This window comes from Diadema setosum, chromosome 4 (assembly GCF_964275005.1).
Source record: "Diadema setosum chromosome 4, eeDiaSeto1, whole genome shotgun sequence".
Classification (NCBI taxonomy): Eukaryota; Metazoa; Echinodermata; class Echinoidea; order Diadematoida; family Diadematidae; genus Diadema; species Diadema setosum.
In genome coordinates, this window is record NC_092688.1 from 19,654,300 (window position 1) to 19,798,478 (window position 144,179).

The 144,179-nt window shown below is 37.7% G+C and overlaps 9 protein-coding genes, 3 non-coding genes and 1 pseudogene across 12 annotated transcripts in view; 5 read left to right on the forward strand and 8 right to left on the reverse strand.

Annotated features, from left to right (window-relative positions):
* The first annotated feature begins 505 nt into the window (after positions 1-505).
* LOC140227676 (SMC5-SMC6 complex localization factor protein 1-like) lies at positions 506-23,660 on the forward strand. Its single transcript, XM_072308092.1, has 20 exons — positions 506-656; positions 1,479-1,557; positions 1,725-1,965; positions 2,509-2,692; positions 3,350-3,461; positions 4,454-4,647; positions 5,989-6,057; positions 6,356-6,538; positions 7,497-7,675; positions 8,116-8,262; positions 10,165-10,339; positions 12,039-12,192; positions 13,691-13,857; positions 14,374-14,468; positions 14,608-14,678; positions 15,154-15,348; positions 17,415-17,531; positions 19,115-19,240; positions 22,408-22,676; positions 22,979-23,660. The coding sequence occupies exons 1-20, from the start codon at positions 525-527 to the stop codon at positions 23,276-23,278; spliced, it is 3,189 nt and encodes a 1,062-aa protein (XP_072164193.1). The 5' UTR covers positions 506-524; the 3' UTR covers positions 23,279-23,660.
* A 5,929-nt stretch (positions 23,661-29,589) lies between these two features.
* Positions 29,590-33,939, reverse strand: LOC140226978 (sperm axonemal maintenance protein CFAP97D1-like). The gene is made up of 5 exons (XM_072307413.1): positions 33,667-33,939; positions 32,767-32,956; positions 32,113-32,236; positions 31,281-31,426; positions 29,590-30,102 (listed from the first exon to the last, which is right to left on the reverse strand). Exons 1-5 carry the CDS (start codon positions 33,767-33,769, stop codon positions 29,946-29,948), a joined length of 720 nt encoding a protein of 239 aa, XP_072163514.1. The 5' UTR covers positions 33,770-33,939; the 3' UTR covers positions 29,590-29,945.
* Positions 33,940-37,653: 3,714 nt separating this feature from the next.
* On the forward strand, positions 37,654-53,810 carry LOC140227590 (cation channel sperm-associated protein 4-like). Its single transcript, XM_072308009.1, has 15 exons — positions 37,654-37,687; positions 40,831-40,941; positions 41,414-41,518; positions 42,211-42,373; positions 43,026-43,098; positions 43,666-43,724; positions 44,179-44,289; positions 44,792-44,856; positions 45,728-45,832; positions 46,266-46,353; positions 46,853-46,938; positions 47,818-47,925; positions 49,332-49,445; positions 50,134-50,490; positions 52,329-53,810. Exons 3-15 carry the CDS (start codon positions 41,429-41,431, stop codon positions 52,467-52,469), a joined length of 1,560 nt encoding a protein of 519 aa, XP_072164110.1. The 5' UTR covers positions 37,654-37,687; positions 40,831-40,941; positions 41,414-41,428; the 3' UTR covers positions 52,470-53,810.
* On the forward strand, positions 38,562-38,635 carry Trnan-guu (transfer RNA asparagine (anticodon GUU)). Its single transcript has one exon. It is a non-coding gene; the product is annotated as a tRNA-Asn (tRNA).
* Trnan-guu (transfer RNA asparagine (anticodon GUU)) lies at positions 39,282-39,355 on the forward strand. Its single transcript has one exon. It is a non-coding gene; the product is annotated as a tRNA-Asn (tRNA).
* Trnan-guu (transfer RNA asparagine (anticodon GUU)) lies at positions 40,032-40,105 on the forward strand. The gene has a single exon. It is a non-coding gene; the product is annotated as a tRNA-Asn (tRNA).
* A 3,838-nt stretch (positions 53,811-57,648) lies between the features above and the next one.
* LOC140226979 (cell cycle control protein 50A-like) lies at positions 57,649-87,867 on the reverse strand. Its single transcript, XM_072307414.1, has 8 exons — positions 87,724-87,867; positions 83,717-83,850; positions 82,462-82,614; positions 80,785-81,010; positions 79,934-80,065; positions 78,730-78,936; positions 77,840-78,005; positions 57,649-59,347 (listed from the first exon to the last, which is right to left on the reverse strand). Exons 1-8 carry the CDS (start codon positions 87,863-87,865, stop codon positions 59,311-59,313), a joined length of 1,197 nt encoding a protein of 398 aa, XP_072163515.1. The 5' UTR covers positions 87,866-87,867; the 3' UTR covers positions 57,649-59,310.
* Positions 87,868-91,382: 3,515 nt separating this feature from the next.
* On the reverse strand, positions 91,383-96,472 carry LOC140227677 (protein unc-93 homolog A-like). The gene is made up of 3 exons (XM_072308093.1): positions 95,546-96,472; positions 93,693-93,960; positions 91,383-91,622 (listed from the first exon to the last, which is right to left on the reverse strand). The coding sequence occupies exons 1-3, from the start codon at positions 96,470-96,472 to the stop codon at positions 91,387-91,389; spliced, it is 1,431 nt and encodes a 476-aa protein (XP_072164194.1). The 3' UTR covers positions 91,383-91,386.
* Positions 96,473-106,678: 10,206 nt separating this feature from the next.
* On the reverse strand, positions 106,679-109,127 carry LOC140227678 (protein unc-93 homolog A-like). The gene is made up of 3 exons (XM_072308094.1): positions 108,087-109,127; positions 107,459-107,726; positions 106,679-106,893 (listed from the first exon to the last, which is right to left on the reverse strand). The coding sequence occupies exons 1-3, from the start codon at positions 109,125-109,127 to the stop codon at positions 106,679-106,681; spliced, it is 1,524 nt and encodes a 507-aa protein (XP_072164195.1).
* Positions 109,128-111,784: 2,657 nt separating this feature from the next.
* On the reverse strand, positions 111,785-118,185 carry LOC140227679 (protein unc-93 homolog A-like). Its single transcript, XM_072308095.1, has 3 exons — positions 117,139-118,185; positions 112,580-112,847; positions 111,785-111,999 (listed from the first exon to the last, which is right to left on the reverse strand). The coding sequence occupies exons 1-3, from the start codon at positions 118,183-118,185 to the stop codon at positions 111,785-111,787; spliced, it is 1,530 nt and encodes a 509-aa protein (XP_072164196.1).
* A 5,856-nt stretch (positions 118,186-124,041) lies between these two features.
* On the reverse strand, positions 124,042-126,901 carry LOC140227680 (protein unc-93 homolog A-like; annotated as a pseudogene).
* Positions 126,902-129,296: 2,395 nt separating this feature from the next.
* On the reverse strand, positions 129,297-135,579 carry LOC140227682 (protein unc-93 homolog A-like). The gene is made up of 3 exons (XM_072308096.1): positions 134,539-135,579; positions 130,080-130,347; positions 129,297-129,511 (listed from the first exon to the last, which is right to left on the reverse strand). Exons 1-3 carry the CDS (start codon positions 135,577-135,579, stop codon positions 129,297-129,299), a joined length of 1,524 nt encoding a protein of 507 aa, XP_072164197.1.
* Positions 135,580-142,412: 6,833 nt separating this feature from the next.
* LOC140226980 (protein unc-93 homolog A-like) overlaps positions 142,413-144,179 on the reverse strand; it is a 5,128-nt gene continuing 3,361 nt past the window's right edge. The window contains exons 2-3 of the mRNA XM_072307415.1: positions 143,522-143,789; positions 142,413-142,854 (exon numbers count right to left, since the gene is read on the reverse strand). Coding sequence (XP_072163516.1) covers positions 142,631-142,854; positions 143,522-143,789 — 492 coding nt within the window. The 3' untranslated portion in view covers positions 142,413-142,630. The remainder of the gene's footprint in view (positions 142,855-143,521; positions 143,790-144,179) is intronic.

The following is a 144,179-nucleotide window of genomic DNA, read 5'->3' on the forward strand; positions in this document are numbered from 1 at the left end:
GGTTAGGGTCCCGTGAATGAGATGACTGGGGTCAGCGAATGCAGAAATCTACTGTGCTGAGCTTTGAATCTTGATCGCTATGTAGGCCTACAAGTTCATACGGGTTTTATAGCAAAACAAGCATAAACTGAATCACATAAAAGTTGAATAATACTGGATATTATATAGAGGTCTTCGCGTTTTTCCAACAGAAAGAAAATGTATGGTGATAGAATAGACTCTTAACTTTTTATCAAACCCAATTTTCTTGGCATTATAAAACATAGAAACATGGATTTAGGCCACAAAAGTGGGCATTCTTGTCTTCATCTTGGGAACCTGGTATACCAGGTTCCCGTATATCAGTTGCTCCCACGGGAACCTGGTATACCAGGTTCCCGTAAGGAACGGGTTAAACTGCTACTAACTGCTAATACTACTAGTAGGTCCTAGTAGTACATTGTACAGTGTTTTCCTAACAACTTTATCAATGTTCTCTTTCAGAAATGTTCTGTAGCTGAGGTGTGACAGGTGTTGCTGACACAATGAGTCAGACCTCGAGGAGGGCAGGCAGTAGACGCCGGCGTGAGTTCCTTCTCACTGGGTTTACAGAGGAACAGAGACGGGATTGCTGTGCCAAGGTTGTGGCGCTTGGAGGCTATTACCATGAAGGAACGGTTAGTCCGGATTCAGCAGAACTTTTACAATTTACCTTGGAAAAGAGGAAAGAAAACTGAATTTCACTAGAGGTTACAGTGCCAGAATGGGCCAGGGGGAACAGTACATCGACTTAGTGATATGATGCCCATGATAGGTTCATTTATGCGGTGATTATTTATATATGGATCATTAACTTGAATACAGTCCAACATTACATGCTAATTCTGAATGTGCATAGAACACATCCAGTGTATGATTATTCCCCTGGATATTTAGTGGTGCCACTGTGTTTGATTTCTGTCAGATGGATGTTTCAGCTATCCTCCATCAAGCAAAGAAAGAAAGAAAAAAAACCCCAAAGAAACAGGAAAGAAAATCTACATGTTGTCTCTTGCCTTCAAAAAAAATTGTGATTTGAAACTACCTGATGATCCTTGAATATTTGCCTTGCTGTGCATATGATGATAAGTACTAGTATTAAGATACATTTTGACTTACATGTACAATGATACAGTCAGACCTGTCTTCAACTGCTCAAAGGAAGCACAAAAGGTGGTCATAGTAAACAGTTTGACATTGTAGACAGCTTTGATGTGGCAGCCATTTTGACTGATATTTTAGTGTCCCATATAATGTTCACCACAATACTACATGTTGCATTGCATCTAACAAAGTCATCCGTAGAATATAGAAGTTAATCACCATGCCCCTGTTAATCATCACCTGATGGATTTACACATGTACATTGTAACAGCTATCATAATTCTGTCCCGATTCAGAATTTTGCTCTATCAGGCCATCAGATAGATACATTTCAGTTCTGTGTGATTTTTTTACAGGCCTATGTGAAAAGTTGCACCCACATCATTTGTGACAAGCCAATGAGGAGTGAAAAATTCCTCAGTGGATGTGCCTCAGGTAAGAAAATATATGATTTATTGAGTTGTCAAATGCCAGAATATGTATGATGAATACCTTGACAGCTGTTATCCAGTCCCACAAGCCAGCAACAAAAATTAATTTCTAGAAAAACATTGCCAATTTGCAGAAAATGTTAGAACTGCAGCCTGTTTATTTTTCTTCAGGAAAATGGATTTTAAAACCATCATACATCAGGAGCAGTGCAGATCAAGGTTACTGGGAGGATGAACTCGACCATGAATGGTGTGCGGAGGACCGTGCACATACCGATGTTTCAGCGGATATCCTGGCAGCACCGCGGCGATGGAGAAAAGCGTTATCCTCCTCTGGGGGTGGCGCTTTCCATGGATGGAAGGTGCTCCTTCACTTTGGAACCAGTAGAAGGAAATCAGATGTCTACAAGCGGTAAGTGATCCATATGTAATGTATCGGTAAGATGGTAGCGTATGAAATAGATACATTAATTCACTTTGTGTAAGATGCTGTCCCACAAACCCACAAACATACTGTATAAGCCAAATATTTTGTGAGGTTTTTATTTTTCGCAAATTTCGCGAGTCGGATGTTTTTTGCAAAATTAAAAACACACGAAAATATTGACTTTGATCCCGTTCAGTACAGGATTCCACGATCGCAAATTTAACCACTCACATAATCGTCGGGAATTCCTGATTCGTGAAAATTTAGACTCGCGAAATATAAACAGTATATACAGTACAGTAACCATAACATTAATCTTCACATCGAACTAAACCTAAAACCCTATCACAACCCTAACCTTAACCCTAAGTCCTTGGAGAAAATAAGGCCAGAGCAATTGTCGCAGGAGCAAATGTCATGTCACACAGTCTAATACCATATCTATGTCCCACAAAGCTCTGAATCTAACAGTGGTGATCTTGTAAAATGAAGACATTATTCAATCTTGCCTCATTTTACTCTTCCCAGAATTCTCCTGGCTGGTGGGGCACAGAGTGTTATGCCAAGGCTCCCAACTACCCGTGTCGCCAGTCTGGCCTCTCGGCTGACTCATGTTTTCGCTGACCGTAGTCTGAAGGGCGATGTCAAAGTTTTGAAGGAGGAGGGGGTTCCCTGTCTAGCACCAGAGTTTATCGGGGAACACCTCTTTCAGGTGAGGTGCAAATTAGATTCGTCAAAACACAGGCAGAATTTGATTTCAAACATGCATTCCTGTTATAGCAAACACAGTTATATAACGAAATTCCTCTTGCAGTGAAGTAAATATTTAGATGTAAAAATTATTATTAATATATCATTTTAAAAATAAATCCTTTATTTGTTTGGATATTACAAAATTATAATGAAATGGGTCCCACCTTTTATTAGGACCACTTTGATATTCTTTTTTATATCTCAGCTATTTTGAAAACCGATTTTCATGAGATAAACTTGATTTCCTCAGAATTGTATGCTGTATTATATTTTGTATTTCAGTAATTTCTACTTGTCCCATAAAAAGTCAAGAGCTGAACCCTCATCTCAAGCATAACTATACCATCCCCTGAAGATATGTAGGTGTATGTGTACAGATATTTTTCAAATTTCTGGGGCCACTTCCCATGTACTTAGTAATGTGAAATGAAAGAGTGAATGATAATTCACTAACACTATGGTAAGTACTGATAGATGGAAATGAATTGATACAAAGAAAGGAGTGTCATTGTGACAGGAGGAAGGAGTGGCACACAGATTTCCTCTTCGTCAGGTGATGTATGATGAGCAAGCAATGCGGGATACTGATACTGATACTTTCTTCCCCTGCCCCTAGGTGGAGCCATGCATGGCAAAGTTTGGACTCTGGGAGGCAGCAGAGACGCCCTCACAGATTGGTAGCTGCCAGGACATCCTCCTGTCCAGCGTGCGGAAGCAGACATCTGCAGGTGAGCAGACATCAAACAGTCCGTATGCCTCTGTCCGAACCCTCAGTTAATATTTGCCTGTCCATACACTGGAATCAATATACACGTATCAGAACTATTGGGCAACTTGTCCAACTGCTCGGTCAATATACATTTTGGCTTCTTTTCTTTTGCCAAATATTTCAAGCTATTCTCTGAATGAAAATTGCCCAACAAATTATTAGAACATATGGCTGATTTCTAACTGCAGTGCATAACTCCGAGAGAAATGTCCAAGCATTCATATGATTCACTAATTTTCCCTTTAGGTATGAGATGGAAATAAAGCCAAGAATATTAACCACAGCCATAGCAATGTAAGTTAATCTTGTTTCTTGTAAAGCAGGATGGAAGGGAAAAGATTTGTGTTCCCATGTATTGGTCAAAGCACTGTACATAAGGATACCATTTACCCTGATTTTGTGATATCGTTGCATATTTTGTGAGCCCTTACTACCAGCATGTATGATTTTGACAAAAATAAAGAAACCACACGCACACACAAACACTAGACCTACATAGTCTGCACAGTAAGACATAATTGTGGTCAATGCAGTGCACAAACTACAAGATCACTTGACGAGTAGGAAAGTATGTGCACATGCAAATAAGGATTTGTATCAGTTTAAATTTCTGCTATAAGATGCATTTCTGATTTTTTTTTTCAACAAACATGTTTTAACTAACACAGAGTTTTCATGATAAATATAGCAGTGAGTTTGTTATAAATTCTACTACTTCTAAAACATAAGAATGAGTTTTTACCAGTATGAATCATTTGTAAACAAGATGAGAATATCTTGCAAAATCTTGTGATCAAGCCACAAACATTAGTTTATGGCTTGAGACACAATTGCCATGGTCACTCGAGTTGCGAGCTACAGTTTGTGTTGACTGTATCCCCATGATTGATTCATACAATCCACACCTTGGAATATGATTGAATCACAATCACTCACCTCCCTGAATCACAGACACCCCTTCAACAGGGCCAGTACCGTCAGGAAGTGTTCCAGATAGTGTTGGGCCAGAGGATGTCACTCCAGGATTGACACCTGGTCCAGGGAATGGGATGACCGGCAATGACCCAGGAAGAGGGGTCAAGAGGAAGCTGCACTTTGACCCCTGCCAGCTGAAAGAGGCTCTACAGATCCTGAAGAAAAGAAAGGTTCTGACATCTACTTCCTGTTTCACACTTGGCACGTCTGAACATCACATGTGCCATTTGGGGATATCCTACCAATGATGACCTTGTAATGTTGTGACCTAAAAGTGCACATTTATCTTTGATGAGATATTTAGATGTGTAATATGTACATGTAGATTGACCAAAAATATTGTTTAGCCTATGACATGAGATTTTTTTTCCAGCAATGCAACTTTTAACCCTAAAAAGACTGGGCTATTCTGGTAGCTCGAAAGACTGGGTGGGGGCCTAAAGGGCCCCCCCTTAAGATCTCCGCCGTGGATCGCGCGATCGCCGTGGAAATTTGCACAATGGTAGTGTACGATGTAATCTACAAGATCTTATATTTAAATTTTCCAAAATAGCCTTCTTTTATTTTATTTTGATTAATTATGCTAATTTATGCGAGAAATCAGACTCTTTGATCTAAATCAGTAAATAAAGCTCCAAAAGTGCTCATTTTTGGTCTAATCATTCTTTGTGGCATTCTTAGCAAATGTACTTGAAAAAAAATTCAGTATCAAAATTAATTTCTTATTTATTTTATTGTTTTATGAATTTCTTATTTTCTTTGTTTTTTTGACCTTTTGTTTTTGTTGTTTTTTTTTTTTAAATTTGTGGCAGACACTTTTTGAAGCATAATACTCCTAAAACAAATTAATTTTAGCCATTGAGAGTAAAAATAAGCATATTTATATGAACCATGTGAAAAAACTCAATTTGTATTGACTTTGTACACAAAATCACATTTTTGAGCCATTTTCGGCCTCACGCGCATGTACCAAAAGTTATGTAACTTCAGAACCGTACCCCCGGGCGTCACAAATTTGGTGTCAAAATGTGCAGGAAACTCGAAAGAAAAAAGTCATAGAGCATTGCGGCGAGAGCATTGCGTGTTGCAGAGTAATCGCGCGAAATGTCGAGGGGGGGGCCTTTTAGCCCCCCCAGTCTTTTTAGGGTTAAGATGTTTTGCATTTTGACATCAGTAGAGTACCATTTAGTACTTGCCTAGAGGTTTGTGCGGGTCTTGATTCTTTTGTAACTGCTATAAAAGCAGAAATTTGGGGGCAAGTTGAAGTTGTTTTTTGCTCTTGGCCAGGTAAAATGAAAATTTCTCGAACAGTCACCATTTAGCGTTACAGTAAATTCTCTCTAGCTGCAGAACTAGTGGATGTAAAGAAAGCTACAATTGACACAGCAGTGATACCCCAGTAGAATCTCATTAACTTCAGTGGTGTGTACACTGTATTTTAAGCCAGTATTCTGAGACAACAAGATTACAAAAGCACTTTCAGCGTTCATTTATTACTTTTTATCTCACAGGAATCATCACAGCATTTTCCCCTGGTGCCATATACAATGATGATTCCGAGATCAAAGAAAACTTTTCAGGTGAGGTTTTAAATTTTTTTACCAACTTAATGACATTTCTTGTCTTCTAAATGAATCATGAATTTTCTTGGTGATGCATTCTTCAAGTGTGTCTTAAAGAAAGGGAATATTTTATCATTTGGCTGTTTGTTGTATTTTGCACATTAGATGTCAATATCTCTGAATGTAAAACACATGATTATGTCACAATGATTTCAAGAATGCTTTGAAAGAGAGGCATTACTTCTTTGGACAAATTTCACAGATTTACAAAGTGAGAAAACTCATTCATGTCTTTTTAATTCGTGACGATGAACAGTGTGCTACAACCGACCCACGAGACTTCCCAAGGCCGTACCACTCCAGCCTTCATAACTTTGTGGAGGGGGTATTGGAGGACAGTCAGTGGCAAGATTCCCTGTCCTGCATTGCCTCCACCATCTCCACGGAGTTTTACCCTCCTCCAGAGATTCTCCACCACATCATGATGAAGGTTCTCCAGGTAAGTCTGTTGCTATCTTTTCTCTTTCAATGACATGGCACACTCTTAATAAGTGAGGGGCTCCAGTAGATTTGCCCTCATGGTAGTATCTGTGTTATCTGTCTCATTAAAGGGATGATATAGTTTTGGTGGAGATGGAACTTCAGGTATCCCACTGTTTTTGAGAGATGATAAGAAACCTCATAGAATATGAAAGAGCATACCACTTAGAGAAATTTAAAGTTTATTTGATGAAAATTGGTTTTGAAATGGCTGAGATGTCCAAAACAATGCCCGTGATAAAAGGTTGGGCCCACCTTTTATTAGAATTGTTTTGTTTTACTTTGTTTTTGGATGTCATGTCATTTCAGAATTGACCTTCGTGAGATAAACTTTAAATCCCTTTGAATTGTATGCTCTTTTAATATTTTGTAGGGTTTATAGTTATCTCACAAAAAGTTAAAAGCTGAGTCTCCATCTCAACCAAAACTAAACCATCCCTTTAAGTATGAATGTGATCCAGAGCAGTTGGACACAAAATTTATCAAAAGAACTACCAGTCACTCCACTTTATGGTCAGGTTTGTTTGGTCTCTTCTTCATCGTCTTTCTCCTGTACTTGGGTTGCAATCGTTGGCCTATCGTATCTTCAGATTTTGGAATGTTATTGCATGAAATATTTCTGTTTTACGCAGAATACAGTGAAAGGCAAAATAGTTTCCTATTTTGAAAGATATCAACAAATAGATGAACGGAAAAAAAATACCCTGCAAATAGGGGATTTTGGAATTATGGTAAGGTTTCAACTGATGAGAGTTGCATTCAAGCTTAAAAGTATACGAGTGGTGTAACTGATGTCTTCATGTAAGGCCCGCTGATGAGCCAAATCCAATGTAGTGTATGCCATCTATTGGCCAAGAACTGAGAATGTGTAGACATGCAGCCATGTAACCCACATGCTTCTTCCTCCTTACCTCCAGAGTAATGACATGGCCTTCTGTGGGACCGCTGTACACACATTGAAGCAGGTTCTGTGCCTTCACAGCCCCGCCAGCCACCCCTCTCTCCGAAGTCTGTACCTCGATGCCATGGCGCCTTCTAGTGGCAACAGGCCTATAGGCCACAAACATCCCTGGGAGTTTCTGAAGTGTGTTATCAGGTGAGAAAGACGGGACAGATAATTCTAAGGCATGCATAACATACTGCTCTTCATTTTAAGTGGATTCAAAGTTCATTTCAGAGCTGCCAAATCTCCCTCATTCTGCAGGAGGCTTCCTAAGTGATGGAAAATACTGTTTATTCCAAATTTCACTACCTACCACCTGTTTCTTCTGCAGGAAAGGTAAAAATACTGTTTTTCCACCAACAATACATTTTTTTCAGCCATCAGAATACTGCAATGGTTTTTACAAGGTTTTCATCCCTGTTTTTGATGTCGACTTGTATCTCATTAAGAGAAAATGCATCAATCCGTACCATGTTTCTTTACAGCAGAACATTGCCCAAGTGCAGTAACAAACAAACAAACAACAACAACAAAACAACACCACCTCCAAGAAAGTCTTGCCCATTTAAAGCCTCTCCTTACCATTTCAACAGGAGAGCACTGGATGGTAGGCAGGTCACGGAGGATGCCCCAGACCATGAGAACGAGCAGTCTGTCAAGGTTGCCATGGATACTGCTGAGCAGCTCCTCCACTTTCTTGTCACTGTGATGGAGGAAGATTTCATGGCAGCTGTCAAGAGGTACACTAGAAGACTTTCTGAAATTATTTTGTAACTGATGATCCATCTAGAGCATTACTTTTATGTTAGCTTTTTGGTGAAAATTACACCTTAGGCGTAGGTGACAATTGTGAGACATTGTGTTTCGTTTGGGTCATTCTCACATCATCAGATTTCCTAAAATCATTTTTAACTGATCATCAATGTAAAGCATCACTTTTATTTTAGCTTTTTGGTGAAAATTACACCTTGGATATAAATAACAGTTGTGAGACATTGTGCGGGTTCCGTTTGAGTCATTCTCACTTAGAAATCCTGTTTATGAAGTAGGCTGCTATACTAACGTTAGTTCAGGGAGGTGCCAGAGAAGGAGGGACAACTACTGCTCTCCTTTGAAGTCATGCGTGGCACCGCCGACAAGTTATGCATTCAATTACAGGTGTTACCCATGTGCTTTGACAAAAGAGAGCATCAATAGTCGGGACTAGCGCTCTCACATCTAAAAATACTTGCCCCTACTGCAATTTGCTCTCTCAATATGATGGCAAAAATGAATTTGTGTACCTTGAATTGGAGCAGCGAATCAAAATGCAGTGTAAAACTGACAATTTTAACAACAAATAGTTTAAAGGACAAGTTCACCTTCATTAACATAAGGATTGAGAGAATGTAGCAATATTAGTAGAACACATCATTGAAAGTTTGAGGAAAATCGGACAATCCGTGCAAAAGTTATGAATTTTTGAAGTTTTTGTGCAGTCACCGCTGGATGAGAAGACTACTGCAGTGTGTGATGTCACATACGTACAACAATATAAGGAAAATATAAAGAGAATTTCACAAAATTTCATCTTTTGAAAAAAGTACACATTCCCTTGACTCATTACTGACATATGTTATGGGTAATATTATTCCCATTGCCTTTAGAAAGAGGCAAGTCAAGTGCTCTTTTATTATGCGAAAAAAGTGAAAATATGTTGAATTTTCTTTACATTTTCTTTATACTGTTGTACTCATATGACATCACAAGCCTTAGTAGTCTCCTCATCCAGCGGTTCCAACACAAAAGTTTTAAAAATTCATAACTTTTGCATCGATTGTCCAATTTTACTCAAACTTTCACTGATGTGTTCTACTAATATTGCTTCATTCTCTCAATCCTTATGTTAATGAAGGTGAACTTGTCCTTTAAAAGCACGCTGGAACACGCTTTAGCGGAGTACTTTATTTGAAAGATCAGAATATACCAGATTAAAAGATAGAAACATGCGGAAATGTGCGCATTATAGAAAAATAGTAGGTTTTAAGAGGGCCTAATTTTCATTTCATTTTGATTTGCGCATTACGAAGAAACTAGAAATTCATGTTTATGATATTGAATTCTTTCCTAAACCATTCTAAATCAATTCGAGTATTTCATTAAAAATTTTACGGTGAAAAAAAAGCTTGTAATTCAACGAAAGGTGAAATGCGCTCTTCGTCTCCGAACTTCGTCTTGCGACTAGAGTGGTGCCGAGCATGACTTAAAAGCGTAGTGGAATTGTAGACATCCCATTGTAACGCCTTGAACCCAAACATGTGTTTGCATGAATTACAAAGAGTTGCCACTCCATCTCTGTAACACCTCCCTGGTTAGTTTGTGTTTTCTTAAGTCACTCATGAATCTTATCTAGATGATCCTTCAATAAGATATATAAACATATATAGTGTACAACAATTCTGTCTCTCTCCCCCTTCAATGAATGAGGACGGGTGAGAAGTGGCGAATTACACCTGCTGTTGAGCATATGAGGGTAATCTACAACGTAACAGTGTAACTTACAGTAAGTAGAAGGGTTGGAAAATTGTCAGAGTGCTGGAAGCTTTGATGACAGATGTACATTGTCTTTCTAATCTCTGTGATTATTGTGATGTCCATGCCAGGGTAAATGATGGGTCGGAGTGTTTGGCGTCCAGTGGTCCAGCCTGGTGCATCCTCGCCCACATCCTGTGGTCGTCTCAGCTAGAGAGGGCGTCCTCCAGGTCATCCACCAACCTGACACAGCTTCTGGGCCTCTTTGTGGATGCAGTCAGGATGGCCACAGTGTGTCAAGACTGGGTTAGTGTTAGAAGTGTGTTACAGTGTTACAGTGTTACAGTGGACTCCCGTTATAACGAAGTCCTCGGGACTGGCAGTTTTCTTTCGTCATATCGTAATTTCGTTACAACTGAACAAGTAAACAAAGAGAGGATGATGTTGAGGCCTAAATTTTTAATTTCATTGTAACAGGAATTTTGTTATAACCGTGTGCGTTATAACGGGAGTGCACTGTATTTAGAATAATTTACTCATACAACGGATGTGAACTTTTCTGTGGGTAGTATTGCCTTTGTTTCCAGTTCTTTACCAAGCAGATAATTTTAGAACATATTTTTTTCTTACGCTGTTGTAATAACATTGATGTAATTGCCATGATATGATCAACATATTACCGAAGAATGAAGGTACATTTGATTTGTTTAGCAGTGAGAAATACATTTTTAGGCCTTGGTGAATTAAGCACAATCAAGGACTTCATATATTTCCAACAAATTATGATATAAAGACAAAAGAAATTGAGAACTTTCTCCCTGAATCCATGCATATCTTTAGATTTAAAATTGTGTTGCAAATTACATAAAACACTAGATTTTGGACCATGTCTCTTTTTACTGATAAACATAATATGCTTTACGTGAGTGTGTTGTGAGGAGCAGTTGAGCCATAGTGGTAGGTACACAGTCCCACGTAGGCTCACAGTCCATTTGCTGCACCAAAAATGAAGGCAAGGCCTGAGTCTATAATGCACTAAAATGTGTGTGGCTTGGTTCCTAAATGATTTTCACCAAAGGGACCTGGGCACCGTTTCATGAAAGTTGTCAGCCCTGACAAGTTGTCAGTTTCTGACAATAACCATATTAACAGTCAGTGGCCAGAGCATCTCAGCCAATCAAAACCAAGGATTTTACTGAAATTGTCAGAGACTGACAACCTATCGATGCTGACAACTTTCGTGAAATGGTGCCCTGATACCCTTGACCAGATTGACCTCCCAAGTTGACATCCCTATGACAGGATTCACCTGGTGCCCACTGTTCTCTTGATATCCATGACAGTGTCTGTCATACCAGCATTCTCTCCTGCTGGTACTCAAACATTTTCTTCTAGTGACCATTGCCCACCAATTCTCCCTACCGTATGAAACTATGAAAACTCAAACAGTGACGGGACAATATCCGTAGCAATGTGTTGACAATGCTGTGCCAGTGCAGTTGTTGCATGTTGGGAAAAGAAATATGAAGTCATAAGCTCTAAGGATGTGCATTTCTCTTGTGAAGTGGCAATGCTTTAGTCATAAAAAGGGGAAAAATGGATGTGATTACTGCATATATGCTCAGCTTGTATGCCTGCTACACAGTAACTGTGCATTACCAGAAGTGCACAAGTTGACACCAGAAAGTCATGTTTAACCCCCGGATGTTTTGTGTTGGTGCGTGAAATAACCTCATTCACTTGCACGATGCATACATACAGCCACTGTACGGACCCGACTGCTAACGACGAAATTTTTACATTTATATGCGATGGGGAGAATTTTCATGCTGATAATAATAATAATAATTCACAACATTCATATAGCGCGTTATTACATAAAATGTCTCTAAGCGCTATGGGAAAAAAACTGATTTGCTCATTTCTTTGTTGTTGTTTTTTATGGCTGGCTTTTTCCTGTACTCAAATCATTTTGTGAATTGTTTCTGGGTCTGTCCTCCGCTAGATGTCCGTTGCTGGTTTGGTGGCAACGCTGGTCCAGATAGCCGCAGAGGTCTCCTCCAGGCTCGGAGAGCTGAGGTCCCCCAACAATCCAAGCAAGGGGAGGGACGAAAACCAGGAGAAGTTCATTGAAAGACTGGCATCACTGGCCAAACAGAGTAAGTTGCTGACTTTGCAGACTCTCACCAGGGATTGCTTAGCCAGAATTTTTTAGATGGAAATAGTTGTCATGTATTTTTGTGAGTGGTGTATATTTTTCTTCTACCACACTTCCTTCACTGGCAATACAGTGTACTCCTGTCAAAACGAATTCCTTGGGACTGGCAGTTTTTTGTCATTATATCAAAATTTTGTTATAACCCAACAAATAAACAATAAAAACAAATAAATTTTTTATGTTGTTGTAACCAGAATTTTGTTATTACTGTGTTTGTTACAATGGTAGTGAACTGTACCCTTTAACTCTTTATGTGCCATGGTGGAAACCCCCTGTGTGCCACGTTATTCTGAGACACGAAGGTAGTCATGCTTTGAGAAAGAATTCTGTTTTTCCAATTAGTATAACTTCTACAAATTTCTGTTAAGATGGGCATATTAGGCAAAGTTAAAGAGGAATGCCAAGCTTTGTTTCGATATGAATTGTATGACGACTCTATTTTCAATTTTTCTTTTAATGACCAGTTGCTACATTACTATAAGGGCATGACTTTTGCACATTAAACCGTGACAGAAACTTAGAATGTACGAGCAAATCTAGTTGGGAACATCGCTTGATAGTCGATCGCCACATAGAATGCAAGCCGTATATGAGAGGAACAAAAGCACGAGAAACGCTTTCATTGTGCTGCGGGATTAGCAGTAATTAGCGGTTTATCGATCGGTCTTGGCGGCTTTGTTTGTTGAGCAGAATATGCGAAGTTGGCACGCCGTCGACTGAGTTGGAGGTGCGAACGTGGCACATAAAGAGTTAAGGACAAGTTGTGTAATGACCACACATGACCCCATCATCTGTATTTGGTGCAATTTTAGTCACACTTATAGCATCAGTCTTGAGAAAAAATGTGTATATATGGGTGCGTTCGAGCGCTCTCCTAAAGCGAACTGTACCGTACCGTACCCGCGCCAGAGGAGCGTTCGAACGCTCCTAAAGTGTACCGTACCGTACTGTACCGAGCCAAAAGTGGACCACTTCCCGATGTGCTCCAAAAGCATACCAAAGCGTACCAAAAGTTCGTTGTAAAGCATGCGCGTATCATGCGCATACGTCACAATGCAAAAACATCATTCTCTTTGTTCTGGACAGCTGTAAGTAGTTCAAGCGCCAGGGGTGAATGACATTCTTGCTACAAACAAGCGTGACCTTTCTAAAAATAACTCGTGAGTATGCTTTCTCCACAGAGCGCTCGAACGCTCCAAAATTGGCATGGTACGGTACGGTACGCTTTAGTTCAGTTCGCTTTGGTTCGCTTTAGAGCGCTCGAACGCAGCCATTGTCTTCACCTCCATCCTATCCCTCTCCCTCTATTTGCTATTCACCTTGTTTTGACATTTAAAAAGGTATGATTTTCTTCATTACTAGTCTTTGCCAAGTCCTTGTGGTGATGATACAAAGATGTCTCTCTGTCAATCATATAATTGTGATCTTCTATGTTTCAGATGATATTCCTAAGAGCAAGGCATGCCTGGAGACATTCCTGTCCCTGCTGAAGCCCAGCTGGGTGTGTCAAGGTGTGGCTGAAAGTTTCCTCCAGACCTACAGTGACCAGCTGGTGGCAGAGTCGAGTGCCTTCTGGGCTGACCAGCCCCTCACCTTGAAGAAGATTGTGAGTGACTCAAATTATATTTTGGCTGTAATGAATTGTCTTGGTTGTGAGATATTAACAGGGATGTGAGAGTTTTGAGCTTAATCTGGTTTCAGAGTTTTTATGCTGCCCAAAACCCACTTTTCAGACTGATTTTGTTCTGTTCAAATGCATTGAACTGTTTGCAGTTAAATTGACTTTTTATCCCAAGTTTCAGAATTTTAAATTAAGGGATTTTGTGACTTTTCCAATTCTGTAAGCCATGTTTTCAAATAGAAAGAAACAAAGAGTCAAAATAGATCTACCTACACAGCATATTCATGTTGCTTTTAAGAACTAGTGTTACAATTGTCAGCTTGCCTATTGAACTGGACTAATTGTTAGGTGCACAGGATTTCATTTGTCACATTTTGTATTCTTTCAGAGATGGATAAGTCAATATGAATCTTCATCAGTCTGTCAAACTATTTGTGGAATGGCCATTTAAAGTGATTCAGAAATCTATTTTACTTTATTTTTTCTTCTTTACTTCCCCAGGTGTACTACTACTTCTACCATGCACCACACCCAGCTAGGACCCACAGGGAGGATAAAACAAATGATGCTGCTTCAGCTCCCCTCAAGACAATAAGGTAAGTTTTCATTATCATAGCAACCTGCCATATAGATACTAGTAACTTCATGAGCTTTTTAATGTCCTTTATACAATAGATCATACTGATGAATTTGTTTTGTTTTTGTTTTTGTCTTTGTTTTTATGCCTTTCCTCAGCAACCAGCAACCAACGAGTTCGAAGACAGCTCCAAGGAAAAACATCAATGTCAATCGCAAGAATTGCAGAGGTGAGAAGAAAAGTCTGCCAGTTTAGATTGTTAAGCCAGGCTTCCTTTCATTCATCCCTGAATCGGAAATTCTTTTCACATTTGTAGATTCTGCTCTTGGAACCTCCGTGATGATGGTATGGAAATTTTGGCAGCCATGTGACCTGGGATAACAGTGGAAACATTTCATTTTCTTGTCGAGAGACTCAGACACTGTGCAACATGAATTACATTAAAGGGAGAATGCTTAACTTCCAAATGTACCAGTATGTGATATGAATATTAAAAGAATACATGATAATTATGTGCTTGTGTTGGGTCATGCTTGTGATGAAATGTGAATAATTTGCAATGCTTGCCATGGCATTGTGATAAGTTAAACAACTGATTTATCACTACTGTTCAGAGGATCTATGGGCCTCAGTTTGAATTTCCATGGCTCTGACACTAAAATCTGGTCTCCCTTGACGACCCGACCCACCTTCTCTTCCACCAGGTGAGACCCCGCTCCATCAAGCCTGTATCAAGGGTGACGTGGAGAGAGTTCGTGAGCTCCTCGCATCTCCCTTCATCGACGTCAACGCCCAGGACAATGCGGGATGGACCCCTCTTCACGAGGCATGTAACCATGGCAACGTAAACTGTGTACAGGAGCTGCTCAACTTCCATCCAGATCGAATGCTGCCAACAGGTGAGAGGTCCATAGAGAAGGAAACATTATCACTGATCAACATATCGTCCCTGGGGATGAAAAGCTTCATATCTCAAATTCATGAATTTCAATGAGAGCAATAAAAAAGTAACTTTTGCATCATATTCACGAAATGGTAAAAAAAAAAATATTGATGTCAAATGATATAGATGATATAGAAACATTGTTTGGGATTACATGAATGATTATTCTTCAAAACTTAAATCAGTATTGTTCATTTTCAAAGTGAGTTAGAATGTTTTTCTTTTTATATGTATGCTGATCAAGATATAAGGTCACTTCACCCAATTAAGGGTCAGTTTTAGTCTTCTGTAGTTCTGTTATTGTAAAGTGTACTTTTTGTGAAAGAAACTGCATTAAGAACATTTGAATAATTTAACATTTGCCACATTAAATGTCAGAGAGGAACTCTCTAATCTGTAGGAGAAAACAAAACAAAAGATGGATTAACTTTTAAGGAAAAGTTACAAGAACTGACCATGCTTTCAATCTTAAGTCAGTTGTTGATTTCTGTAATGACCTCCAAAGTGCTGTTAAGACTTGCAGACAAATGACTGTGATGACATTGTAAAAAGGGGAATGAATTGTTCTCTAAATACTCTTGACTGCAAGTTCATCCAAAATTGAAGTGGGAGGAAGTGTGTGAGGTGCAGACAAGCTTTGTTTGCTGAGAAGTACCAACACAAATGTAAATACAAGGAACACACATTTTTCTGTCATAGGCAAATGTCTATTGTCCATTGTCCTCATTTTGGTTTCAAAACAGGTGCTTATCAGAAGAAATCCTCACACACATGTACCTTTTTTTTTTTTTTATGCCTCCGCCAACGAAGTGGCCGGAGGCATTATGTTTTCGGGTCGTCCGTCCGTCCGTACGTCCGTACGTCCATACGTCTGTACGTCCGTCCGTCCCGTTTTGTTTTTGTCGATATCTCAAGAACCGTGTGGTGGTTTTGCATCAAACTTGGTATGAGGGTATATCCTTGGGGGATGATACTTTGTGTGGATTTTAGGGTCACAGGGTCAAAGGTCAAAGGTCACAGGTTATTTTGTGAAAAAAAAAATTGAAATTTCATGTTTTTCTCCATATCTTGCAAATGGTTCAAGGTATCTTCATGGAACTTAGTATATATGTTTGTACCGATGGGCAGTGATTATCTAGGGAAGTTTGGGGTCATGGGTCAAAGGTCAGGGGTCAGAGGTCAAGGTCAACTCCTCAAAATATAACTACTTTCCTTATATTTATGCAATGCCTGAAGGATTTTTTTAAAACTTGATGTATGCATGTATAACCCAATATATATTCTGTGGGAAGTTTCTTGCGAAAAGGTCAAAGGTCAAAAGGTCAAAGGTCAAGTGAAAGTGCTAAATTGCTCTTTTTCCTCCATATCTCAAAAATAACTCAAGGTCTTGTCATGAAACTTACATATTTATGCATGTTCTACCTAACAGTGATTCTCTTTGGAACTGTGGGGTCAAAGGTCAAAGGCCAGGTTTCGATAATACTATTTTACCATTTCATACTGAAATTATACTTTTTCTCAATACCTTGAAAATTACTCAATGCATAAACTTGTAAAAGGGTCAAAAGTCAAGTGAAAATCATCAGTTCCCCCAAATACCTGCACTCTGACGTTTTAATCATTCATCCAATTGAACCTAGTTCTAGGAAAGTGAACATTCAGCACATTTGTGGCAAACCTGTCATTTTGATATTTTGCCAATTGTGTGAAACTGTCATCACACATTGTCAAGACATTGTACTATAGACCTATTAGGAGAACCATGTATTATGGCGGAGGCATGCACCAGTCGCCGTAGCGACATTTCTAGTTTAATCATGTAATTATCCCTAATCCCTCCCCCCCCCCCAAAAAAAAAAACAACACACACAAAAAAAAAAACACAATAAAAAAGGCTAGTTTTGCATGTAATTTCACAAACATTTTGCTCTTTCTTCATCCTTTTGCATCTGTTATGCTTTTAACTTGGTAATTTTAGAATGTATGATAATGGTCATCTCTGATTTGTTTCTTTTCCATCAGGAAATAGCCGCCTGAAGTTGAATTTGGAGATTGCTCCGTCGTGCGGCACCACAGCACTCCATGATGCTGTTTGTAATGGCCATGTTGAGGTTGCTAAGCTACTTGTCGCAGTTGCAGGTGGGTGCACAGGGTGGTCGAGGAGGGGTTGTAGCATGTGGCAGCCACATGCTACAAGTTTCATGTAACGTTCTGAAAGATGCGTTACATTCAAGGTTCCGTACTGATACTGTACACGCCAAATATTTCGTGAGGTTTTTATTTTCGCGAATTTCGCGAGTCAGATGCTATTCGCGAAATTAAAGACAGGCGAAAATATTGACTCTGATCCCGATGTGAATGTGATGTACGCGTGTACACTTCTCCGTTCAGTACAGGACTCCACGATTGCGAATTTAAACACTGGCAAAATTGTTGGGAATTCCCGATTCGCGAAAATTTAGACTCGCGAAATATACGGTGTATACAGTAAATGACAACATGCAGAAAACAAATTTTCATATGAATCAAATGCAACCTCAGATCTTCTGGAAGTTGGCAAGAAAAGTTATATCTGCAGACTTCAGCTCACCAACAGTGATCAAATGTTCAAGTGTAGGGCTAAGATACACGTTGTAGCACCAGAGGGCATCTACATTGTGGAACCCTAGAGCTTACATGGCCTGGATCCTGTGTCAGAGGCACAAGATGATCCCCTCACATTAATTTCCCCCACATAGTGTGCCAAAATTTCAAGTTATGGACCACCTTGGGGTAGGATGGACATATACGTGTAGTTGTTGTGTTTAAAGGGGAAGGCTAGTAAGTGATCAGTGGGAATCAGTGGACATGCTGGGAGATGATTGTTCCAATCCTTATGGGATTCATTCAAGAGTTCATTGTATATCTATTGTTGTGTGAAAATGATTTGCTTCAAAATGGTCTCATATTCAAGTAATGTGCAGTTTAATGCTTCCAGGTTAGCGTCCCTGGTCAGTGACGGAGCATTAATCTGCACATTACTTGAATATGAGGCCTTTCTGAAGCAAATTATTTTCACACAACAATAGATATACAATGAACTCTTGAATGAATCCCATAAGGATTGGAACAATCATCTCCCAGCATGTCCACTGATTCCCACTGATCACTTACTAGCCTTCCCCTTTAAGAGCTGCATCATCGCATTTGGGATAGTCTTTTTTCCCAGGCTGCTCTGGCATGTTAAGATAGCTACAAATCTTCACACAAAGGTATTCATTTCGGCAAAGCAATCTACAGGAAAGTTCATAGGCCCTGTATGAAGAGTTTTATAACAAAACAAGCTAACTCCATGCTTGTTAAGTTGAGGTATTTGTGATTAAAGCTGCTAAAAAAACAAAGAAAATAAGAAAATGCAGGATATATTTCATCATAACTTCTAGAATATTCCTTGTTATGTCACAAGTGAGGTATTACTGGAAAGGTTTGATTTTGCTCTATCTTATGATGGACTTTGAAATGTTTAAGAATGGCACTTAGCTCATTTTGCAATAAAACTCATCATGTGTTTGAAATGTCATGGTAGTTCACATACTGAATTTTAGTCTTTTTCATCTGTCTGTTTGTTTGTTTGTTATTTTGATCAGGAGTTCCAGTGACACAATGTGTACACTATTGTTCTTTCCATGTTTGTGCTGATGAAGGTGTTTAAAAATGCACTCCTATTACTCATCATACCACAGGAAGGAGGATATCCGCCATCAAGGACAAAGAAGGCAAAACCTCCATGGACTATGCCATCACAGATACAATGAAGAATGCGTTAAAAGGCACTGGACCAACCCCAAGTGAAAAAGAGAACGAAACAAGTGAGAAATTTCAAGTATATATCTTCTTTGTTAAAATTCTATCCTCGTACTACCCATTGTATATAAATTAGATATCGGCTACAGATAAAAGCAAGCAGGAACCTATACCGTGTTTGAAAATGAATGTTGCTGGCTTTGAATTTTAGAGGCAGTTAACTTCATGGGAAGTATCTGAAGGAAGTAAGAATGCCTCCCCGATTCACAGCTGAGCAATATTACGATGGATGTAATTTCAGTTGAACAAAGTGAACAGATATAAGTGCTGTGCAGTTGATGTGTATGGCCGGGAGTTTTGCTTTTCATGCTTTAGTGAATGTCCTTCAGATAGGACATGGAATGGAAATCATGTGTGTGAGAGAGTCACAACCCAGGCAAGTATGTGAAAGATCCTGCCTTTTTCATTTGTCACAAAGAGCAGGGTGCAGAACCCGATGAAGTGGTCCACCCCAAATACTCACGACTGGGCCCCATGGAAGACCAGCTAGTGCAGCTGAATATGGACTATCCTTCCAGCCAGCTTGTCAGATGAAGAAATGAAAGCAATTAGATTGTGTTCATTGATTAATGTCCGTATTGCAGATATGACATGATCCTTTCCAGAAGTGTATTTCATGGAGCAAGACTTAAAAATCTTCCACTCTTGTGTTTGTCTTCTTCCTACAAAGAATAGAATTGACACTGCAGTAGTCTTATCCTTTTCCACCAAAACTTTAAAAAATTCATAACTTTTGAACGTATTGTCTGATTTTCACTGATGTTTTCTACTAATCTTGCTGCATTCACTGCATGCACCATGTTTATTTGGGTTTCATTCCCCTTCAATGATAGGACGTGTGCAGTTTAATATCTGGGAAGAGTAGAGAGAGAGAGAGAGACATTCTCTGTTGCTGTGTAAGACACTGGGAGTGGTTTCACTGTCATTTTTCCCATTTGTGCTGGATTCAAGATCTCCCTTTGTGGTTCTATTTGATTTGAAGAGAAGTGTTGTGGGATGCTGATGGCTGTCCCATGCAAGTCAGACTGTGCTGATGCAGTAATGTTGTAGATTAGGAATTTGTAGGCACTATTGTCAACTCCTCCTGTTGTGAAGACTGCTTTGGTAAATTAAAAAGGAGCGACAACGCCTTCCTGTACCCAGTGGGTAATTGACCGAGATGACAATGTCTGTGCTCAGCTGATATAGTTGATGATGATGATGATAATAGTAATAGTAATAGTAATAGTAAAAATGATGATGATAATAATAATAATAATGATAATAATAATAATAATAATAATAATAATGATAAACAATGATGATGATGATGATGATAATAATAATAATGATAATGATGATAATATAACTTGTAAAAAGCACTTGATATCATATTTCTAAGCACTAAGAAAATGAAAACAAAGAGAAACAAGGGAAGTAGAAAACCAAGGTGAACAAGTACATCTGTTTCTGATAAGATCTGCATACAACTAGATTTGAAAATTGTATATCCACAAAACTTATGGCTACAGCTTTGAATTTATTTGTCAAGATATATCCCCTTATTCTCTCCAATTTTGCAAATGTCCCATGAGGCAGATCAACAGATGATGTTATGTGCAAAAGCCCCACTGTGCAAGTGTGTCCACACGACTCTTTGCCTGTTTACATATATGTACTGTACCTTCATTGCTAGCATGATTGATAATGAGGGTTTCCCGTCCACGGTGAAGGTGAGGTGCACTCAGGGGACTGGATGACCATTTGCTTACAGAGTTGTGCATGTTGGTTTTGGCTAGTGGTGGTGATACAATTTTCTCTGAACAAGCAGATGTGCCAATAGCAATGTTGGGACCGTCTAACAACGTATGCAAAAGAGATCTCAACAGAGGCACTGCGGAATCTGGTTCTGATGTTTACATGAACAAACCAGAAAAACAGTTGCCTTTTATGCAAAATATATTTATGCAGTATCTGGACTGCCTTTTCTCATGTCAGATGACATTTCTTTCATCTCCTGAGGTGCTTGACTTTAAAAGATTCATCAGATATCAAATCCCAGCTACCAGGTGGCTTTTGAATTGCCTTGATATTTGGAGATAAGGCTTGTGATATATCTTAGGTGTGTTGGCTGACTTTGACTGGAATGATGAGATTGATAGCCAGAAGTAGCAAGCCGGTTATCAAAGAGTGCTTTTGAATGAGTCATTACTCATGCTGAAAACCATTCCTGATGCATTGCAGCATGCTGATCCTTGATATAATCTATGAGTTCTTGAAATGCTTGGACTTTTGCTGTGTTGGCTGAATAGGTCCCACTAACAGAACAGCCAAGTGGACCTGCCTTTCTGTACAAGCTAGTAAGGCATGTCAGGTACACTGTAATCTAAAGCAATCATGTCCCCTTAGGACAGTTTAGCCTTGACTTCCACATCACTAGCCTTTCTTTCCGCATCATACAAATTATGTGTAGACTTTCTTGTCAAGACCAAGAGAAGATGCTTTAGTTTTCTTCAGCCCTTCTTGTCAGCAATGTCCCTTTCAGAATAAGTCTCATTATTTACAGAGTGGTAGAAGATGATATAGTTTGGAATGAAGGCATTGCAGGAATTTAGCAAATGTCATGCGTGCTTGCTCTCGATGGTCAACCAAAGATGACAGGTCACAATCTTCCAGCTCTTTTGAATATCGAGTGTATGTGTTGTCCAGAATGATATGGCAGGCTCGCTTTTTTATTCATTCGATTACCTGGCGTTGCCGGGTAGAAGAAACATTTAATGTCTAGAGAATTGGTGGTTTCGGTTGATGTCCCAGGTTGATTTTCCCTAAATTATGCAAGTTACAGCTTATTTGCATAGATACAGAGTGTCTCTCTTTGGATGAAAATTTTTCAGTTGCCCCAAAGAACATCTTTGCCAAGTGGGACATTCATGCTAAAAAAGCTGCATTTACGTATCTCCCTAGCAAGTCTACTTTTTCTTGCAACTTTTGTTAAAAAAGAAAAAAGGTATCATGTGGCAAGGAGTTAACCTAGAAGTTGATCAAAGAGAGCTGCATTTCTAGGGAGAATTAGAGCAAGTCAGTGAGTGATGTATGAGAAAATATGAATAATTGGTAGCTACTAGCATGAATCAGCCACTGCTAAAGCCTGCATACAGTGTCAATGTGTCTTCTCCTTTATCTTGCAATCAAGGATCAGTATACTCCACCTCAGACCTCCTGAAGCTGAACTCAAAGAGTGCCATGCCCCACCCCAGTCTCTACCGGCACTTCCTGGGGTCAGCTGCGGGGGACAGCGATGCCAGACCCATCCCCCAGGAGGAAGGGGAGAAGTTCGTGGTGACCCTGATGACCTTGCTGCAGAGCTACGTCAGGTCGCGTGACCTCCACAGGGTCAAAGGTGAAGTGGACCTCATCAGGGCCCAGCACAAGATGGTGGAGAGGAAGAACCACACCACTGGGGTGAGATTCCTGCTGCTTGTATTTCAGTATCTCATGAACATCTAAATGTGTGCATCTGGTCTTTGATCATTCAATTGACTTTTAAGTTCCTATATCTAGTTTTGTACTTTCATTCAGTATTATATTGTGTACCTGGTCAGTTCCTTGAAAATTTCATTATAGGCAGAGATGTGGATTGATATTAGATGGTCAGTAATTTGTGAGTATAAATGATGTTTCCTCCATGGTTTACATACCAGTTTGAAATGGTTGGTAAGGTCATGCAGTGATAAATCTGCTTCATTCCATTCTGTCCTCCGCAGGCACAAGAATCTTTCAGTGAGAAGACCCCATTTGTGTCACTAGTAGCGTCTCCCACCTTGGCTAAGGCCGGTTCACCACCAGCCTGCCCTCCCCAGGACACTCTGCACACTTTCAGTGCCTCATTCAGGACCTTGCTGGAAGACATGGAGGTGTTTGCAGACCTCAGTCGGTACACAGAGGACCTCAAGGCGCACCTCCGTCAGCTGGGACTCACCACAGACACGCCCAAGGCGGGGCCGTGCACCAGCGTGTCCCGGTCCCTGCGCCTCATTTCACACCTTTGCTCCATCGTGAGTTGATTCTATGTGTGAAGATGTTGCGACCAAGTCTGTAGCATGTAAAGAAACATTGTATCACCTTGCTGCACAGGGTATTTGCTTCGCTGCGCATCAACAGTGCATTAATGACTAGCTTGTCAGACTGTTGTTGGATAGATGTTCATCTGAGTAAAAGAACTTTCTGATGCTGTATCGTGCATCATGGAGCTAGCATGCGTTATCCACAATGTCCTTCTGCCATGGAAGAGAGATAACCCCTTGCCTTTCAGAACTAGATGTGCTCTGCCCTAATTCTATTGGAAGTTACTGTATCATGCACTGGAGGCTATCAGCCAAGCTGATCTTACGAGAATTTCAGTACTGTTGAGAAGACTATCGAGTAGAAAACATGACTTTTGCTGAATTGAGGTGTTTTGATGATTTCAATATTTTTTATGAAACTACAGTAAACCTCGGATAAGTCGACGTCGAGTGAGTCGAAAATCACTTAACTCGAAGCAAAATAAAAAGTCCCGATTTTTCCCTATGTATTTTCTCTGAGAAATATTTGGATAAGCCGAAGTACGAGAGTCGAATTTCGGCTGTGTCGAAGTAAAACATTCAGTCCCTTTTGTACAAAATACACGTAGTTTACATCACTTGAGCCGAAGAAGATTTGTCTGGCATTCTCATTACATTTAGAGGAGAACAAAAAAATCGGCATGTCGCAGAACCCCGTCCCTGGCCTGCTGCAGGTAAGCATGCACACTCACCGTACCGCTCTGCACGCATGTCGAATACATACACATGTATACTAGTACATGTATACACACAGCACATCGATCCATATACTTTATCCATACACACAGCACATCCATACTTTATCCATGTCAAGCCAGAACTCCTTGGTCAACCAATCGCTGCTTTAATATTTTAGTGACAGGCCAAGTGGGCGGAGCTTGTTTGTGCGTGCCCGGCTGGCTGTATAGTTTTGTTCAATGGAGGTGGGATGGGCCTGGGAGAGTGTTTGTCTCAGGGTAGGTTGATAGACATAGCACATGCACATTGCCACATTACAGCGCAGACATTCTCAGAACTACGTTTAACTACTAGTATTGATACAAATTCCATGTTCAATTTAGAACAAAAAAGAACATTATCTTCAAGAACAGACAAAGTTGAATGCAAACACACATACGCACGCACGCACACACACACACACACACACAAACATATGCATGAAATGTACTATAATACATGTACATAACTGTGAGTCGAAAAAAAAATCGACTCTCGCGAGAGTCGAATTTCACTTAAGTCGACGCATTTTCGTCAGTCCCGAGAGCTTCGACTCATGCGAGGTTTACTGTATACATTGAATTGCAGTCATTTGTACTCTTATTTATGCAGTACTTTACAACATCAAGGTGAATTCAAGAGCATTGATATGTTTTAATGTATATTATGTAAAATAGCAAGTCATTGAACACCTATTTGATTGGATTTTATACAGTTTTCTACAGACTTTATTGCAGCAGTCATATACCTCAAGCATAGATATTTACCCTAAATCAATTCAATTTGGAAAACAGAATATTTTAGCTGTCACTGTCCTCTTATTGGTCTTTGCATTACAGAAAGAATGAGTGCCCCGATCATTTTAATGACTATCTCAACTTTTTATACACCAAGAAGGTCACTTTCAATTATTCACAATGTGTTTAAGCAGTATACATGTAGAGATATTGGCCTGATTTCAAATCAGCCAGCAAAGTAGGCAAAATGGATCATGGAGTGCAAACCTGGTTTCAGAGAAGGCGACCTTTGTGATGTGAGTGTGTGCTTACCGGTATGTTTGTGCATGTGCATACATGTTACTAGGAGATGTCGTAATTTGTGTGATTTATGAATTGCACAGAGCATGATGAGCAGGTGCAATGATGCAGACAGGTAGAAAATAACAAGACTCAATCGCATCATTCTGTAGGGCCAAAGTATTTTTGTTTCATCCACCAAATGTACTCCTGTAATCTATTTTATGATGAATGTAAGATGATGAGACCTGCGACCCCATCACATGAGGTTGAGAGGTGATCTCCTCCTATGCGCATAATGCCGATTCATTATTATTATTATTTTTTTTTTTGGTTGTGGGGGGGAGAGGGGTGGGAATAGGTTTAAGATTTGAGCCCTTCTTTTCATTTGTATGGAGCTCTTAAAAGATAAAGACTAATCCTGAGAAGGGGGGGGGGGGGGCAGCAACAGAAGGGGAATTATCTGCGTCATGTCCACTCTGTGGTTTATAGTGTATACACTTTGTGTACCTTGTATTTAGACATATACCCTGTTCATGCCGAGCAAATTTTAAAGCAAATTTTGCCTGTGTACACCCAGGTGAACCTGGGAGATCTTGTAGCGTGAAAGTTCTTGCAGCAGTTGCGGGTAAAATGCCGTTGGCCGTGGAAATTTCACCATGGAACCATCCCAGGCAGACTGGCTCTAAGGTGCTCCTGGGTGAAGCTGCAGTATGAAAGACATCGTGGTAGTTAAACTTAATCCCTGGTTGAAATCTTGAATTGATATCAAAGGTCATGTTTTGTTTCCAATCGTAAGCATGCTCTTTGCTTTCTTTTTTATTCTCCAATACTGGCGCATGCTTTCTTTTGGAAACAACAAGCCAGTAGACTATTGGCTAAAGCACAAGAATTTAGCATTCTGTGTATGAGCTATACATGCAGTACTTATGCTGAGAAGAGCAGACATGAGAAATTTAACCAGGAGCTCATTTTCGAGTGTGAACAAAATTCTTACATGGAGATCCCCTGAGTGACAAGGGTGAAAAGGTTATGAAAAGATTATGTAGGAGGGTTGCACATTTTGACTTCAGACAACTGTGCCCAGACTTTTTTTATTTTTCTCTCTTTGATTTCAAGCACAAACACGTCAAACCATGTTAAAGTTATGGTTCCCATCAAAATGAAGCCTCTGCACCTTTGCCTTAGACTAAGCTGTAGCTTTGGGAAAACTGCTTTTGATATGTTCAGTACTCTGACTTGCCCCCCCCCCCCCCAAGTTTGAGGGGTTTTAGATTTAAAATGGTCGACATCCACACTTAGTGCTCAGAATTGGACTTGCTGCTAATCGACAGATGTACATTTAAACATTGGTCATCAACCAGAATGATGCAAGTTACTACCAATTTTAGTGAAGGACGGAAGTTGGAATTTTAACTACAGCTGTACCATTTCCAGTGAAGGAGGTAAAGACCTACAAATGTTACTTTTAGGTGAGGATGAGGTATTTTATCTTCAAGTGCCTTTCAGGTCAATGTATACATTGGCAAATTGATAGTAGTTATTTTCTCATTGATTGGTGGGCTAATATTCTAGTCATTTGGTAAGCTATTTATTACATGTTTACAACTGACCATGACAATATCAAATCAGTGATGCAGTACAGTGTAGTTATATTTTAAGTCTGTCATTGCAAGTGATACAGAAGTCTGATGTGAGGTCACATAACCAATCATGTGCTTGCAAGTCATGGGTGTAAATTATCCAGACTATAATGTGCTCACCTGGAAAGTATAAATGTAATTGCCAATTCTAGCTCTAAGTATCACATCATTTCATTAGTACTGTTCCTAGTACTACATGTATATTGTGTGTATATTTAGTGTTTTGTAAATAATTTATAGACATGCTTCAGTTTTGTGAAAGTAAACATGTCCTTCACTGTACACGTACATGTATTTCGTCCATAGCCATATTGACAGAACTCAGACAAGGTCAATGTACAATGTACTTGAAAGCTGTCATATTTCATGGTACATTGTAGTATAAGTTGCTCTTTTTTTTTTTTTTTTAAAGAGTATGATTATATACGTGAATGTCATAGATTGTTCGCTGGTGTTCTACTAAAGTCATTTCTAACTTGACATGACTATAAACTGTGATAAAAAGCCATGTCATAGTTGTTCATGACTACTGTCTAAAAACAAAAACAAAAAAAAAATTAATACAGAAAAACTGCACAAAAGTAGTAGAGACCTCATTCAAAATGAAGTCAGCATGCATACATATTTTTAGGAGTTCCACTTGTCGAGAGGAGGATTATGCGTTCCATTGGCTGACACTGAATTGTTAACCTCTACTTGCTTCTCAGATTGAAAGCACTTTATTGCTCTCCATCTGATACGTAACCCTTTTAAAGGGACGGGGGGAATATCACCGTCGACAATGAAAAGCTTTATGCAGGCTGTAGCAAATGGGCTTATACTGTATACTGTACAGCTACAAGTGAATAATATAATGGGGAGATGGGTCATAAAATGTTGAGGTGTAGTAGTCCATTATGCGATGTCCAGTATGTTGTGTTTTCTACAGGTGGACTGCAGTCACCCGCAATGCAGTTTATTAATATAGGAATTGTGGAATACAGTACTAATAATACAAGCACAATGTACATGTAAGTCCTTTCCTAGAACCTTGTGTGAATGGATTATCCCTTCACTGTCGTCCAGTCGTTATTATCGTCATTTGTTTTTTAACTTTGTGTCCATGTATTGGCTTCTCGAGAAAATGTCAGTCTCTGTAAATATCGCTATTGGATGTATTTTTTATTTTTTATTGTGTCTTACATTAAATTCGTGCTTAATGACTACTACAATAATGTTTGTGAAACGTTCGGTTGTTGTTTGAAAAGTTTGCATTGTGATGTAAATGAGAAGAGATGTTTGCAGTAACACCAATGTGTATGTAGTTCTTGAAAGGATCGTTGTTTGGAGATTGGAGAAAGAAGACCCAAGAGAGAGAGAGAGAGAGGAGAGAGAAGAAGGGAAGTGATACAGGAAGTAAGGAAGGCAAGTACTGACAGTAGTAAACATAGATGACTGGCGGGGGAGGGAACATGCCGAATGTTCCTCCCGAAGGCTTTGAAATGCTATTGCGGGACTTATAGCCTCGCGAAATAGCATTTCAAACCCCGAGGGTGGAACGTTTGGTACATGTTCCCGACAACAAAAGTCATCATCTGTTATATTATGTGGGTTAGTCAAATACATCAAATACGTCAACGTCAACCACCAGCAAAGTCTTTGGAGAAATTAAGACCAGGGCCCCATTTCATAAAAGATGTTAGGATGGCAACTCTTGCTGGAATGGCAACTTCCAATAGCAACAGCCAATCAGGAAGCTGGATTCTTGTCCTCACTATGACAATTGCCATTCCAGCAAGAGTTGCTATCATATCAACCTTTTATGAAATGGGTCCCTGATTAACTGTTATAGGAGCAAAGGTCGTGTCACCCACTACGGTATACACAGACTGCAATGTACACGACTCTTCACCTCATGACGTTTAGCTAATCACAACTATTAGGAGTACAAATGCACACTTTTCTTTCTGCATAGTGTGTGTGTTTATGTTAACTAATGTGAACGTGAGTACAATAACGTGTGTTACAGCATTATTGAGATGTTGACTTTTTGCCTGCCCAGACACCCTTGTAATGAGGTTATGTACGTTATTTTACATGGTAGGCCTCCATGTTTGTGGCTTCTTGTTTTGTTTTGTTTTGTTTTGTTTTGTTTTTTTTAGTTTCTTTATTCATCATTCTTATAATGAATTAAGTTAAACACTAAAACTGTATAACGGATAGTCTTATTGTAAACTGATATTCATTATAAGTTATAATTACCCTTTGAGGTATATCATCAAACACATATCTGGACACAGATGTAACCATGCAGGGTCACTGGTTTGAAGCTGTGAAATATGCGTGTATGATGAAAAGAAGAAACATGAAAAACATGATTTGGGTAGCCTGCAAATATTGAATCCGATGAAACATGTATTATACAAATTATTATTCATGTATTAAAATAAGAAGTGATTCCATGTGAAATGCGGCGCTTTGTCAAGAAAACCTCAGAGAAGCTTTTTCATAACCATGGATCGAGTGGGCATGGGAGGGGGAGTGTTAAAAAATAGGAATATAATGCATGAATTGCTCACTCTAGACGTCCATAAATGTGGATAGATGTTATTGGTAGGTGTAAATTTGATATTTGTGACGAGGTGAAAACTTTCTAGCTAGAGTTAAGACCTATTTCCCGTTATCACTCAGAACAAAATCCTCCCTGCCTTGATCACAAGATGTACCTTGCAGCCGTGTCGTGTTCTATCAAAATAGACCACTAATAATTTGTGATGCAAAATTGTACCATGATACAGTAATTCCTTTCAATCCACGCAACAAAAATTGGTTTGTTTGATGGCAAATGCAGTATGCTATACTGTCGCAAATTATTATAGTGTCCGGTACCACTTACTGCAGGGGCATGACAAATGAGTTTACTGGTTCAGTGCAAGTTTGTTGACTTTATTGGCGTTTTTTATTCCAGCACGCGAAATCTCAGTGCATATACTTCCGTAGCAAATCATCCTTTTTGACTGCAATATTGTAGACGGAAAGTTAAGCGTCGTCTTGTGGGTATCAGGTGAACTACTCCGTTGCGTTACATCATATCATTTTAGAACGTTTGTTCGTCATGTTAAAGAAAGCATAGCCGGCATACAGATAGTGAGTATGCATTAGTGATGCCATCGACAATGTGATTTGTGAGGCCAAACATTAAATTTGAACTGCTAATTCATGGAAATAGTCACTTTTATTGTTCATGATTTGACTGTATACGTCTTGTACGTCCTAGCTGACTCCACATCCATTAGGTTTATTCTTGGAGTTGTCCGATCTACGCCGTGATCTAGTGGGATCTCCCCGGGACTTCTTTCTCACTGACCGCTCCTGGTTTCTCGGCTTCTCGGCTCGATTGGCGCTCTCCATTCTAGCTAACGAACCTCGCCTATGAATTTGGACCAAAAAAAAGTATAAAGAAAAATAGACAAAAAGCAGCACGTGAATAGAATGTTTAAGAAAGCAAGTAATCGTGGAAATTGAAATGATACATATGCAACGGTTTTTATCATAAACACCGCAAGATTTCTCATGCATGCATGGGAGCTTTCACGTGTAGGCCAATGTTTAAAAAAAAGTCAGTTGCGATAGAGATTGTAGCCTATACTTTAGTTTAAATGAACCATCATGGGAGTCAACGCAGATCATTAATTGTCCCTTTAAGTGATTTCGATTTTTTTTTTTCTAGGAGTGAACAAAACATTACCAAAGTACGTATGAAAAGATTCAGCGCAGCATGCCAGGCATGTTATGATTATGAAATTGGTTGACAAATAGCCCTACTTCGACGTAAACAAGCACTGAATTGATCAGTGTTTTAGTAGTAACCGTGATAGAAGATATCATGGGCGTATATACGTACTCGAGCACGATTCGAACCTACAACCTCCTGATCTCCGGACAGGCGTCATCTCCACTAAACCATCGAGCTTCCGCCCGACAGCACGTGCTAGTTCTAAACCTTATCATGCAGCGGGTACTGCGTATAATATTATTCAAATTTATGAAATTCTTCCGTCGAGAGGTTTTTATGCAACTGATTGACAAATTGCCCTATATCGACATAAATATGCACTGAATTGATCAATGTTTTGGGTATGATATCTATATGTCATTGACAAATGTAAAAAAACACAACATCCGAAACAAGCTATGGCTGTCAAGTCGTTGTGGCTATAACGGTTTGGCAACATTTCTTCGACTATGAAAAATCCTCTAGACTTTTTCATCCGCTTGTATTGCCATAACATAACAGAATTGGTACGTCTTGAGCAGATCTGGTAATGAGAATAGTTAATTCTCTTTCCACAGAGGTGAAATTTCCTTATTCGGTACACTGTGTTGTCAGCATTGAGTACGCGACGCCAAAGTCGTGTATGAATAGCTTTTTATAGGTGCCTCACCTGTCGCGTTTATAGTTGATTCACCTGCGTTAAATACTTTCTCTTTCCCATTAAGTTTTCGCTTTATCGTTTGCATTTTGTGCACTTTTCTTTTAAATTACCAATCAAGTGACAAAAAATATCAAAGACCTTCAGACAACATACACCTCACAATTTTACTCACGCGGTGTTTTCCGATGCCTCGTGATCTGCGCCTTCCTTGCGACTGTGTGTGCTACGCCTCAACGTGTGTTTCTTGTTCCACTGGTCGTATGCACTCTCGTACCACTGCGGGTATTTTGCGATGTTTTTCATGTACATCTTGTTAAGCTAAATATAAACAAAAGACAATAATACAGCTGCGCTGTTAAAAGTCTACATCAATGAGAGAACGTGAAACAAATTGCTAAAGTAAAGTTGGCACTTTCTTTTTAAATACACCATGTTTATCTGTAAAACAGATTACAGAATCAGCTTTAATCGGTGATCAATGTTGCCCGCGGAAAAGGTTAAATACACGTGGAAAAATCGAAAAAAAAAAAAAACAAGTGCGATGTCCACAGTGAGCTGTCTTTTCTATATTTCAAACTAGCCACGGGATGAAAAAAAAAAAAAAAACACCTGCAATCAATCAAACACTGATCCTTCCCATTTCCATAACGTTTTTGCTTGGGATGTTTGTTGTGAGGTGTTGAGAAAACAAGAAAACTTTCTATTGTTCTAAGGAAAATATCGCTTTATGTTGCTCTTTAATATAGAACAACAATGATATAATTAAGTGAATGAAAGGAAAGAAAGAAAGGAAGAAACAGATGTCAAACTTGTCAAAATGATACCCACACTGATGGGATCAATTCTTTCAAACATTAAATAAACACCACAGTAAGGTTGTATTCTTTCCATGTTAGTGATAATTCATAAAGCGGGGATGACACACTTTGAAGTGAAGAACCAATCGCTGATGATTTCCGATAGCAACGAAAAAGTAAAATAAGGCAGTAGTATGATAACAGCACCTTCCATTCATCCTCCCACTGGTGGCGGCTGTACGTAGCCTGCTTGGACAGGATTCTTCTCATAATTGCCTGGTTTTCGTGTGTCACGCGGAGCAGCTCACGCTGACGAGCCATGCGGTTCAGACTGGAAAAGGAGACGAACAACAGTACAGATCACACACTGAAGATACATTATGATACAATTATCTACCTCCTAATCGCAAGAAATTATAACGATAAAGAATAAAGTTTTAGTAATAATAGCTGAGCAAACTCAATGGCCAACTTCTACAGTAACGCAGGGCTGAGGATGCACCGAAAATGCACCGAATCGTCAACCATATCCCGGTAGCAACATTACTCCGTGAAAACACCAGGCAATTCCAGAAATCTTGTGCACGGACTCTTGTCTATCAGAGATTCTTCTTCACCGAGATTTCATTAGGTTATAAACGATGGAACACCCTGCCACAAGAACTAGTCACCACCACTTCTGCAAACCTCTTCAAGCAGAAGGTGCAGAGTATCCAGCTTTGTTTTTCTTTTTTTTAGTCACTGGACACGCACCCCAACACTGACCTGCCAAGTAGTACGACTACCACACGTAGTGGTGAAAAAAAGGAAAAGCGAGGGCAAGTTTGAGCACAGCTATACAGTAGTGTAGTCTAGATATACCTCTTGCTGTCGTAGTAGTTCTTGTTGTCCACGCTACCAGTGGTCAGCATGATGTGACACATCTTCTCGAGGAGGATGCGGTTGTCTCTCTCGATGATGGTCAGCCGCTCCTCCTCCATCTGCATCTTCTTCAGCTTGAGATGGAGATGCATGTAGGTCTTCGGGGGCTTGTCATCAATCACGGGTTTGGCTGCACCCATGCAAATGAACGCAAATCATTACTTTCAGGAAGGTAGGCCTAATTGTTAACGGTGGTATTGTTGTCACTACCAATGTGACCAACACTTACAGATGAGTGCAGTGATATATTTTACTGCATCCAAACAGATGCATCATGTATCTTTACTGTTTTATCTCCTTGGAAAATCAACTGTAGAATCTAATAGAACCTGCAACAATTCTAGTTCTAGAGGGTTTATACATCCTCATGTGTGTGTTTATACCAGCATCTACAGACCAGAATATGAAGGAACGCCTCTTTTCGGTGAATATCTTGTTTATCATGACGGTATATCTACCTATAATAACAGAAACGAATGAATTACTAACAAGACTCTTCACTCCAGCTGACAGATGCAAATGGATATTATGTCTATCTTGGTGTACAAGGGTAATTATGGCATAAGAACAGTTAACTTTTAGATTCATTATCCTACGTATCCGTAGAACCAAGGACTTGGAATAGCTACACAAAATCTGTGCTTGATCTTACTGAATCACAGTTTTGGCGTAACAAGTGCATTTGAAGTAGCGGCTAATTTCTATGTGCATGCACTTCTCTGCAATAAATTTGAAAAAAAGCCGGCTAAAAGATTTAGAGTGCGGCTTGTACATTGAAAACAATTATTTTGTTCTAATAATAATAATTAGTATAATTTTACCAAAATATTTGAAACTAACCATTCTGCACTTTCATCCGATGCCTGTCGAACCGTCTCTCATCCCATCGTTTCTTCAGCAGCTTGTTGTTTGCCGGCGTGATTGGTTGGTATGCTCTGTGCATGGTTATTGAGTTACGCCAAGTCTAGAAGGAAATACAGAATTTTTCGTATTCGGAATGTTTTGATCTCTGGATCCTTCTTTCCCGCTGCTCGGAAAAACTTTCTTCGATCGCAGATATTTCTAGGCTTACCAAACATCGACAAACATGCGGCCTGCCCCCTTGTTGATCGCGGCTGGTGTGAGAGATGCTTGGGTCTGGTGCGCGCATTATTGTTGTGGCTTTTGTGCGCAAGTCTGTTTGCGCCGTGTCAAGCGCGCATGGAAGGACTCGCGTTGGCCATCCAATCACGCATACTCAAACTCGCGCACATGCGCAGTGTCCATTGTTCCTAATCTACATTCATTCCAAAACGACTGACACTGTAAATTTCTATACCGTGTATCACATACAGGGCATTCTACTGAGTATTGTCAAATATCAGGTCAAATCTACAATTGATTGATTGTAATTTGCCGTATAACTCTCATTCAGGAGGTGGAGGGGTATCCTGGCAACTCTTAGCAACATTTTCCTGCACATCATCTCTCTGAGTCTCCTCGTCTTTCTCCCTCTTTTCGTTGCCTTGGTGATCATCATCTGTCTCCCACTCTTCCTCTTCATCCTCCTCCCGAGAGCCCGTTTGACCACGACGCACCATGAGTGAGGAGAGCGGGGAGGAGCCCGCCGGTAATACGGGGCTCTCAAGGCCCATGGGATGGGTGCGGAGAACCTCCAAACAAGTGGAGAATGCGGGAGCGGCATTCAAGAAGGTATTTCAAGTGGAAGTGAGATTTTGATGTATGGTTGGGGCACCACCTATCGGCAGGGCACTAAAATTGCGCTATTTTAAAACGGAGATTCATAATCAACGAGACGGTCACGACATTCAAAACTGCAGTATTTATGGCATATTTGAGGTAAGAATTAGGCCGATTTGTGTTATAGTTTTAGAATAAACAAGCTACAGATCCTTAGGGTGACGATACGTGGTACCCCCAACCCTACTTTGTAGGGCTGTGATGGAGTTCGACGGCAAACATGATAATAATAATAATAATGATAGTGGCTACTTGTATAGCGCACAGGTCCACTTTTCAGTGCTCATGGCGCTTCAAAAATGAAAAAATATCATACATTTACATGCATATACATATTCAAACATTTCAACAAAGAAAAAAAATGGTAAACAAAAGCAAATATATACCAAATAAAGAATACAACATATATCAATTAAAAATACAATATTAATCCAATATTAATGACATACAGCAATTACAGTCCTCAGTATGAAAGGAACAGATAAGTTTTAAGTTTGGATTTGAATGACTCTGTAGATGACAGTTCCCTTAACTGAAGAGGTAACTGATTCCACAATTTTGGTCCCATAACGGAAAAAGCACGATCACCATACCCATGTTTTACTCTGGGTGTTTGGAGTAAGAATGCATCTGATGATGAACGTAGCCTTCGCGTCGGAGTGTATTTTTGAACAGAATTACTTATGTATATTGGGGAAAAAGAATGAACTGAATGATGTACTAATAACAGAATCTTGAAAATAATCCTTTTTTCTACAGGTAACCAATGTAAGGAACGGAGAACTGGTGACATGGAATCAAACTTATTAGTAAAAGTTAACAATCGGGCAGCAGAATTTTGCAACCGTTGAAGTTTTGTGACATCTTTTTTTGAAAGATTACACAACAATGAATTCGAAAAATCCAACCGAGAAGAAATCAAAGCATGAATAAGTATCTCAGCTGCAGATTTAGACAAATATTTCCTTATGAAACTTAAATTACGCAACTGATATCGAACATTCCGCTGAATATGAGTTACATGACTTCGAAATGACATTTCCTGATCAAATATGACACCTAAATTACGGGCTGTTTTCGACGGAGTAATGCAAGTGCTACCGATGTTGACATGACATGACTGATAATCAACTTTGCTTAACATATGCTTTGATCCCAATAACAGAAACTCAGATTTATCATCATTTAGTTTAAGGCCATTGGATGTAAGCCAAATTTTCAGGTCTTGCAAACATGCTTCGAGTTTTACAATGGCGGATGACAATGAAGACACAGTGGGTTTAAAAGACAAATAAAGTTGTATATCATCCGCATAACAATGATAACTAATACAATGCTTGCGAAATACTTCACTAATTGGTTGCATAAACAGAGAAAAAAGCAGCGGGCCTCCAACAGAACCTTGAGGTACACCAAACTTTGTCATAGTTTTACAAGAGGTAGAATCACCAATTCTGACATAATGAGATCGATCACATAAGTAGGATATAAACCAATCAAGAACAGTTCCTTTGATGCCCAAATATCTCAATCGTTGAATCAGAATAGCATGGTCGACTGTGTCAAAAGCTGAGCTCATATCAAGCATGATAAGAGCAGTGATGTTACCACTATCTAATTCTCTGAACACAATATCTGATAAGTTGACTAACAGTGTTTCTACACTATGACCAGGCTTGTACGCAGATTGAAATGAATCAAGCAATTCATTATCTTGCAGATACATTGTCAGTTGTGAGAAAACAACCTTTTCGAGCAATTTACTTAAATAAGGTAAATTTGAAATTGGACGGTAATTTTTTAAACACTCCTGATCTAAGCCTGCTTTTTTCAGAGTTGGATGAATAACTGCTTTTTTACACACCTGTGGAACTACACCTAATCTCAGGCTAGCATTTATGATTCTTGTGATAACGGGTGCTAAAACTCTGCCACATAATGATGATGAAGCTTAGTTTTTTTCATTATGATAGGCTATTGTTGGCCGTTTGGTAAATGATTTAGAATGATCTAGGCTATTTATTTATTTATTTATTTATTTATTCGTTTCTTCTGTTTCTTTTTCTTATTTATTATTATTATTATTATTATTATTATTATTATCATTATTATTATTATTATTATTATTACTATTCTTATTATTATTATTATTATTATGTTTGCAGATAGTGTAATTGTTTATCGTCTCGTCAACCTAAACCGTCTTGCTCTTTTTTATTTCTACAGCTCGGGTTGAAGGTTAAGCTGGCAAATACACTGGGATCGCAAAAGAAAAAGAAGAAAGAGGAAGAGTGAGTTGAATATTGAAATAACATTTATATCAATCATGATGCCTTTTTTCTGGGTTACTGAATAGGAAAGAGCCATCAATGCATAAAATCTATATCTATATCTATATCTATATATGTGATATATATATAAATATATATATATATATATATATATATATATATATATAAAACGAAGAATCAAGAAATAAACTAGTAATGCATTATTTCGCCAATAAGAATGAGTTTATTGAACAACTCAAATTTTCGGTGGCCTCCACCTTCTTCAGGAGTCTCGACGGGGAATGTCAATACCAAAACATATATTGTTCTATATATATATATATATATATATATATATATATATATATATATATACATACATATATACATATATATATATATACATATATATATATATATATATATATATATATATATATTTGTTCGTCACTTTTTATTTCATGCAATTATACGACATGTCTATGGGCCATAAATAGGGTTCATGAGATATCATGACATTTTCACGCGGAAGTAAAGTTACTAATGTCCATTCGTAAAATTTAGTCTATCCTTCATTTGGATGTTTCCCCTTGCAGTGAAATGACAAATGAAAAAAAAAATGGGCCCCAGATGACAAAACGTCTGCAGCAACGGATACAGCATTTATAAGTATACTAGACTATAGAGAATATAAGCTACATGTAACTGTATGATATCTATTTCACCGTCCTGTTTCTCTATGTTTTATATTTCTCATGAATATTTCTCTGTAAAGTTATAATGCATCGAGTTTCTTCGCTTGATTTTCCAGAGATGAAACTCCCCGGCTTTTCACCTTTGACCTTAGTGCGGTGAGTATCAATAGTCATGACAGTCTTCACGTAATCTGCTTTGAGATATCACGTTCGTTTAATCAGTGATAATTAGGGCCTACTTTAGTAAACAAACGGACTGAAATCAAGACGAAGATTTAAAGGAGTACAAAATACGCTATATTGTTCCTTCTGGAATGGTTAGTAGTGGATCTGCAGCTAGCGCCTGCCCCTGTTCAAGTGCTCCTATTACAAAATGATAAGAATGTGTAATAAGAGTTGTGTGTATGTAACCTACTTTGGTTGGGATGTGTGTCATTTAATGCAGTGACATGATGAACCAACTGTATGAAGGGTAGTATATCATTATAGGTTGATTGTATAGTCACTACATTAGATCTAGTGTAGTGACGTACTGTACAACCACTGCACCATAATTTGTAATGGTGCGATGCTACGATCGACTATATGGGAACATTATGTAATGAAATGGAGATAAACATGGATAGGTCTGTAATTATCAGTCATCAGCATACTCTCCTCTATCACACAAAATGATTGAGGTAAACCTTGGGATATAACGAATCATTACAGCAATAAAACCATTTAGAGTCATACCAATTGTTATTATAAAAATGATTAGCAACAAATAAAGGGTATAAAAAATCTATCATTGTCATGACATAGAGTACAAGTATACCTTCTCAGACCTAGCTCGACGAGAGATTAATTTGGACAAGTCATTAATATAAAATATTCGATGCCACATTGTCAAGGATTTCATCATGAGAAACATGATGGGTGCAGGGAATTATATGTATAACTTAAATGACACCAGTTATCTATCCTCAACAATATCAGTACCAGTGACTCAATGAATGACAATTACTTCAAACAGAAGATTGTCACCGACGTCTCTGTGGCGCAATCGGTTAGCGCGTTCGGCTGTTAACCGAAAGGTTGGTGGTTCGAGCCCACCCAGGGACGGTAGATTTTTATCTTTTCATATCTTTATCCCGTAACTAATCAGAAGATGAAATATTGGTACCCCTAAATTCTGACAGTTAGCAGAAGACAAGACGCATGGTATTTTTTATCCTTTAGTTTCTTGTATTTCGAAGCCATTTTTTTTTTTCTTCAGAATATTAAGCCAAAGTAATGACGTGTATTTTACTAACCGGGTAGAGTTCTGAACGTTTTATTTCTTCATTGAGAATTGCTGTAGGCCATTCATCCGATAACTAATGGCCGCTCTTCAATCTTCTTTAATTGTTAAGGAAAGTATTTTGGAGAGGACTTCAAGCAGTATATCAGTAGCTTGCTTTAGTTATTCCTATGTCGAAATCCAAAGTCCAATTTATCCCGACCCAATCAGCCGCCAAGTCAATTAGACTGAAATAATGCTTATGAAATCCAAGAACTAAGCAAACATTATAGTTGTTATAATGAAACACGACGATGATGCGTGCCACAATTCGGCCTTTAAAAACATTCAGCTGGTTTAGTTTGGCATTCCACTTCTAAACAAGTATAAACATGTCACTTTAATGATCCACGATTTGTTTATGAGCCCGGTTATTGGATGGGTCGATCGAATAGAATTTAATGCAAATCACTGCGAGGGTTGTTCGTGGTCTCTGTGGCGCAATCGGTTAGCGCGTTCGGCTGTTAACCGAAAGGTTGGTGGTTCAAGCCCACCCAGGGACGTTAGATTTTTATCTTTTCATTTTTTTCCATGTAATTAATCAGAAGGCGAAATGTAAGCTGAAGACAGGACAAATATTATTTTTTATCCTGTAATTTCATGAACTTAGTAGCCAAGGATTTGTACAGAAACAAAGTAATGACCGGTTATGACTCTGAATGTTTCATTTCTTCTTTAAGAATTACTTTATCTCATTTCTCCGATAACAAAACTGCTGTTGAAGCTTCATTGATTGTTATGGAAAGTATTTCGGAGAGAACTTCAAGCAGTAGATCACACCGTAAATCACAGCTTCCTTTACTGATTCTCTTGGACTGATTCCTATGAATATGTCAGAATTCAAAGTCCACTAAAGTCCAAACCAGTCCATCCCATCAATAATAAATTATTCCATGCATGGTCAAAGTCAATTAGGCTGCATCCAAGAACTAACCAAAGTTGTTCTGATGAAATATGAAGATAATGCGTACTTACAATACCGCACCTCTAAAACATTAATAAATTGAAACTTGAGTTATTCTCGTTCTGAGAATATTGTAAAAAAAAAAATGTTTGTTTTTGGTTTGGCATGCCACTTCTGAACAAGTATAAACATGTCATTTTAATGATGCACAGTTTAGCCCAGTCATAAGACAGGTCGATCGTATACAATCGCCAATCACGGCAAAACTGCCGGTTGTCTCTGTGGCGCAATCGGTTAGCGCGTTCGGCTGTTAACCGAAAGGTTGGTGGTTCAAGCCCACCCAGGGACGAATTTTTGTTAACTGTTATCTAACACTCTTTTTTTTCAGGGAATCGGTATCTTTTTTTTTTCTAAATTGTAATTACATAAGTTGAACTGATTTGAGTTTATCTCCATTTTGTTCATATTTTACAGATACAAAATACACTAACAAGGAAACAAAATATATCAAAGATATTACATTATTGAATGATTGAGTTTCAGCATTACTGCGTGACAAATTTTGTAAATCTAGAATTTGAATTATGCTCAATGCTTTGTACAATTGTAACAATATCTGACAAAACAAGGGAACAAAAGGTGATGAAATCCACTTCAAAAGCAAATATCGAATATCCCCCCAATAAAGCAACAATAACAACAACGACATTAAACCCAAACTCTAAAGTAAAAGTTACATAAAGCATAATGAAACATAGTAAAAATGAATCACACAGACAAAAAAGAAATCGTACCAAAAATGGGGAAACTGAAAAGGAAAAGGAAATATTTATCTCGAAATGATGGCTAGTGAAGATTAGGGGTGGGGCTCTCCGTGAGCACATTAAGCGGAATGGAGAAACACGAAACCAATATACTAACAAGACAATGGGATACATGAGATGATTATCATAATAATACAAAGAGGAGGAAGAGAAAACTCCACTGTGGACTTACATATCTTCTTACAAAATAATTGCTTTAAGTTAATACAATTGGTCATATAATGTGTCCTTATTTGGATTGTGTATATAGGTTCAGCGGGGTGCTTCTCTCTGCGACCTTTTTGAAAACGACGAGGTTGAAGAAGATTTCAATGAGATTGTCGACGTCGATGACGAGCGCGTTGAGGAAGTCGTTTCACAGGTAAGGGCTGTGCACTGCTCTCAAAGGATCCATACTAAATGTACATCGGTTTAAGTATGTAAGAACTTTTGCTCCATCACCATTTATGTATAACATGTATAAGTTATCAATCAAACTGTGAAAGAAGATGTTCTGCGGATTAATAGACGCATTTGATGTTTTGTAGGCCTGTTAGAATTATGATGGCGTATAGTTATATGCAAATATCCCTATTATGGTTGATTGGTTGGTATATATATATATATATATATATTTCTATAATGACCTTTCGCATCGAGAAATGATACATCTGCTACGTATCTAACTTGCCTTATTATACACTGTACCTATAATAGTTTCGATCAAAATGAGCAGGGGGTGTTCGCTTCAGTGTGGTCTGATGAGAGATCAGTGGTTAGCATCCTAGTACGTATAGTCCGGACTCCTTCTCCTCCTCCTCCTCCTCCTCCTTCTTCTCCTTGATCTCATCTAGGAGCTCGTTGGCCGAATGGTGGACAGCGTCTGGTTCCGAGGCATGATCATGGGCGTGATCGTGGTCAACGCCATCCTCATCGGTCTACAAACCAAGAAGGAATGGGTGAGCACGCATGCGTGGTGGAGAAGGCATTTTGGAGAAAGAGAAAGACATTGATAACGCAAATGATGGTGATGATTTAATAGAGGTGAAGGGATGACAGGTGTTGAGAGGAAGAACGCAGTGATATTGACAAAGACTAGGGTTTATTGCTATCAAATAATAATGACTACAATGATGGGGCTGGTAATTCTTTGTTAGATGATGTTACAAACAAAGTACCAAAACTGCATAGCTTCATTTTAATGATGCAATGTTTTGCGGTGTCATAATGGATATAATATGCAAATGTGTAGTTGCTATATTTGTGCGTTTAGAGTTTTCGCTAATGGGTTATCAACAGCCAAACTTCTCTCAACCCCCCCCCCCCCACTCCCCGCCCAGATCCACAGCCGGTGAAAAGGTATTTCAAAAGTTATGATGCTGTATCATGCTTTGATTATTATCAAATGAACATGTTTCAGTATTCACAGTGTGACACTACGACTTAACTTTTCAATTAGCAATTCTTTTCCAGAGTCATGTAATATTTTCCAACCAAATCTCTATGGGGCCCTATACTGTTTGACGTACTGTAGCCTTTGACAGCTGTTAAGTCCTTGCGCGCAACTGGTTGAAGAGAGATTTTGTGCAAAGTTTAAGTGGTTTGTATAAGCAAAGAGTTAAAGATTTCACTGTTTCTGATACCATCACAGTCGCAGCAGTACGCCTGGCTCTTCTTTATATTCGACTACACCGTCCTCAGCATCTTCGTCTGCGAGCTCTTCCTGAAGTGGTACAATGGATTCGTCATCTACTGGAGAATCGGCTGGAACATTCTCGACTTCTTCATCATCCTCACTCTCTTGCTTGGCCCAGGTCCGCATCCTCCTCTCTCCTCTCCCCTAACCCTTTCCTCCGTCGTTCTGACTCTATATACCGTTGACTGTTCCCTGTATGTTGAGGTTTCTGTGTGTCCCATTTTCTATGCCCCTTCGCTATTTTTTTTTTTCTGCTGAGTTCTAACATCTGTCCTAGTCACTATACAAAACCACATGTTTAATCCGGTTTCTGTCATGAAATAATCCTCTGTTTACCTACTCCTTAAAAATAAAAACAAATAGAAATAAAAAGCTCTTTCCCCCCCCCCCCTTTTTTTTTTTTGAGCGGAGGTACGTGACAATTTTGTTACAACGTATATAGAATTTTACTGGTGGGTAATCGTACCTAACGTCATTAACTGTAGTGGAAGTAACGATTTATTTAGAAAGAGTACTTATGGAATGTCATTTTTCAATTGCCATCTTCAAATTGTAACCCCCCCCCCCCTTCAAATTGTTGTCCTATACGTTGAAGATCCCATCAGATATACCGAGGGTCAAAATGAGAGCTTACCATCGATTTCGATGAAACCGCGAAGATGATTCTACATCAAGCGATCACATTTAGTTCTCTTGTCAGTGCTTGCTTTCCAGTTCCAGTTCCTTCGGTCACCAGTCATTCACGGTTTATCTTCCACTCTTCCCTTCAGCTTTGACGTTCCTAGGAAGCAGTCGTATTTTGAGAATCCTCCGGGTTCTCAGGGCTTTCAGAGGGCTGCGCAGGTTCGTTATCCCTCATGTTGACATAAATGCATGTTATACTGATATTTTATCCCCTTGCGGCATGAAAGATAAATCACTGCTTTTTTACGCTGTTTACCTCAAGCGATAGATTTGACGAAATGTAATGCATTTGTGTCCGTTGTTGTTAATATCCTTACACCCAAAGTTATGACTGTAAAACTAATGTTTGACTAATGATGCTGAGCGGGACATCATTCTTCTGTCAGCCCATCTTCTTTCGTGTCTATGTCAACTTGTTGGCAAGCTGAGATTAAAGTGGGCACATCTTAGCATGATAAATTTCTTCAAAATAACCTCGCTAGACATTTTACAGTCTTGTTCAACGGATGTAATTGCTAGCATTTAGCGTAAAAAACCCCGCAAATTGCTGCCATGAACAGCAACTGTCTTTATGGAGGGGGCTCATGTTTTGTATAGAAGCTTTAGCAATTGTTGCAAGACCACAGTTGATATTTCAGTAACTTTAATAGTCAGTTGTGTTATCGACGATTTTCTCTCTTTATTTTTTGGAAAAGATTACATTTTTTTTTTGGTTTCTTTTCACAGTGTAAGCGCCCTGACTGGCTTGTCCGTTGTCGTCCAGACGATTTTCCAATCTATACCCGGTGAGAGAGAAAATGATACCACTCGAATAATATTTGATGTAATTCATTTCGATGATCCCAAGATGCGTATAATAGTAAACATGTAGAAAAATCAGTGTTCTTGAATTTGCATCCTTCGTAAATTCGCTCTGTCCTCTGTATAGATGTAAATAAAGAACAGATGTATATATACACGTTTCCTACGATAAACATGCATACTCTCATCACTCTTACAATCATTTGAGAGATATAGCATTATGGCTAGGATTTACGCAAACTTCTGTGATTGACCTTACAATGTGAATGACGCTTCATTCCCACAAACAAGAACGCGAATTGATAATTTGGCTTCTCATCAACACCAAACAATCCACAAGGAAATGCCAGTATTTGACAAATATCATTGAAGACATATTCTAGTATAAGTTTCGCCTTTTTTTTTTGACTCATAACTTCCCTCTGTTTTTGCCCACAGACATGACGAACATCGCTCTCCTGCTCGTAATCCTAATGCTCGTCCTCAGCGTTGTCGGCGTCTTTCTCTTCGGCGAGGATTTCCCCCTCTACTTCGGCAATCTCCGATCCGGTAATAAAGTTTAGGTGTATTCATACGACGCCCGATGATCCAATTATGACCGTCCTTTCTAGGACAAATCTTAAATTATTTTTTCGCATTTCCTCACAAAGGACGATTTTTGTCGCTGTCTTCATTCTCAGAGGACATTATTTTGCAATTTTGTCTTATTTGCCACAGGATCAGTGGCAGAAGGTTTCATTTCTTTCTTTTTATAAATGAAAATGACGCATTGTTTGAATGAAATTTAACACACACAAAAAAGGAAAAATCCCTGTTCACATCACATACTGTTCCGTTCTGTTCAAAGCGATTTAATTTTTATTTCATTTGCATGACGTTTACAAAGTAAGTCACAGTATACGGTGTCTCAGGGATGATAAATCGTAACATTTTATGCACATTCATCATCAGCGTTGATAAACAGATAGATAGTCTCTCCTTCGGATATTCTCATAATGTTACTTATACTCACGTGACTGTGTCTTCTTTCTTTCTTTCTTTCTTTTTCCAGCCATGTTCTCGCTGTTCATCTGTGTGACGCAGGATGGGTGGATGGGAGTGTTTGATAAATTCAAGGTAACCACAAAATGATAGAGACGTTAAAGGATGAAGTACTAAGTAATCGTTCTCCTATATGCTTGAAAGCTTTGTGTGGAATGTACAAACGGACTTGATTGATTGTTTAATTAGATACCAGTTAGCCTTTTAACATGTTTGGTAAATATTGTGTAATTCTCTCTTTTAAAGGGGCCCTGAAATCCAAATACATGTTGATTAGTGTTGATTTATGATACCGTCAACATCACTTTTGCTGTAAAACAAATATCTAGAAACATTCCATATATTTTTAAAGATTTTTTCTTCTATTTTAATAATAATAATAATAATAATAACTATTTCTTATTGAGCGCTTTTACAGGACCTGATCAAAGCGCTGTACATACATCAACAAACAACATTCACAAAGCATAGGAACATACTTAGTAGTTACAATATTTTTCTACAGATTACTTGGGAACGCCCACAAAAAATCCTTCCAAACCAATCAATATTAAAATTCTTGAGATGACCTCATCTGTCAATCATTGCTAAAGTACTGAAATGTTTAACAAAAGACATTGGAATGCACCTTCCCCTCGACTCAGCATAACTTGCATGTTCCCTCGCCATGTCTTTTGTTAGTCACATTAACATGACATGCAAGTTATGCTGCCGACTGGCCGAAGTGAAAATATTCTTGGGTCCGTATAGTCACAGAATGATGTCTAAGTTACAAGCTTTGAAATCTTAAAGAAAACTTCAAGAAATCCTCAGAAATCAAGTGACTATACGTCCATTATTGCCATTCATTTCCACTTACATGTTTATCAAGTTACCTTCAACATTACTAGTGTTTCTTTGCCCGTTTGTGTTGCTTTCTTTTCATGGTTTAATACCCGCACGCCAGAATACGCCCCACTACCTGATCGCTGGTATCTACTTCATCCTCGCCATTGTCATCGGCGCCTTCGTCTTCGCAAACCTGGTCGTGGCCGTCGTCGTCACCAATCTGGTAAGGAGCCAAAGTATCATCAGCTTATAATTGTGATGATGAATTTCCTGCAACTTTAGTTTTAATTCAATTTTCATTTGCTTTTGCGATGCGTAGTATTGTTAACTTCATGTATTTTTCTTTGTTACCACATTGTATTGATGTTGTGTTATTTTGTGTATGAAGATGTTGTTGGAAATGAAATAAATAGATGAAATGAAATGAAATGAAATGAATCTACGCGCTCTCTGTTTTCGTTAAAAAAAAAGCGAAGCCATTTAGTTCTCTGAATTTGCGTCAATTAATTTTCTGACATTTCATAGGACTAGAAACGTATTGGAAAATTGTAGTGAGAAGAAGACTGGGCATTACACAAGACGGTTAGAGCGACTTGAATAACATAATAATTACAATGTGTCTGACTTTTGACTGCATCATCTTTGATGACTCGCAGGATAAAGCTATTAAGGAGGTGAAGCATGAGAACAAGATGAGAGAAGACATTCTGAGCACCAAGGCCCCTAGCAACGACGACGAGATTGGTAAGACTCGAGGAGACGGTTCTCCGGAAACCGAAAACAATTTCTTATGGGTTTCTAGTGCTCTCAAGCAGTGACAAAGATACTGTGAAAAACAACTTTTTAAATGTCAGCGTAATATTGTACTAGTAACTTTCTTTTTCTTTTAACAATGGCAGCTACAAACAATTGCCGCCATAACTGAATTTGCGAAGTTTGTATGAAATAAGACTATAGTTTGTGAATAAACTCTATCTTTTGGAATGTGTAATAAGTGAATACAGAAGGTGTGTCAAGAATTTAAAAAAAATAGTGTATAAATAAAATAAGACAAGATTTAAGATTAACGTCTTATAAAAATGGGGAGCATTTGTCTTATTTTAGATTATAGTCTTTCCACTCTGTTAGATTAAGTTGTATATCTGATAGACTAACAGGCCATCAAATGTCAGTGTGCCTAGATTTGATCGTAATGTTGAAATTTTGTGGTATTATGCCCTCTGTACTGCCTCGCATCGTGAAGACCACAATAAGGAGTTACCCATCAAGTCTATTGATGACGTCATAAAGAAGACGGACATGTCAACTCAAAAACCACTCTACTTTGGGGTAAGTGGCGCGATCAGTCTGCAAGTGTAAGTTGCACAGTATATACAGTGAAAACGGATGTCAGAAGAACAGCTTTGATGAAGCAAATTGCCATGATTAAATAAAATAAACTGAACTTAAAAAAAATAAATAAATTGAAACTGTTTGAGGATGACGAGCAAAAAAAAAAATATCGTCATGTTTCTTTGTAGTTGATGTAATGTTAAATGGGTTTGTATAATTTGGAATTTACTATTTTGACTTGGAGTAACGAGCGATCATGAAATTGTTTGGCGGACTGCATTTTATTGCAGACTAGAAAACAAACATGAAAGTGATATTTTGAAATGTCAAAATAACTTACATACTCATTACTGGCTCCCTTCACTTAAAACGCTAATGCAACCGGTATTGAGATAAAATCAGTGATTAATCATACAGGGAATTACGAGACATGATTATATTTACTTAAGCTTTCTGGAGACGCTTTTCAAGAGTATTTTTACATTAGAGATTGAAAAACAATAGTAATTATTTAAAAACATGAGCCAGATGTGGCAATTTGGAATAACTGTAGCGACTCGCTATATGTAGAGTCCTGTTTTTATATTTATTATTTTACTAGAAAATGCGATATTCATGCATATATATATATATATATATATATATATATGAGTGTGTGTGTGTGTGTGCGTTTGTATATTATGCGTTTACACATTTTAATGTATGAATTGTGTCAGTACTCAATAACGAACACATTGGCTATAAGTTTTTCATAGCAATGCAATTAAACATCGCAAAAAATGTTGGATATTCTTAAAACTAAATCGTTAAACTTCCTGCATGAAGTTAAACAAGGATATCGTGTCTTTTGTTCTTGCCGGTTGATTGTGGTGACAGGACTTCGAAAACCTGACAACAGAAAAGTTCCAGAATTACATCGTAATTGTGTCGGCGCTGGAGGAGAATTTAGCGGAGTACAGGACGATCAAAGAAGATTTGGACAAGGTTTGATCTTAACTGGGACAAGAATAAACTAATTGATTCCTAGTAAAATCACTGAATGGGAGGGAAGGAAAAGAACTGACCTCAACACTGGAAGAGCAAAACTTCAATCTGACATTGATGGTATTGTGAAACCGTGTAATGGTTCACTTCTTGAAGTAGACAACGCATGAAAACGATTAAGGATCACAGCAGAACAAAATTAATAATATTTACAATGATCCACAGAGAGCTACAAGTACTATAGTGAATTTAAAAGTTTAAGCTTCTACCAACCTTCAATTGTAGTGGGCAAGCTTTCGTCCTACTCCTGAGGACTTTCTCAAGCCTTATGCAGTGAAGTCTCAGTAGAGACTGGCTATACTCTCTCACCATCTATGGTCCAGTGATCAACAAAGACAGGCAACGGCAGCAAGACAACACTTTACTGCATAAGGCTTGAGAAAGTCCTCAGGAGTAGGACGAAAGTTTAACACTGCCCACTACAATGAAAGGTTGATAGAAGCTTAAACTTTTAAATTTACTGTCATCCCCAACCGATGAAAGTTTTTAGTATTAAGTACAGTGCATTAGAAGTGTAGCCAAAACAGCGTGGATATAATTACTCTTTAGTATCGATTCAGTACCCAGTTCTTGGTCGACTGATGCAATTCATCATCATAATCATTATCAAAGTTAAGTTAACTTAATTGCGCAAGATGACTTAAAGGAAACCAAAACCCAAAGAGCAGTGTGATATAGTGAAAGCAGCAACATTATTACAACACATCAGTGAAAGTTTGAAGAGAATCGGACGATCGATGCAAAAGTTTTGGATTTTGGAGTTTTGCTGTTGTAATGACTGGATAAGGAGACTACTAGAGTTTATGACGTCATGTGTGGACAACAAGATAAAGAAGATAAAGGAAGAATTCCACAAACATTCATTTTTCATGAAAATTACACATTCCATCAACTTGTTACTGACATAATGTTAAGGGTAATACCATTCCCTCTGCTTTCTGAAAGAGGTAAGTCAAGTGCTCTTTTGTTAAGGTAGAAAAGTGAAAGTATGTTGAATTTTCCTTATATTTTCTGTATTGTTGTCCACACATGATGTTGTTGTTATTTGAGTTATTGCTATTTGAGATGTTATAAACTGAAGTAGTCTCCTTATCCAGTTACTACAACACCAAAAGTTTAAAAATTCATAACTTTTGCATCGATTTTTCGATTTTCTTCAAACTTTCACTGATGTGTTCTACTAATGTTGCTGCTTTCACTCAATCCACATTGCTCTTTGGGTTCAGGTTTCTTTAATGTATTTTGGGGCGTTCTATTTACTTCGTATCCGTAAGTGTTGGCCTTCCAAACATGACTGTGACACGCCGACAAGCCGAATTTGTCCATCTATCTGTCCATGCTCTCAGATCTTTCAGCTCATCTGGGACTTGAATGAAGACTACGGAGAAGTCGGAGAAATCCCTTCCCAGGAACTAGCCAGCAAGATCCCCGATCCCTCCCTTGACCTCAAGAACTTTGGAGTATGTTTTTGTTTTTTTCCGCTTCATTTCTGTACCCCTTCCTCCTCTGCGTTTTTTCTTTCTTCTTTTCGGATTATCGTCACCTCCTTCCTGCAACGAGGGGGGGGGGGGGGAGGCATTTCATGAAGCATTTTGTCCAACAACTTTGTCGGACGAATTTGCTCTCAAGGATTTCAGTAGCTTTTAACAGTTTTTCAGACAAAATATCTGACAAAAAGATTCATGAAATGACCCCCTCATCACCTCTTAGGCGCTTCTTTGTTAGCGTTTATTCTTCTGTGTCTCAAATAGAAGTATACAGATCTGCGAGACATAGACCGACAGAATACTCCTTGTAATACCAAAGTGTTCACGACCCAGTACAATAACGGGTTGAGGAGTGCCAAAGGTATCCGCAAGTGTCAAGCTTGTCTACAAGCTTGGCTTTTTAGTGAAACACTCTGTTCCGTCATTATGATTACTCAAATTTTGTTTGTTACATGACAAAGTATGTATTGTTTCTTTGTTGTTGTTGTTGTGATATCATTCGTGCGTATACTTTACATTGTGTTCGATGAACTGTCCTTATCAGATGTCGAATGGAAGTCAAATTGACAACTTGTATCGCTTTGAATCATGTTGTTGTTGTTTTTTTTTTCCCTTTGGTGGAAATAATTTTTTTTTTTTTTTTTTTTGGTGATCTTGTTAGAAAAAAGGCGACATCCTCTCGAACCTGCTTCGACTGGAACAGCACAACCTGGTGTCGACTCGGCGGGGAAGCATGGGCGGTCTCATCAAGGACGCGGCCAAGCTGCTGCCGACTCAGACTGCCCCGTCTTCGGGTCGACGTCGTTCCCGAGACGTGAAGTCGGTGTTCGCCAACAGAGGTAGTAAGGCGGACCTGGCAGAACATCCCAGGCAACCAGGCGAATCGACTTCCCAGAGAACCAGGCGAAACAGCGAGCCAGCGAGACAACGATTGTCGAGTCCCACGGCCGCTGGTCGTCTCCAAAGGCATTCGATCTCGTCGAGGGGGTCGGCCCCGTCCCTAAAGCAAGACAATACGGTATGGTCTTTGTGCCAGTATAAGCATGGCAAGAGGCTGATGGTGTGATAGTCATATTTGTACTATGAATATGCAAATCGGTTTTGTTCGAACGTCGGACAAAACAAGTAAAATTCGAAGACGCAGCTACGACCATCTTCCTTGGGTTCTGTGAAAGTAAATGTTCATTTCATGAATACTATTCATATCTCAAAGAAATGACAAAGAACCGATTACCTTTGTCATGCCAGAAGGTCAAAGACGCCTTCATTTCAATGAAATGATATTCGACTTTTGTTTGTTCATTGTAATATAGATTACACCTAACGTTTGTCTTGAACTTTTGATTTCACGAGAAGGATGGAAGTCGTGTGTGAAGGGTTAGTGTTGAGTTACAAAAAAAAAAAACTAGAAATGTCGCTTTGGCGACTGGTATGCCTCCGCCATAATGCATGATTTTCCCAATAGGTCTAGATAGTACATGTGGACAATGTGTGATTACATTTTCACAAAATTGGCAAAATATTGAAATGACAAGTTTGTCACAAATGTGTTGAATGTTCACCTTCCTTGACCTAGGTTTAATTGGATGAATAGGAGAGCATGTATCTAGGGATTTAAGGACTTTAACTTGACTTTGACCCATTCATACATTTAGGCATTGAGTAATTTTCAAGGTACAGGTGTGGAGAAAAAGTGCAATTTCTGAATTGAAGAGTAAATTGTTACCATTTTCATCTGGCCCTTGACCCTAAAATTCATAAGATAATCACTTTCAGGTAGAACATGCATAATATGTACTAAGTTTCAAGATAACTTGAGCCACTTCGAGATATGGAGGAAAAAGTTAGTTCAGCACTTTCACTTGATCTTTGACCTTTTGACCTTTGAGGCAAAAAAAGAAGAAAAAAAAAAACTTTCCAGAGAATTTGTATAAGGTTACACATGCATACACCAAGTGTAAAAAAATAATAACCCTGCTGGCATTGCATAAATATGAGGGAAATAGTAAAATTTTGAAGTGTTGCACTTGACCTTTGACCCCTGACCTTTGACCCCATGAACCCTACATTCTCTAGATAATCACTTCCAGTCAGTACATGTATATACTATGTTCCATGAAGATACCTTGAACAATTTTCCAAGGCACGGAGAAAAAAAAGAAGTTTTGATATTTTTACTTGACCTTTTGACCTTTGACCTTTGACCTCATGACCCAAACTTTCACCAGAGAATCTTAATTGGGTAATACATGTATACACTAAGTTTCAAGAAAATATCTTCAGGCATTCAATAGATATGGCAAAAATAGTGAAATTTCATGTATTTGACCCTGACCTTTTGACCTTTGACCTTTGACCTCATGACGCAAACTTTCACCAGAGAATCTTAATTGGGTAATACATGTATACACTAAGTTTCAAGAAAATATCTTCAGGCATTCAATAGATATGGTGGAAAAAGTGAAATTTTATGTATTTGACCTTGACCTTTTGACCTTTGACCTTGAGCATGTGCACCCAAAAGTTGATAGGCACAACTTCACCCCCTAATACACATACATGCCAAGTTTCATTAGGATACCTCAACAGGTTTTGATAGTTACCTTGTCCACAAAATTCATTACGGACGGACGGACGGACGGACGGACGGACGGATGGACGGACAACCCGAAAACATAATGCCTCCGGCACCACTTCGTGGCGGAGGCATAAAAATGAATGTGTATAATCAGTTAAGGCAAGTTGGCGATGTTGTGAAACATATGAAAGCAACTAATGGGTAAAGCAACTACGCTGTATTTGTTTCTTCATTTTTTAAAATAATAAAAATATCCCCTTTTCTCTCCTTCTCTGCAGCTACGGGATCGGGTGATCCCGCCGTCTCCTGCCACTCTGAAGCCAGAGGAAAGCGGGACCGTGCCCACTGTAGCCATCTCACCACCGCCTCCTGAAACTCCTACAGAGCATGCAGGCGAGGACAAGGGGAAGGAGGACTAGTAGCAGGGGTGCAACATGGAGGGAGAATATGGAAAAGCTTCAAAAAGAAGGAACAAGGATGAAAGCTGAGATAATTTTAGAAAGATGAACGGATGAAAGGACGAGAAAGGGAGGAAAAGATGGCACAGAGGGAGAGAGAGGGGGAGAGAGTTTTTCCACCATGCGATTAAGTTGAAAGGAAGATCCTGCAGAAAGATTAGATATGAAAAGGGAATTTAATCTCTTAGTTTCTATCAATATGTATGGAACATAACACACGCCATCACAAGAATGGAGAATGGAGATGGCCAATAATGATGTCAAATCCCGTTTTGCAGGCAGCTGAGGCATTTACTTGAAATCAATTTACTTGTTACTGTATATAAAATGTACCAAAACTTCAAATTCTATTAATCCCTCTTTATTCAATAGCTTTGTATCCTTTGCTGTACATGAACATCTGATTTTTCATGTTTTATGTAAATGCTGTCTTACTACAATTTCGCAAGGTGCAGACAATAATAAAATGTTGCATTTTATACTCTTATCTATCCCAACTTGATTTGCTAGTATGTATTTCGATATGTTTTACGATTCTTCTTTTTCTTCACTGCTCCATTTTAGATATAGCAAGTCTTCTCTTAAATAATTGTATTTATATTTGAATTGTAAGCCTATCTACTTTCCACCGATGCAAATAGCAATATGCATAGTATCAAATGAACAGTGCTGTTATTACTACATTATTTTGTATTTCAATTACTATTATCATTATTGTTACCTTGCAGGCATTCGGTATTCATAGTTCACTATATCACAGCATTTACATTTTTTTTTTTAAATTGTGAAATAAACTAGATGAACCAGACCTATTTCATCAAAAATAGAAAAAAAAAGGCATTGCGGACTAGAAGTCTCCTGATATGTAAAATGGATGAATAACAGACATGACTCATAATTATCTGGAGGAAAGAAACAGAGTGAAAGTGTGTTGTAAACTGTTCTTTTATTATCATACTAATCGTGGACTATAACAGATCAAATATATTCTTATGTGACAGGGCCATGACGATCAATACGATAACTGCTTTTACTGGTTTGAAAGTTCTTATGAAAGTCACAGCTAGTTCTCACTCTGTCAGCAGTGAGAAAGCCACACAATCACATGTGATGTACACTATCAGTTATACACTGAATTATTGAAAAAGAGTAATGATTCCTCTTTATCCATGTACTTATGATGATCATTCAGAAAAGAGTACCCTAAACTAAAAATGTGATTTTCTTGACGGCTGTCAACATAAGTCTGTATTCATACTTTAAATATTAGAATTCCAATATTAAAATTACAGCATCACAATGAAGAACAGTAACACCGCTGCATTTCGAAAATAGAATAGCTGCTCTGGTAAATACAGTTTAAAAATTACAATCAAATGAAAAGATATGAGACTATGGTATAATAGATCACTGTTTTTTCACAATTATTATCAAACTGCTACTATAACTAAGGTATAGCTTTTTATAAAAGTGGTCTTATTCACACATGATCTTGCTAAGATCTGGGCATGCTCATATCACTTATCATTATCAAAGCATGACTAACATTAGACATTACTATAGATGGGAGATAACTAAATACAACCTTGCATAAATACATATGTATACTTTAAAGTGTATACCATTACCTTATAGAATTCAAATTGCGATGAATACTTTCTCTAATAAAGAGTCATTAATCAGTCCTAGTAATAACGTGTCCATGATAAATTCTATCTATCAATGTATACAAGCATAAAGTTTAAAAATTCTATGAATATACAACCATACTATCCAAATAATATTTTAATATACATTGTGCCTCTCATTGCACGTAACACATAACTTATTACAAAAAAACAAGACACGATAATCATCCATAAAAACAAAAAGCCATACATGCACAAGTATACATACACACTACATGAGAAATCAAATACAGCATTTGGCATACACAGAATATGTCTTAATGTATGATGTAAAATGAAAGGTGTCTATGAATTCATAGCACATGAAACCAGCCGGCAATGAATGAGCCGAGACTGTGATGGCTAAGGGAAATGAATGAGTGAGAAAAACCACATTGGTGGTATCAACCCACAATTCAAGACAAGTATCGGGCGAGCGCAATTGTACAAATATACTTTCTGCTTTCACACATAAATCTAAATGTCATTAACCTCAGTGAATGCTGTATAACCTCATGATTATGCCACACCTTGAGAATGCAATTAAATAATCAATGCCTCATAAAACTACAGAGAAACAAGATTACACTCAAGAGTGATTGGTTTGGGGAGTTATAAAAGTGTAGGTGACATGACCACTACAGTAATGTTATTTCTGATTTTTGTCTTCTGATGTGGGAAAATAAAACTGAATTGACCTGACAACCTCAGTTTAATGCTTTACATTAGGAACATAAAACTGAATTGGTAAGTGGCTATGACAGTTTAATGCTTTGCATCAGCACTTCACAACCCTTGCAAATGACAATTATTGCAGCTACAATGACAGCAGGTCAGTAATAACCAATCAGATGTGATCATACCTGCCATTGCCATGGCAACTGCAATGATTGCAACTTAACTGCATACATCTGTGACATACAATACCTCAGTATGCAAAGCTCTCGTGCCCACCGTCGAAAAGTAAATCACAAGTCATGGTAATGTACAAAAATATACAGGCATACACCAGGCCCGTAGCCAGGATTTTTCAAGGGGGGGTGCGGTCACAAAAAAAAACGGACCTTCGGTACCAATACCAATGATGACACACACACACACACACAATTATATATATATATATATATATGTATATATATATATATATATGTATGTATTCTTTGGACGACCGAACTACAAAAGTTGTATAAGAATTTGCGCGCGAAGCGCGTCGCAAATTGTGAATTTTGACTGTTTTAATGATGTTTTAAAGTCTCGAGGAAATTTGTATTTTTGTCTGTTGCATGCAATCACGTTACGGTATTTCATCTAGGAAATAGTAAAAACTCATTTTGCCAGGAAGTTGCAAAGTTTAATTGTGTTCGAGACTCTGCGCGCGTAGCGCGCCGCAAAATTGAGAATAGTGGTTTTCCTGGTGTTGTTTTAACTTTTATTTTTTCTATTGTATACCCGCGTTAGCAGGCCTGAAGCCTCGTATGCGAGTTTGTCAAAACGAAAATAAATAAGAAAATTTTTAAAACAAAATGAATTGTAAATGTGAACCATTTATATTTTGCCTCCTTGTGGTAGGATATTTCCAGCATTTCCGAACTTTCAAATAATCATTTTAGATTTAATGATATTAAAGGTAGTAGATCCGATTCGCAAACATCTCCAATATCAGTCAAATGTCATATTAACCATCATGCTAAGAAGGTTTTCTTTGTGAAGTTTGGAGGTCAGTGAAATTCAAAAATTAAACATCCGTTAGCCATTGGAAGAAGTTGAGTGCAAATTCAGACCTCAGGCTTAGTGCTCAGATGTTTTCCTATTTGATTTGATCTGTCTTACTGTGCACACTAAGATACATACTGGAATGGTTATTTCTTATTTATCAAATTATAGTAGCATATTTGGTTACTAGCTGTCTCTAGGCATTTTCGAATTTGGGCTGCCAAGAGATCCACTACCTTTAAGTTAGAAGAGAGATAAGTAAATAATGATAAAATAAACAAACAAAAAAGAATGAGTTTCTTTTGTAATACTATCTGACAAACTTTTTACTTTACCATTTTACTTCATAGCTCAGCACTTTCCATTCTCTCTCATACCCTCTTACCCATTACATTTAAATGAAATACAACTAAAATGAGTTTGCGTGCCTCCATAATACTCTTTGGAAATTATAAGTGAGAATGTTCTTAGGTTTTGGCTCACTTTAAAATGAAAACCAATAGAACTGTCACAACATGAGAAAATGTATAAGTAATAATCAACAGTACGTTTCCGAATTTGGCCTGCAAAGAAATCCGCTACCTGTAAGTTAGAAAAGAGATTAGTAAATAATGATAAAGTAAACAACAAAAAAGAATGAGTTTCTACCGCCGTATCCAGAACAGAGCCTGAAACGGTGCAGGCTCAAGAAATCGTTTGTACTAATACGTCTTGAAGAACTGTGTGATACTGTTGACTCAGACTTCTACAAAGCTGTAAGTGAGAATTTTAACCCAATCCGGCTCATTACCTGTGTTTTTTATGAAAAATATGAATAAAGAATGTAAATTAAATAACGGCGCGTCACAATGCAGTCTAACGCTCTCACAATGTTATCATACATAGGGTTTTTCCCTGACTGTTTTTACTCCGGAGCTCTTGCAATATTCAGGCTTTTGTAATACTATCTGACAAACTTTTTACTTTACAATTTTACTTCATAGCTCAGCATTCTCTCTCATACCCTCTTACCCATTACATTTAAATGAAATACAACTAAATTGAGTTTGCGTGCCTGCATAATACTCTTTGGAAATTATAAGTGAGAATGTTCTTAGGTTTTGGCTCACTTCAAAATGAGAACCAATCGAACTGTCACAACCTGAGAAAATGTATAACTAATAATCAACAATATATTGAGACAGGCAAGTAATCATCCAAAATAGAAAATGATGATTACATAACAGGAGTTAGAGGGGAGCATTTGCCGGTCCTTTGAATGTGCACTTGTGCAGTGTGATCTTCGCTTAGTCTTTTTCTAGTCTTTAAGCATTGTTTGAAGTTCCAGTCTTCTGGGATGCTTTCTGGCGAACAATTTCACCACCCTCTCGTTATCAACCTCAATGTCTGTCATTGTCATCCACGAATCGCACGTACTCGGGCGGCCAGTGGAAAAAAAAAACACCGGTCACACGCGCCAAGGGCCATGGCATGCAGTGCCAATATAATAATAGCTCGCACAAATTGATACATAACATTTGTGTTTGTGTGCATGGGGACGACCCGATGGTTCATACAACAAAAGGGTTTCGTACAATTATTTTTAACATTGTTAAACGTACTCTTCCACATTTACGTAGCATATAATGTGTCTTTATATCTATTTGGATTGTTATCTTGAGAATTGCTAAAAACCGTTAATATGAAAAAGTGGACCTTTCAGAATTTTGGGGGGTGCGTACGCACCCGACGCACCCCCCCTGGCTACGGGCCTGTACACACAACGGCATACAATTGAACAGCATACATCTACTTTACAGACGGTCATTTTGTTGGGATGAAGTAGCACAGGGGCTCAATGGTTGCAAACAATTGTAGTGGTTACTGGGCTGGAAAATGTCCTAGATATCATTTCCAGGTTTTCAAGTTCTACAGCTTGAGATACATGGTGTATCATGAGGTATAACGGGGAGAAGAGAGCTGCCATTCACCACTTGGACAGCAGTAAACACAACTTGGCAAAACTATTGCGCAACTCTAAATGTTTTTGCATCTCCAGCAGTATTTTGTTTTAATTAGATCACCCAAATAGCATGAGCATAATGCAAATTCCACTGTAAGGCATGCACTTTGCAAAAATGCAAACACTCGCATCAACTATCATATGTGTCCATTAATGCACTATCAGGACTTTCTCAAACTAAATTTTGATAATTCCAACTTCTCATATGGTTATTGGTAATTACCTGAACTACTGACCAGAATTATACATTCCTCAAAATATCAATGAAAGGAAGAACACAAAACACATCATTTCATTCAACACAGTGATTACTTCTGCTGGTGATTAACTTTGTTTCAAACATGTTCTGGTAATCAGCTATGAACTGAATGTACAAATAAGTGAAAGATTTCAAATACATAAAAATAATGAAAGCCATAGTCAGAATGAGAGAAAAAAAACCCAAACAAACAAGACATCATAACAGATTCATACCCCAGTGCACAGTATATCTATAATTATCCAAGGTGTTTTTTTTCCCCCCACAAATACTTAAAAAGGTGTGTTGATGCCACTTCACTTGCAATTTGTGTCAACAGTAATGACAGTTGGAATCTTCTGGGGTTTCTTTTTTACCATACGATTGGATCCTTGGGTTTTGAAGTAGATATTTTATTAAAGGACATCACAAATTTAAAACTTTGATTTAAAACAGGTGATGAATCACACAGACAAATAAAAAAATCAATAAGGACTAAGAGTGAAACATTATGGTTATGAATATTGCCACTATTTTTTCATTCATTACAACTACTTTATAGTTTCACTCATACACTGTACCAGCAGTCCACAACCATTATTCCATATCATAGTACATTTCCACCATTATGACATCGCAAGCTCCAAAGTGCTGATTTTCAAGACAGGAGAAATTTTACATCTGCCCTTCACCAAAACATTTCTTTCTTTACAGCTTCTGTTGTGAATGAAGTTACATACAATACATTGAAGTCAAGTTTCTATGTATGCAGATATGATGCTTGAAGTATATTCCTTTCAGTTTTCACACTTACAAGAGATTGATTTTAAACAGGTGTGTACATGCCAGAACCAAAATCCTTTCCTGACTTACACAAACATTTGATTTGCAGGAGAATTTTAGAGTCACACCTAGAACTGTGCCTAATAGTTGGCATGAACTCTTATAAACACTTGTTCACTTAACGTTACCACACATACCGGTACATGCACCATCACATAAATATTGTGTACATGTAGAGCCCCAACAATTCCCACATCCACATTTAGAGCACATGACACAGTTGAAGAGATTCCTGATCAGCTACATTAGTTGATCAAAATAAAGGATGAAACAAAACACAACAATGCCTGAAGAAGACGAAGACATGGAATGACTGAAGGTGAAAACAATCAGAGATCATCATCCTACCACGCCTGTGCCGGTATCGAGGTTGTTCCTGTAAAGAGATGGAGAGACACACATGTTAACAAGACTAGAATTTACACTGGGGAGGTTGAGGATGTTTGTAGACTTTTTACTCTTTATGATAAAAAAATATTAATCATAATCAGCCATGATTTGACTTTCCATATTTATGTGTAAGTGTGTTATATGTATTAAGTAACCTGTCTGATAAAAGCATAAATTTAAAGATCATAAAAAATCAAAGTATTCCACTTCAAAATGTCTATCTAATTAAAAAAAAAAATTAAATTGTCTGATTATCTTTCACATGCAAAAGGTTGGAGGGAACTTGATTACACATACATGTTGTATATTACTAATGAGCATCCATGAAACATATATTTCAGCTTTTCTTCTGAAAAACATATCACTCTTCTTGTTCTTGCTCAGAAATACAATTTGTATTTAAGAGTTAATTCAAAGGCTTGTCATATTAGTGTACCACCAATGAGCCTCCAATAATGAATTCTTCCCTTTCTACCATATTTGCAGGGAACTACACTGTAAAACACTTTTAATCCAACCCCAGATTCTCTAACATGGTTACATTTTTTCCCCAAAATGTCTGTGCAAATGATTGATATACAGGTTTGTGAAGAATAAGCTAATAGTGAGGACAACATAGAGCATAGTATGGTGCAAAAACGAAGGGATATATGAAGTCAATGAACATTGCTGAAGATATGTATGACAACAAAGCAGTGTTGAGTTTATTTGTATTTTGCTGTACTACTGAGTGCTTCAATTTAAATACATTGTATGACCAAGCATTGTCGACCAACAATCACAACAGCAATATGACACTGTCACTTGCAGTAACAACCAATTACATTCCACAGTTTGACAAAAGATTAAGTGTCATATTTCTACTGTCACTGTCAACAGACAATGTGTACAGTCATGTAATTTCTACACTACTACTGGACTGGGGTGTTCCAAATTTCAACATGATTATAATGCAGAATATTTCAAATCAAATGTACTAGTACCTGTGCAATGTCACTACATTTGTAACTGAATGATGTCTAGAGTACAGTGTTTTTTAGTTTTGTTTTGTTTTTTCTCAATCTATTCCAGCACAGTTGTCTACAAATATATGAAGAAACACAATATGCAGATCAATAGCTTGCAAAGCTCAATCAAGACTGACTATGCAGGAATGAAATGGATGCTTTTGTCTGCTGACATGATTGTACATCGATAACCATGGGTTACATATCTTCACCTCCCAGCGACATTTTATAATATAATCACTGAGCATTTGGCTGTGTCTCTTCATATTTGGAGGGCATCTCAGCATTAGTTAACTCGCTACCTGAAAATACATGTAAATGATATTTTCAAATGTATTCCCTCATGATTCATTGTTTTATATTGCACACACACATAAATTCAAATTCCCCCCCCCCCCACCAAAGAACAAAAATGCTTTTTACAAAAGTTTGAAAACAATAATTGTTTTAATGGGTGCACTGCATGCAACACACATAACTTCAAAGTGCGACTGGCGTTTTGCATGAATACACCTTCAAAGATATGGAACCCAGAAGGAAATGAAAGTCATATATGATATACAAATATAGTGAAAATGAAATGCTTGACATTGATGGCCCAGTATGAAACCCTGTCAAGTATATCATTAGTGAGAGATGCTGTACAGTATATAACATGAAGTTTTGGTAAACACAAATCGTCTGTTGAGAATGAGAAGGGCGTTAAGTGGTCGTGAACACTATGGCCCGAATTCACGAAGGTGGTACAAAAGAAACCATGGTTTAAACCATGGACAAAAACCATGGAGCGCCAAGTGTCGCACGGAATATTTCGTTACGAAATTGGTCATTTCGTCAACAAAATGACCATTTTGTTAACAAAATTATCATTTCGTGGACGAAATGTTCATTTAGTTACAAAATGGTGTCATTTCGTTACAAAATAATCATTTCATCGACGAAATGACCAATTTCGTAACGAAATATTCCATGCGACACTTGGCGCTCCATGGTTTTTGTCCATGGTTTAAACCATGGTTTCATTTGTACCACCTTCGTGAATTCGGGCCTATGGGTTTAGTTGCAACTTAACGCCCTTTTCTCAGCCGACGAAATTATCGTACACAAGTGAAATATGCAATCTGTAGACAGCTAGAGATGGCAAATAACAATTGTGAGTTCAGAATATATGAAATGTAGAACCACAAAAAGGTGAAAGACAGAGTAAGAAGGACAAAATTTTTGAAAATAAATGACCATACTGTGTAAAAGCAGTAACTCTCATAAGCTTTTTCAATACCTTCACCTTTCATATGCTTTTGACCAATTAAAAGAACTTTGAAAATCAATACTCATGTTCTGTAAATGGAAAATTTCCCCTGGTTTGCAATGAGTATGGAAAACACATATTTTTGATGCCCTTTAGGGTTTTATGAAAGACATCTCTCCTACTTTTCCCAGGTTGGTGCCCCATATTATTAACAGGCAAGTGCAATCTCATATCACTCGTCCAACAATAAGTTTTTGTTGCCCAGGGCCTGCGGGCAGGTGGGTTTGTAGCACCCTCTCCTTTACAATGTAAATCTCTTGGCAACATTTCATCATCCGGCAGGAGCAGTGCTCTGGTAAAAAAAAAAAAAAAAAAAAAAAAAAAAAAAAAAAAAAAAAAAGAAAAAGGCAAATAATGCTTAACAATATTATCTGCAAAAGATACTCTACTCGCTTATGGGTCTTATAAAAAAAAAAGATGTCATTTTATTGTTACTTTGATCATTATTTCTGTTGGAACAATTCAGATCTATTCCACAGGTATGCAAGTTTCCAATGGTTCTATGCAAACAAGAGTTGCTGACAATTACAACTATGAGAACATAGGAAAGGACAGTGACGCCATGACAGACACCTGTTCTGTTGGGATGCATATGAGAGCAGCTAAAAAGAAATGATAGTGCTCTATGCTATAAATGGCAAAACTTGGTGTTTGTATATCTATCTTCATCAAACATAAAGGCATAATACATAAGAGGATCTTAAAACAACATCATTCTGATTGTGTGTGTGCAACAAGCAGGTTTATCAAGCCAGCAACATAAACTGGTTTTATTTACGATAGCTGTTCTTGTTCGCAAAAGTGCACCGTGTAACCCAATGACTTGAAGACACCTAAGAATGCCCCACACAGCAACTGACACTGAATCTCCCTTACTCACTAATTTTTGAAATGTAAAAGAATGAAACAAACAAAAGAACATCTACAAAGGGTAAGAGGGAGGAAGAGAGAGACAGAAAGAAAATAGGCAAGTTATAGTCCCTTCATATTGTCCCTTGGTATGAGCATGATCTGGGGTCATACATGTACTGTCTGTGCCAAAGAAGAAGTTTCCATGTAAGTATGCTTTTACCTTCAAGGAAAAGACAGAGCTAGCACTCTGCATTCAAGGCAAGCCTATGGTGCTTTAATGCTGTTTATGACTGAACAAGCACAATATGTCAGAGAACAACAAGCCTTTTGCATGTTTGCCATAGGAAACACACTCATTTTTATTTTGAGAACATCACTCATTCATTATATTCAATATTAAACCATCCTCCCTCTTGGTTTTGTATCAGTCTAATCTGGAACTTGGCTAGAGCTTAACAGAAACATTCACATTAACCACAGTCACACTGGCAAAACTTCTCGAAGTTCAACTTTGAGATCACTTTGCGAAGTTTCAGATCTCTGCATTCATTCACACTGCACAATCTTCGAGAACTTATACTTTGAAAACTGAAACTTTCAGGAGTTTTACCAGTGTGATCGCAGCTATTTACAGCTAGGCCTACCCTAGATCTAGAACAACCTCGCACTGACTCCAAACTGAGAAGCCATTTCACTGGGGCTTTAAGACAAGATAAAGATATACTTGTAATATACTACTTGGGGGAAAACACCGTAAATGAATGCAAGACGACTTTGAGGTAGACGTAATGTGAATATGTATAAAAGAAAATGACCACTGCTACGCGAACTGACTACGGTCAGATAAGTTGTGGAAACACAAGAATGCAATGTCAAGGATATACATGTATTGGTATTGTGTTTCAAGAATGTATACCTATGTAATCATTTGATTATGCTTTAATATTAGTTGTCTTGTTACATCTGGTCTACAGTATTATGCCAACTATAAGAAGCTCACCATTCAGCCGAATCATTGGAAACCCCTGTTATGTTGAATATATACACAAATTAGCCAAGTTCTGTACCAGGCAAAATAGTATCCATACCTTCAGCCAACCACCACCATTAGTCAATATGCATGGACAAGCATGCAACAGATGATACATGCTACAAAGGAAAAGCATGGTCACTCTTGAACTTTTGATGAAATTACCAAATTGTTGCTTTACATTTTCAGTATTAATGTAATATGTTGTACATTTTACATATCTCCATGTTATGTTTGACCAGTCAATCACTTTGCTTTATGCAATGAACGCAAATCTATGGCAAATCATGTTTAATTTTATAAGTTGTACACAAATACATCCAGGAGCAAAGCAACTAGACCCCACACTTCTCTCTCCGCGCAATTTGACACCAGCACACCCCTTGTCCAGTTGGCCCCTACTAAGGGGTGTTGGACAGTATACACGAAGAAGAAGAAGAAAAGATAAAGGAAATATTCAAAATTCATAAATGTGCAGGTTACTGTTTGTACGGTTGTTACTAAAGTTACTCTAAGTTGTTGCTATGTGTATGAATACAAAGCAAGAGGTTAGTATAAAAACACATAAAAGAATTCAACAAATTGAGAGAAAATTATGATCATCTGATTGTTTGCAATTCCTCTCACATGACGTCTTGAGTTAATAATTACGTGAATACAGGTTCCTGGGTCATGTGACGAAACTGTCTCTTCCATAATGCACTTTTTAGTTCACCCAATTTCTTTCTCATTGTGTATGATGCAGCAATAAATAAATAATTAATGAATAAATAAATAATAAATAAATAAATAAATAAATAAATAGATCATAAACAAAAATATGTGGAGGAAACATGAAACTAATAAATAATTGGAATGTGAGAAGTGATATTATTGACATTCCCTACCATCAACTTAGGTGCTATGCAAGCAACATTGTTCAATTGATCACACGAGCTTCTTCAAAATTGTTTAAAATGTACCATTATTATAGATGAGTAAGGGACATTCAAATCACAAAATTTGTCAATATACAATAACATGTATGTAGAGCTATGCTCAAAATGTTAATATTAATTTGTCAGGTTTGCTTTTAATATCACAACCATTCTAGTAGATTCTTCTCCACAAATGATAGCATGCACTTGGGCATGTATATCTATATCTCAAAATTTGCCTCTCTGTCAGAAATCAAACTTTCGTCTACAGTGATTATTGCATCAAACTACAAGGAACATTCAAAGCCATGGTGGGTATGCTGTTGTTAGGAAAGACACTGCAGTTAATATGCTTTGGGTATGGTTTGTGAGCTCTGGTAGGTCTACTATGGCATGATGTCTTGCAGCAGCTTGGCAATGGAGGCACAGAATGAGACAGACACTGGCCTACTCACAAAGTTCATCAGTACTACCGTAATTCTTATGTTGAAGCTTCCTTGTCCCTATATGCTCTAGTCTAGCCCGACAGATAAAAAGGAAGAAGAGGAAAACATGCAATAAAAAAAGAAGGCAATCAGAAATGAAAGACTGTCATGCACTGAAAGGGAAATATGTTGAAGGCATTATTTTCATGCAAGATAATATTGCAAGGCGTGACAAATATTATATTTTGAAAGACTGTCAGCAGATTGGATATGAAATCCTATGTAACAATAACATGATCTGATATAGGGAAGAATTCTATACTGTCCATGGATCAGGGTAAATATCAAATGGGAGGCTCTCCTTGAAGCAGATGTGTTTTAAAAACAGCAGCTGAGAGGTCAGAGTTTGTAGAATAAGATCACTATGAGCTATGTTTTCTGAAAAGTTTGGACCTGATATTGAGTGTGATTGTTGGAATGGTAAAAATCTCACTAACAAATTGTGCACTATTTGAAATGATCCCCATAAACATTCCAGACTGATCGCTCTTCTGTCTTGCTAATTGTTTTGTTCTCTTTTTCATTTAGATTGGTTGCAATCTCTGCAGTACCACGTCACAAGCATTCGTACACCTCTAAAGCCACATTCATGTATGATAGATCTGTGTTTAACATTATACGCAATGTCAGATTGGAAATACACATACACAACAACTTTAAACATTGTTGCTCCACCATTGCCAATTGACATAGCTTTTGCACTGAGGAATCAGATTCACTTTTATCAACTTGGTGTTGGTTCACCAATGCAGGGAAGTTGTGTATCACTGCCGGAGAATCAGATTTTATCCTCTAGAAGAACGGAATCAGAATATGTTTTCAGTCAACACTGGGTAATGTTGTTTTGACAACTCTTGATGAACTGTTTCAGCATGACAAGTATTCTTCATCTGACTACAGTGGTCACACAAGAAAGACTGTTCATATGTACATATCCTTATGGTGAAAGGAATTAATGACTGTTGGAGAGCATGCATATTCGAAGAGAAACGCATGAAATACATGTAGTCTCCATTGAAATGAATTACTCTCATGATGATATACTGTATACGCCATATATTTCATGAGTCTAAATTTTCGCAAATAAGGAATTCCCAACGATTTCGCGAGTGGTTTGGTTCACGATCGTGGAGTCTTGCACTGAACGAAGAAATGTACACGCATATGCCACATCCACATTGGGATCAGGGTCAATATTTTCGTGTGTTTTCAATTTCGCGAATAGCACCGACCTGCGAAATTCGTGGAAAATAAAAACCTCGCGAAATATTCAGCATATACAGTAGCAGAGAATTTGAATGATTCTTGAGGTAGCATGACATTTGCATACTGTTGCCTCAAGAGCACGGCAGATAGTTTGGGGAGGGGGAATTGTTGTGAATGTGGCATAAAAAGAATAGCATTAACTTTTGACGTGATTCCACATCACCTTTGTATCTGCAATGAACCAGACAAGTATACAAGATATCATTTCAGGAACACATAGCTCGAGAACCATGCACCCATGGTTGAAAAATGAAAACAAAGGGGTTTGCAAATATATAGATGAGATGCAGAACAACACATAATCTATCAATTCAGTCAAATCCTAATTTTTTTAGGAATGAAAAAATAACCTGCTCTGTTCCGAGTCTACATTTGGCAATCATAATCATGAGCTAAAAACTATAAGAAAAGAATTCTTTTCTTTTTTTTTGGTAGTTTTTAATGTACTCTACTGTATGTGCACAAACAAGCCTCACGGAATCACAGACATACTGAATATGGTTTAATATTCCATGAGATTTCCATTGCACTATAATAAAACATTTTCAAAAATGGATTCAAGCTACATGGGCAGTGTGTTTGATTGAAGTGTTTGCGATGTAAACTACAGTGTGGTACAAGTAGCCATACCAACTAATGTTTAAAATATTTAAAAAAGATTCAATGAAAGGCAAATTGTCCCAATTACCCTGTACACCAAAACTTAACAAAATAACAAATTTGTTGTATATTAGTACACTCATCATGCACTAACCTACCCTATTTACTCACAAGGGTGCAAGATTGTATCAAGTCACATTTTTAAATTTTGCTGAGAGACAGAATCTATTCATACAGAGGAGCAATTTGATTTAAAAAAAAGCAAAACTACAAAACTGTTCACGCATCTTTGAATTCTGACCACAACTTCAAATCATGCCCTAGCACTAAAATTAATGGTTCTGATATTGTGAGGTAAATGTTAATGTATTTTTTAAGCCCCAAAGTAATGTTGTACAAGTAGAAAATACTGCTTAACCCATTGAGGATGGTTTGATTTTGCTTCAACATGCATTTTCCATAGACACTTGCCCGAGTATACTCGGGACGCGTCCTCAACGGGTTAAAGAATAAACACAACACACAAACAAAGTTAAAACAAAAATGAGATGCACAACATATGACTGGTGTTCCTCCTAAAGGTAATGACAGATCTGCACTGTAGCTCTTGGCCCGGGCATTTAATTCAAACCTTTCAATATTTTGTCATAGTGGTGCTCTGCTTGTAAACAAACGACTATTGGGAGCGCGCCAGTCGCAATTTGGTACAGCATTTGGCACAGTTTGCGTTTACAGTGAGAACGGCCTGGCTCGGCTGTGGCCGAGACTACCTCCAGAGCTTGGCCAAAATGCGCGGCCGATTTTGGTACTGCATTTGGCCTTTTGCGCGTTTACAGTGAAATGAAGGCCGGTCTCGGCCGCGAGCCCGATCTTTTCTCACTGTAAACACAAACTTGGCCAAATGCTGTACCAAATTGCGACCGGCGCGCTCCCAATAATAGTCGCTTGTTTACAAGCAGAGCGCCACTACGACAAAATATTGAAAGGATTGAATTAAAAGCTCGAGTCGAGCCCGGCACTGTAAACAGACAGAGGCCGCACTGTAAATGGGGTCTAAGTTTAGGGTGGGTTGGAGACACAGTGATGAAACCTTTGTACATGTTAACATAGCTGTGACTAGAATCCATTCGACTGTTACTAAGACTAAGAGTCAGCACAATAGGTAAGATCTATGAATTCAAAAATATGCAGTCAACTTTGTATTCCTGGATGAAGACCATAGATACACTTCAGTAGTTTTATCTGAATCTTTAATCACACTACCAGTGAAAAAATGAGGATCATAATTTTTTTACAGGCACATCTTTTACATGTCTCAAAGATAAAACTTCAATGATATGCACCCACACCACCTACACCATACATCCTGAAGTGTAATTAGTTTCTGAACATTTTCAAACTGTTGCACATGCAGGAACCATTATATGAATTTGTTGACAACATTGCCATTGATGGAACACATATCCATTTTTGTCTAAATTTCAAGCATGACAAAATGACAGATCTTAATGAAAGTGATTTTCCAATATGAACCAGATATGCTGGAGATCAAAGTGAGTATTAATCATTTCATAAAAGAAATATGTGATGTCTGATCAAATCATCTTTACTTACAGTCAATTACAGAACAAATCAAAAGGTGATTTAAGCACTCAACAGTCAGTCTATGATGAAATCTGAATTCTAGTTCTCAGAATTGAGCACATTTATGTCATATGTAGCATGGATTTTCAGAAGAAAAAAAAACATGCAGCAGAGGCTTCTACAGTGAATGACTTGAGGAGTTTAATCCTATCAGAACAATAATTTCATCCTCAAATTTGTAAGTCATGCAGTCATGCAAGTGATGAGATAAGGCAATTTATAAATTGTTTAATTAAACACATTAAAATATGTGTTTGCATTTTTGCTATGCAGTGCTAGAAAAGCAAAAAGTGAATGTTATCAGTATATCATTTTTTCCCCTTCTGAAGCACCATTTACAGTTAATTAAAATTTCTTTCACAGGAAATTGATAATGGATGGACATATGTGACCCGCTACAACATAAGGATCCTAAAGTCGCTGATGGCTGAACCGAGAAAATCGAGCTTGAAGTCACATCGTCAAAATTGGTCAAAACAATCGGATTTCTGTTTTTGGCATAATTTTGTAGTCTAATATTTTGTCTGTCATCTGCCGAAATTTCGAAACTAGATGATCAAACGAAAGGCAAGAAATTAGCGTTTTTCTGGGCCATGATTCTCCGACTTTCAATGTAACAGAAACGTGTCCGAAGATTTGGATTTAGCGCCGCAACTAGACTCCGCCCCTAGCAACGAGGGAGTGATCTTATTGGTCAGTGCGTGGCATCCTGATTAATGATTGGTCGTGCGTAGATCGCTGGCGCTAAGCTTGAATGAACATCGCGGAGGTCGTTAGGAGCATGCCTTCTCTTGTCAAGCGGTGAAGACTGTCTCACCTCCCCTTGATCATGATAGCGTCGGAAGGAAAACTTTGAAGGCGTTTTTCTCGAAACTCTGATTTCGTCAACCACGTGACATGCGCTAATAAAATCATCAATATCTCCGCAACCGAGTACTTTTATGAGTTGTGTTATATATGAAATTAAAGTAGAAGTGTAAGGGAATAATGTTATGTCACTTTCAGAAAATTGTCCTCTCCCGACTTTCGGATCCTTTTGTTGTAGCCGGTCACATATGTTTATATTGGGGTGAAATTAACTTGAGAACTGGTATTGGGAAGCTAAACACCAAATTGTATTGAACGAGTCTACACAGATTTTCATGCAGAGTTACAAAAGTGTTCAGAAAGAAAAGAAACTTTCTTTGGATCAGCATTGCTATGGTACTTCCCATCTGGACCATTCAAGCTTGAAATAGAAAGAGAAAACAGGAAGAACAGCAGAAGGAAATACAGAGAGTTCTTGTCAGAAATCATAATGTGGTTGATAATTCAAACATGTCTTCACAGATTTCTGTTTCCTACCTAAGTACATCAGTATCTATTGTAACATATTCCAGAATCAACTGCCTTTATCAACTTATTTCATAGTTTACAATATAAAATATACAATATTGGCATGCTATCCAAATGACCAAAACCAAAGCATTCCTATTTCATTGCGTGATGCATTTGGGAGGAATGGGGCAAAAAACAGGCAATGTCATAGGTTGATGCCACAAAGCAGTAGAAGACAAAAGAATTACACATCATATACACTGAATACTGAGATTTAAAATCAACTACCCTGAATTAAAACTGAAACAAGAAAATAAGAAACATGCACACATCGCCACTACCAGCATTTGCACAGATAAAAACTATGAATATAGAATACAAAGTCTATGAATATTTCACCAATAAAAAAAGGAAAAAAAGTGCAAAGGAGAGAAGAGTTCTTATCTATAGAAGCCAAATTATTACAAATAAAAATCACAGAAAATCCAAGACAATTACCAAAGCATGCACACAATTGTGTTTGAAGTCCAGAACAACAGATAAAACATCATTTGGTGACTAACAGGTATTTCATGGCCTTAGACTGATTCTGTCATCTTCGGTAGCAAAAACTTCATTAATGGCAGAGATATTGTGAAATACTAGTATTGCTTTGACACTAGGAATGCTTGACATTATAACATTGGAAGTTGTACACAGATTTATTCTAATAATGATAATATCAGTTACCAGAGGCACTGGAGAAACTTCTTCTCTCATAACATACACTGCACACATTATGGTACAGTATTACCATCTTCCCCCACTGTTTGGCTTTACTTCCTTAAACTTTCAAATTGATTCATGAGAAAGATACTACTACACTTGCTGATGGCAACTACCATAAGAATCCTTCATAATATCTTCTTTGCTAAATTGTAAAAGGGGGTACAACAATACCTGCCCACTGTCAATAAAACAAATTATCAAACAAAACAGGTCAGTGTAGAAAATCTAGTGCCTGTCATGGCAAGAGTACTGATGTGTGCCGCCATAAGTAGACTACTAAAACAGAAGAGTAAAATGCAGCTAAAAATTCCTCTATAATGAAATACATGTACATGTAGATAAATGGATAGTGACTGCTTTGAAGCATCATAAATATTATACAGGATAGAACTAAAGAGTCTATGCTGAGTTGTAAGAGAGAATGCTAAGAAAACTTAAATAATGATAATATATTCGAAAGAACAATCAAGCTGGAAAGTAAGCAATAGTGAAAAAACTGGTTTACTGGCCATTAAACAATGGACTCAAAGAAACTCATCAATGTCCCAGATATCAGTGATAAGTGTATCAATGAGTTTATTTAAACTCAATATATGTAAAATACTTTATAATCAAATTATGTATCAATTATGACAGCATAGGCCACTGTCTAAAGGATGGGAGTGTCCAGAGCTACATATTGTAATTCTTTCAGGCTTTCCTATGTTGAACAGAGACTTCTAAACATCTCCACTAACGTATATAAGATATTTTCATTTTACAAGAATATTGCACTACCATATCTGCCCTCGAAGTCCATACTGGAATGCACTTTGATTGAATCATGGTTGAGTGGTGTTATCACTATCAGCATACACATTTCATAACTAGACAATCTCTGGAGAACAGTGTCATATAAAGTTTTCATTAAAGATTAGCTGATTATGATTTTTTTTAACATCTACGTATTTCATACCTGCCAACATTTCAAGATGAAATATCTTACTCATGGATTGCAAAAATCTTATTTTATATGCAAACTGAAGTTAAAAATCTTACTTTTGGTCAAATCTTCAGAAAATACACATGAAAGGTACAATGTATATCTAAATATTTTTTTAAAATCTGATTTCTCTGACAGAAAATCTGATTTTGCTATTTTTTAACGTAAAAAAATCTTACTGAATCTGATAAAATCTTACTAGTTGGCAAGTATGCTATTTCTTTTCTTCTTTTTTTCTTAGTGCTGTCACATCATGGGCTACTTGCAAATGTACATATTCATTATTATGCTTGCACTTTACAGTGCATGCACATAATTTTTACATTGCAGGTATGAATGCTGTCACTGTACTGTACAGGGGTATTGTGATAGAAGACTCGTATCTGTCTTACTGTCATGGGTTTCAAAGAGCATACTCAGATGCAAAGAGAATGGCATAATTATAAAGCATGGCAGTAAACCAAACAGTCTCTCGAAGCAGACAAATAAAGAGAAGAAACAACATAATGTTTGTTTGGACGTGGGTAATAATGAGAGACCAGCTGAAGCATACCTGTGTGTAAGATGTGAATACTAAATCTCACAGTATCTCCCTCTGGCATGTATGCAGTCTGCACAAACTACAGATAAAATTATGAGGATAATTTAAAGGACTTCTGGCATCTTTATGAAAAAACAAACAAACAAACAAACAAACAAAAACCTTTCATGAAAAATCGGTCTTTGATGAGGACAAATTTCAACTCAGCAGGATACCGGTAGGTCAAAATGTACAAAATTTGCAATATTCTCAACAAATAATGATTGAGAGATGTAAAACCAGTTGTCGTGGACTTCCAACACAATGCCATACAGCTCCATCAGAACTATTAAAAGAGCTTTCAAAAAGATAAAGACTAAAAGCACATGAAAGATAAAGTACTGACCAAGAATCAAATACGTCACACAAATCACACACACAGACACACACACAAACACACAGCCAGGAGCTTGTAATACCACTTGCTAGACCTCTCCCTTTTCAATATTCTGCGTCTTCTAAAATCTGATATGAAGACCATTAATTTAACTACTGAAAATTGTTTCATTGAATTCCACAACCAACTGTGATACCATTGCAATAATTTTTGTATCCACACAGTTGACAGCAAAAAGTTAGTGTATGTTGTATGTGCACAAATACAAACCTTTTTTACAGGTTTTCAAAACTGAAAATTTGTAGCAGCTCTCTAGCATAGCCCAATTGGCTTTAAAAGTCTCTAAGAATACATTCCTTGCGGTCTCAAATAAATACAAGGATTTACCAGTCACCCGAGCCATGAAAAATTATGCACTCTATATTCTGATGGAGCGTATCACTGCCAACAACCCATCAAACTGTTTACACAAGGATGTACAAAAGGGTAACAGATGAATTGTTTCTACATCAAACTACTAGTACATCAAACAAATGACATCTGCTTACACAAGGGCCAAATCAAGGGAATTTCTGTGAAAGGTTAGTCAGACGTAACAGAGCAAAACAAGATAAGAAAATAAACAAAAGATGAGTTAGTTAAATACTACTGTGCAAACTAAATGCGTAACAAACGATCCATCAATAATCAATGTTTCAATGGACTAAGTTACTGCACTTCAAAACTTGTACAAATTTTTGTAGCAATACCAAAAATATCAAACAAATGAAAGGAGTAAGCTGCAACAGTTAATTGCTCATCCTAGATGAATTCTGAGGCATCACATACACCAAAACATATCTAAGCATATGCACAAGATAAAGCTATGCACGAAATGACAGGGCATTTTATGTAAATTACTTCTACACAAATGTATATTGTACATTTGCCTTTTGCAGCCTACACATGCTGCAACTAGTAATTGTCCTGTTCTATATAATTCTGGTTTTAAAACAAACTTAACTATAGCACAATAGGCATATGAAATGTGATGTGAAAAGAACATTCCTTGAAATACAATGCTCTTGCTCTCTTTGGTTGGCAGAACAAAAGTGTTATTACAAAGAGGTCAGGTTGGGTGATTGCACTGAAGCCCTAACAATAAAAATGTCTCAGGGAGTCAGATAAAAATGCGATAACTTATGGGGTGGCTTCATTGTAAGCAATTATATAATGCATTTTAATCAATGTGGTTTTGTTCTAATTCAGAGTACCAGCATGTTCAACATGCGCGTACAAGACACATTTGCAACATTTCAAAAATTTTGATGAGAGGATATTTACTTTCAGAATAGAACACACTGGTCTCCACATTGTAAGAGTGAATATTATGAGCTTTAAATCTATAAATTCTCAAGTTGGTTGTGGTATCTCATTCTTTTTCTTGTTTCTTTTTTTCTGGGGTGGGGGGGGGGGCGTCAATCAAACTTAAGAGTTGAGTAAACAGGATTTACATCACAGTAAATCATATGCTGCTATTTATACTTGTCCAACCACAAAACAAGGATGTAGGACCTTGTATGACTGAGGTGAAAATGTACATGTTATGATGTCATCACATTCGCACTGTTGTGACAGTTTGCCAGCCAGACACTCAGGTCGGAATCCATGAGGGTGGTACAATTTTTGTCCATGGTTTAAACCATGAATAAAGACCATACTCAGTAGTTTGTATGGGGCGTCAAGTGTCCCATGGCCTATTTCATTACAAAATCAGTCATTTCGTCGACGAAATGACGAAATGACCATTTCGTCGATGAAATGTTAATTTCGATATACTCTTAAATGAATCCCACAAGGACTGGAACAATCATCCTCCAGCATTCCCACTGATTCCCACTGATCAGTTACTAGCCATCCCCCTTTAAAAGATTCTCCTTCCAGTGCAAAATATGGTTCGCAACATGGTCTGCATCACTACAGCATCTTCTCTCTGTCCATTTCGACGGTTTGTCATTAATATCTACAGCCACAAGATGCCTTCATCTATCCTTAACTGTTCAAAGTGATCAAGCTTTCTGTAGCCTTGTACCAACACCTTGAAACAAATTTGGAACAAGTACTCTTAAATCCTTGAAACTCAACTTACCCGTTTGGTAATCTTCTTTCTTATAACAGTCCTGGTCATTCCCAAAATATGATGATCAAGTTTATGGTACCCTTGCACCAACATTTTGGAACAAGTTTGAAATATTTTACTCTGAAATCCTTTGAAACTCAGCTTATTAACACTATGTAGGCTTCTTCTAAAAAGATTCACCATCATTCAATCAATATAAAAGTGCTCAGAAACTTCTGACTTATAAATGCGTTATTTAGATTTTGTGTTTAATAGAATACACTGTAGAAATCAAGTTGGCAAAAATATTGTCTTCAAATTTCTAAATAAATTTCAGGCCATTATTTTAAAGGTCGTTACAGAACATTTTCCTTCTTCATCATTCAGTACATTTGGATTCATTTCACCATAGCACAGTGAAATCTAAGCCTCACTTCAAGCAGATCTGGAACTGGTACAGTTCATCATCAAACCAGAATATTCCAGGCATCATAGAGTAAAAAGCATATTCTTCTAACCACAAAAAAAAGGAAAAAAAAAAACCCAAACAACAACGTCACTGAAATCTGCAGTATACATACATACTTTTGTACATACATAGTTAAAACAGCAATGATAATGTCAATTCAATGCATGACATGAATATATATTCTTGCGGAGCATCCCAAAACATTTCCGCATTGAGCAGTAAATGAGCTTGATCTGTAAATCACACATGTCAAGTAGGTGTAAGTAAATAAAAAAAAAAAAAAAAAAAACTTTGAAATGAATAAATGCAGAAAAATGTTTAAAGGATGAATGAAGGGAACATGAAGCTTGCATTCAGCACTTTCCATCCAGCAGGCAACACATTCAATGCATGGTTAGACAGAGGATATTTGCACTTTCATCACATCAGCAACTAAACTCATTTTGGGGCCTCCCTAATTATCTAATGTCACATCCTTTATTCTAACCACTACATGGCATAAGACTCTGCAAAGCATTCATGATGATGACAGAAAATGCATTATGCAGTTATTTTCATCTGTGTAATGTTCATGTTGTTATATTTTCCCTCCACCATATATGACTATCTCCCTGGTGCCTGGCAAAATACACTGAATAACTTCATTCATCTAGATGCGCAACTGATATGTTGAGTTCTACTACTGTTAGGGAGTAGAAGGGATATATGCTATAAAGGCAGCAGCCACACAATTTACCCAGCAAATTTGGAAATTTTTGCGATAAACACAGCAGAATTTTATGTTGTTTTACAGGGAAGAAAATCTCCGCTGTTCACCTGGAGGAACAGTAAGTCTGTTTAAAAGAAAGGAAATCATTGTAATCATTGGTATACAGAAATATTTCCAGTATCAACTGAAAGAGAGGGCTCTTCCTGTCATTTCAACATAAATAGTATGACAATATCAGTCAAAGTGGCAGTGTTTTATACAAATTAATCATCAATTCTCCTTTGCATCTGTGTTTATGGTGGGTGCTATTCCTATTGGGAATAAAAGTTTTATTTGTACAATGCATGGATTAAAAATAATTCTAGTATAACACTTCCCTACTAAGTACACATTTCTCTTATGATTATGCAAATAATACACATCAGTAAACTCTTGGCTAATTACAGCACATCATTCTTAGCCATCCTCCATACAGTGTACCCATCATCTTTAGGGACCAGTGTCATAGACTGTGCTTTGAAATATTTATCCGCTATTCTGGATGGACTTTCAAACCACTTACTTCACTGGTCTTCAACAACAACAACAACAACAAAAAAAAAAAAAATGTGAGTATTCATCATCAGTGCTACAATGTAGTACTACCATCGGCATTGGTAATCAAATTCCATGACAAACATTTTTACTGTTTTTTTGTAGGCTTTTTACAAAAAAAAAAAAAGAATGGCAATCAAAATACAAAATAGAGCATGGCATAATTGATATTTATAGGGCAAATGAGTTGAGGTCATGACTAATGTACCTTTGAATTCGATGAGAATTTGCTACAACTGGGGCAAGTCAGGCAATCAAAAAACAAAACAAAACCCAAAACATGTTTACATCATACCACTTTCTTCAATGATGAAAAATGCATAATTTACATCACCCCACCATCCCCCCCCCTACCCTCGCCATCCCCAACACACACACACACACACACACACATATGCATCATTCCATAACACCTGCTCTACAATACTGATTACTGAATCTACAATTAACAGGTGGCAAGTAATACTTGCTTTACACTCCTTTTGTCTCTCAGTAAGAATGATGGATGGAAACCTACATGCATTCCTACTTGTTTACTCTATGACTTATTTGGGCATGTTTGTATGTTTGTATGAGCAGCAAATAAGGCATTGATTCAAAATCATTGCAACATTTACAGCACCCTTGTGTTTTCACTTTCATGTTGATCTGGGCATGTGTTTGTGCATATATATGAATTACAGTGCATTTGAGTTCCAGTGCAACAGATTATGCATTTAAAGACAGGCAAGAAAAATGAATAGATTGAACTACAGATGTATCATGTTACAAGTTCAAAGAAGAATCTATGTTTAAAATATGAATAGATGTAAAAATAAAGAGATGACTGAAGGCTTGTGCCAAGCATCTACTGACTGACTATATTGCATAACTTGTACATCACAAATACCCAAACTACACCGACATGATTGTACATGTTGTACATGTGTGGGTATTCATGTATGGACTGTATGTAAAAAGGAGTAAAAATTCAACTCAACTGTGTGTTTTATAGAGGATATCTGATGCTTGCCTGTGCCTTTCCATAGATTATCTTTGATCACAATGCAAAGCTACCACACAGATTAACATACATTGTACATGTATCCACAATATTAACATCTCTGATGGCTTACAACATGCAGCATGCTGTCTTTTCATCAATGACTTGCCAAGAGTTTGTAAACATTACATCATTAATTGATCAACTTTGGATGGTTAGAAGCTTAACAAACAATAGGTAATTAAAAGACAATGGAATACAAAAATGTAGAACAAAGTGCTAAAAGTTGATGGAATACATTCCTTTTTAGAAAAAAAAAAACAGTGTAGCTAACTTTTTTTTCAGAAACTACATTACATGTAGAAAATAAAAATGAGGAACGAAAATGTTATAACAAATGTATAAAACATACATAGCACAAGGCCTCTATGATAGGATTGAGTCTTGAAATGTAATACAACATCAACATGCTACAATATTGCAGAGGATAGCCATGCTGAAAACATGAGAGAGATTTCAGTCAGTTACTTACTTTTTGCCATGCTTTATGTGCACAAGTAGAAAGAGGGCCCCGAAGATAATACAGAGTGAGCCGGTGACAATGTAGGCTATACCCAGGAAGTTGTTTTTGCCCCCCAGCCATGACGTGGTTGTAATCACTATGCTCTTTGTACCACCAAACATGTGAACTTGGTAGTCTGTGGGATTAAGAGGGTTAAGGTTGCAATTTCGCACAATGATTTGGTTTAATGCAATTAGAGCACAGCAAATATTATGCTAAAAAAAAAAAAAAAAAAGTTGTTGCTGCATTGCACAGCCTCTCCTGGTTCTAATTCAGATGAAGTCTCTTCTTTTTTTCTGAATGTTTGATTTTGCAATTCATAGAAAAATCTATGCGGGGTACAGCATTTCATGATCACCCAATGATGTAAAAGGAATATCTTCTCACTACAACAATTATTTCATTGCAAACATTAGTAACACAGGTAACACAAGTACAAAAGTGACATGACTTTCTTCAGTTTCATGAAAACATTGCACAAAACTGACTTGTTCTACTGTAAACTTATTTGAACTTAACCTAAGTATGCATCCAAAGACTTCCTGTATCAGACCAAGTTAAAGTGAATTCGGGAAAATTCTTTAAATATGAAGCCTTCCCCCAAAACTACAATGTGGTGAGAATGTCTGTCTTCTTTCCGTGTCTATGAAGGAGATAACCAAGTTTAAAGGACAATATGTTTGTTTAACAAGAAAGAAATAATAGAATAAACAAATAACTACTCTTTTGAATTTAACCCACCTCTTCTGCAATAGAAAAATATAAAAAAACCTACAAACAGTAAACAAAAACAACAACACAAACAAAAAGCAGACTTATTAGCAATTAGAAATGGCACAAACATTTGAGAAAAAGGATACTGTAGGAGACACTCAGTGTATAGTTGCCAGCTGGTAGCCCGCTGTCCAGGGGTGTGTTGGCCTGATCAACCACACGACCATACAGCTTGCGGAAGGTTGGGAACGCAGCCGTCCTCATCCATACTATGAATGATTCCGTCTTGTAGCCGTTCTCAAACTCCCAGATCTCCCTCTGCCAGTTTGGTGGCTTGGTAGTACCGGCAAAGGCTGGTTGGTGGGGGTGTGTCGGAAAAAAAAAAAATCAGTTCCAAATTTCATTTGACGAGGAAACAAAATTCACACCTCAACCTTCACCCCTCTGATTAATATTTTCTTGCTTACATTAGTGTCTTGTCCGCTATGTGCAACTTAGCATAACATAACAACGTCAGAATTTAGGAGCTTAGGTATTTGTTCCAAGTTCAGCATGTCATTGCCGGCAACCAGGGATAGCCTGGTGGTAATGTCTCTGCCTGGAAAGTAGTAGATGACAGGTTCAAGTCCCGTAGTTCCTTTTCTCCAACATGTTCATTAAATTACAGACCAGCAATTGCAATCTTACAAATTTCATTTGTAGAGGGAGACAAATTGAAGAAAATTCACACCTCAACCTTCATCCCTCTGATTAATATTCTCTTGCTTAAAACAACAACACCACCACCAACAACAACAACAAAACAGTTTGAGTGACATAATCAAAGCTACTGCATCTCCTTCAAGTCAAGGTTTTCATGTGCATGGTAACATGCTATTAGAAAACAATATAGTATTCATAGTTTTCTCCAGCATCAAGGTAGCAGCAATGAACACTTTAACAGGGAACCCTCAAAATTTTCCACGTCTTCAACATGCTGATATTACGAGTAAGCACACAGCTTAAACAAAACGAATCTGAAAGAATTGCAGTCTTTCACAGTGGCTTCTTGAAGACTCTCCCAAAATTGTGAAATCACCCATTTGAAAGGCAAGCACAATGTATGTCTCTTCAGCATTGGCAAAAGAGTGTGAGATCATTCTTTGCCTGAGAGGTATACATTGAAACCATGACACAACACAGGATTGAAGTCCCTCCATTCCCCCCCCCCCCCCCCCCCCCCCCCACGAATACAGTACAACATCTGGCATTGATGAAGACACAACTGTTGGGAAGCTATCGAAACAAGATGACGATGATGCCCAAGGACTAGCCAAATTCTTGCCATGTTCCTGGCCTAGCATGCCATACCTTCAGAGAGATTGGCCCCAGGCGGGTTCCTGAACTTTGTTGAGACATCGCTGGTCCAGGCAATGCCACTGGTGTCGATCTCCACCATATCACTCAGGTGACCGTCATCAGTGTAGGTGATGTTAAATGTGTCTGGAGTTTGCATGCAAACATCACAGTGAAGAACAAATTTGAAATCTATGAGCATGCTGATACACAGTCGCATCCTGATGTCATACACCCGTACATGCCATATCTTAAACTACATTGTAACTCCATATAAATAATCTTACTTTGTATACATTTGTATATCTTAAAGTCACTCAATTTTAATAGATTATGTATGTCTTGCAGAGCAACAGCACAGTTTGGCATACCTTTCGACAAAACAAACAAAGCTCTTTTAATACTAAATGCTGACATCCCATTATTTCCAGATGTCAAACAGTCTAAGAACACGTCATATATATATATATAATCTCACTGGAAGTACAGCTTCATGGGATAATCATATGATTGCATATATAGCAATGTATCCACATTAGTTCACCCACACATAAACATACACAGTCTTTGATTTCTGAAAACAAGACTACTAGCACCACTATCCACATTAGTTCACCAACACACACACATACAGCTGTACACAGTCTTTGATTTCTGAGAACAAGACTACGAGCACCACTTTGCCGACAAACCGGCAAGACTATCCTATTAAGATTATGACACATCCTTCATTTCTCTGACAGTAATCTGTTGTTGGTTTGCCCTTTGCATGGTACGCATTGTAGAGACATGGTACGCATTGTAGAGATCTGATAGAAACCAAAGCTTAAGCACTTGGACCTTAAATGCAACCGGGGAGAAGTTACCATTAAAGAGGCTGTTGGCTATGGCGCCGCAGGGAGCATAGGGGGTGTAGGTGATATTTTCCGTGGTGTTGTCTGCTGAAATGTGGGTCTGTCTGTCATAAGGGCTGCAGTCACTGCTGACACTAAGAGGGTTCTGTCCAAGTAGCTGGAGGTCGTCGCGAGAGTTCACATAGCGGCGATGGTTTTGGAAATAGTTGGTCAGGCGGTAGTAAATATAGATGGGACCCTGCACAAAGCAAACGAACAACTCAGTGTTAAGCGGGCTCTTCTAACCTTGTTATGAGTTGTACCCAAAGAGGTTCTATATGTAATAGAGTAAGCGCTCACCATTCAGTGCGTGCAAATGAAAACGGGGCCAATTGAACAGTGGCGCGCGCGCACGAAAGAGGTCGACTACCAGAAGCCCGAACCCGGAAGCGCCTATAGTAATACACGTGAAGTACAGCTTCGAAGATGGGGTTGGGTTGGAAAAATCATTCTAATTTTAAGGAAAATCAATATTTGTCCATATACCTCCGGATTTTATAAGTGAGATATATTCTCAACACAGTATACGAGTTTTGATGAAAAAAGGACTTGCTCTAATGTGTCAAATATGAATTTGAAAAAAAAAATGTGGTTTGGTGTGTACATGTGTGTGCGTATGTGTGTGGGAATGTGCGTTGTATGTGTGTGGGAGTGTGTGTTGTATGTGTGTCTGATGTTTCTAAGTGACATATATTATGTGGAATCAGCACTCCCATACCAAAGAGCATACACTGTACCTTTCTGCAATCTTTATATGTAGTATGAATGCATGAATGCCTGTTTGGCAATTTTGGCTTCATGTTAAGGCACATATTTGACACATTAGAGCAAGTCCTTGTTTAAAAAAAACACGTATACTGTGTTGAGAATATATCTCTCTTATAAAATCCGGAGGCATATGGACAAATATTGATTTTCCTTAAAATTAGAATGATTTTTCCAACCCAACCCCATCTTCGAAACTGTACTTTACGTGTATTACTATAGGCACTTCCGGGTTCAGTCTTCTGGTAGTCGACCTCTTTGAAAATGGCGGCGGGTCGTTCAATTGGCCCCGCTTCTGTATGCGAGCGCGCGCTCTATTACATATATAGAACCTCTTTGGTTGTACCAGTATCATCTCTCCCAACCCCCCAACATACAAACCTATTGAACGAATTACAATGCCTCCATTTGTTTTAAAATATCATGTTCATTGCACCTAAAAGTGTTAAAAATTATTTCAGAGAATAAAATTTGCAGCATGTAACTGTAAATTTGTTTTTTGTATTTGTTTGTTATGTATATATGTTATATATCTGGAGAAATCAATCGAATCAAATATTACAGTAATTCTAACATCTGAGTACATAAACATTCATACAATTTTTTTTTTCTTTTTCTTTTTCAAACAAACCCTAACTCCAATGGTGAAATTTCATGCAGATACACAAGAGGTATTTGCAAGATGGGATGTACAATGCACCCTCTGCAAACCTCTGCTCCTACACATAAAGTGTTATCAAACATACACGGACTGTAGCTTATTGACATTTTCTTCTTGCACTTGGTGTACAGGAAATGCAATAAAGTGAAGTGTTTCCCATGTAAATATGACGTTGAACCACTGATGGGAGCACAATTCCCAACCACAATGGAAGCACTGCTTACCTCAATTTTCTCCTGCAGTTCAAACTGGAGAGTGCATGAGCAGGAATTATTTTCATTAGCAGAGTCATTGTAAAATTCTATGCATGTCTCTGTTCCATTGGTGGCATTCAGGAGAGTACAGGCTGTGGTGTAGTCCAGTATAATCTCTTGAACCTGAATTTCAAGTGGTAATGATATGCACAAAATAATGGCAATGATGAGAATTACATGGTGCTCTTCTTCATGATAACCTTGTATTCATTATCATTAGTATTACCTTGTATCCCAATTACACACAATTCAAAAACTAGTGGTTTTATATCTAACCAAGCAGGACAGCAGCACTTTCAATATCAATATTTCTGACAATTGTGCATTCAGAGACAACAGAGATTTCGTAAATGTACAGTAACAGTTTAGACAGACAAACACATTATTTATCTACTGTACAAGTGTGAAGGTAGGCCTACAATGTACATTGTACTGTATGTCCTTTCCCTATGCCTTCATGTACAAAGCCATTCTTGACTAGCTATTGATTGACAAGCTTGCACTCATGTTGATAAATTATGCATATTGCAGGTATAAGTAATCAACATTATGCCCACCATGAGGACACTATCAAAAATGAAAGATACAATACTGTATTCTGACATACGTATGAGCTCAAATATATCATCCACAGCGCATACAGTAAGGACATCAATTTTGAACAGCATGCATGTATTATGTAGTAATTCTAACAATATAGTCAAAAGGGCTCATTGTTGCATCCATTCATAATCTATGGGTATGCAGATATTGTAGCATAAAAGGCAAAATGTTCTACTGTACACATGATACACCGTAAGTAGGTAAATGTAACTGACAAAGTCCCTTTCACTTGAAGACAATGATCAAACACAAACACATTCGTACATTGTATGCAAGCTGCTCTAATAAAAAAACAAAATAAAAAAAATCAGCTCTAAAATTTGGTCACATGGTCAAAGAGAGGGACGTAGAAATAATATAACAGCTGTCAAACCAGCAACTGAAAAAAAGCATCATAATATGCTACTTTTGAATTACACTACATTGTACATAATAATCATGCTATCACATACAAACTACACAAATATCAGCAACAGCTCAGAGTGAAGGGGTATGTGTCCAAGTACTGTACTGTGTGTTTTCACAGAGAGAAAGAGAGAGAGAGAGGGATGGGGAAAAAAGAAAATCAAAATCAATTCATTATGATCAAGGTTGTTCAAACACAACTGCCTATTGTACTCACGTTATTGGATGTCACAAGGAAACCCACTCCTAGGGGAACAAATACCAAGCCTACCACAAAGAACATGGGCAGGACAGTCCCTGCAGTCAGAATGGGCTGCCATGCTGGTAACCTCTGCTGTTTGAATGCCGTGTCTGTAAAAGGCAAACATACAGTACAATGTGAGGGTACATGTAGGTCAATTCAGCATACAAATGTCACCATTTGAACCTGTATGTACAATTTGTTCATAGTACAGTTATGATTACAAAATGGAGTGTATGTATATCTTTTAGTCTAGACATGTTCAGGTTTGATAAAAGAACTGATTGTAAGAGAATATTGTAAATATCAATGCAGGCTTTAGAAAAGACATACGTGTAGATCATCCATCTATGTACATTACAAATGTACATGTACCTTTCTGGATGGAGTGGCTACATGGAAAAGCTGCTGAACTAGTAGTGGTCAGATGTTTTGGAGTAACATCAAAACAATCAGAGAATTATGATGCAAAGGCAATTGCAAACACTCCGACTTGAATGCACTTTCAGTTTTGTGTCCATGTAGACATCTTGAATTCCATGTTTCCATCTTGCACAGAAATCACAGGAAATACTTAGAATGTAATATTAGCTTATTTCCAATCATTCAAATCATTATAATAATAATTCCAATCATGTTTGAACCAAATTGATTATTACACATGTTGTTATCCATGTCGACTTGCATGTCATCATTCAAAAACAGCTCTCTCTAACCTTTGCGGTGTATGCTGCAGCTGACACAATCTGAAACTGAAGTTGGCCATCTACAAGTGTATTCTAATTTTACACAAATATGAGATGTTGCATGTCGTCACTCAAAACAGTTCACTCTTTGTGAGCTTTGCAGGGTACACTGCCTACACAAACTGAAACTAAAGATAGCCAGCTATAATTTCATGCAAATAGGAGGATACCAAAATTAGATGGCTGACTGCAGTTTCTGATAGTGGTCTATTGTTAAAAGTGGAAAGTTTTGTGCATGTTGCGCACCATGAAGCCAGCATACACAGAGACTCCAACTCTCCCGTTTTCGACGGGAGATCTCCCGCCGAAAACCCATTTTTGCAAAATCTCCCGTTCTCCCGTTTGAGATTTAATTTCTCCCGCCCTGGCTCTTTGTCTCCCGTTGGAAAGGATTTCTTACATATTTCTATCGGATGTTCAAAAAATAAGCCTTAGATAGCACCAGAGAGCATCTAGAACCCTGGGAATTTCGCGCTTCGCACACATCAACTTTGAGTCTCCCGTTTGCTAGGGGTTTCAGGCGGGAGAATCTCCAGATCAGAAGGTACTTTGGGTTGGAGTCTCTGCATACATTAAAAGCACAAAAATATTTTAGTTGTATATTTGTGCTTGTTACAGAAAATTATGTGATCTTAAAGGTTCAAGGTGTTGTGTAGTTGTTGTGGCACAGGTGCAGTTTTGCACCAGGTGCCCAAATTCCAGTTCATAATATGGCATAAAATTCAATCTTTTGCTCAAAGCAATATACATAGTGTATGTTGAAACCTTCTAAGGCTCTCTCTTGACATTTTGTCACTATAAATCCGCAACATGATGAACTTGCATATTAAAATCAACAATACACAGCGTCCATTGCAGTCAATTGTCTGATGTGAATGTAGCAATCCCTTAGCGATCACAGCGAGTCTTTCTATGGTATCTTTAAAAATATATTCTGGTTTCCTCTTGCCATCAGCTTGTTCCTCAGTACTTTCACTTTTTCAAGTACATGTACTGTACGAGCTGAAATTTTCGCGGTGGTTTTATTTTCGCGAATTTCGCGAATCGACTTTGAACCGCGAAAATAACAACACGCGAAAATAACAACGCGTGAATAACTAAGTTCAGTAAGACCCTTGCAACAGCGAAATTAACAAGACGCGAAAATGTCCTCCAAGAAGCAATTCACGAAAATATCTGTACACGAAAATTTTAGCTTGTACAGTAATTGTACAGGACTGTACATGTACTACATCTTTCTCTTTCCTTTATTATAATTAATCTCTTCTTTATTTCCTCTCAACTTTTCTTTCTTTCCTCTTTAATGCTATTTTCGTATATGTTTCCTTCCATCTATCTTTCCACTCATCTACATTTTCTTTCTTTCATTTCCAATATCTTGTTCTTTTTACATCTTTCTAAAGTACTGTATCTCTTTTTTCCTTTTCAGATAGAATCCTTTCCCTCTCTGTCCATATTTTTTTTTATTTTCAATCCATCTCCCTTTCTTCCTTTCCTTTTCACTCTATCTTTATTTTTTCCCCTTTCCCCATTTCTTTTCGAACCCATCTGTCTTTTCTTCTTCCCTTCCGAGCAAGTTTTTTTTTTCCTTTTCCTTCTAAGGCTACTTTCTAAATGAAAAATCTCTTTTATAAAACTATTTTTTATTTTTAGTGATACCTTTGTATTCAGGTATTTTTTCTCCCCTTTTCCCATCCTTTTTCTTTTATCCTTGTCCCAGGTCTTTAACTCTCTGCTCTTCCTCTCTCTTCTATCTCTTTTGTCTCCCTCTCCATCTTTTCCTCTGTAATTTCTAATCTACCAAAGGTCATGATTAATTATTTTATGAGCTTAATGTAAGATTACTTTTTCACATTCTTATTTTAAAATTGAAATGCACATGTATGCAACACGGAACAACAACAAACAATGCAACCAATAATGCAAGACATTGCACAACTACATTTATACTTGTACAAAGTAAATCAAAAAGCAGGGGGAAGGGAAAAACTAGTGTGCCTTTTAAAAGATAGATAGACTACATGTACCATAAGACTTGTTGTGATCCCTTTGGGATAGCTACATTCTGACCAATCAACTGTATAACATTGCACGTTGCTATGAAAATGTGTTTCATTGATTTGAAAAGAAAATTTATTATTTTGAGGATTTAAAGTTTGCAACAAGCCAAGAGATGGGAAAATGTCTTCCCATATTGCTTTGAACAAACGATTTAATTTTATGTTTAAAACTAGAATTTAGGCACCTGGTGCAGTGCGAAACTGCACAAGTGCCAAGTACAATGTACAAACTTGTGTAGTTTAAGTTGTAGGTACAAGCATGTAGGCGGCATCACAGAGTACGCCATGAAGCTCGAGATGAGAAAAGCTAGTGATTTAGATAATCTAGGCCCTGTTTTATGAAGAGTTAAAACTGATTACTGTACTGTATATAGTTGATTTCAACTGTAAGTCTATGGCAGCCTGTGTGGTAAGGAAATTTAAAATCGATTTTATCTTTTGATAAAACGGGGCCCTAGTCTAGATCTGCCTATTAGGTCTTATAAGCTTTTCATCTGTATTCACCTGACTTCTAGGGCCTCTGCTGGAAAGACAACACCACGCAATGCAAGTCTTGACTCCCACTAACACATTAGTCTTTACTTTAGTTCAGTATCGGTGCCTGCACTAATAAGGTTCAATCTCCCGTGCCAAGGACTTCTTTATAGCAGCCTACTATTAGTTAGAGTGAGTAAATTATAAATACAATGGACCATTCTATCATCAATCCCCAATAAATGAAATGCTTCTAAATCCAAGTTTCATTGCGTTCCAAACGTGCAAACTATTAAATTTAAAACTCACTAGAACGTGTAGAATGTCTAGGCCCTAATCCTAACTGCAGACTGTCAGACTGATTTTGTTCATAAATTTATGTAACTCAAACTGGAAGCAATCTATTAAGTTTTTCCTGTGATTTATTGCAATTTGGAAAAGTAGAATTCGGGATATCTAACAGTTGCGTGGATACAAAAGGACATTCGCGCCAACAACCCGGAAAATCACATTTACATTATGCATCATGAATACCATCACACAGTATCCACACAAGGTCGCACATACATTCAACTCAGTATATGGGACTAGAGTTCTAGACATTTATACACACACAACTGCTATGCTTCCTTCCATGAAACATTAACACATTTGCAATTGGAATATCCATGCAAAAATATCACAATCATGAAACGTTACTTACTCCCTGGCTTTTTGCTCTTATTCTCTTCATTTGTATTATCCTCTAAACTGACAGATTTGGAGGTCCTCGGCCTGTGATGAACGTTATTTTCGTGGCTATTTTCATTGGGCTTCTCCGTTTCTATTTCTTCTACCTCCGCCATGTTTGCGCTGCTAATCGATAATAAGGATTGGAATTGTGGGTTCGATCATCCGATCCGAATCGTATCGAGATACGTTGACGTAGATTCTAATTTACGGAAGCCGCGCACTAATAGTACGAAGAGTGTAGGATCTTTTGTTCTAGTACTAATACACGGTCAAAGAGGTTAGAACCTCTTTGTACACTGTACTTTGCACACAAACGATATATGCGAAACGAAACGATTTGTTCCGTTTCCTGTTTAACCATACAGCAGTGACGTCATGGCTAAAGTCGAGTTACCAGCCTCGTTTGTGTGCAGTATGCTTGGGAAGGTTAACGCCCAGTCATATAAGTTGCCCAGTTTTGTTGACAGCTGTTTTGTCATAGCCTCACTTATCTTAATAGGGACGATTAATGTCCATCGTCTACGCACATTGCAGTCTCTCTCATGTACTATTGATATATATATATATACATATATTTTTCAAACATCTTCAGTAGATTTTAATTCTGACCGTGTCCCAGTGCAAGCTTCCCAAGTTCACTTGGGATATTGTGGAGACGAGGACTAGATTTTTGACTTTTTGCGAGTTACCAACAAACTACGTAGACACTATGAAAAACAAAAATACAGAGTAGGCCCCAATAACATTCTAAGAGGAATTCAAAGTTTATTTGATGAAAATCGATTTTGTAATGGCTGAGACATCCAAAACAAAAAGTAAAACAATGCGATCCTATTAAAAGGTATCCTGGTCCCACCTTTTATTCAGACAATCAATCCCAAGAGTATAACTAATGCGTCGGGAATATGTATGTATATGTATCTGGACATGTATTAGTCTGGATATAGCGCGTGACAGAATGAATATGCGTAAAATCAAAGTTGTAATTATGCAGGGTTTTATTACTAGTTTATTACTTGGGCGCCGGGCAACAATATCTGTACTATAGTGTTACATCGTGAAGTAAAAATGAAAATGATTATGCATATTATATATATATATATATATATATATATATATGATATAAAACGTGACTACAAAAACAGAAATAAAAACGAAAAACGATACTATCGCGTGCGTGTGCATGAGGGGGATGTTTGAGAATGTTTTGCATATTTTTGCATAGGCACAGATCGAGGCTTATCTCTAGTTGGATCCCATGGTACCAACAGGCCGGTTCAACTTCAACAATGCCGGTTTACATGCCCACGAACATGCTCACGCACAAAACGCGCAGACAGGCAATATACAGTACATGATAAGCATATGCATAATTTGTTAATACATTATTAAAAAGTTGAAATTTACGTTGGCATCAGTAATGTTGTCCTCGCACTGTAAAAACGTCGGTGTTAGATTTAACACCATGGGTGTTAAATCTAACACCGATCAATCTTCAATAGAGGACCACACCCACAGATGTAGAAAATGTATTGTGACGGTGTTAAAAAGTGTTCACCTGGCACTTCGTGGTGTTAATTTGACACTGTAGCTAATGATATTTTTGACACTGCGCTAGAGTTAATTCATTAATGACACCGCATGGTGTTGATTTGATATTGGTGGTGTTAATTTCAATGGTATAACACCCGTCCAGCTTCAATAGGAGACCACACCAACTGGTGTTACTGTGGTGTAAATGTGTTTACACAGTTTTTTAAAAAATCAAGTACTTTATCGGAAAATTCTTCATCGTCTTGTTGAAGTTCAGAATTAACAAGAAATTCAAGTAACTAAGAAACTATCAAAAAAAAACAACAATTTTATATTTTTGAAATGACACCCGGAGGTGTTAATCTAACACCATGAATGAGCACCGGAAATTTAACACCAGCTCGGTGTTTCATATTTAACACCGGACTTTTTGGTGCAGTGCGCCATTGTATTACTATACTATAAATTTCATGCTTTATTCCATCTTGTCAGTCCCATTATTCTTACATGTCACAATTCAATTTCAATTTCAATTTTAATTTTATTGTCGTATTCTCAGTCGAAAATACATAAAGTGTAACAAAATAGAATTATACATAATGTCCAGCTTGGATTACAATAAAAAAAAAAAATGCAAACACAGAATAAAACAGTCGATGTATTAATAGATTCAATCAAAGTAAAAGAATGCTATAGAGAATTCCCAAGATGCAAAATTAGGGTAGGCCTATTATTGTGGATTTTTTTCTTTTTTTTTCAGACAGATGCCGTTCATAATGTCGGAAGACAAGAAAACAAAATTAACAGCCGTCTTTTTAAGCTCACTATAAATTATCACGATTAATGGTCACGATATCATTAAAGCAATTTTGATGCACTCCTCTGCCACCCTGATATCATCCCCCTTTTCCCCCATTCGGTAAAAATACGATTTTCCTTCCGTTTAATATTATTTGATCAAATCTGTCACGGGGCGTAAGAAGATTTCTTAAAGATGGGCACCAGAAGTTGAAGTAGATTTATTAAACTCAGGTATTCTATAAACGTCGATTATCAACGTGATTATACCGTCATGTGGATACGCAGAACGGATAATGATTCGAATCAATCATCATTCTTCCATACTTTCCTATTGTATATAGTGATGTGTGCTTATATTCACGGAAGTTATCATACAGCGTCATCGCTAATCTCCAATATACCTCAGAAGCCACTGATCGTTGGTGTGTATAATTATGGTAAAACCACAATAACACCAATCACAACTTCTATAGTACATAAAGTTTACATTTACATATCTTGATCCTGGCTGCCGATTGATCTTGGAAACTTAGCTACAGGATACCCATCAAGATAGTTATTTGAAACGTATCTATATTATGATTTTTTTTTTTCTTTCCAATGAGAATGTGCATCTCATGGAAATATGATTTGATCTCTCGAGGCAAGAGTTTTACAACTCAACTGAGCAATATACATGTGAAACTCAAGTTCATCATGAGCACATTCAAGAATATACGAAGTACATATATAAATATATAAAATAATATAAAACATATATATATATATCAACATATAAACATAGAAATATAGCGTATATTTAATGCATGATGACAAAAACAGCATAAAACTGATCTCCATCAATAAAATATATAGTTTAAAGCACTTAAGATTTATTGAGATAAATGAATATTTTAGTGTTCATTGCCTATCATACACATATTCTCATAATTCGAGACTGGTCTACTTAATGAAATAGTGCGTACCAAAACTACAACTAATCCTACCAATAGGATTGAAAATGGGCCTTTGTAAAAATTATTCTTGATGGGAATCTACAAGGATTAAAAATGGAATTTTAAATCGCCGATGATAATAAATGTATTTACACTTTAAGCTGTTGTTTTGGAATGCATTGAATTTCCTTTTATCGCCATTTACTCAGCTCAAAGTAAAGTCCTCATTTGACAGGTATAATGATGTATACATGTGTATTTTTACCCAGGCGCTAGCCTAAATCTGCCGGAAAGCGACACCACACCCATTCCTGTATGCTCGCATCGGACTATACTGTGCCTATATGATATTCTAAGTGATACTTTCAATATTGTTCATATGTTTTATAAGACGTGAAAGACTTCGAAATTAGATATTCCTCGGAGATGTAACAAATAAGCGAAAGTATAAGGAACGCCATCATGCTGTAGAGTTTGTGAGAGACGCAGATAACACGTGGAATTGTGATGGCGTATGATACAGCGGAACCCACAGCCTGCCAGAGACGATAGTTGGCGAAGGCCGGCTCCTGAGCATCTGGAAACACAACTCCAACTATAGCTGTGGAAATACGGGAGGGAATATGATAAACAATGTGAGGAGAAACAATGTACAATATGTCAGCTAACATTATGAAATTTAACAATTTTGCAATGAATATTGTGATTTGGAGTTTGGGTTGTCTATACACACTAAGAAATACTGGTTCAAATTTGAACCAAAAAATTGTCGCTATACAACCACCCTTAGTTATAGGGTGCAACCTTGCACCCCAATAAGCAATTTGCACCCTTAAAGGTGCAATACGCTGAATTTTGAACCTGCAGGGGTGCGAATTGGCACCCTCAGTTTTGTGCTAATCAAGGGTGCAAATTCATGCATCATAAACATTAATACATTGTGAATTGAAAATTTGGACCACGAGTACCAAAGTTTTACTCTAAGATCAAACTTACATTCTGATGGATATGTCTGCATCTTTGTAGGTACGAATATAAATATTAAGAGACTTAATTTTCTACTTGGATAATAAAAGGTGCAATTGTGTACCCCAGGGTGCTGCTCTATAGGGATAAATAGGGTGCAAATTTGAACCTTTATTTTTTTAGTGTGTACTACATCAGATTCGTGGGTATTGATGAAAAAATTCACGTGACGTTACTCATCTTTCCAAACAAATTTAAACCTAGAGTATTGTGATAAAACATTTCTCGTTAATATTGTGAAGAAAAAGAATATAGATGACCTACACACACACATACACACACACACACACACACACACACACATATATATATATATATATATATATATATATATATGCAATTGTATATATTACTTTAATGGACGAAATCTTTCTTGTATTTTTCGGAAGTACATGTCAAGAGTGCGGTGTTATGTAAGATTTATTCACGAATAAAGAAAGTTGTGAAAATTAACAAATATAATTATAATATATACTTTTTTTAAATTTGGGAGGAGGGCATTTGCTGGACGTAAAACACGCCAAGATCATGGTAGACTACCTTGTGTGTTTAAAAGTTGCTTTGAGAAGATATCTTGCTACAGTGAATCTCGAAGTTTCGTTAAGGGACACTTAGTAAAAGTTATTGAAACAGAATGCTTTATCCCAGGAAAATCATCAAATATTGCCTTCTGGGGGATGTACAGTGATGTTACTAAAATTTATAAATTCCCCTTCTCCGGCCATGCATGAATATCTAAAAGAGTATTTATATTGTATAATCATATATATACTCTTATATATTGTAAGAGATCTTTTTCATACAGAGGTGCATCAGCGTATAACAACTTACCCAATGATTTGCGTCAAATTTCCTCTTTACCCGTTTTTAAGTTCAATTTAGTTAAAACCGAAATCCTTTCTATTTGATCTTCTTTGTGCTTCAAACCTTTGAACAATGTGCGATAATATGGTATATATGTAGTTACAATGTAGTAATGTATGTACCGTTCTATTTGTGTTTGTGTATATTTTATTCCATCATCATCAGTCCCTGATTGTATGAAATCTTTGTGTACAGGGCCCCATGGAAGACCAGAAGTGACTGTCATTGTCACTACTGAAAATGGGCTACCCTCCGTATGTATTTTTTTTTTCTTTACTGACCTTTATGTATGAAATGTGTTGATTTTTTAGTACGGAAATAAAACAAACAAACAAACAAAAACTCTCTTGATTGTCGGTCATGGAGGATATTGGTGAAGGTGCTTAAAGGAATGATGTATAGTTTTGGTTGAGATGTGGAGTCTGGTTTTAACTCATTACCAGATTAAACCGCTTATGTGAAATATTACAGAGACTACAACTTTAAGAGAAATTCAAAATTTATTTCATGAAAATCCGTTTTGAATTGCTGTGATATCCCAAAGGTGGGACCCACCTTGTATCCGGATCACTTTGTTTTACTTTTTTTTTAAATTTATTTATTGGTAATTTAAAAACCGACTTTCCTCAAATAAACTTTGACTTCCTCCTAGAATTGTATGTTCTTAAATATTTCATATAAGTTGTTAATAATTATCTGGCAAAGAGTTAGATCCTGAATCTCCATCTAAATCAAAACTATACTATCCCTTTAAGAAGCCATTCATCTTGAATAGACTTACATTGTATCTGGGTTTGCCACACGGCGTCTCCGACTCCCCATCCCATAGCTAACAACACTAGCTGCCACATGGCAGAAGTGTGCGGGTTCCACACCACGAAGATGACCATTAGGACCAAATGGAGAATGCCGCCAAACATGAAGATGGCAATGCGACCAGTGTACTTCTCCAGCTGTCCAAAGATGACCGACGCCAGAGCGTCAAAGGCGCCGTACGCTATCATGGTGTAGCCGACCATCCCTGACCCCTCTGTGCAGCTCACGTACGACTATGGAGTGAATCATAAAAGGCAGTGGTAACAGGAACAACAAAGTGTTAAACATTTTCCCCTAAACTTTGTCTTTTGCTCTTCAAAATTAAGGAAGGGGCGCACGCCCGGTGCGCCCCCTCTGGATCCGCCACTGGAGTCGCACTGGATATAAAGCCTGATATCAACATAAAAGCAACAAATTCCCAATTAATATACATGTACTACAGGGTACTTGAGCTGTTATTTGCGCGAGGGTTTACTTTTTACAAATTTCGCGAATCACTGCTGGATCGTAAATTCAACAACACGCAAAAAGTTGCCATATGCTGCTAGGCTATATACAAGGCTAGCATTTTCCGACATACCTGCTTCTATTGTTTCAAATGTTTGTGTACAGCTGTGGCTCTATCATTCGTGAGTCCCTGATAGGGCAGTTACTGAATCAATCAACTGCCAATGTCGACAGACAAAAATATAAAATATATCTAGTTATGGATTATAGTGTATATTATAAGGAATTGCACTTTGGTATTTCAAATAGTCAGTAATAGGTTTGATCTGGTATAAGCGAGTCCAAAGATAAACAACATGAAGCACTTATTCTTAACAATCATTTCCTTGTTTGTAAAATTGATTTGTTTTCTCCGTCTGAGTATTGCATGAGATACTCTAAATTTGGCGTTTCCTCATTCCCTTCGATCAGTATTATGTGTATTCTGAGAAAATGTTGGTTTATCACTAGATTTATTAGTCCGTTTCAAACGGTCGAAATACATATAGTTTTAGACAAAATGAAATATAGGTCCAATGGGGCAGAAAGAGAATGCGATGTAACAGTTTCTGTAGGGTCCAGGTTATACAACCCTCACGACCCCCACCCCCAAGTGATTTCTGCACGCATGGTTTATCATAACACTTATATTTGTCAAGGGCATCCCGGAAGGCCATAAACTCATGGCTACTTCCTTTTGGTCAAACAGAGACGCATGATGAATGGTTGCAGTCCTTAAAGTTTTTCGATAATACGGCATGTCATTGGTCACGTCCTTTGTGTCTAGAAAATGACCTCGTTGACAGAAAATATACCTCTAAGTTAGGTAGTCTGTTAATACTGCCCGCAATATTATGTGTGTACTGTATGTCAATGCAGTTTGTAGATTCTGTGAATGGCGAAAGTTAGAAGACATCAGTTTATAAAAAAAAAAAAAAGTTGTCATGACTACACTCATCACTAAAGGTATAGTAGGCCTATACTTCATCCATGTAAAAATTTGTCAAGATTTCGCCATATACATCCAGAGCAATAATGTTTACCCCAAACAGTGAAAAAAAGTTATACGATATTTGAATACTGATTTCGTTCCCAACAAATACTTCAAAATTTCATCTATTTAATAGTGTTTTCAGATGTTACTTCTTTGCCAGAGGTTATAAAATTCCTACGAATAAGCCATCATAAAGCGTAAAAAGATCAACTGAGGTCGGAGAGATCATAGAAAACACGATTTAATTCTTGTCCTTGTTTGTTGGAAATAACACATCAAGAGACATTCACCAGTAAACAATCATGTATTAAAGATATTTATACAATGGATTAGTTTACCTTCGTAAAATCTGCACCTATGAACGCTTGTTCGACTCCACTGTAAATCATGATGGGAATGAGAAGAAGCAAGTATGGAGATTTCATGAGATGAAATGCAGATGTCAGGTGATCACGCACGTGACTCCAGTTGAATTTTTTATCCTCATTGTTCACGTCGGGGATTTTGTCCAGGAGGAATGTCAAGACGATGATTGCTAGGAGACCGACTCCTACGTAGATAGAGATGAGAATTGATACTTGTTTGTCTTCCGTCTGTGCTCCCCCGTCGGCCGTGGTAAAATTGATGTTGCTACCGCAGCTGTCACGACCACAATAATCTACTGAAACCGAGGTCGAATTGTTGGTCAGGACTAACGAGGAAATAGTGTTACCAATTACATGGCCCAATTTCAGGAAGCAGAAGAAGATGCCATTAAATCGATTGATGATGGTCTCTGGAACCCTGTCCGTGACATCTGCTAGTTGGATGGCGGAGGTTGTGATGTATGTACTCACTGCGGCCCAGAACGGCGATGCGGCAAGACCCAGTAACCCGGCGGCAGGAATGAGTGTGTATGCCGCTGGGTAGAAATTAGCTGCCGAGTACAAGGCGTAGAATAAACAGCCCACCACGAGCGTCCACTTAACTTTCAGCAGCCACACGACCAGGGGTGTGATAAAACTTGACAGGATAAGTCCTACATAGATGGCACACAATGATCCGACCCCGATCCCAGCGTTGTAATTTAGACTACTCTGTAGATTTGCAAGCGCGCCGTTGGCTACGAACGTCAGCATGAACGCGATGGAGACAATGAGTAGGTTCTTCCAGTAGCGGAATGGACTGAAGAGCTTCGGGTCACGACAACCGTTGATTAAATTCGACATTTCCGACGATGAAATACACGAACAACTAAACGGCGGTGACTTTTCCTCATTAACCATCGTTAACCGTGATGGTTTATCATCATCATCATCTTCTCCTTCTTCTCCTTCTTCTTCTTCTTCTTCTTCTTCTTCTTCTTTTCTTGGGAAATGTTTTGGTTCTTCTGTCGACATGATGTCAAAAACTAATTGTGACGGTCTTATAAACAAGTGGTGTCTGACCCGCGCACATTACGTTGTATTTCAGGGGTTGGAATGAAAAGTTACTCTGTTGGAACAGAGGACTACCCGGTCAGGCGTAAAGGGCAGATCAATGGATTTGTCATTGGATAGACTGACTAGAACTGATAGGCACAGATAATAACATATTGGCCCGAAGGTGATGGGGGATTAAAGGGTAGGACTGAAATAACGGTACCGCAGACGAGAAAAACATCGCTTTCAGTTACAATTTTGAATGGTGGTATATACCTGTATCATGTTTCAAAGTGAAATGAGATGAAACAAAACAGAGATTTATACATACATATATATATATATATATACATATATATTGCATAGAGTGAAAGAAATGAGACTTAAGACGGACGTTGTTCTCGATCTTCTTCTCCCTTTTAATCGAGCTTTCGGCCTGTCTAATTTCTAATTTCTGTCACTATAATTATGATACCCACAATGAGGCACCGCGTACATTTGGGACAGGAACAATCTCTCGCACTATATATATATATATATATATATATATATATATATATATAGATATATATATATATATATAAATTTGTTAATATTTTAATGGCAGCTTGAGTTGACCATATTCATTTAAAACATCCAAGAATGACGGATACGAGTATAGTTCTTGATCAGTGATTTAATGAGCAGAGGAGGAAAGAGTGAATAGTTACCAGGTCAAACTTTTTCTTTTGTTGGTCTTTTTGTAATCTATAGGGCAAACTTGGTAAGGGCTATTTCACGGCACAGCTATTTGTATGTGTGTGTGTATGTGTGTGTGTCTGTGTGCTTATTCCAGCGTTAAAGGTATTGTTTACCATTGGGAGCAGTGATTTCAAAATGTTTTGAGTTATCGTATTTGATGCACATGTGAAGGTCAGTATATAGGACAGGATCACAAAATATCCTATACATTGATTAATTCATTCATTCATTCACTCATTCATTCATTCATTCATTCATTCATTCATTCATTCATTCATTTTTTCATTCCCAACAGAAACATATAAATATATTACAGAAATTGAATACATAGATTTCACCATACTTCAAAGTAAAGGATAAGTTCACAAAAAGAATTGTAAGTATACGGAAATGTTGGAAATTGGGAGGAAAGCTAAAAAGCTGGGCTTGTAGGGTGTACATGACGTGTAAAAAAAAAAAACTTGCAATAAAACCTCAAATATAAGGAGATATCACTATTTTTCTCAATAAACCATAACTGTAGACGGTTTATTCTCTAGCAGAAACAACTTTATGATAACTATTGTTCACAGTTTGTATATTTTACAATACTTAACGTTGATTATACTGATTAACATTTTTACATTGATCACATGATCACGAATTATTCAGACAAAGTGAAATCATATGGTGTAATTCGGAACGGCATGAGTGATCACTATATCAGTTATATTGTATGGAAATGCAAACATACATCACAAAGTGAGACGTATGTAACTTTCAGAAAATCACGAAACGTTGACATGGAAGCTTTCAGGTCGGAATTGCGTAAACAAAATTGGAAGAAGGTAGAAGAATTAAGTGATATAAATGATTCAGTTGATTATGGGAAAGTATGTTGATGAAGGATGTTAAAGGGACTGTACAGTACTGGCTGAGGTGGGGATTCTATTTTGAACATTCCTAAGTGAGATAATGAAAAATCTCTTACAAAATATGAAAGAGCATGTAATTTTAAGAAGGATTCAACGTTTATTTCATGAAAATTGGTTTACAAATGGCTGAGATATCCCAAAAAGTGCTAATAATAAAAGGCGACATGCCACAACTTTATTAGGATCTCTTTGTTTCACCTTGTTTTTTGGATATTTCAGCCATTTCAGCACCGATTTTCATCGAATAAACTTTTGATACCCCTTAGAACTGCATGCTCTTTGACATCTCATAGAGTGGTTTCTGAATATCTCGCAAAACGTTCAAAGCTAAATCCTCACCTCGACCAGAACTGTACACACCCTCTGTTAAGACGAGACGAGTACGAAAAACTCCCTCGCCATGGATGAATAGCACAATTATGTTATTAATGAAACAGAGAGAAAAGTTAAATCAAATGCAAAAATTAAAAGGGATAATGATTTATGGCAAAGTTATAAACGTCTGAAAAATAGAGTAACAAATGAAATAAGAAAATCAAAACGTAAATATATATGTCAACAATTTTCAAATGAAACAAGTAGAAATGAATCCTGGAAAACACTGCGATCATTAATGGGCAAGAGTCAAGTTATTAATTGTACATTCCCTCAAGAAAATACACAGGTTATAGCAAATACATTTAATTACCATTTTGTAAATGTGGTAAGTAGCGAAGATATGCTAAGGAAAAGAAAAATTCTTTTCACAAATCGCATAATAGGGAAAGGTCTGATAAACAATTCAATTTTTGTTTTGTATCTCAGTTAGATGTTCTGAAGTATGTTAAGTTAATGAAAGCAAAGAAGTCGTTTGGATTAGATGAAATTTCTATGTATATATTGAAAGAGTCAATTTCAGAAATATTAGAGCCTTTCACTTTTATCATAAATAAATCCTTAGCTGAAGGGGTAGTGCCTGATAAATGGAAAGTAGCTAAAATTGTACCGACATATAAAAAAGGGAATAAGTTGGATTGTAATAATTATAGACCCATTTCTTTATTGTCCTGTGCTTCTAAAGCCATGGAGAGAGTTGCTCAAAAGCAGTTACTTGATTATCTAAACTTGCACTCTTTGCCTAGCAGAAACCAGTCAGGTTTCCGTCCCAAGCACTCCACTATTACTGCACTTGCTACCGTCACGGACGATTGGCACCGCTCTATTGATAAAAGTGAATACGTTGGCGCCATCTTTGTTAATTGATCTGCAAAAAGCTTTCGACATGGTTGACCACCTGATCCTTCTATCTAAACTTGAAAATATGGGGTTACTGGCATAGAACTGGAGTGGTTCGAGAGTTCTCGAACCGGAGAATAAGGATGTCAATCAATAATACCCTTTCGGATGAAAGATTATTAACCAGAGGAGTGCCACAAGGATCCCTGTTAGGACCGTTGTTGTTTAGTATCTTTATCAATGATATCAATTCCGGTTTTTTTTTTCTGACTGCAGGGCCCATTTATATGCCGATGACACGGTCTTTTATTACTCACATAAAAACCCGAAAGTTGCTGAAAATGTTTTGCAAAAAGAGTTTGTATATATGGAAACATGGATAGCTGACAACAATTTAAAAATCAATTTTGATAAAACTGTTTGTATGTTATTTGTTACAAAAGCAAGAGTATTTGAATGTTAAACTTAGGGGTAAACAATTACTTCAGGTGAATATCTTTATATATCTGGGAATCATTGTATATAATAAGTTATTGTGGGATGTTCACATCGAACAACTGTGTAACAAGTTAAGTAAAATGATTAGTTATATGGGTCGTTTGACAGAGTTTGTTAATATGACTGAATTGAAACTAATATATAATTCTATTGTGTTACCTCATTTTGATTACGGTGATGTAGTATGGCAATCCGCCAACGGTAACTCTCTCTCCCAACTTCAGAAGATGCAAAATAGAGCCGGGAGATTAATTTTGAAAGTTAACCCTTATTCCCATATTACTACCAGTGATGTTCATTATAGCTTAGGGTGGAATACAGTAATCAAAAGACAAAAAAAAAAAATCACCTGCTTTCATTTATGTATAAGATTATGAATAACATGGCCCCGAATATAATTTATGAAAGATTGTATTATGTTTAAGTATAAGACATCATCATACTCTCTCCGTAATCACAACGATTTACAGTTACCACAGCCTAAAACTAATTATTGTAAGAGATCATTTTCATACAGAGCTGCAGCAGCGTATAACAACATACCTAATGATTTACGTCAACTTTCCTCTTTACCCGTTTTTAAGTTCAATTTAGATAAAACCGCATCCTTTCCATTTGATTTTTTTTAATGCTCCAAACCTTTGAACAATGTGTAATAATATGGTATATAATGTAGTCACAAAGTAGTAATGTATGTACCGTTCTATTTGTGTTTGTGTTATATGTTATTCTATCATCAGTCCCTGATTGTATGAAATTTTTGTGAACAGGGTCCTATCGAAGACCAGAAATGGCCTTTATGTATGAAATATGTTGATTTTTAGTACGGAAATAAAACAAACAAACAAACAAACATTGTTTGCTTCTATGACTCACATTTGAGAATTATTTTGCAGTACTAAAGCTAGATTTTTGTTTCATCTGCAAAATGGTATAATGACTTTAGAGTCACAGTATCATATACCACTCATAATACCACGCACAAATTGAGTTGGTGTTCGGACACAAAGGTCACCGTCATTTTTGTCTCGTTTCCCTCGGTTTTGTTCCTGTGTTTGTTGTTTGTGGTAGTTTTTTTTTTTTTTTCATGAAGGTAGTTGAGGTCAAGGTGAAGCTATACGTCAGAGACTGGGATGGCTGGTAACTGAGGTCACTAAAGCGATATATCTTTTGCACGGCATGAAAGTTGTGCCAGTCAAGCGCGATGGCGGGTGAAGACACTTGTACAGGTTAGAAATCACGTAATGAGGGAGAAAGATGGTACTTATAAGTAGTATACATACTAATAGATAACAGAATCGATGTATTACATGCATTTGAATTCGAGACGCATGTATAAATTAAATAGTTTATGAAGGTGTGCATCAGTGTCCTTACATATATACATAAAATATGACTTTGCTGAATGTGTGTTTAATATGTAGGCCAGTTCATGTTGAAGTTGAAGTTGAAGTTTATTGTCTATAATACAATTATATTCACGTGTTTACATGGCATAATACAGTGTACATAACAAAAGACACATGCATGAAAAAGGTACCAGAAATTTAAGTAACATGAATGCTGATCATGTATGATTACTTTCTTACGGTTCTTAAAAGGTAATATTATGTAAATATAATGAATAGCATGAAACATGAACGTATTTACAACTATTCACACTAAAACATTTAAATTGAAGATTGACATGAAAATACATCTCCTGCTACAAGTGTATAGATAAGTTGGTCTAAATGATGGAAGGATATAGGCCTACATAATATACACTCAGCAAATAAAAAAGTAAACACTTTTTCGAGGTCATATTTTTCATAGAAGATTTTTATAAAAATCAATGTATTATATACCATATTAAAGGTAATTTAATTGGCTATTAATCTAATAGGATGATTAAAAAGAAAACTTTACGCATGAGTGAGCACATTCGTTTTTGTCCTCCAAGAAACAACATTAAGAATTGCAAAAACTGACATGTTCTCTATCATTTGCCAATGCCCTTCATGATAACATTGACAACACTGGAGACCAGTTTAACACAATGAGAGACATGATTTTTTTTTCTCTTTATAACCTCTCTTTATAACCTCTAAGAAAAACAAGGTGGGAAACAAGTCAAACTTCAAATGACATAGCAAATAATAAGCATAAAGATGATGAAATGAGCAGAATTTATTTATTTATTTATTTGAATCTAGTGATTTAAAATCCATGGCACAATTTCAAGAACCAAACATTATTTACAATTTCCTAATTTGAAAAAAAAAGCTCAAATTTCTAGCATCTTGTTAATTATTACTTCTTCTCTAATTTCATTTGAATTTAGATTTGACATAAGATGCTTTATTTTCCTCCATTATTTTTAGCCTTCATTGGTCTTTTAGGCCATCATTTCACTTTTCATTTCATTTCATTTCATTTATTTCATTCCTTCTTTTTTTTTTCGGCAAACATAACACGAAATGAATCAGAAGATATAACATAGGCATGTATTCGACTTTACATGGTAGATAATGGTTAACAAATACGAAATTATACATGCATACCGGCAAAATACAAAGTTATGTTTGGAGAAAAAAAAAAGAACTGAGAGGTTCACTGAGAAGCATGCTTGTAAATTGTGAACCACTCAAAGGATTCTTGTGAATACATTAAACTTTTTTTAATTTTTTTTTTTTACAAAGACAGGACAGAACAAGACTGTAGAAACACAACGACATTACATGACTTTACAGTAGGGTATACCATGATAGTAATAAAACATAAAAGAATAATGGAAAGAAAGGAGAGAAAGAAAAAGGAAATGAAAGGAAAAGCCAACACGCTGAACATCGGGATCAGAAGAGGGAATTGAGGTGCTGAACATCGGGATCAGAAGAGGGAATTTAGGTGTTTCAGCTCGATCAGCCGAGCAAAGTTTGTACAAATAAGATAATGTAAAAAATACACAATGATGAAATCAATGATTAACGATGAACCCTTAGGCTGTAAAGACCAGCTAAGTAATGAATCCTATATATCTTAATATGAGTTTTAAAAAAAAAATTAACTTACGCTTAAACGAATTCAAATATAAAGAATTTTTTATATCACAACTTAAAGAATTCCAAAATCTAGGGCCAGTGTACATAAATGTATTTTGAGCCAATAACGTTCTCAGAAGGGGTAATTGAAGCTAATTTGATCGCCTGGTGGGATAATTATGAAAAGATTGATTTCGTGGAAACATTGAATCAAAAATGCTGGGAAGTGCATTTGTGTTATAATTAAACATAAACTGACCCAGCTGAAAAAAAAACCCCAAATCTTTGATTTTTAAAATCTTATATCTAACAAATAATGGATCTGCATGGGAACGTGGAGAAACGCCACAAATAATACGAAGTGCCTTTTTTTTGTAATGACAATAATTTATCTAATAAAGTTTGATGGGCACTACCCCATGCTAAGATTCCATAATTTAGATAAGGTAATATTAATGAAAATACAACGTCAGCAAAGAAGACAACGGGATATAAGATTTAAGTCTATTAATTATACCAATATTACACGAAATTATTTTACTATTATTAATAATATGAGGCTTCCACGAAAGTTTATCGTCCACTGTAATACCGAGAAACTTTGTATGAGATACACGCTCTAAGTGAACGTCATCACAAATGATATCTGTGCGTAAAACTTCTATAGACTTACTGAATAACGTATACTTAGTTTTCTGAAGATTCAATGATAATTTATTGGCTCTTATCCATTGAGTAACTTTTTTTAATTCAGAATTAACATTATGGACAAGAGTGATTGGATTTTGGTGGGAGAAGAAAATATTTGAATCATCTGCAAAAAGTATAAAAGAAAGTATGTCGGATGATCTACAAAAATCATTTATGCAAATGATGAAAAGTAAAGGTCCTAATATACTACCCTGAGGGACGCCACATTTAATGACTTCAAGACTAGAGCTGTGCTCGTTCAAAGATACATATTGTTTTCGGTTTTGCAGGTAACTCCTGAACCACTCCAAGGCCTTCCCTCGTATACTATAATGAGACAATTTATCAAGTAAAATTTCGTGATTAATTGTATCGAAGGCCTTGGAGAAGTCCAGGAAGATACCAACAAGAGTGAGAATGGTCATCTATAGTATGTGCGGCGTTATCAATAAACTTCAAGAGAGCATGAATGGTGTTGTGTTTCTGACGAAACCCAAATTGAGAATTCATAAAAACATTATAATAATTCAGAAATTTAATCGTTCTTGTAAATATCAATTTTTCCAAAACTTTAGATAGGGATGAAAGCAGAGAAATAGGTCTATAAACATTACTTATATCAAAACTGTCTCCTTTTTTTTTTTTTTAATGAAGGACACACCTTAGCAATGTTCATACAATCAGGAAAAACACCATGTAATATGGATTAATTGAAAATATGAGAAAGTGGATCAGCAATAGAAAACATAATTCCCTTTATAATAAAATGACTTATATTATCATAACCGGCACTTCGTTTATTATTCATTGTAGTAACAATGTCTATTATTTCATATTTCGTAGTTGGAGCTAAGAAAATAGAACTGGGATTGGATTGACCTAAAAATTTTGCAAAATGCGTATCGGACTGCGGTACTTCTTTTGCCAGATTCTCTCCAATCATTGAAAAATAAGAATTAAAATTATTTGCTATATCACCAAAATCTTCAACAATTTTATTATCAAATCTTATTTTTGTAATATTCAATTTCTTTTTTGATATATTCATGGCCTGCTTTAATATCTTCCATGTATTCTTCACGTCATGTTTATATTTTTCTATCTGAATGGTATAGTATTTCCGCTTTCGGAACGTATGACCTTGATCAAAATATTCTTGTATGATGTATATTTATTTTTTGACTCCTCAGTTTTTTTCATTTTGAATTTATAATACAACCTATTTTTGCTGTTAATTGAACGGAGAAGAGATTTCGAAATCCATGGAAGTTTAGGTGTTGTTTATTTACTGACTTATCTTTTAGTTTAGCAATATAATCATCTAAATGCTTATTGATTATCTCCATAAAATTATCGAATGATACATTAACATCATCAGTATCACAAACACTTGACCAATCAACCCTATCTAAACAAGCGTCAAGACTAGCTAAACTTTCTGGTGTGGCTCTACGTCTAAATGAAGGAAAATAAGACTTATTAACCGAATGCTCAAGATCACAACATGTTATAATTGGAAAGTGATCGGTCATATCGGATAAAATTATAGAATTCAAAACTTGTAAAGAATTAGTAAAAATATCAAGGAGGGTGGCAGAATGATTTGTAACACGTGTAGGTTTGGAAATTAATGGCAAAAAAGAGGATGACAAAAATAATTCAAGAAATTCTTGTGACGTATTATCATCACTCTTAATCAAGTCAATATTAAAGTCACCCATTATATAAATGCATTTATTAACAAAACGAGGGCTTTTTAATAAAGTTGTGATACTATCTAAAAATTTTTTAGAACTGGAGTTTGGGGGTCTATAAACAACACCAACTATAATATTTTTACTTTGAGGGATGGAAATTTCAACAAACAAAGACTCTATTATATCATTCATTATATTTAAATCATCACAAATATCAAACTCAAGTTCATTAGATAAATAAATCGCAACCCCGCCGCCGGTCCTATTCACTCTATTATTTACAATCAAATCATAGCCATTCAATGCATACGGTAAATTAATATCAGATGATAACCATGTTTCTGTTAAACCTATTACAGATATTTGTTGTTTATTTTGATTATCTAACAATACCTGTAATTCATCAAAATGCTTATTCATACTCCTAATATTCAAATGTACTATAGAAAATATACTTTCTGAAAAATCTTTCACAAAATCTTTAAGTTGATCAACCGTAACATATTTGGAGGAGATTAAAGTGGAATCATATTCAAAGTCAAAATCATTAAACAAATCACTAGAAGAAAAATTAACATTATTGGCAACGAGGTTTTCAAAAAGTGCAGAAGAACGTGAATTGATCTGACTTGATTCTGTAGGCATTGATTGTAAGTGTGATGTTTGTCAAATAGATGAGGATATAACACAACCCTCATTACATATAAAATGAATAGGAATTTTTGGAATTAAATTTCCTGGCTAATTCAGCGAGTTTTTAATGTTAACTATGCCAACATTAATATTGCACGAAGGAGAATAAGTAGACGATTTTGTGAATATAGCTTTTTGGTTTATTCATAAATTGATAATATTTCGCTATTATAAAAGTGTTTATTTTAGAGATTGTAGATCGAGATACCTGGATGTTTCTATCCGAATTACGGAAGAACTTGAAGTATACAAATTACAATCTGGCGGACCTTTGTTTAATCTTCAAAGTGATTTATTTGACTATGTTTAATGCTCTCTATGTAGTTTGCGTGTAAATGAAAATTTTGATGTTATTTTTGTCGTTTCGAATATGAATATGCCCTAAATGTTATTTGAAAGAAAAATCTCATCCTATCGGGTACTCATTTGTACTCCTGGATGGAGAGGAATCTTTCAATTCTGGAATTTCTGCAGAGTGAATCTTTGTCTTTTCTCGCCTTCGCAGGGTGGCACTTCATAAAAGATGCTCATACGTTAACTCGCGAGTCCTTGATCATGACTGTATTTAATACTTCTGTCCTGACATTTCTCAGTAGAACTTAGTCAATGATGGCAAGGCCGCAAGAGGGCGTATTCCTCGAAGACGTAGCAAACGAGCGAAATTGACAAAAACGCCATCAGGCCATAGAGTTCCGCTGAGACGCATATAACGTGTGGAATGGTAAGGGCGTACGTCACTGCGAAACCAAGGGACTCCCAGAGACGGTAGTTGGCAAACGCCGGCTCCTGTGCATCGGGAAACAGCACTCCAATAATTGCTGTAATGCAGAGATGAGAGTGAATTACATAAGAAATCAGCTGTCAGCCAGATCGTTATAAAATCATTGAAAACGCAGTTTTAAATGTAAGCAAATTTACAGTTGTCAAACTTTCCTGACCTAGTTGTATTATGATAAATATCAACACGGAGATGCGGGATCCATTCTTCACTTAACTTGAAGTTTGCGAAGTTTGCTAACTACAAGATACGTTCACACTTTTAGGCTCAAGTCTCAGCGAAGTTATGTAATTTCAGGTTAATTTCAAGGTCTGGGACAGCTCCATCTGAACTAAAGACAACTGCACGCGATTCCAAGCTCTATGGACCACTGCACCGAGTGTGTGCTGTATAATAGGAACTTCCAAAATACTCGTCTACCATTGGCTATATTTCTAGACCTGTCTTAGAATACGGGATTTCTCAATAAGGATGTTTTATCATACAGAACAGTATTCTTACTCCAACCGACGATCTGCCCGCAGGCAAAAGATTAATGTTACTTTTCCCGGCTGAAATACTGATATAATATAGCAAACTGCTTCCAAGAAGGAAGAGATGCTTACATTGTAACTGAGTTTGCAAGGCGGCGTCTCCGATTCCCCATCCCATCGACAGCAAGATCAGCTGCCACATGGCCGAGGTGTGCGGGTTCCACACCTCAAAGACGATCATCAGAGCCAGGTGGAGGATGCCTCCGAACATAAAGATGGCAATGCGACCAGTGTACTTCTCCAGTTGTCCGAAGACGACCGAAGCAAGAGCGTCAGCCGCTCCAAAACCGATCATTACGTAACCAACCATCCCTGGTCCTTGCGTGCAGCTCACGAATGCCTGAAGTCAAGAACAATATTCATCGATTAATGGCTAGAAAGAGTAACAATTTATAGTGATATCACTCAAGATTATTGTTATGCTTTTGTTTAACATACAACCGTATTCTAATTGGATAGCGATCACATGAGATGAGACGTCAAAATGTTACATTTCTATTTCTAATGCATTGTCTTACATTGTACCTACAACTATAGGAAAGCGCTTTCCTTTTTTTTTTCTCTCTCTCTTGCAATAAATTAGTATTTTGCGATTGTAACATCCTATCTAATTAAGTATGAAATACTATATGAACTACACATCTACTATACTCAGCTGCACGTGATATCATATGAAATGGTAATAAAGATCGTTTACTACCTTTGTGAAATCTGCCCCAATGAAAGCTTGTTCAGCTCCGTTATAGATCATGATGGGAATAAGGAGCGACAAGAATGGAGATTTCATGAGATGCGTTGTAGATGTCAGGTGATCACACACGTGGCTCCTCGGGTCCCCGTTATCCTGGTTACTCGTCCGTGGAAGTTTGTCCAGGAGGAAAGTCAAGATAGCCACTGCTAGGAGACCGATTCCTATGTAGATGGAGAGGAGAACGGACACCTGTTTGTCGGCCACCTCCCCTCCTCCTGCAGGAATGGTGAAATTGATGTTGCTGCCGCAGCTGTCGCGACCACAGTGATCCATAGTAAGGGCAGACGACGTATCATGAAGGACAAGTGAAGAGATGAGGTTACCCCACACCTGAGCTGACTGAAAGAAGCAGAAGAAGATCCCGTTAAAGCGATTTATGATGGTTTCGGGAACATCACCTGTCTCGTGAGCTTGTTGGATGGCTGATGTCGTCATGTACGTACTCGCTGCGGCCCAAAGTGGCGACGCAGCGATACCTAGTAAAACTGCAGCAGGAATGAGTGTGTACACCACTGGGTAGAAATTTGTCGCTGTATACACGACGTAGAAGAAACAGCAAACCACAAGTGTCCACTTTACACTTAAAAGCCACACAATCAATGGTGTTACGAAACTTGATAGGATGAGTGCAACATACAGCGCAAAGAGAGACGTCACCCCAAGCCCAGAACTGTAGTTGAGACTACTTTGTAAATTTGCCAGAGCGCCGAAGGCACTCATTATTAGCATAAATGCAACGGAGACAACTATTAAGTTTTTCCAGTATCGTAGTGGACTAAATAATTGCAGGCAAGGAGGGCTGTTGGTTGAATTTGGCAACGTCCTAAACGACTTGCCAAATTTTGACGGTCTGTCGCATCCCAGCAGTGACGAATGTTCATCGTTGGCCATCGTGGTCTCCGAGACATCGCCGTTGATGTTTTGTGATTCTTCTGTCAACACAACACGATCGTCTAGATGAATGTCATCTGGTCTTGGACTGTGCGACATGTCAATGACTAAAGTCGACTCGCATTCACTACGAAGACCTTGTTACTGCCTGGAAACTCGTTACTGACACTCATAGAGATTCATAGAGACTTCTGCGCGAACAGAAAAGCGTCAATTGAAATTGCATTGTATGATCCACTGGGCAGATTCAAAGTGGTATATGCTAGTAAAGTTTTATCCGCAAAATCGTTCCCAAGCATCATGAATTCAAAAGAAGAGTTGCAGAGTCTCATTAAGCGTAAATTGTGCCGATTAATCATCACGTCTTTTGTAAACAAGACAATATGCGCGAGATGAAATACAATCATGCTAATATACCATCAGTTTATGGTGCGGTTCTCAAATGACTGCCCGCACAGTAGGCAGAATTACAATACGTCAGGGCGTCCATTGCGGCGTTTTCTTTTTATCAGAGTTTCAGTAACGTAAAATCCCAGGGACAAATCCCAATGCTATTGATTAATACAATGTACAAACTGAACGAAAATCGGTGATCCATGCAAGTGCGATACAAAAGTACGTGTACCTGATGACCTCAGAGCAGTATAGCACAATTCATGGGAGCGTTCGAGAGCTCTTTCAAAATTGTAACTATACCGTACCGTGCCATTTCTAATCACAGCGCTTGAACTCCCAGTGTACCGTACCGCGCCGTACCAAAAGTGAGCCACTTCCCGATGTGTTCCGAGAGCGAACCTTACCGTACCGTACCATGCCAAAGAGCGTTCGAATGCAAAGTGATCCAAAACAAACCGTACCATATGCTCGATTACGTTTAACAACAATCGCCCAGGCAATCTCGCCAATAACTTTTTGCGCGCCCGACTGGCGAACGTAGTGTACGCTGGTATTTCTATTATGTCACGGTACTGTGACATCTTGTCACGACTGTCATCTAGCAGATTATTGACTATCGGTTACTTTATGACAACTGACATGGTATAAGCCCAATAACATCATACTCAAGTGCTAGTGACTCACTTCACACTCACACACTCACACTCGTCACATGGAATAACTACGAAACGTTCTATACAGGCCTACATTTATCAATAATTCAAACATAATCATCACAGCCAGGCGGAGGAGGCCGCCGAACATGAAAAATGCAACGCGACCAGAGTGAATTTCTTTGGCCGTCCGAAGATGACCGAAGCAAGAGCGTCGGCAAAATCGAACCCGACCATGGCGTAACCAACCATCGCTGGTCCCTGCGTGCAGCTCACTGTGTGCAATGTATGGTGGCCCTAAAGTACGCTCGACGACAGGTCATGTGCGCCGTGAATTTTGCGACCAGGTTGCGAAATTCGCGATTTGGGACGCCAAGTTCGTGACCCGGGACGCGAATTTCGTGACCCGGGACACAAACTTGGCGACCGGGGACGCAAAATTCGCGTCCTGTGGTCACGAAATTCGCGACCCAAAGTCGCAAAGTTTGCGACCACAAATTTTCATTATCTAATTTCATTCATTACATTAAAACAATTAACATGCTTTTACAGAGTAATTGCTCGAAACAACATTATGCCAATGAGTTGCCATGCTGATGTCGTCAGCTCACAACTGTCCTATTACCTGGGGTCCTATGGAAGACCAGGGGCCTGTTTTAATATTGAGCGAAAGTTGCAATTAATCGAAAATTGCGTTTCATAGACAACTTTGCGATTGATCGCAAGTAACGCTTAATCCACTGAAAGTTGCGCTTGATTTTTCTTGAAATCAAGTGAAAGTGTCTTTACGAAACAGGACTGACCCTCAATATTGAACCCACGGTCGATTCACCGAGTTACGCTTAATAAATCGAGCGTAAGATCAATCGCAGCCCTTTATAAAACAAGCCCCATAATGCAGAAGTGACAATCATAGTCACTGTACTGAAAACGGGCCATCTTCCGTATTTTTATGACCTTTATATGTAAAACATTTATCTTACTGTATGGAATAATGATATAATTATGTTGATTTTTTATACAGAAATAAAACAAACCAACAAACTTTACTTACGAAGATGATAAATACCATATTTCTAGTTACCAATTCACCCAAGTGCATTTCATACCATATATCACCGAAGTCATGATCGGGTAGATGCGAGGAAAAACAAAACAAAACAAATGCGGTTGACGAAACTATAGTGGTTGGGCTTTCATTATTATCTTATGTCAAAACAGACGAAATTTAATAAGGATTTGTGTGTAGGTAAAAGGAAACGCTGGGAGATTATCGCATCATCTCATCTCATTTGAACATTACTTCACTTGCGTATGACATAACTAGTTCGTGCAACCATCAGAATCTCTAGTTCTCTTATTTCAAATCTTATCTTTGCTTTCGATTTGTTCGATACCAATTTGCTGTTCTAGATACATTTTATCGAATAAATAAGAAAAATAAAAAATGTCAGCATCGAATTGGTCATCGACAGTCTTACCTTCACTGCAGATATCGTCTCATCAATTTTGACAATAAGATATCAACCGCATTTGGAGAGATCCGCAACGTGATTATCTACTCTATTCTCATTAAGTTTCCCATCGCGGATCTCTCTTCAAACAGGTAAATGTTGTTCTTCAAAGTAGGATTTTGACAGTGGTTCGGTCATTTTTACGGGTGATATGTCATGTCTCCCCTTCGGTTACATACTTTCCATACGCTCGTCAACGACGGGAGAGCCGCAAGAGGGCGTACTCCATGAAGATGTAACAAACAAGTGAAAATGTCAACAACGCCATCAGGCCGTAAATTTCGGCTGTGACGCAGATAACGTGTGGAATGGTGATGGCGTACGTCACTGCGAAACCAAGGGACTTCCAGAGACGAAGGTTTGCAAACGCCGGCTCCTGTGCATCGGAGAAGAGCACTCCAAGAATTGCTGTTAAGCAGAGGTAGGAAAGAATTGTATCAGAAAACAACAACACTCAGGCATTACAATGTTCAACATGATGGAACAAATCTTCAAAGTTGTTGAACTCTGCTGAACGAGCTCTTATATCAGAGCGCCAACATGAAGCTGTACCATGTAACAGCTGATTGCGGTTAGCTAACTACAAAATGCATTCATTCTCTTTGGCTCCAGAATCAGCAAAGTAAGTTTACTTCAGATAGAGCAGCACCAATTCAACCTAATACATATTATATATTTATAAAACTATCAAAAAGATACGCAGGTTCTACGTGCCAAAACGATGATCATTACCTTCGATTGTGTTGCTGTGCGAACCACAGTGACTGACTGCACCGAGTGCATGTTGCACGAACTGCTGCGATACCCGTTTGCCATTATTAACATTCTACAAACTGCCTTACAGTAGGCCTGCGTGATATCTCATCACGATTTTCACTGTAGTCCATCTCCACAAGAACTGATTACCTACAGGCAAAAAAAAGAAGAAGTTATTTTCTATCCTGCAATTATCTTAAATTACAGCTTTCGAGGAAGAAGGGACACTTACAGTTTATTTGAGTTCGCAAGACGGAATCTCCTACTCCCCACCCAACTGCCATCAAGATTAGCTGCCACACGGCCGAGGTGAGCGGATTCCACACCTGAAAGACGATCATCAGAGCCAAGTGGAGAAGGCCGCCGAACATAAAGATAGCAATGCGACAAGTGTACTCTTCTAGCTGTCCGAAGATGACCGAAGCAAGAGCGTTGGCCCCGCCGTACCCGATCATAACGTAGCCAACCATCCCTGGCCCCTGTGTACAGCTCACGAACGACTGATAGACATTGTGAATAAGGAGAAAATTGAGCTACGTGATTAGCTATTATGATTAAAACCAAGAACGGTATTCATCGAATGATAGGTTAAAATGGTAACTTACTGACACAGACACTATTCGACACTGTGAGATAGATAAGACGTCAAGATACATCTGAAAACGTTAAGGAGACACAAATTGTTTCCCTAAGGTCGTGTATCTCCTTAAAAGTTATTATGAGCATAATATCTCCCTAAAGCTGATCCACAGTTATATTGTATTTTATATATATATATATATATATATATATATATATATATATATATACATAATATATGTATATATATATATATATATATATACATAATATATATATATATATATATGTGTGTGTGTATGTGTGTGTGTGTGTGTGTGTGTGTGTGTTTGTGTGTATGTATTAGATTGAATATGAAGGGTTCCTTTCCAAGCTGTGCTAAATGCACTTTTGATGGTAAGGAGAATACGTGGATTTTTATTTTACACGTTTCTAAGTGATTTCACGCAATAACTTTGTGTCTCATAATAATTGAAACACATAATAGCATAAAGAAAATGTTCCTAGGAAAAATCTATGTGTCTATACTTTCATTTTAAAAATAAATTTTTATTTTTTTTATTTATTTATTTTTTTTTTTTTTGGATTTAAGCACCTTTTGGAACAAACATTTTAGCACAATGATGCGCAGTGTGGAACTCATGGGCCTTGTTTGCCTACTGTCGGACTCCTGGACCTTATTTGCCTAGTGTCGAGCTCATGGGTTGTATGGCTCGGGCTTTATTGTCGGGGGCTATATTATGACTCATGGACCTTTTTTTTCAATGTCGAACTTGTGGACCGTATGACTCGAGGGTGTCGGTCTATCCAAATCTATTTCTATGCAGTTAATCGTGTTAGTTATATTTTGGATATCACTTCACTGAAACTTATGTATGGCGTGGTTATTTAACCATGTATTGATTATTCATGTTCAGTCTGGGGAAATTGTTTGGTCCAAAATAGAGATAATCGTTTTTGTTTGCAAAAGAGGGCAGCACAATTCAATATATCAAATCGTTATCATGAAAGTAAACTCTTTGTACTCATGACAGATGTTTTATATTCATATTATTTGTACGTATTGTTATACCCCCGCCAAACGAAGTTTGAAGGGGGTATAATGAGAATCAGCGGACGGTCGGTCGTGCGGTCGGTCGGGCGGTCGGTCGGTCGGGCGGTCGGGCGGTCGGTCCGTTGCAAATCTTGCGTCGCGAACTACTTCCTCAGTTTTCAACCGATTCCCATAAAACTTGGCACAGATGTGTGCCTTGGGTTGTAGATGTGCAAGACGTATTTTTTGACAGTACCCAAAAGTACGTTGCCATGGTAACGGCATATTATGGGCAAAAATGGGTACAAATCTTGCGTCGCGAACTCCTCCCACAGTTTTTGATCAATTTTTATGAAATTAGGTACAGATGTTCATCTGAATATGTTAATGTGCAAGATACATATTTCCGCAGTGGCAAAAAGTGCGTTGCCATGGTAACGGCATGTTATTGGTAAAATATAGGGCAAAATGCTTCATGGCAAAACTGCTTCATCAGTGTTCTTCCAATTCTCATGGAATTCATATTGAATGTTTGTCTTAGGATATAGGTCAGCATGACACATTTCTTGACATTGACAAAAAGTATGTTGCCATGGTAACAGCTCACATATTATGAGCCAAAATGATGGAAAATTTTGTGTTGCAAACTACTTCCTCAGTTTTTGCCCAATTTTCATGAAACTTGGTACAGATGTGTGCCTTTGGTTGTAGATGTGCAAGATGCATTTTTCGACAGTACCCGAAAGTACGTTGCCATGGTAACGGCATATTAATGGCAGAAGATCAAGGAAAGATCTTGCGGATTTAACTACTTCCTCAGTTTTTTGACCAAAGCTTATGAAATGTTGTTTTGACCAAAGCTTATGAAATGTTGTTTGGCGGGGGTATAACCAGTCGCTGTAGCGACATTTCTAGTTTTAAATTAGAATTACGCAGGATCTGGATATGAAATATTCACTTGCTGATCTTGTTATCCTGGCAAAACATGCCAAAATAAATGAATAAAATTATTAAGCGATTTCACAGGTGTTTGCGAGGCTCTTAGAAAGGCTCAATTTCAAGCCGCTCCGAATAAAAGAGTTTATGCTGATGATGACAAATTTGTAAGACACCACAACAAAGACAGTTAATGCCCTTGATCTCACATATCTTATTCTGTTGTTAATGACCTTAAATGTCAACGCTTCACCATGTCTGGTTTGACTGTCATAAGCTGAGTGTAGAATATAACTATAAGTATTTCATCGAGATCGGAAATGAAAGAATGTCATATAACTTTAAATGATCCCTTCCGTTTTACCGCAGACGCCATAAGATTATACACGTAGTTGTCATGTCATCAGCTCATAATTCTCTCGTTTTGCGCATCAAAAAAAAAAATCATTATATGATCACATTTTTGGCAATAATTAAGCAAGTACGTTCCTTTCCCTTATTTCTTTTTCTGTTATAGAAGTAAACTTTTCTTTTTTTTCAGTGTTCCACGCCCTACAAGCTTAGCATTTTAGTGAAACACTCTTTTCCATTGTTATGATTATTTCTTCTTCTTCTTCTTTGTAACAATGGCAAAGTGTGCATTGTTCTTTTTTTCGCTATAATACCATTCGTATATATATTTTATTGTGTTCTATGATTTGTCTTTCCCAACTGGATGAAAGTCGAATTGACAAATGTACTGCTTTGCATCATGTTACCTTTTCTTGGTGGAAATAGATAAAAAAGTGAATTAAATAAAAAAAAAACACAAATAAATTGAAGGCTATGAGTTTCTTCAGTTAGTGAACTAAACACAAATAATTATGACTGAAGGATATGAGTTTTCTTTTTGAATTGTTGTCAAAATGTAATTGTGACCCTGCAATTCAGGCACCACAAAACCAGCAAAAAGTCGCCAGGCATGGATTTTTAGTTCAGGCCAGATTCTGAAAGAGCAGGCTTTAAGCTTTAAAAATGATGCATAACTCAGATGGACTCCTGAACCTATCTAAATATTGAAAACAAAACACATACTCTATTTACTGAGAAAAGAGGCTCTGAAGTATAGGGTAAATTCAAGCGTTTAATCTTGCCAAGCCGTTCTAGCTGTGCAATGAAATGGGGGAAAACAAGATGTGAAACTCAGCAGCATAAACAATCAAATTGATCATGCTTTGTCAACATATATTTTAACCGTGAATAATACCAACTTTCAAAGCAGTAGCATTATCTTCTCAGAAGTTATTAGACTGTTAGAGTTGAAAGTAAAAAGTGTGTAAAGGGTTTTTAAGAAATAAAAAGGGGACTCTAAAACACATCTAATCACACCATATTCTCTGAAAAAAAGTGTTGTAGAAAAACTGCTAAAAACACAAGTTCCCATTTGTTTTACGATCCCAAACTTTACCGTGATGTAGAGGAAGTCTTGCTCTTCCAGAAAATATGAAAACTCAAGATTGATTAGGTTGACCCATCTCAGCTATTTTGTGTCGCGATACAAAATCACTGTGTGCAACTTTTTGTTGGTTTTGTGATGCACGGTCACAATTTTAGTCAAGAATTTGGACCGTGGTTAACGAGAGAGTTGTGAGAGCGTGGCATCATCAACTAATTCAACGTCTTTGCTGTCAAATTTTGAAATTCAACGTCTTTGATGTCAAATTTTAAAATCCCATAACTTTCTCACATAACGTAAGATATTAATACACTGTATGCATGCCTTTATATAATTCTGTTAAATTTTACTTTGATTGAATTGACAGTGTTAGATTGTGCTTTTAATTCCATGTCAAACTAAAACACGGCTAATACATTTAGAACTTGTAAGGTAACGTATGAACAAGCCTAAAACGCGGCTAATAGCCTGAAAACTTTTCGAGACCGTTTGAACACTGTTTCAGAATGTCTGAAACTGAATACTATCTCGTAAATGATATCAGTTTTTCCTTTCTTTATATTATACGAATTACAAGGGACTTCAAAGACCATCACTTGAGCTTTATTCTCATCAAATCAAATTTGCCAATAAACACGTAATGATCTTTTTTTGTAACATCGTATCTATAAGAAAATATAGCATAGTTGAAAATAGCGTTTAAAACCTGCTTGTGTTTAGAAATAACGTGCAATGATTCTGCTGCACAAGTGATATGTTGCGTTACAAAGATTTTTTAAAAAATCTATTGATATTGATATTCATGTACCTGTGTGAAATCTGCACTAATGAAAGCTTGCTCAGCGCCAGAATAGATTATGATCGGAATAAGAAGCAACAAGTACGGACACCTCATGAGACGAAATGTAGATGTCAGGTGATCACACACTTGAATCCTCAGGGCCCCGTTATCCTGGTTACTCATCCGTGGGAGTCTGTCCAGGAGGAAAGTCAAGATAGCCACTGCAAGGAGACCGATTCCAATGTAGATGGAGAGGAGACCGAACACCTGTTTGTCTGGAACATGTCCTCCCCCTTTTGGAATGATAATATCAAAACTGTTACGTTGACCGCAGCTGTCACGCCCACAGTGATCCCCCGTTACAGCAGTCGACGTATCATGGAGGACAAGTGAAGAGATGAGGTTGCCCCATACCTGAGCTGACCGACAGAAACAGAAAAAAACGCCATTGAAGCGATTAATAACGGTTTCGGAAACGTCACCCGTTACATCGGCTAGTTGGATGGCTGATGTCGTTACGTACGTATTCGCTGCCGCCCAAAACGGCGCTGCGGCAATACCCAGTAACCCTGCGGCAGGAATGAGTGTGTACACCTCTGGGTAGAAATTGGTCGCTGTATACAAGGCGTAGAAGAAACAGCAAACCACAAGCGTCCGCTTTACACTTAAAAGCCACACAATCAATGGCGTTACGAAACTCGATATGGTAAGTCCAACGTACAGAGCAAAGAGTGACGCCACGCCCAGCCCAGAACTAGAGTTGAGAGTACTTTGTAAATTTGCCAGAGCGTCGAAGGCACTCATTATTAGCATGAATGCAACGGAGACAACTATTAGGTTTTTCCAGTATTGCAGTGGAGTAAAGAGTGGAAGGGTGGGAGGGCTGTTTGGTGAATTTGACGTTGTTCCAAACGACTTGCCAAACTTTGACTGTCCGCCGCAACCCAGCAGCGACGACTCTTCATCGTTGGCCATAGTGGACTCCGCGACATCGCCGTTGATGTTTTGCGACTCTTGTGACAATGTAGCACGATTGTCTAGATTAATGTCATCTGGCCTGGGACTGCACGACATCGTCAGAAAGCCTAAAATCGACTTGACGTTATATCTTTCCTGGCCTCCGTGAAAAAAAAAAAATAGTCATTTACACTCTTAGAGACTGACGTGTTGGATATATACATGTCATGTACATCAGTGAATTATCATCCTTTGAATCCCAGACACCATGAATCAAAAGAAGAGTTGGAAGGTCCTCTAGAGCGTTAGGTGGTATCAATCATTGTGAAGCTAAACTGTTATGAAGACAAGAGAACAATTCGCGGAAGACAAAAATATAGCCGTGCGGACACCAGTTTATGACGCGATATACGGAAATGGCTGCCCGCACAGTAATACACATGACAAAATCGTTATACCCTATATACATTCCAGCATTATGAAGGCACAGATACATTCTTAAAAGTTGGTATGGGATTAAGAATGCACAAACTGAATGAAAGTCCATGATACTATGCATGAACGCTACAAAATATGCATGAAGTAGTGTTCTCAGCGCAGTACCACAACATGTCACTTTTTTTTTTTCAGATCCACACAAAACAGAGTTCTAACCCTATATGGTATCAGCAGTACCCGGTAGCAGTACTACCAGATTATATAAAAAGCTGCGTTTGTGCGTCGTAAACACGTCCTTGGTTTGGAGGTCTGTTAATGCTATAATTCGTGTTTGTCTCTAGCATTTATGTTTGTTGTTGTTCGTGCAGGGTATACAATCCAGATCTATTCGAAATATGTAGACCATTTCAATAAGATGTCACAACATAATTATGAAATCATGAAGATGATTTTTGGTGTGTAGGGCGGGGGGGGGGGCAGAGGATGAAGAACACATACTTTCACAATACTTCGATAACATGTCTCAAGTATGTATAGTAGCAATTGGTATCAGGGCAACTTCTGAGACTTTTAAGCTGGTATCTCACTGAGCGGCGAACGTTTGCGAACGTAGCGAATTTGAGATTCGCCAATTTTTCTGACGAATGTTTGCGAAAACTCAAAGTTCGCTTCTGCTATTAGCGACAGTTAGCGACTTTTAGCGATGTTTAGCGACAATTAGCAACACTTTAGCGAATGTTTGCGAAAGTGTTTGCGAACACAGGTGGCGACTATTAGCGAATGTTAGCAAATGTTAGCGACAATTTTGCAAATGTTAGCGACAGTTTTGCAAATATTAGCAACTGTTTGCAAATCCTTTGCGACAATTTTGCGAATGTTCTTGGACCTAGAAAAGTACCAGGCGATTGCGTATAGTAAGACCCATAAAACGACATAAAACCTTCCACTGAATTCAGATCTCTTGTGACAACCGTTCAAGATGGATTTCCAGGATATGGAAATAAATTTCTGCCAAGAAGAGGCTCAAGGTGTTGCTATCCTTGAAGAGCTGCTTTGTCAGGCTGCTGCTGCAGCTATTAATTGTGCAGCATAAGAGAAATAAAATAAAGAAAAACAAGAAAGGAAGAAGAAAAGAAAGAGAGTCAGAGAGTGCTTGTTGCAGAGGACAGACTTTAGTCAATATGAAAAGCTTTTGAAGCAATTACAATCATGATGGAGATGTCAAGAGCTTCGAGAACTTTCTTAGAGTGGAACCTTTTCTGTTTCAGAAGCTTTTATATAGGAACTATGTGGTTACTTGTTCGCTAGCAGTGGCGAATCATATAAAAATGTTAGCGACACCGTATTACGACCGTTTGCGAATTCTTACGAGTGTTTTGCGAATGTTTGCGAATGTTTGCAACTGTTAGCGAAAATACAAATTCGCAAAGGTTCGCAAAGAAATTTTGAACATGTTCAAAATTTCTTTGCGACATGAAAAACTGTTTGCGACAATAAAAACCGTTTGCGAACTTTCTTGCGAATGTTAACGAACCTTTTGCAACTGTTTACGAACCCTGGCGAATTCCCAAATTCGCTACGTTCGCAAACGTTCGCCGCTCAGTGAGATTAAGTGAAATCATCTGACACAGGGATTTGATGGCGTCGATCCTTTTCACATTAAATATACATGACAGACTTAAAACATTGGACCCATATTAAGTTACATTGTCATTGAAAACGTTCAATTCGGAAACTGGTCAAAATAAGACCATACATAAGATTGTATATAAAACTACTCTGTGCGTGACGGCGACACAACGTATTTTGCTCATGCGACAGTGTTGCTACAGTCTTATTTTCCCCAAGGACTTAATAGGGTTATAATTAGTGTTGTGATAGGGTTTCAGATTAGGTTATGTGAGGGTTATAGATAAGGGTTAAGGCTATGTTTGTGGGTAGATATTGATGTCTGACTGGTGCACGTCACGAGACCAGTGGCGTATCTAGGGGGGGGGGGGGGGCAAGGGGGGCACGTGCCCCGGGCGCCACTCCTTGGGGGCGCAAAAAAACGAGAAAAAAAAAAACGAAGAAGAAGAAGAAAAAAAAAAGAAAAGAAAAGAAGAAGAAGAAGAGGAAGAAGAAGAAGAAGAAGAAGAAGAAGAAAAACCCCTCTCCCGGAAGGGGGGAGGGAGAATGGTGGGGGGGGGGCAGAAAACCAAATCAAACAAGATAAAAACAAAACACGATGATGACGCTGACAAACTGACAATGTTTATTGTGTTCACACAAAAATTCCATGTTCTGTGGGCTGAAATACAAAAATTTTCGGCTCGCTCGCTGCGCTCGGTCGCCAAAATTTATATAAAAAAGAAGGTAAGAACAAAACGTGATGATGACAAAATGACAGTGTCTATTGTGTTCACACATTATTATTTTTATAGCGGGCAAAATGTTTCACGGAGCAGCGGCTGCAATATCTTTCGTTCTGAAGCGATCGCCAATTAGATCAAAAGAAGGCGCCAACGGTTTCGAACATACGGGGGGGGGGGCGCAAAAAAACCCGAATCAAACAAGATAATAACAAAACGTGATGATGACGAGGAAATATACAAATTTCCGCTCTTTCGCTCGTACTAATTTAGAGTATTTTTTCAAGTCCTCAGTTTTTGGTATAAATCGTTATCTATAAAGCCGTCACTATAACTTGACTAGAATTGTAAGATTTAATAAGCAAAAAATGACAAGAGTTTCATGATTTGTAAGCTGAAATACAAAAATTTTCGGCTCGCTCGCTGCGCTCGCTCGCCAAATGTGTTTGTATAAAAAAGAGAGAAGAAGATAAGAACAAAACGTGACGATGACGCGGACAAAATGATAATGTCTATTGTGTTCACTCATGTCATTTTATATTTAGCAGGAAAAATGTTACACGGAGCAGCGACTGCAATTTCATTCGTTCTGAAGCGATCGCCGATACGATCAAAAGATTACGCCAACGGTGTCGAACATACGGGGGAGGGGGCGCAAATAAAAATCAAAAAAGATAAGAAAAAAAAAACGTAATGATGACGCAGAAATATACAAATTTCGGCTCATTCGCTCGTACTAATTTAGAGTATTTTTTCAAGTCCTCAGTTTGTTGGTATAAATCGTTATCTATAAGGTTGTCACTATAATTGTGAGATTTAATAAGCAAAAAATGACAAGAATTCCATGTTTTGTAAGCTGAAATACAAAAATTTTCGTCTCGCTCTCTGCGCTCGCTCGCCAAAATTTATATAAAAAAGATGAGAACAGTACGTAATGATGACGCAGAAATATACAAATTTCGGCTCATTCCCTCGTACTAATTTAGAATATTTTTTCAAGTCCTCAGTTTGTTGGTATAAATCGTTATCTATAAGGTTGTCACTATAATTGTGAGATTTAATAAGCAAAAAATGACAAGAATTCCATGTTTTGTAAGCTGAAATACAAAAATTTTCGTCTCGCTCGCTGCGCTCGCTCGCCAAAATTTATATAAAAAAGATAAGAACAGTACGTGATGATGACGAGGACATATACAAATTTCAGCTCACTCGCGCGCACTAATCTAGAGTATTTTTTTAAAGTGCTCAGTTTTTTTTTTTTTGTTTTTTTTTTTTGGTATAAATCGTTATCTATAAGGCCGTCACTATATCTTGATTAGAATTGTAAGATTTGGTAAGCAAAAAATGACAAGAATTCCATGTTTTGTAAGCTAAAAATACAAAAATTTTCGGCTCGCTCGCTGCGCTCGCTCGCCAAAATCTATCAAAATTCATTACATTAAATTTAAATCACCCTCAAAACGATCCCTTTTAAGTGCTTGAAAAAGCATCATGTGGACTTTGTTTAAAGTCCCTACCGGGATGAGGTTGGGGTTGAACACTTTTTCAGAAATTAGGGGCGCAGTTTTCGTGCTTGCCCCGGGCGCCGTTTTCCCTAGATACGCCACTGCACGAGACCGACACCCACGAGTCATACAGCCTACGAGTTATACAACCCACGAGTCATACAGCTCATGAGTTCGACACTGAGCAAATAAAGCCCACGAGACCGACACATCAAACCCCGTGTTGTATCTGTCGAACTCGTGGGCTGTTTTTGCCTAGTGTCGGTGTCATGGGCTTCATTAAATATTTTGCCTAGTGTCGAACTCGTGGGCTGTAGGACTCGCGGACTGTATGACTCATGGGTGTCGGTCTTGTGGGATGACCCCGTCTGGAAAAGGGTGCAGATATTGGATGGGAGCAATAAAGTGTGTCAGGAGTATAGGCCCATATTATGTCATGGAACTGTGTGTGACAATCACTTGCATAAATATTGTATACAATAGTAGTCATTGTACATGTACCTTTTAATAAAAAAAAAAATCGAGTAAGAATATTCACTCTTGAAGGAGTTAATATAAAAAGGAGAGAATTTTTAGTGTAAACTTTCATTTTCATTCATTTTGGAGTGACCTCATGCAGGGATCACTCGAAGATTTTGGAGTGGTCCCTCCAGTCACTCCAAAGTGAGTGAAAATGAACATTTTCACTCAAAATTCACTCCAATTTCACTCTAAATTCACTCTCTTTTGTTCACTCTAAATTCACTCTTCACGAGTGAATATTTTCACTCGATTTTATAGAGAGTATCTGGGTAGGAATTATACAGTTTATCTTTTAGTGATCGTGAATTCTGTAATCTCATTGGTCAATCAACTACTGAATATATCCCGTATTCCGTGATAAGGTCATATCGTGCGCATGCGCTAAATCCACCACTGAATATATTCCGTATTCGGTGATATGACGTCATGATATTACACAGCTAGCTGCGCGTGTACCAAAGACGATTATAGGAAAGTGCGCGCTAATCCTGTACAAAACAAATGGACAGCGCACGGTCCTCAAGCGTATTACGCACATAACCACGATAAACGACAACAGCTACTTACCACTGCAGTATTTAATGGTGTGTACGTATTTGTATGCGCGCATTCAGTAATCAGCTCGCGAGACGTAGGCCTAAGTCAATTAGAACATGGTCATGGCGCATGGCTGACAGCCGGCGATTTCAACATCATTCACGAGGGGAAATCAGCGAGAAGAAGGTTAGCATTTACACTTAAAAAGATGAAATCGTTACCCCCTGCTTGTTCTTACGAAATACGGGAAATATCTACGGTCTGGTGCCATATTCCATTCGGCCTCCGGCCTCATGAAATATGGCACCAGACATGTCTCAACGAAGTTATGTAACTTCAAGTTAATTTCAAGGTCTGGGACAGCTCCATCTGAACTAAAGAGAACTGCACTCAATTCCCGAGCTCTATGGACCACTGTACCGAGTGTGTGCTGTATAATATAAACTTCCAAAGTACTCGTCTACCATTGGCTATATTCTTGGACCTGTCGTAGAATACGTGATATATTTCTCAGCAAGGATGTTTTAACATACATAAGAATATTCTTACTCTAACTGACGAACTGCCTGCAGGCAAAATAAAATATTATTTTTCCAGACTGAAATATTGTTATAATACAGTCAACTGCTTTCAAGAAGGAAGAGATCCTTACATTGTAACTGAGTTTGTAAGGCGGCGTCTCCGATTCCCCATCCAAGATCAGCTGCCACATGGCCGAGGTGTGTGGGTTCCACACCTCAAAGACGATCATCAGAGCCAGGTTGAGGATGCCGCCAAACATAAAGATGGCAATGCGACCAGTGTACTTCTCCAGCTGTCCGAAGATGACCGAAGCAAGAGCGTCGGCAGCTCTAAAACCGATCATAACGTAGCCAACCATCCCTGGTCCTTGCGTGCAGCTCACAAACGCCTGAAGTCAAGAACAGTATTCATCGATTAATGGGTAGAAAGAGTAATAGGGTATAGTGATACCGTTCAAGATTGCTATGCCTTTTTAACATACAACTGTATTCTTTAATTGGATAGCAATCACATAGATGAGACGTCAAAATGATACATTTCTATTTCTAATGCATTGTCTTCCATTGTACCTAGGACGCGCTTTTCTTTTCTTTTTGCAATAAAAGATATACACGTATAGGATTTTGCGATTGTAACATCCTATCTAACAGAAAATATAAGTAAGTTTGAAACACCATATGAACTATACATCTGCGCTCTTAATACTCTGCTGCACGTGATATCCACTATGAAATGGTAATAAAGATCGTTTACTACCTTTGTGAAATCTTCCCCAATGTAAGCTTGTTCAGCTCCGTTATAGATCATGATGGGAATAAGGAGCAACAAGTATGGATATTTCATGAGATGCGTTGTAGATGTCAGGTGATCACACACGTGGCTCCTCAGGGCGCCATTTTCCTGGGTACTCATCCGTGGAAGCCTGTCCAGGAGCAAAGTCAAAATAGCCACTGCTAGGAGACAGATTCCTATGTAGATGGAGAGGAGAACGGACACCTGTTTGTCGGCCACCTCCCCTCCTCCTGCAGGAATGGTGAAATTGACGCCCTACCGCAGCTGTCGCGACCACAATGATCCATCGTAAGGGCAGACGAAGTATCATGAAGGACAAGTGAAGAGATGAGGTTACCCCACACCTGAGCTGACCGAAAGAAGCAGAAGAAGATCCCGTTAAAGCGATTTATGATGGTCTCTGGAACACCACCTGTCACGTGAGCTTGTTGGATGTCTGATGTCGTCATATACGTACTCGCTGCGGCCCAAAATGGCGCCGAAGCAATACCCTATAAAACTGCAGCAGGAATGAGTGTGTATACACCACTGGGTAGAAATTGGTCGCTGTATACAAGACGTAGAAGAAACAGCAAACCACAAGTGTCCACTTTACAATTAAAAGCCACACAATCAATGGTGTTATACGAAACTTTATAGGATGAGTGTAACATACAGCGCAAAGAAAGACGTCACCCCAAGCCCAGAACTGTAGTTGAGACTACTTTGTAAATTTGCCAGAGCGCCTAAGGCACTCATTATTAGCATGAATGCAACGGAGACAACTATTAGGTTTTTCAAGTATCGTAGTGGACTAATAATTGCAGGCAGGGAGCTCTAGGGCTGTTGGTTGAATTTAACAACGTCCTAAGCGACTTGTCAAATTTTGACTGCCCGCCGCATCCCAACAGTGATGAATGTTCATCATTGGCCATCGTGGACTCCCGAGACATCGCCGTTGATGTTTTGCGATTCTTCTTTCAAAACGACACGATCGTCTAGATTAATATCACCTAGTCTCGGACTCGCATTCATTTCGAAGACCTTAATTGTTATTGCGTGAAAACTCTTTACTGACACTCATAGAGACTTGGGCGCGAACAAGAAAAGCGTCAATTGAAACTCCATTGTATGATCCACCGGGCAGATTTAAAATGATTATACGCTAGTAAAGTTTTACCCGCACAATCGTTCACAAGCATCATGAATTCAAAAGAAGAGTTGCAGAGTCTCATTAAGCGTAAATTGTGCCGATTACTCATCTGTCTTTTGAAAACAAGGCAATATGCGCGAGATGAAATACAATTATGCTAATATATACCACCAGTTTATGGTGCGGTTCTCAAATGACTGCCCGCACAGTGGCAGAATTACAATACGTCAGGGCGTCCATGTCGCGTTTTCTTTTTTATCGGAGTATTAGAACCGTGAAGTCCCAGGGAAAATCCCAATGCCATTAATTAATACAATGTACAAACTAAACGAAAATCGGTGATCCATGCAAGTGCGATACAAAAGTACGTCCTGATGACCTCAGAGCGGTATAGCACAATTCATGGGAGCGTTCGAGTGCTCTTTCAAAAGCGTACCATATCGTACCGTGCCAGTTCCAATCACAGCGCTTGAACTCCTAGTGTACCATACCGTACCGTACCAAAAGTGAGCCACTTTCCGATGTGCTCCGAGAGCGAACCTTACCGTACTGTACCATGCCACAGAGCGCTTGAATGCAAAGTGATCCACAAAAAACGCCCAGGCAATTTTGCCAATAACATGCGCGCCCGACTGGCGAACGTAGTGTACTCTGGTTTTCTGTTATGTCAAGCATGGTATACTGTGACATATGTCACGACTGTCAGCTAGCAGATGATACTAACTATCGGCTACCTTATGACAAATGACATAGTATAAACCACAGAGTTCTGTGGTATAAACCCAATAATAATCATACTCAAGTGTTAGTGACTGACTTCACACTCACATTCGTCAAATGGAAAAACAATGAAACATTCTATACAGGCCTACATTTATCAACAATTCAAAGATAATCATCACAGCCAGGCGGAGGAAGTCGCTGAATAAAATGATGGCAATGCCACCAGAGTGAATTTCTCCAGCTGTCCGAAGATGACCGACGCCAGAGCGTCGGCCACTGACACCGAACCCGATCATGGCGTAGCCGACCATCCCCGGTCCTTTCGTGCAGCTCACTGTGTACAATGTGAGACTAATAACTATAACAATTAATGATAGGCCTTAACGATCTTTTTAATGAAGATTATGCTGTGGGTGCATAAAGAATTTTGTCTTTTGCAGGTCTTCTTTACCTCACAAGCAAAATTTCCTGATGCCACGATTATTTTCCTCATTTAATACATGTAACATACTACACACATCGTTATGTTGGGAAGCATGCTTACTCGTCTGTGCTTCCATAACCCTTTACGCTTTTAATTCCACATTTCATACTTATTTGATTTTTTTATAGAAGCTCTAAGGCTGTAGGACAGATCAGCTTTACGTTTCCGTATTTAACCGTGAACTTTATCAATCATGCGTTGAATCTTTGGGAAGTCAGAGCAAATACATTTCAGAACATTATACGCCATAGCAAAGTTGCAGAAGAAACCTGACGTATTTGGCAAAATATACACAAGACTATTATTTCCTCATTATTGTCTGTCTTTGCTAAGACCGTTTCTTAAAACAAAACAATACGGCAAGTCGCTTATTATTCTGACAACTGACTGGACAACCAAGACCAAAATGTCTGTCATATATGGCGAAATAATTATGTTGTTACCAGTGAAGAGAAGAATAAGAGTGCGATTTGAAATAACCAAGGTGATAATGGCGAAAGACAAAGTAATGTATGGATGAAAAGAATGGTGAAAGTTTCATTACATCATTCTAATCTACATCACATTAAAAAACAAAAAAACAAAAACACCCCCCCCCCCGAGTTTCACATGCTTTTACAGAGTAATTTTTCGAAACATCATTATGTCAATGAGTTGCCGTGCTGGTGTCGTCAGCAGCTCACTACTGTCCTCTTACGTGTACTGGGGTCCCATGGCAGACCATTCACGGGCCTGTTTCATAAAGATTGAGCGTAAGTTGCAATCAATCGCAAATTGCGTTTCACAGACAACATTGTGATTGATCGCAAGTAATGCTCAATGTACTGATAGTCACGCTTGATTTTCCTTTAAATCAAGTGTAAGTGTCTTTTAAAACAGGACTTCCGTTCAATATTGAACTAACGCTCGATTCACCGAGTTAAGCTTAAAAATCTAGCGAAAGATCAATCACAACTCTTTATGAAACAGGACCCAGAAGCGACAATCATAGTCACTACTGATAATGGGCCACCTTCCGTATTTTTTTTTTTTATGACCTCATTATGAAAAACACTGTCTTACTGTATGGATTAACGATGATTTTTATACGTTAATAAAATAAACAAACAAACTTACGAAGATGATATTAAATTCCATGTTTCTAGGAAAAAAAAGAAAAACAAAACAAATGCGGTTGAGGACTCTACAGTGGTTGGGCTTTCATTATTATTTTATAAAAGTATGAACCAATATGTGACAAGCTTATTCTACATAGATTTTATGTAATACATTGTACCAAATAAAGCAGTGACAAATTGTCCTGAGATTAAGCCTTTCTATGTGACGTAGTGTTTGACTTACTCACTGACTGAAACTCTATCAGTATAGGCCTATTAATTTTCTTTTCAAAGTTTCAAATTTCCCAAACTAACGGCTTCAGTTTTGTTATCAATTTCAGATTTTTGAAAGCAGGGGTGCAGTTTGTTTGTTCTTTTAGCCTTAATGCACCATCCTACACATCACTTGGTCGTGTATTTTATGCTTGGGTGTTCTTAAGACTTCGTTCATACTGTCGTTTATAAGAGATTACTGATATCCGCAGTTCTATATTCCATGCACATTCAATGGTTTTCCTATACGTTATTTATCATTCAGGATCTTGTACTTGACGAATGCTCATAGCGTGATTATGTTATGTTCAATTTTTTCAAACATGCAATGCTACCCTGGAATCCCAAAGTTTTTTGATTTGTTTAATACCAATTTGCTGTTTTACATATATTTATCAAATAATAATACAGAAAGAAACTCTCAGCGTCAAATTGATCATCGAAAGTCTTGAAGATACATACAGTTTAATTTGATACCTTCTCATCAATCAGCAAAGATGTCAACTGCATTTGGAGAGACTCACATTGTGATTATCTACCCTTTTTCCATTATGTTTCCCATCACAGATCTCTCTTCAAACAGGGAAATGATTGTTGTTCTTCAAAGTAGGATTTTGATTGTGGTTTGGTCATTTTTAAGGGTGATATTGTCTCCTTCGAGATTACAGTTACATACTTTCAAGGGCGGATCCAGGAATTCCGTAAAGAGGGGCGCCTTTACAAAATTAAAGGGGGTGCACGCGCCCCAATTTTTTTCTTTACTTTCTTTTGCTTTAACAAAAGGTAAGGGGGCGCACGGTGCGCTCCCCCCCCCCCCCCCCCCGATCCGCCACTGTACTATCCATACGCTCGTCAACGACGGGAGAGTCGCAAGAGGGCGTACTCCATGAAGATGTAGCAAACAAGTGAAAATGTCAGCAACGCCATCAGGCCGTAGATTTCGGCTGTGACGCAGATAACGTGTGGAATGGAGATGGCGTACGTCACAGCGAAACCAAGGGACTGCCAGAGACGAAGGTTTGCAAACGCCGGCTCCTGTGCATCGGGGAAGAGCACTCCAAGAATTGCTGTTAAGCAGAGGTAGGAAAGAATTGTATAAGAAGCCAGCAACAGTCAGGCATTAGGCCTACATGGTTGAACATGATGGAACAAATTTTAAAAGTTGTTGAACTTTGCTGAACAAGCTCTTATATCAGAGCGTCTTTCTAACAGTTGATTGAAGTTAGCTAAATACATGCATTCATTCTCTTTGGCTCCAGTATCAGCAAAGTAAGTTCACTTCAGATAGATAGAACAGCACCAATTCAACCTAATACATATTATATATTTATAAAACTATTAAGAAGATACGCAAGTTCTACGTGCAAAAACAATGATTATTACCTTCGATTGTGTTGCTGTGCGAACCACACTGACTGCACCAAGTGTATGTTGTACGAACTGCTGCGATACCCGTTTGCCATGATTCTACAGACTGCCTTACAGTAGGCCCGCGTGATATCTCATCACGATTTTGACTGTATTTCATCTCCACAATAAGAACTACTGATTACCTACAGGCAAAAAAAAAAAAAAGTTATTTTCTATCCTGCAATTATCTTAAATTACAGCTTTCGAGGAAGAAGGGACACTTACAGTGTATCTGAGTTCGCAAGACGGAATCTCCTACTCCCCACCCAACTGCCATCAAGATTAGCCGCCACACGGCCGAGGTGAGCGGATTCCACACCTGAAAGACGATCATCAGAGCCAAGTGGAGAAGGCCGCCGAACATAAAGATAGCAATGCGACCAGTGTACTCTTCTAGCTGTCCGAAGATGACCGAAGCAAGAGCGTCGGCCCCGCCGTACCCGATCATAACGTATCCAACCATCCCTGGCCCCTGAGTGCAGCTCACGAACGACTGATGTACATTGGGAATAACGAGAAAATTGAGCTACGTGATTACTAGATTAGCTATTATATAATGATTAACACGAAGAACAGTATTTACCGATTTAGAGGTATAAATGGTAACTTAAAGACAGAGACACTATTGAGACGCCAAGATATCTGAAAACGTTAAGGAGACACATGTTTGTTTGTTTTTTCCCCGAAGGTCGTGTATCTTCTAGAAAGTTATGACCATGATGTCTCCCTAAAGCTGATCGACAGTTGAATATGTATCATACACTCAGCAAAAAAAAAAAGAAGAAAGTAAGCACTTTTTAAAGTTTATATTTCTCATAGAATATTTGGCCAAAGGTTAATGTTTTATATACGACATGAAAGTAAAATTCAATTGGCTATCAGCCTGGTGGGTCAGGAAAAAGACAAACTTTACACATGAGTGAACACCTTTGTTTTTCTCTTCAAAGGTAAAAAAAGTAAAAAAATTGAAAAAATGAACAATTTGCCATTCATACATAAGTGCTCTTCCATGTAACAAAAAGAACAAAAGACAAATTCAGCACAATAAAAAACGAATTAATTTGCAGAAATAAACCTTTGATCTCTACAATATCTGTGAAGAACAAAAGATCAAGAAAGGTTGAAATAATGGAGGAAAATAAAAATCTTCTGTCAAATCCAAATTTAAATGAAATGAGAGAAGAAGTGAAACAAACGAAAATGGTAGGAATTCGAATTGATTTCTCAAATTAGGAAAATTTTGAATAACATTTGGTTCTTGAATTTGTGTCATTAATTCTTAAATTACTAAATTAAATGAATTAATGAAGATATGCTGTTCATTTAATCATCTTAGTGACCTTACTCCCTAGGTCATTTGAAGTTTGAGTTGACAGAAAGTTCGTATTTGCCCCTTTTAGATTCCCACTTTGATTTTGTTGAAAGTTATGAAGAGATAAAGAGAAGGAAAATTATTTGTGCTATTTCATTCATGTCTCTCATTGTGATAAACTGGTCTTTTGTTATTATTATCTTGAAGGGTATTTCCAAATGAAAGACAAGTCAATTTTTGCAATTTTTACTTTTGTGCCTTGGAGGACAAAACGAATGTGTTCACTCATGCGTAAAGTTTCCCTGTATTTGTCCCTATAGGTTGATAGCCAATCAAATTACCGTTATTATGGTGTATAATATATCGATTTTCATCAAAATCATCCATGAAAAATATGAATTCGAAAATGTGTTTACTTTCTTTTATTTGCTGCTATATACATGTATATATATATATATATATATATATATATATACATGTATATATGATTTTAATTTCTCCAATCAAAGACCACACTAAATTCCACAAATCTATCCATGGAGCTGTCGATTTATACACATGATATGAAATTATGAAAAATCGTCTGGAATTTCCCTTTAAGTACGTGCATGGGTAAACACTCGAGCTTGTTGTCTTGCGTGATGGCGTCTACACCACTGGTTTGCACGGGTGGTGTAGGTCTATAAGCGTGCAAGTGTGCTGGAATGTTTTGATTGGGTACGATATTTGTATTGTTGAGCTTGAATGGATGTGACTGTTTTGCATATTTATAGCCCCGTCCCACTAGGTGAACGCGATTGTTGAATAAATGTATTGATTTACTTTGCTTCGTTTCTTTAACAATGCCATTTTTCCATGTATGTTACATACGTTGTCATATTTACAGTATTCTGGTATTTATACAGTACTAGTAACAAGCGTTTGAGAATTCAAGCGTTTGTAAGTTTCATTTTGCATTTGCTTTTAGTTGTATATATGTGCCATGTTTTTAACACCTGTTTTGAATACAATTGCTTTAAATCAATATGTTTCTCTCTAAAATTTCAATAATTGGTTGTAAAATTGAATCACTGATTTCAGGTGAACATTATTGTTTAAACTATTATTCAAATTACACAGTATCTCGATGTGAAATATTCACTTACTGATCTTGCTATCCTGGCCAAAAAACACAAACAAAAAACAAAAACAAAATAAAGAAAAAAAACACACGAATGAAACTATTAAGAAATTTCACATACTTTCATCTTTTAGAAAGATTCAATTTCAAGCCAGCCCGAATAAAAGAGTTTATTCTGATGATGACGTGAAGTGACACCTGAACAAAGACAGATAATTCCCTTGATGTCATAACTCTTATTGTTAATGACCTTAAATGTCAACGCTTCACTGTGTCTGGTTTGACTGTCATAAGCTGCGTATAAAATACATTGTATAACCATAAATGTTTCATCGAGATCGGAAATGAAAGAATGTCATATAGCTTTGAATAATCCCTTCAGTTTACAATAGACGCCATAAGATTATAGTTGTCATGTTATCAGCTCATAATTCTCTCATCGTTTTACGCATTAAAAAAAAAATCATTATATGATCACATTTTTTGGCAATAATTAAGCAAGTACGTTCATTTCCTTTATTTCTTTTTCTGTTATTGAACTAAACTTGTCTTTTTTCAGTATTCCACGCCCTACAAGCTTAGCATTTTAGTGAAACACTCTTTTCCATTGTTATGATTATTTCTTCTTCTTCTTTCTTTTAACAATGGCAAAGTGTGCATTGTTCTTTTTTTCGCTATAATACCATTCGTATATATATTTTATTGTGTTCTATGATTTGTCTTTCCCAACTGGATGAAAGTCGAATTGACAAAATCAAATGTACTGCTTGCATCATGTTACCTTTTCTTGGTGGAAATAGATAAACAAGTGAATTGAATAAAAAAAAACAAATAAATTGAATGATATGACTTTCTTTAGTTAATAAACTAAACACAAATAATTATGATTGAAGGATATGAGTTTTCTGTTTTAATTGTTGTCAAAAATGTAATTGTGACCCTGCAATTCAGGCACCATAAAACCAGCAAAAAAGTCGCCAGGCATGGATTTTTAGTTAAGGCCAGATTCTGAAAGAGCAGGCTTTAAGCTTTAAAATGATGCACAACTCAGCAAATGGATTCTTGTAACCTAAACTATTGAAAAGAAAACACGTACTCTGTTTACTGAGAAAAGAGGTTCTGAAGTATAGGGTATATTCAAGCGTTTAATCTTGCTAAGCCGTTCTAGCTGTGCAATGAAAGGGGGGGGGACAGTATGTGAAACTCAGCAGCATAAACAATAAAATTAATCATGCTTTATCAACATATTCTATCCGTGAATAATACCAACTTTCAAAGCAGTAGCATTATTCTTCTCAGAAAGTAAAAAGTGTGTAAAAGGTTTTTAAGAAATAAAAAGGGGACTCTAAAACACATCTAATCACACTATATTCTCTGAAAAAGTGTCGTAAAAAACTGCTAAAAACACAAGTTCTCATTCGTTTTATGATCCCAGACTTTACCATGATATAGAGGAAGTCTTGCTCTTCCAGAAAATATGAAATACTCAAGATTGACTAAGTTGACCCATCTCAGCTATTTTGAGTCGTGACACAAAATCACTGTGTGCAACTTTTTGTTGGTTTTGTGATGCACGGTCACAATTTTAGTCAAGAATTTGGACCGTGGTTAACGAGAGAGTTGTGAGAGCGTGGCATCATCAGCTAATTCAACGTCTTTGCTGACATCAAAAGTGTCAAATTTTAAAATCCCATAACTTTCTCACTTAACGTAATATATCAATACACTGTATGCCTTTATGTAATTCTGTTAATTTTTACTTTGATTGAATTGACGGTGTTAGATTGTGCTTTTAATTCCATGTCATCCTAAAACACGGCTAATACAATGAGAACTTGTAAGACAACGTATGAACAAGCCTAAAACGCGGCTAGTAGCCTTTTCGAGACCTTTTGAAAACATTTCGAGACCGTTTGAACACTGTTTCAGAATGTCTAAAACTGAATACTATCTCGTGAATGATATCAGTTTTTCCTTTCTTTATCTACTGATTACAAGGGACTTCAAATCAGACCATCACTTGAAGAGCTTTATTCTCATCAAATCAAATAGATATAATATTTGCCAATTAACACGTAATGATTTTTTTGTTTGTAATATCGTATCTATAAGAAAATATAGCATAGTTGAATATAGCGTTTAAAACTTGCTCGTATTTATAAATAACGTGCAATGATTCTGCTGCACAAGTGATAATTTATTTGAATTACAAAGATTTTCTTTTTAATCTATTGATATTGATGTTCATGTACCTGTGTGAAATCTGCACTAATGAAAGCTTGCTCAGCGCCAGAAAAGATTATGATGGGAATAAGAAGCAACAAGTACGGAGACCTCATGAGACGAACTGTAGATGTCAGGTGATCACACATGTGACTCCTCAGGGCCCCGTTATCCTGGTTACTCATCCGTGGGAGTCTGTCCAGGAGGAAAGTCAAGATAGCCACTGCGAGGAGACCGATTCCAATGTAGATGGAGAGGAGAACGAACACCTGTTTGTCTGGAACATGTCCTCCCCCTTTTGGAATGATAATATTAAAATCGTTTCGTTGACCGCAGCTGTCATGCCCACAGTGATCCCCCGTTACAGCAGTCGACGTATCATGGAGGACAAGTGAAGAGATGAGGTTGCCCCATACCTGAGCTGACCGACAGAAACAGAAGAAGACGCCATTGAAGCGATTAATAACGGTTTCGGAAACGTCATCCGTGACATCGGCTAGTTGGATGGCTGATGTCGTTACGTACGTATTCGCTGCCGCCCAAAACGGCGATGCGGCAATACCCAGTAACCCTGCGGCAGGAATGAGTGTGTACACCTCTGGGTAGAAATTGGTCGCTGTATACAAGGCGTAGAAGAAACAGCAAACCACAAGCGTCCGCTTTACACTTAAAAGCCACACAATCAATGGCGTTACGAAACTCGATAGGATAAGTCCAACGTACAGAGCAAAGAGTGACGCCACGCCCAGCCCAGAACTAGAGTTGAGACTACTTTGTAAATTTGCCAGAGCGCCGAAGGCACTTATTATTAGCATGAATGTAACAGAGACAACTATTAGATTTTTCCAGTATCGTAGTGGACTAAATAATTGCGGGCCAGGAGGGCTGTTAGTTGAATTTTGCAACGTCCTAAACGACTTGCCAGACTTTGACGGACATCCCAGCAGCGACGACTGTTCATCGTTGGTCATCATGGACTCCGAGACATCGCCGTTGATGTTTTGTGATTCTTCTGACAGTACAACACGATCATCTAGATTAATGTCATCGGGTCTCGGACTGTACGACATCTTCGGAAAGCCAATGGCTCAAATTGTCGACTCTATGGCAATGTCGCAGTTCTTGTAGCTGTGTGAAAAATGTTTTACTTCCACTCCACAAGCGTGTTACTTCCACAAGAGATTGGCGCGCGAACAGGTCAAGCGTAATGTGAAATATTATATGACCCGTTGGATAGATTATTAATGGTATACGCTAGTGACCTTTCATCTGCAGAATCGACCCAAAACACCATGATTTCAAAAGAAGATATCAAAGAAGAGTAGACGAGCCTCATTGAGCGTATTATGAAAGCGGACGGATTGATCCTCACGAAACAATTTGGTTGCGGAAACAAGACATATGCGAGAGATAAATAATTACCGTATAAGACACCAGTTAATGGTGTGGTATGTCAAATGGCTGCATGCACAGTGATTTCACGAGAAGACGTCCAAAAAATTATCCTACATTGGAGTCTTAGCACTATGAAATCACCGAGACATATCACAAAGCCGGCGTGGGATTAAGACATTGCACAAACTGAAAGAAAATTGTTGATCCACGCAAAAGCAATAGCAATGAGGGTGTAGTGGCATCAGGTCGCTGAAAAAATATCAGCAATGCTAAAGGCTTACGTTGCTGACATGAAGTGCACAATACACGTCGTTAGGCGTTGGGGTCAGATTGTATATCTTTCATATACCATTCACATCTGCTACGGTTCCGAGGGTAGACCAGATTTGTTCCAAATGGAAAAACATGAAAACGATTTTCTCCTTTTTTTTTTTGGGGGGGGGCGATACAAGTTAGGCAAACAAAATCAAAATACATACACAAATTATCTGCCTATATCATTTTCTGAATAGGAACAACATGAATAAGGGGGTGAAGAATATGCCCTTGTGAAAGAGAACAAGCAGTTTTTGAAATTGGGTGAAGTCTAATAATTGGTATGGAAGAACCAGAATATTGCTGCATGTATCATCACCCGTAAGTGTAGGACTATAAAGAGACGCCCAGGGTTGGAAGAGTGAAATACAATGATAACACTCCTCACTTTCAAAACGGTTCTGAATTTTGCATCAGGTGGGGAAAATATCTTAGTCATTACATAAAACTCTTCATGCAAGCTGCACAAGACCTTTTGCTATGTCAGGTGGTCGCAAGGGAATAATTAAAGGGAGAAAGCACTGTTACGGCATTCAGTTATGCATATTATTCTTAAAAAGTTTCAAATCATATTCATTCTATAACACTGGAAAAGCGTTGTCTCAATTTAGCGCTCAAATCCGCACAAATTCAAGACGCAGAGAGCTAGCTATATTTGATGCCATTTTGACGAAAGACATGTGAGGACGCTATCAGTCTTCGCGAAATCTAAAGCTACTTTGCAACACGACGCAGGGAGAAAGGAGAGAATCGAATATCTAAAGCTGCCTACAATTACATCAATATTTGACACAATACCCCGGGAGCCGCGGTAACGATATCATAGGGTAACTTCAAAGACTGGTGCAATGTAATGAAATCATTTGACATAATTTATTGGATTTGATGACGTCGATTCCTTTATCTCTACAATTCAATAATGATATGAGACAATTATTGTTATTCAGTCTCCTCTCTCCCTCCTTTCAAGATTCACAATACAAGAATAATACTCTTTGATCACAATATCATTCTATACTCAGTGATTGAACCCAGACACATATACAGACGAACACACGCACAATGTCATGTTTGACACAATATTATACACAATGCAATGCACATAACGGACTTAATCAAACACAAGGGACGCATCATGATAAGTTATATAGTCATTGGAATATTTCTTAACTGGTTCCAATAAAGCTATGCAAATTTTATAATACATAGTAACTCTGTGTGACAATCCCCTGTATGCAATTGTACACGTTTATAGTGTCTGGTAGAAGGCATTTACATAATACTTTTAGATACCTTTTATATACTTAACGCAAAATATGTTAATACATTAATTAATAAACAGACATCAAAATGAAAATTGTAACTGAAATTCGCATGAGTTCTACCCTGCCCGTAATAAACTAATCGTCAATCACAATATTCCTAATGAGTATTTAATCTCATTTCATAATTCACGAAATAACACTTCAATTCAAATACATTCATTTGTTTGTATATTGCTTACATATACTTCATGAAAAATGTCGATTCCTACAAAGTATGTAAAGGGATATTTTGAAGAGTTTTATCGCAAAAGAGCTAACTCCACTGTCATCAAAATAAGACACTTGAGACTAAAGTCTTGCATATAAAATAAAGAAGATAATAATAAAATACGGAATATTTGTAATTATAACTTCAACTCCTTACTATATTACATGTTGTGGGATATCACTAGAAAGGTTTTATTTTGCTTTATCTGATGACCAACTTGCTTCAAAATGTCAAAATGGCACTTAGCCCATTTTGCGATAGAACTCTTCATTTGTTGAAATAAACCTGACGAGAAGCGTGTTCCTTATCTTCTGCCTTATACATGTATAATACTATGAAGTGTCTCGACAACTGCACCTTATACTGACTATTAATGGTTAAAAAAAAAAAAAAAACTCCGCTTCTAGTCAAACATCAACTTTAAACTGGAAGACACGTAAGGACTGAAAATTGTAAGAGATCAACCGCAAAGATTGAACACAAATTGGTATAGCACTATAACTGCAAATATGAATGATACAAGCGTAAAGATTGTAGACAAAATACTATCGACATGTACCTGAATCTCCTCAAGTATATTCCGAAGACAGCGTTAATACAACTAAAGGTACACATGTAGCTTTAATTCCAGTACAATCATCCACACAATAATCCTGTATACAATGTACTACTCATACAAATACCCATACACATTCAAGTAAAAGATCCATAGACCACATTCCACTTAATGGAAAAAAAAAGAAGAGAAAGTATTATACATACATATTCCAGGTTCCATTTGGATACCATACGGTTTTAAGACACAAGGACGGACGGACAACGGATACATCCACCTACACATTATGAATCTATAATATATACAGTTTTACATTTTCTGTCGGACTAATGCATGTGGATACACTATTTTGCAAACAATTTGAGCAAAGATAATAATGAGGATACAAGGCTTTTCTGGCTAGTGATTAATTATGTCATTTCTCTTTGATTCACCGAGCATCACCTCAACTCATTCTTAATGTGGAAATGGGAAGGGGACAAGCTTGTTATGAACAAACAACTGAATCGACTAACGATTTATTTTGGTATTATACACCATTATCATCCATGCGTGATTCGTGGACACAACGTCCGTTGAGATACTATTGACGATATTGTACTTGTGGTCTCACGTTTGACAAAGTATAATATTAGTGAAAGTGACACACCATTAAACGTCCACAAATCATTATTCATTTCAGAGCGACGTATTTCTTTCTGCTCATTTTGGAGGCAATGAAATAACAACAATTTGTACTCTGCGCATCAAAAAATTTTAGAGTTGTAAAGACCATTCAATGACGATTTACATTTATAAGGGGGTGTATATGGCTGTACATACTGAATTATCCGTCAAACGTTTATTGTTGAATGCACATCATCGGAAAGGTGAAGCGACGATATAATTACCTCAATGAATTTCTTTGACCAAAATCACTGTTTAAGAGACACTTTCAATGCAGGTGATTTACAGTATCTTACTTTCCATATCAAATCCAACGTCAGTGTAATTCTTGCGAATCTGATTGAACTGAGGATATTATGTTCATTCTATTTTGATATGGTCAACTTCGACACTAAATGGCATTTCTTCCACATGAATTGTTGCAACTGATTGACAAATTCCCCTCCGACGTTAATAAGTATCTAATTAATAAGTATTTAGTTGTAGCCATGACAAAAGAAATCATGGCACATACACTCAGGCAGGATTCGAACCTTCGACTTCCTGATTACCGGCCAGGCGTCTTATTCACTAGACCATCGACTCCATCGAGACGCCTGTCCTATAATAAAGAGGTCGTAGGTTCGAATCCTGCCCGAGTATGTATTTGCCCGTATTTGTGTGTGTGTGTGTGTGTGTGTGTATGCACTACATATACACGTACTACTGTAGTAGTTAACACCGATTAATTCGGTGTTTATTATACGTCGATGAAGGGCAATTTGTTAATCAGTCGCAAACAAGACATCTCGACGCAAGAATTTCATTAATTTGAATAAATGAATTGTTTCTGAAGCGACTGCGCTAGGAAATCTAAGTTTTGTTCTTAATGATGAGTCAGGCTGAAAATTTGTCAACTTCAAGCAAAAGGTTACATGTGACAGTTCCGTTGTCCATAGTTCAGACATACTCTTAAAACTTAACATTGGAGACTGAATTAACGTGATTAAGTAAGGTTTTCGATACCATTGATCACGAAAACCTTAACTGAATAATTATGCTATCCATGAAATTGCTGTCTCTTGGCTTAAAAATTATTCATCTAATAGGCGAAAATTTGATTTTATTTACAATTGTAATTAATCTTCATATATTATCCAATGTGGAACTCCTCAGGGATCCATACTTGCCCCGTATAAGTTTTGAAATCATACTATAATTTGAGCAACGTTTGTCTGTCTGTCTGTCTGTTTGTTCCTCTACTCCTCCCAGGTCCTTGGTCCGATCTCAATCAAACTTAGTGGGTGGATGCAGGTTGACCACGAAATTGCCTTTGAGGGGTTCATTTTTGACAAGGTCAAGGTCACTGGGGTCAAAGGTCGAATAACTTCTAATCTTCGTCAGCTGCAATTATCAAACACCCGATAGAGGGCGCTATGTAGGCCTACTTATACGGGGATTCCCCCAGAAATATAATCAGACACCCGATAGAGGGCGCTATGTAGTGTAGTCCTACTCTTATGGGGATTCCCAGGTGTACGCCTACTTTAATAGCTTCCAGCAAGTTTGGCCAAGATCGGACCAAGGAGTAGCGCAAAACAGTTATTTGACCTCCATTGACCCAGTGACCTTGACCATTTGTGGGGGAATCCCCATAGAGGATATCTGGCACTCCACGGGTACATTGACTAGTATATGAATAATATCAATAGTCCAATTCTCAATGTTTGCTGATGATACCTAGCTCTATTCTAGCCTCCCATGAAAATCTGAATCTCCCAGTTGACATATAAAATGTTGAATTAATCAAAATAGTGATATGTTCAAATGTAGCAAAAATGTCTTTAAAAACTAGCAAAATTAGTGTTATGCAATTCTAAACTACAAACATTAAAGTACATCTGCCGTTCCGTTATGGGAAAAAATGATGGTTATAATCATTGCACAAAATTCTTAGGCAATACACTTGTGACCAAATAACTTGGAATATAGTCAGCTACACCCAATGGTAAATGGAATAGGTATAATATATAATATATAATATATAAAATAAAGCATTTATTGCTGCAAAATTTCTCATTATGCTCTATAACAGTTTAATCCAAACATTCATGAATTTTATAAGAAAAAATATGGGGAAAGAGTGGCACATCTAAATACAACCATAATTTCTTCTTTTACAGAAGAAGTTGTATTATATCTTCTTTCATAGCCCTATAGCCCCGCCAATATTAACGCTTTATATTACTAATCAAAATTCCCATTAGTATAAGATAATATTCTACGAACTGTTCAAGTGCACAAAATGTATAGTTCGCCTTTATGTAGAAATTCGTTTCTATATGATATAAACTTCCAATCTTACCAGAGGGCCGACACGTACTCCAAATGATATTTATTTGAATAGTCCCAATATTTAATACCGTATAGGTCATAATAGTTATTCCCCTAGACATCATGAGCTAGGAATGTGAAATGCCATCTCGATTGTGTTTGAAGCTCCTTGATTATACAAAGCAATTGTCACTCCCAAACCCCTTCAAAAGAAAATGAAAGATAAACTTATATGTCAATACCGTAAAGCGTTATAAAAGTCATTAAAAAGTACAAATTGTACTATAACTATAGTCAATAATATCAATGATAACTACGATTAGTTTTGCGAGCCCAATAATAAACCAGAATATAGTACTGACCACATTATGATACGCTGTACTGTCCAACACTTACCTTTGGCAAATCGGAAAGCCTAATGACTAATATCATTCTTTCGTCTGATTTCATTAATAAACTTGCTCTTTATTCAAGTTTATTGAGGCCATCGTTCACCCCCCCCCCCCCTTCCCCACCCCAGCACCGATCCATATTTTCTCGTATTCCGCAGATTAACTGATGTTTATAATGCATTTTTCACTAGGCAGGTCAAATAACTTTGATTTTTTTTTTTTGACAGCCCTGCGACAAGTTTTACTCTATTACACAAAGAAATAAAAATATTTTCAACAGTGTCATCATAGATATACGATTTGTTATTTTACATAATTTGCTTGGGGAAAAAAAATCGACCAGCGGTATATTATAACTTTCATGTAGGCCTATGTCTTTTAATGAATTATCGTATACTTCGCATATGCATTATGCATTTACAGTGTGTATTTTTTATCTTTATGATTATTGTGTTTTCTTTCGACTTTTGTATCATGAAAAAGTTGAAGAAATAAATTAACTGAACTCTGTTGAACTGAAGTCAATGCTACAGTTTGTCATTTGCCAGTAGCTGTTTTTTTTTTCTTTGAAAATAGAATCGTACATGTAAAAATTCACTAATGGAAGCTGTCTAAAACGCAACAAATATCAAAATTAGTTTAACAAAGGTCAATATCATCGTGTTTGATGGGATATGATAAACTGTTAATCATCTAACATTTCAACCATCCTAATGGGAACAATATTCTTCTGGTTGTTTTTGCATGACTATGTTTATGACCACTGCACTTGTGCTCATTATGCAATTTCCTATTGAAACTTCAAAACAAAACACTGAGACTGCACATACTCCCCATGCAAATGTACTCTCCGTTACGTCTCCTGCACCAACGAAAGCTGAAATGAAGTCGTCTACACTCATTGCAATGCATGCTGTAAAACGTGTCTCTTTCAGTATCCACAGCGCTAGTTTAGTCGGTCCACGGTGGCGAAGGCCTAGATATGGCGTACTCCTCAAAGATATAACAACAAAGGGAAAACGTAAGGAACGCCATCATTCCGTAGAGTTTGTGTGAGACGCACACGGCGTGCGGAATTGTGAGGGCGTATGTTATGGCGAAACCCACAGCTTGCCAGAGACGATAGTTGGCGAAGGCGGGCTCCTGTGCGTCAGGGAACAGCACTCCAACTATTGCTGTCAAGCGGGGGAAACAGAAAAGAATGATCTACTTCATAATACAAGCATCAGCATAAATTCATAAGCATCAGTACTGTGATGCCGCAATGAAACATTACAAGCTCACTATTGCTCAATAGATTGGATGCTGTCAATACATCCAGTCATGGGAACAACGTGCATTATATTACTCGGCATTTGGTGTGTATATTGTATACATACGATTATATTCTGATATTGCATATACAGATGATGCTATTGATGATGATGTCAAAAATGCAATGTAAAACCGTGTTCCCAAATGTCTCAATGATGTCAAAATTGCTCTTATGTGGCTTTGCCAATATCATCGCCTAACTGCTGTCAGGTACATGTTTATACATCCGGGTCACGAGTAATGTCGTCCTATTAAAGAAAAACAGACACCAGAGCGCTTCTTCAGTGAAAGTACGCATTGGGATGGAATCGATCTCACAAATTCTTTTTAAAGAGTTTCCATCCTACCAGCGTTAATATCGCGGTTCACTGCCATATTAAATCACGTGGTTCATCACTGCAAAACATGTGAGGCTGTAGAGTGCAAAGAGAAATAGATCTTTCTTTTTTCTTTTTTACCACAAGGAACGCTTCATCGTATCTATACAGTTGACATCGTTTAAGACGTCATTAAAGGAGGCCGACTTACACTGTATCTGTGTTTGCCAAACGGCGTCTCCGATTCCCCATCCCACCGACAGCAAGATCAGCTGCCACATGGCCGAGGTGTGCGGGTTCCACACCTGAAAGACGATCATCAGAGCCAAATGGAGGATGCCGCCAAACATGAAGATGGCAATGCGACCAGTGTACTTCTCCAGCTGTCCGAAGATGACCGACGCCAGAGCGTCGGCCACACCGAACCCGATCATGGCGTAGCCGACCATCCCCGGTCCCTTCGTGCAGCTCACGAACGACTGGGTGCATCATGGGAAATACAAGGAGAAATGAACAGACATATAACAAAATATATATAAAGAGTATTGATAGGTGCACAAAAACCCAAAGCAAACACAATGGGTTTTCTGCTCTTATCAAATGGTCATTTTCAGCAGTCAGTCTTTATCTAGTGGCAAGATAACACTGTATACTTCTACATTCCTATTTGACATTGATAGTTGTTTTTATTAACTCAGAGTCTAAGGCTACGGCTAACAACTCCTGATGACACGCACGCTCCAACGTTACTTGGTTATATGAACAATGTCTTGAAATCTTCAGAGCTTAACCTTTTTCTTTTATTTGTCTTTTTCATACTATTACCCTGAATAAATTATGGTGTTATTTACCCAGGGACAGGGTGCTCT

Coding starts and splice junctions, on each gene's coding strand:
- LOC140227676 (XM_072308092.1), top strand. CDS start 525: ATGAGTCAGACCTCGAGGAGGGCAGGCAGTAGACGCCGGCGTGAGTTC. Junction 1,558..1,724: donor CCTCAGTGGATGTGCCTCAG/GTAAGAAAATAT, acceptor ATTTTTCTTCAG/GAAAATGGATTTTAAAACCA. Junction 2,693..3,349: donor TCGGGGAACACCTCTTTCAG/GTGAGGTGCAAA, acceptor CCCTGCCCCTAG/GTGGAGCCATGCATGGCAAA.
- LOC140226978 (XM_072307413.1), bottom strand. CDS start 33,769: ATGCACAGAGCATACCAACCAATCACGCCGGCAAACAACAAGCTGCTG. Junction 32,237..32,766: donor AACTACTACGACAGCAAGAG/GTATATCTAGAC, acceptor CTCCTTTTCCAG/TCTGAACCGCATGGCTCGTC. Junction 31,427..32,112: donor AGTGGGAGGATGAATGGAAG/GTGCTGTTATCA, acceptor GTTTATATTTAG/CTTAACAAGATGTACATGAA.
- LOC140227590 (XM_072308009.1), top strand. CDS start 41,429: ATGGTGGACAGCGTCTGGTTCCGAGGCATGATCATGGGCGTGATCGTG. Junction 49,446..50,133: donor TTGACCTCAAGAACTTTGGA/GTATGTTTTTGT, acceptor TGATCTTGTTAG/AAAAAAGGCGACATCCTCTC. Junction 50,491..52,328: donor CCCTAAAGCAAGACAATACG/GTATGGTCTTTG, acceptor CCTTCTCTGCAG/CTACGGGATCGGGTGATCCC.
- LOC140226979 (XM_072307414.1), bottom strand. CDS start 87,865: ATGGCGGAGGTAGAAGAAATAGAAACGGAGAAGCCCAATGAAAATAGC. Junction 80,066..80,784: donor AGCCAACAGCCTCTTTAATG/GTAACTTCTCCC, acceptor TGCAAACTCCAG/ACACATTTAACATCACCTAC. Junction 78,006..78,729: donor TACACTGAGTGTCTCCTACA/GTATCCTTTTTC, acceptor TTAATCCCACAG/ACTACCAAGTTCACATGTTT.
- LOC140227677 (XM_072308093.1), bottom strand. CDS start 96,472: ATGGTTAATGAGGAAAAGTCACCGCCGTTTAGTTGTTCGTGTATTTCA. Junction 93,961..95,545: donor TAGGTGCAGATTTTACGAAG/GTAAACTAATCC, acceptor TTCACTCCATAG/TCGTACGTGAGCTGCACAGA. Junction 91,623..93,692: donor GTGGCAAACCCAGATACAAT/GTAAGTCTATTC, acceptor GTATTTCCACAG/CTATAGTTGGAGTTGTGTTT.
- LOC140227678 (XM_072308094.1), bottom strand. CDS start 109,127: ATGTCGCACAGTCCAAGACCAGATGACATTCATCTAGACGATCGTGTT. Junction 107,727..108,086: donor TTGGGGCAGATTTCACAAAG/GTAGTAAACGAT, acceptor TCTTGACTTCAG/GCATTCGTGAGCTGCACGCA. Junction 106,894..107,458: donor CTTGCAAACTCAGTTACAAT/GTAAGCATCTCT, acceptor TCTGCATTACAG/CAATTATTGGAGTGCTGTTT.
- LOC140227679 (XM_072308095.1), bottom strand. CDS start 118,185: ATGTCGTGCAGTCCCAGGCCAGATGACATTAATCTAGACAATCGTGCT. Junction 112,848..117,138: donor TTAGTGCAGATTTCACACAG/GTACATGAATAT, acceptor AATGTCTATCAG/TCGTTCGTGAGCTGTACACA. Junction 112,000..112,579: donor CTTGCGAACTCAAATAAACT/GTAAGTGTCCCT, acceptor TCTGCTTAACAG/CAATTCTTGGAGTGCTCTTC.
- LOC140227682 (XM_072308096.1), bottom strand. CDS start 135,579: ATGTCGTACAGTCCGAGACCCGATGACATTAATCTAGATGATCGTGTT. Junction 130,348..134,538: donor TTAGTGCAGATTTCACACAG/GTACATGAACAT, acceptor AATGTACATCAG/TCGTTCGTGAGCTGCACTCA. Junction 129,512..130,079: donor CTTGCGAACTCAGATACACT/GTAAGTGTCCCT, acceptor TCTGCTTAACAG/CAATTCTTGGAGTGCTCTTC.